This window comes from Sciurus carolinensis, chromosome 14, assembly GCF_902686445.1.
Source record: "Sciurus carolinensis chromosome 14, mSciCar1.2, whole genome shotgun sequence".
Classification (NCBI taxonomy): domain Eukaryota; kingdom Metazoa; phylum Chordata; class Mammalia; order Rodentia; family Sciuridae; genus Sciurus; species Sciurus carolinensis.
Genome location: NC_062226.1, coordinates 30037195 through 30181373, shown reverse-complemented (window position 1 = coordinate 30181373; position 144179 = coordinate 30037195). Strand labels below are relative to the sequence as shown.

The 144179-nt window shown below is 34.8% G+C and overlaps 1 pseudogene; it reads right to left on the bottom strand.

Annotated features, from left to right (window-relative positions):
- Positions 1-28557: 28557 nt before the first annotated feature.
- LOC124964066 (YEATS domain-containing protein 4-like) lies at positions 28558-77998 on the bottom strand (annotated as a pseudogene).
- Positions 77999-144179: the final 66181 nt, after the last annotated feature.

Here is a 144179-nt window from a genome sequence, read left to right as displayed (position 1 = left end):
TTGTCTTCAATGTCTGAGGTTCTGTCTTCCAGGTGTTCTATCCTATTGGTTATGCTTTCTATGGAGTTTTTAACTTGGTTTATTGTTTCCTTCATTTCAAGGATTTCAGTTTGGTTTTTTTCAGTATCTCTAACTCTTTATTGAAATGATCTCTTGCTTCCCATATTTGGTCTTTTAACTGTTGATTGGTGCGATCATTTAATGCCTGCCTTTGCTCTTTCATCTCCTCCTTCAATGCCTGCATTTGTTCTTTCATCTCCTCATTAGCTTCCCTGATCGTTTTAATTACGTACATTCTGAACTCCCTTTCTGACATTTCTTCTGCTGTGCTGTCATTGGGTTTTATTGATGTAGTATCTAGGTTTGTTTGGGACATTTTCTTCCCTTGTTTTCTCATAATGGTCAGTTGTCAGTGGGACCCTGAGATATTGCAGTTTTCCACTATTGGCTTATAGTGTCCCAGTAGATTTCCAGTGTATCACCTCCCAGCCTTCAGTAGCCTGATGTCTTGGAGGAATCTGATAAAGCAGCTCATTCGAAGAATACTGCCCCTAGCCCCCTACTGGTTCCACGTTTTGGAACTGGCTCTGTGCGGAAATGCTCTCACTGTGGGCCTGCACCGTGCAGCTGGCCGTGTGGGAAGAGCCCACTGCCGGAGTGTGGAAGACTACCTTGGGAAGACTCAAGCTGCCCTGCCCGGCTCTGCTAAGCCACCTCTATCTGGGCCTGCCACCCGGGCCGAGCTTTACCCAGTGGGCAGACTCACCCGTGGCTCTATTTCAGTCCGAGTCTCTCTATGCCTCCCCCTCTTAGCTCCTGGGTTCTTGAGCGACCGGGGGTGCAGTCTCCCTCTAGGCCGCCATCTTGGATCTCCCCGTGAAGAGAGCCCGCAGCCGGAGTGGGCAGAGCCGCCTGAAGAGGTCTCCGGCTGCCCTGCCCTTATCCCTGAGGCTGATTGCAGATCGAGGCTCTCCGCTGGTTCTTTGCAGGAGTACACTGCACTGCAGCGGCTCCGGGACTCGGAGCCTGCTCTGTTCAGAAAGGCTCTCACTAGCGGGCCAGTTCCGTTCCGAGAACCTGGAGAAGCTGGCTGTGTGGGCGGGGCCCACCGCCGGAGTGTGCAGGACTGCCTGTGGATGACTCTAGCTGCCCTGCCCGGCTCCGATAAGCCACCTCTATCTGGGCCTGCCACCCGGGCCGAGCTTTACCCAGTGGGCAGACTCACCCGTGGCTCCACTTCAGTCCGAGTCTCTCAATGCCTCCCCTTCTTAACTCCTGGGTTCTGGAGCGACTGGAGGTGCAGTCTCCCTCTAGGCCGCCATCTTGGATCGCCCCGTGAAGAGAGCCCGCAGCCGGAGTGGGCAGAGTCGCCTGAAGAGGTCTCCGGCTGCCCTGCCCTTATCCCTGAGGCTGATTGCAGATCGAGGCTCTCCGCTGGTTCTTTGCAGGAGTACACTGCACTCGAATCATCATATTTAAAAAAACAGAGATGCTAGGATTTATGGATGGACTGACTACCTAAAACAGGAAATTCCACTCAAATCAAGGGAAAACAGGAAGAAGGACAAACCTTGAAGAATAAGTTTGTGGAGAATAAAAGAAAGGTTGAATGTTTTCTCTGATACACAGAAGCTAACCCACAATAATGAGGAGGTGGTGAAGAATAGAAATTCAGTGGATTAGAAAAAGGAGAATGAAGGGCAGTGAGGGGAAATAGGAAATGTCTAATGATTTACATTTCCTGTGTACATACATGGATACACCACAGTGAATCTCACCACTAGGTATATTCACAAGAAATTAATTTGAAAAATAATCAGGGGTAAATGGCAGAAAGATCAATAGAGGAAAGGGAATGGGGGCAGGGAAGGGAAGGAGTAATAGAGGTAATGGGATCAGAATTAGAATAAGACATATTCCATGCTTGCACAATTATGTCAAAATGGATTCTACTGTCATATATAACTAAGAAGAACCAGTAAAAAGTATTGTGTTGTTTTCAGCATACTTATCCTGTACATGTTTAACACTTTTATATTTTATTATTTGAAATGAACATAAATAAATAATCAAGAGATAAAAAATAAGTTCTATGGGGAAAGGAGATAATGAAGCTCTTGATGCAAAAGAAAGCAGGAAAAGAAAGAAGTTATCAACTCTGATAAAACCATACCATTTGAATGGGAAAGGATTAGACCACTTGGATAAGACTTTACCCTTAGAATCAGCAGAATTGATGAAAATAAAGAAATGGTATAGTGCTTATCTTTAGCATTTTATATTGTTTCTAAAGAAACTATGAGAATAACTCTGCTACATGTCTTTCTAATGTGGGAATGTAATATACACAAATATAACTATATACCCATTAACATATATTATGAATTCAATGCTATTTTATTTGTAAAAGTGTTGAGGGACCAATAGGGATTTCAACAAAGAGAAAATAGATTTTTAAAAAAAACTTAGGATGCCTTTACTGATGGAACAAACTTTGGTATGATGAAAAGAAATAGGATCTTGGAGAGAGGACATGTCTAATTCTCAAAGACAGGGTTGCACATCGAGATGGGCAATGGAGAAAGCTAAGTTGCTCTCTGTGATAAATTGAGAAGGATTTGAACTTCTCATTTTTGGATGGAGAATGGAGACCTGAAAGAGAAAGGAGGAAGGAAATATTGCATAGGAGGAGCAGGTAACAGCCCTGAGAGGCAGAACAGTGCTAAACATTGGAGAGAAAAACAGAGATGTGATTTTTTAAAATATTTGCATAGGAAAATACTACCTCTCACTCTCCTGATCATCCCACAATATTTTTGGAAAAATTACAATTTGGGGGTTTTATTCTGGGACTAATGATAAATATTTGTGTCCTTAAATGTGACCACTGGCGTTTCTATTGAATTAGTTTATTAGTCTGATGATTAGACACAGACTTCCTAAAATGACTTAATCTCATTCCCTCAATTTTCTTCTAAATTTTTGGGCATCTTTTTGTTTAACTCAACTGGTGTTAATGCCTCAGGTCATTGTGATATCAAACAATTGCTGACCACTAGCCCTGGAGAGTGGGTTTGTTCCCCTGAGCAAACTCAGAGTTGGATAAAGGACAAGCCCTATAAGGAAAAATTTTTCAGGGAGTTAATAAAAAAGGCAAAGAATCACAGCTCCTCGGAGATGGGTTTTGTGGGGCAGTCCAAACCCATTGCCCCTGAGACTGCAATGCTGCTGCGTTTCACAGCTCCTTTGGTTATTGAAGCTACAGATTTTCAAGAATATAATGTAACTGAAGAGAGGAGGACAGCCATAGAATGAGTAAAAATATCACAAAACTGATTCTTTTTGCTGAGATTCATATGTTTTTCTGATCAAATTGTTGGAAGCCTTTAGTGAGCTTCCAGATTTAAAAATGTTATTTTTAGCATTGTTCCTCAGCATTACTTTTTTTATGGAGGAGCAAATTATTTGAGGTCCCTACTCTACTATTCCAAAGTGCTTGAAATAAGTACTTTTTGAATTAATTAATTAGAATGTTGCAATTCAGTATGATAAATTAGTCATTCCAAGTGCATTCACATTAGTATTTTGAGTATTGGATAACAGGATTGTGAATTGCAAAATGATAATTAAATATACCATCAGTGCATGTTAGTACTCTAGCAGAAAATTGCTTGGATATTTTAAAAGATATTTATTTTGAATTTCGTCAGATGTGCATTTTTCTATATTAACTACAATAATAGGTATAAAATTTTATCCCCCAAATATTACTGCTGGTGCAAGTTTAAAGTATTGTTAGAGATAAAAAGACTCCATTGTGATCAAGCATATCTAATTAAATCATTGTTTGTAAAAAAAAAAGTCACAATTCTAAATTTTTCACCATTTCTTCTCTGTCGGGATAATTCAGAAATGCAAAAGGAACTGAAAATTTATTGATGATGTATTTTTTTTTTCCTGTGGGTTTCAAATTTTTACTCTCATCAATGTAGAGATTATTTTCTTTGTAGAGGGCAAACATTTCCACTTGGAAGCAGAAGTGTAGCAACATAACTTCTCTCTTCAGGGTCATTTACATACATACTTGTGATAACTTTAGGAACACAGGGAACATTGATAAAAATTAGCTGGAGTTCATCTATAGCCTAATTTCCTGCCAAATTCATATAAGCAATCTATCTGTTATCTATTCTGGTTATCCCAATTAATTCAGATTTAGGACATTTTGTTTCAAATTGGAGGTTGGCCACTCAACAGCAATTGCTGGTACATCTCCAGAAGATCCTTGGAATCCCAAAAGTTTAGGTGGCTACAAAATCTCTCCTGAACTTTCTGCAACTTTTATAATTGCCCGTGGGGTGCAGTTAGTAGTCAGCTAACTGGAACTCATACAACTCTATATGCTTGCTTTGAACAGAACAACTGATTAGACTCATAATGCCTGTCCTTTACCATTCAAGCTCTGTGGGCCCTAAATCTCTATTAGTCTGTAACAATCTGTTTTATATCCCCTACCACAGAGGTCTGTGTTAAGATCTTAGGATTCTTCTCTGAAATCTTTTTTTTTTTTTATTTCCTTACTATTCACAGAGATATTTACATGCCACGTCTCATCTATTTTATTTTACAAAATATCTTGCTCTTTGGGAGGTATTATACCTATCTAACAAATCATCATACCTCAACTTAGAGAGAATGCAGTGCCACATCTGAGGACACAAAATTGGATATTTTACCATTGGAAGACAAATCTGACTCAAAGTTTAATGTGTGTTTGTGTGCGTGCACATGTATGTACATGTGTGTCTGCGTGTAGCAGGGATTCTTTTGTAGCAGGGATTCTTGACCCATCTGTGTAGGCAGCACTCTTTGAACACTAGAACATTAGCACCAAGACTGCAGGGAATTTAAAAAAGAACTTGAAGTAACACAAAACTAGTCAGGATAATTGCAAGAAGATAACAACCACAGTAAAACAGTGTTTCACATTGTCTTTAAAAGCATCTGCATTTACTTACTGCTCACTCTGTGGCCTTTCCATACCACATTACATTTGAGTGCAACTGCTAACTGCCCTTATATATTCACAAGACAGTGTTCTTACCTGCTATAAAAATACAACAGGCTTATCATTTCAGCACACTCACAACTCTTAAATACCAGCAAATTATTCCCTGCTGCGTTCAGTGCCTATTTCCATAGGGCATGCAGACACACACACACACACACACACACACACACATTTGTAATGCTCTTACCCTCTTGAGTATTTTGTACATTAATAAAAATTTGGTAGTTTGTCTTTGAGAGAACAGTAATAGGGGAGTAGGAATACCAGTTAAAAGTCTTTGCAGCAGGTCATGGTTCAATTAAATGTCCTGCCAAAAAACTATCTGAATATTAAGGTGGTTGATGTCTCTCATTAGGCAGGTAAATCCTTAGAGTAGGTTTAATATAAAATCTACCTGAAATATTATGGGAGAAAAAAGATAGTGGTTTAGTTATGTCTTCAATAGCTATGTAAATGCTGTTTCTGAAGTTTTGTTTTCAGTTCAACCCCCAGTGGATTTTTAGTTTAACAGAGAAGAAACTTTTTTATAATAATTCTTCCCAAGCTACCTCCATCATCCACATTTCAGGTACTAGAAATTCTGCCATTCTCAAAATTCTTCCACAAGTTAATTCTTAATATGCTTTCTAATGCTAAATGAAAGAAAACACCTAAATGGAACTTTATTTAAAATGCTATGTAATAACGTTTATTGGGCATGTTGTGTTAGACACTGTTCTAAAATATTTGCATATATTAACTCATTATATACTTAGAATCCTGTGAAATTAGTGTATTTATTGTGGCATTTGCAGATTGGGAGGCTGAAGTATACATGTATTATTTCTTTATTTCTGTGTACTGGGTATCAGACCCAGGACCTTATGCATTCTAGGCAAGTGCTCTACCACTGAACCATATTCCCAGCCCATGAATGTATTATTCCATTGACACAAGAGTAGCATAACCAGAATATGAATCATGGTGTTAAGAATCCAGAGATTTAGCTTTTATTTAAAAAAAAAAATTGAGAAATGGGAAAAGAGAGTAATAGACAAATGAGAAATTAAAGAAATAGGAAAGAACTTGATTTCCAAACTGTTATGGTTTGGAGGTGAGGTGTCCCCCAAAAACTCATGTGTAAGATAATGCAAGAAGGTTTGGAGTAGATATAATTGAGTGATGACTTTAACCTAATCAGTGAATTAATACCTGATGAGATTAACTTAATGGTAACTGGAGGCAGGTGGGGTGTGGTTGGAGGAAGTGGTTTACTGGGGGTGTGGCTATGGGGTACATCTATTTTGTATCTGGAGAGTGGAGTCTCTCTCTGCTTCCTGATCACCTTGTGAGTTGCTTCCATCTGCCACACTCTTCGCCATGATGTTCTATCTCAACTGGAGCCCTGAGGAATGGAACAGGCCTTCTATGGACTATGACATCTGAAACTGAACCCTCAAATAAGCTTTTCCTCCTAAAATTGTTCCAGTCAGATCCTTTAGTCACAACAGCAAAAAAGTTGACTAAAACACAAACTATAGGATTATGATTATATTTTGTTCTCATTTATATTAGATATGATTTCATTTCCCTTTCTTTTTAAGAGATTGATTCGGAAAATCCAGAGTTTGGAACGTGAAGTTAGTAGCCTTTTTGATGCAGAACCCAAAACATACATATGATATCTCAAGGATTCCTTCCAAGATTCAAAGTATACTTCAATTAGTGAAGCATATTTTTCTTCATTTTCCTCCAGAATACCATGGTGAGGGTCCAGAATCACATTTCACGGGTGAGACACAATGTTTTCATACTCAGAATGGTAGCCAGCCTATTCCACTTACTATGAGATGGGGTCCTGACAAGGAAAAGTAGACACCACAGACATATAACCCATTTTAAAGTCAAAGTGGACCTATACCAGTCTGAATGCATACTAGTGTAAATCTATCATTTGTTCTAAGAAGCATTGTACTTTAAGCTCATTACTGACATGTACTAGAACTTGATGAGCTAACTTAGATGAACTTTTACAGTAAAGTTTTAATTCTGTAATTAAACAGCAAATAACTTTCACACTCATGCCAAGCTACCAAGTCTTATGTGAGTTGCTGAATCTCAGCCAGCAGTGTAGGAGGTAACACTAGCTGTAATTTTAATGGCTGTTAAAAGTTCATGTTTAATAGCTTTGAAAATAGAAATGAGACTTGAAAAGTCTATGCAGACACCTGGATTGTGGAAGGATTACCCCAGTATCAGGTGAAGGGAAATGTTGATAATTACTCAGTGAATTTACAAAGTTAAAAAGGCAAAAATCATTTATTGCAGCCAAGCATCATCTTTGAGGTATGAGGGATCATGAAAAGCTGTCTACATTAAAAAATAAAGAAAAATACTTTCCTTGCTTGCACTTTATTAGTGTGAATTCTGTTGATAGAGTTATAATTCTTTTAACACTAAATAATCTTTGGATCAGTGGACCAGAAAAGGTCCTCTTTAATACTGTTATAATTTATGACTAGAATCTATACATTGAAGTAATTTTTACTTTTGGAGTAGAACTGAATTACATGTAGGAAATATTTAATTTATATGACAATCATAATTTTTCCATTGGGACCCTTCCTTCTGTAGCCTATATACTGGGCTGCTTTTCAAATGTCACATTACCATCATAAGAAGTAGTAGCTGCATTTTCACAGAAGCCATTTTTCATAGTAATATCTCTCAGTTATTGTGAGGTGTTTCTTCTCAAGTGCCAAAAGAAATGAGAACACATTTGTATTTTAGGTTACTTATTAAAAGCTTCATTTTCTTAGACAAATCAGAATGTGTTTAAGTCCTTGGGTCATTAGAAGTGGTCCCTGTGGGTCTAGGGTATTTAATCCAAAAGATAGGTTAACATGAATTCACACATGAAGATAGAGCTGTTCTCTTAAGAATTGTTGTAAAGTTGAATGGGCATTCTTTGTGAGGATAATATTTCTGAAATTATTCAGAAAAGATAAAATAAGTATTGAGAACTATGTCTAAATGGCAAAAAAAAGAGATTGAATTCAAATTCTCCATACTACAAAATAATTTAGATCAACACATTAAATGCCATGTCTCTTGTTTTAATAATAAAAGAATACCTTAAAGTATCACAAAGGCAAAAAACATCCCTGTTCATAAATAAATGTATTGTTAAGATATCTAATTTCCATTTCATCATTGTGTTATATACCAAGGAAATAAAACTTAAACGTAATAGGAAATATTTAAATAAAATACTGCATAGCCAATAAAATGTACATCTATTGATATTATATTAAAATATGAAACATATTAAAAGAAATACTAAAAGAAGGACATGCCATAAAAATTGCATTCATACTGTAATCATAGCCAAAGTTTATGTGTTCATGTGGACAATAGGAGAACTTAACTATATGAGAACATTTTGAATGGTAGCTTAATTATTTTTCTTTTCCATCTGAAGAGTTTTGTTAAGGTTGATACCATTTTTATTAGACATTGTTTTGAAAAAATAAGTATGTGACTAATAGGAAACTTTAGAAAGAATTCTCTTCTCTTCTTTTTTTGTTGCCTGATAGGCATGTTTTAATAAAGACTAAATAGATGACAAGGAAAATTTCATAGATATTGAGAGGAAGAGAATGGGAGAGGGAGAGAAACTGAGAAGAAATATAATGCAACACTTTCCAAATATCTTTAACTGCTTAAATTACACAACTTTCTTTTCCATCAAATTATTTTACCATGAAAATACTATTTTGATTAAGTAACTTGGAGAAAATATTGCTTCAATTCCAACCTTTTGTGTTATTTTTTCATAAACCATTTCTCATGAACCTAGGGATTTGGGGGCAACAAGTTTTATCTCTAGTTAAAAAGACTCTTGACTGGGTTGGTGAAAGCTGATGATTTAAACAGTGATTAAACTTCAAAGCTTAGAAAAAGTCAGAAGTGTATTCCAATAGCCCACCCAAGAATCATTCTGCAATGTATGTTTATGGAAGAGTGTTGAGAACTTTTCTAGTCAGAACACAATGTCATGGCTTTGATTTAATACTCTCAGCTCAGGCCAAAATTAAAGTTCATTAAACTAAGCACAGTGTATTAAACACAGATCTGCTCATTACTGAGCATCAGCTCAATCATTGAGGACAGCTCTTTGAAATGCCCATCATTATAATATTAAATGTCATTTTATTACCAGAAAGTAACTGCCTGTTTGAAATCTTAAATGAGAGCAGGCATTGAGAAGCCATATTGAAAGCATCGTCCAGCTGACTATAAAAGTCTGCAGTAAAGGGAAATATTAATGACAGTGACTACTTCCCTTGCTTCAAAGTTTTTCACGAGTGTCATCTCTTTTCCATTTGCACTGACATACCCCTATTTCAAGATCTAATTTTCCTATTTTGATTATTGTAATAACTTTCTTAAAGCATGACCGCCCTTCTGCTGTCATACCCCAAACCCTTTCAAGTAGATGATAAATAAAACAACTACAGAAACCTTTCTAAATTACATGTTTTAAAACTGTCCATTCTTTGCTCAAGATGTTTTGATAAATTTTTAGTGATAAGAAAATAAAGTTAACCTTATCTTAACATTTAAGGCATTCTTTACTGTGAATATTATTTATATTTATACCTTTTAATTCTTGTAGCTTCCTTCCAGAAAATAATTATGTATGCCTATGATATATTACTATGCTTTCTGTTACTGTCTTTTCTATCCACTGCTCACATACTTTCTGCTGCTTAAAATATTCTTCTTTCCATTGATAAATGAGATCACAATCATCTTTTGAGTAGGTATTTCACTGTTGAATTTTGCCCTTTTCTCCTCTCTAGAATGAACCACTTTCACTGTTTTCTCCCAGAGCATTTTGTTTTCATTTCTGTGAGCATAATCGTTCAAGTATAGTTTTCTGTTTTTTGAAATAAGCCATTATAATATATAATATTGTGTAATGGTTTCATTTTAACTGCCGAGGACAGAGTTCATGTGTTCTCTATTCTGTATCTTTCCAAACTCTTTGAAGCATGCCTGGCATTGGTTAGAGTAAGGGAGAGAATTTCCATTTTGTTTTGGGATACTCTAGTATCACAAAAACCACTTGTTAATGAACTACCACTGTGATGTTATAAAGCCCCAGACATGATTACACAGAGTCATGGGCACTGTAGACCAGCAAATTTCAAATATATTTCTTATTATGTTCAAGATTTATAGCAAAATTATCTTTTTGAGCTTCAATTTCCTTATCCTTAAAATGGAACATAAATTTCTTCATTGTGAACATTCAACAAGATGATATATGTATATAAAGTGTTTTCGACATTGTAGCCAGTTAGAAGCTAGTTATCATCTTTCTCTTTCCTTCCCCCTTAACTTTAATGCAGAAACAGACCATATTTCATGGCCAACCAAAATCCTCTTGGATTTTGTGATTCACTGTTTTGTAGTCCAATGACATCTGGGAGCCATGGTATGTCATGACTTTTTAATAGAACCCATAATGTATCTCCTAAAATAAACATGACATTGTGGTTTAAGTGATGCCCTGCTTTTTAAGTTTATTCAAGACTGGACTGTGGCTTTGTTGATATATTAATCAACGGTACAACCCTCAAGCCAAACTCTCCTTTCCCTTTTACTCTGTGGCACATAATTAGAGATAAGCAAATTGATATCAAAATTATTAGAGAATATTTAAAATAAAAATTGAATTCTTGATTATGAATGGAAACATGGAGAAAATTATTTAGTGATTATGTCTCCTCTCTCATAAACACACCATAAAAGGGTGAAAGTATCTCTTCCTACCTAGGGCTATTTTTATTTATATTTTTATTCCCTTGTACCTTACCTTCAACATGGAGATACCAAAATTTCATCCTTCCTAGAGTAAACTATTGTCTCTAGGGTTATTAAAAGATAATTCTTATCTAGAAATAAATGGAAAATAGCAGATTTTCTCTAATCAATCTCAAAACAGTTTTTTTGAGAAAATTTCCCCTTTTTGAGTGTGTTAAGTAGAGGCCATTACACAGTGGAGAAGGGAGCTGATGTTTAAGGAAAGGGGAAGGAGTCAACCATGGGGAAAGAGGAACTGTCAGGACCAGGAGTAAAGCGTGGTGGGCATGGTGACACGCTCCTGTAATCCTCGTGACTCTGGAGACTGAAGCAGGAGGATCCCAAGTTCCAGGCCAGCCTCAGCAACTTATACAGGCCCTAAGAAACTTAGCAAGACCCTGTCTAAAAAAAAAGAAAAAGAAAAAACAAACAGGCTAGGGACATAGCTCAGTGGTAACGTGTCCTGGGTTCAATCTCTAGTGCCCCTGTTCCTCAAGAAAAGAAGAAAAAAAAGAAAGAAAGAAAGAAAGAAAGAGAGAGAGAGAGAGAGAGAGAGAGAGAGAGAGAGAGAGAGAGAGAAAGAAAGAAAGAAAAGAAAGAAAGAAAGAAAGAAAGAAAGAAAGAAAGAGACTAGGAGAAAAAGATGGCTGATTCAGTGGGAAACACAGAAAGCTATTTCAGTCCAGATGCCCTGAGGGTTCAAGGTTATATGATAAAGCAACTCTTGGGAAATTTGTGGAGTATATTCCCTGCCTTTGGCAGGTTAAGCTAAAGTCTTTCCTCTCTATCCATGTAGTCTCCTATTTTAAAACTAGGTGATCCTTGGTAGCTCATCTGTAACGGCAAGGTTCAGTCATGAGATTCTTCATGAAGTCTCAAGAAACAAGAGCACCTTATCCTCTGACTAGAGGCAACCCTCTGACTTTGTGAGGGGTTACGATGACGACTAAAAGGCAAGCATTTATAAGAATTATGTGCATTATTGAACAAGCAATTATTATTAAGTAATACTAGGATCATCCATATGATATCTACAATAAGAAATGTTAGCATTAACATTTAAGTTGCTTAAGATAACTTAAGTGTAAGTTATTTTGATTCAACATAATGCTTTGTGGTGTTTAAATAATATATGAACTTCTGGAATATATATTTGACAACATCAACTTTGAACTGTCAGGATTTCTATTGAATCTTAAGGCAACATTGTAATGTTTTCTTCTTAAGAATTAATAATTAATCATGAAAATTAACATTAATTATTTATGAGTAGAATGAGATTACTTATTTTAATTATGATATATAAACATCAAATCGGTTAAAATATTGAATTATTGTTGTGATTTTACTCTTTTGAATTTTGTAGCACATATTCTTAGCCTTGTTTATTTTGATTTATCCAACTTTTGTGGATTAGAGTAGATATATCTTGAGGAGAATAATATGAGGAAGTTTAGAAGGGAAATTTGTATAGTTTTAGATTATTTTCTTTCTCTCCTATATAGGATAACAAGGACTATTTCATTGTTATTCTATTAATATTCCTGCCTATCCCCGACCATAGAGTATTTTCTAAAATATTTTTATAGTTGTCAACGGACCTTTATTTTTATATATTTATATGTGGTGCTGAGAAAGAACCCAGTGCCTCACACATGCCAGGCAAGCACTATACCAGTGAGCCACAACCCCAGTCTTGCATAGAATCTTATCTAAGGAAAGTTAGGAGAAAGAGGAAGAGTAGGTAAAGGAGAAAGACAACAAGGAGAAGAAGGGCAACAGAAAGTCATATATCACAGTAATAGCAATTGTTTGTGTTTAAAAATTTTAATGTTAACTCTTTCATTGTTAGTGTTCTTAGGAATCTGCTTTTAGTACTCTTACAGATTACTCTTGAGAAAATCAATACAAAAAAATAAAAAGATAAAACAGTGAAGTAACAAAAGATAAAACAGTGAACTGACAAATTAAAAATGAAATAGATAACATAAAATATGTTATTCATTATTAAAGAAATCTAATTTAAATGTAACTACTAAGTGGTAACATACAATTTGTGACTATGAAGAATAATATGCAGTCCTCTGCAAAAGAATGTACTATAAACGTGTACAGCATTTCTAGAGTGTAATTTGGAAATGTGTTTCAAAAGCATTTTAGAAGTTCAGACACTTTCATCTGGAAAAGTACTTCTTTAAATCTATTCTTAGAACATGGTAGGAACTTATTAAAAGAGTGTGTTATAGTGTTGCTTTTACATAGCATTGTAAATATCTGATAGTGGGTGAAATGTATATTTATAGTTAATACTTTTATGCAAAAATATGCATTCAAATATTGCGTAAGAAAAGTACAAAAGTACAGATAATCTGAAAAGTGATATATTAAATAAGTAATAAAATTTCTTGCTCCATGATATTTTATGCACTTAAAGGAGATAAAAATTATAGAAACACAAACAACATGTGAAAGGGGTAAGAGATTGGAATTTAAGATATTGATTTAGCTGGGAAGTAGTGAAAGTGCTAATTTAAGGTAGAACTCTAGCTTGTCATAGCTACCTACTGAATGCTGAAGGTAAACATGAACAAATTAATAGAAACAAAATTAGCAAAGTAATAGGGGAAAGAGTAGCCATGCAATTAAAATTGGTCCTACATATACATGTGAGTCATCTGTCTCCTGAGAATTGAGCTGGAATGCATGGCACTGCAGTAATTCCACTGCAGTAATTCTTTGCCAGGTTTCTTCCCCACTAGTTTCTCTTGCTTCTTGTGAATATCATAGACTCTTTGCAAGTATATTTCCTAATTGCGTTGAGTTTGAAGTTACTCTTTCCTATTTCCACTGTTTAAAAATCTTAAGCATTCCAGTTTGCACATGTTTTCAGTTGTATAACATAAGTGATTTTCAAATCTAGTTTCTTTTTCCACTATCATCTTCCTAAATTCTATCAGATTTTTCTCTATCACTATATATCTATATATCTGTGCTATATAGTTGGGAAAGAAATTTAAAGTAAAAAATAAGAAAAGGATCTTGAAAATGGAGTGAATATATTATAATTACAATACAGAGGCAATGTCACAAGTACCTTACCTTGAAAAACCTAATATGCATAGAAATGTGGAATTATACCTTTTGTTTTTAAGAAGGTAAAAGTTGAGAATGACAGTTGTTTAATTGTAACATTATGTAGTAGTGATTTGTATGTGAAATTGCTTCTTTATTTTGGTAGTTTGGTTAATTCTGACTTACCAGTAGAATTAATATAACTTGGTTTATTTTTTCATTACTGAACCATTGCACAGAGCTAATTAAATTATCTTCTGAACAGCACATGGTCTCTGGCTTATCTTCATGTCTTCTTTAAGAGCATGCTTCCTTTTATTAATCATCTGCTTCTCCTGATTTCCATTTTTACTGTGGCATGTATGGATTAGTTTAGTGATTGGTTGCATAGTCAAATGGTTCCTATTTGAGCTTTATCCCATAATATCTCTTATTGATGGTAGTTCTTAGATCCATACATTGCAGATGATTGGGTGAGATACTGCCCATCCCTTGACCAACCTGGGATCACAGGGCATTCACACACACATGGTGCTTGTTTCTTTAAAAACTTCCATACCAGGGTTGGGGATATAGCTCAGTTGGTAGAGTGCTTGCCTTGCAAGCACAAGGCCCTGGGTTCAAATCCCCAGCACTGCAAACAAACAAACAACAACAACAACAAAAAATAACTTTCATACCTGTTATCCTAAACATATGGTCTTCATTTATGATTTGCTGAATGAATGAATGGATGAATGAACCCACTGAGAGAACAAGTTGCTTCTTGGAAATATGAGTTTTTTAATGTATCTCTGTTACCATGTTGTACCACTTTCAAGGGCACTGTCCCTGGTATATGTGCTCTATGGAGGCATCTTAACATAAACTATGTGAATAGTGCTACTGGGGGTATGCAGTTTATCAGCTTATGTCTGGTAGTGTAAATATATATTTCTTTTAAACTTTAACTAGCTTGATCTCACAAATATATGCTGAAACAGAAATATTGCTCATAGTCTGAAGCATTAGGTTAACCAATTTATAATTTTCACACATTTACAACAGTTTCAAAGAAATGGAAAGTATGCATAAATTAAATCATGTTTTAGTAAGCTTTTCATTACTATAACATAATACCTGAGATAACATAACAGAAAAGTTTTGTCGTGGTTCACAGTTTTGGAGTTTCCAGTCCAAGACTCAGGGGAGGACCCTATGTGTTGAACCTCTGACAAGGCAGCACATCATGTCAGGAGTATGTGGCAGAGAAAAACTGTCTACATCATGAACAAGGAAGGAAAGGGAAAGAATAAGAGACCTGGGTCCCAAAATTCCCTTCAGTGACATGCCTCCAATGAGCCTTGGTACCCAAAGGATTTACTACTCCCAGTAGGGCCACCTTGGGAACCAGGTCTTCAACACAAGGACCTTTGGAAAATCCTTATCCACCCATAGCAGATCTTATCCAAATGCCCAAGTTTGTGTAGGTGTGTGTAGACGTGAAATACATTTTAAGAACTACTACTTTACTTTCTCTTTGATGGTTTTCCTGTTAGCTGAGCAACCTTTCCCAGGGGATCTTGCAGATATACTTTGACAACATAGTGTTAATTGAAGCTAAATCTGTTTCTGGGCCAATTTATAGATACTTGTAGGCATCTCATCTCAGTAGGCATAGGGACCATGGAATTGGATGAAATTACCCAGAGAAAGGGTGAGTTCCAAACTTGAGTCAATTTAGACTTTTATATCTCTTTACTTCTGCCAAAATTTTTGATATTTTTGAAGTGTGACATCAGTATAAGAATTTGAGAAGCACTGATTTAAAAACACGATGTTAGCATATTCATTATCACGCATTTCAAACATACAAAATAACAGTGTCACACGTAGAGAGTAGAGAGAAGAAAATAACATGAAAGAGAATCCCTTTAAAGCTGGGAACTGTTATCTGCTGAATTTTGACAGTAATCTGTAAAATATATGAGTTTCTATTTTACACAAGAAGGGAGGTCACACGAGGAAATGGTGGTGCTGCAATTGGATCTCAGCTTCTATCTCTTTCGGAGGTCACAGGCATGCTACCAGGCTGCTCATAAGCACTTGTGTGGATTGAAGGAGTTCAGGACATGCCACCCGAAAATATGCTGCTTTGACATATTGATTATTTTGAGCTAAAGGCACTTGAAAAATAGCAAGTGCAAGAAGGGCACTCTGACCTCTTCTTCTTTTCTGCAGAGTTGGAGATGAAGTTTTCACATGAAAGATGCCCTGCCTACACCAGGAGAACAGAAACATACTTATTGACAGAGATGGGGAGTTGAGGCTGACAAAAATCTCTATAAATAGATCTTATTAAAAAACAACCCATCTTTTAACCTTCCCAAATATTACAGTTGGTTTTCCATAGTGGTTAAATTTTGCTCAGCCTAATGTACAAGCACTTAGGCCTAGTTGCTTCTTTGGGTACTCATTTTTCTTGTTCATGCAAAAGTGGTTAAATAAAATTTGTATACTTTTCTCTTGATAATCTGTCTCATGTAAATCTCAACTAGAAACCTTAGTAGGATAGAGAAGGAATTTTATCTCTCCTAGAAGATAATGTTGACATATATGGATAAAATTTGGAATGTGTGAACTGTGAGATTGTATACCTGCATCTTAGAAAAATGCTTTTATAAGATTAAGTTGTAAGACTGTGATTAATTTACTTGAATTATATTTTTAAATTCAAGCCATGACCTGTTTGATGCTGTCTCAAGATATTATATAAGAACAATCAATTCTGAAATTCATGTTAACTTAATGGGCTTTGTCTAAATTCATGTGTTACATGGCATAAATTCAGGGAAAAATAGCTTTTAAAATCAAAACTGGCATTAGAAATAGAAAGAATTGCTAATTGTGTGTCTAGTTTAAAAATCTAGAGAAATGTTTCAACTAACATAGTTACCTAAGTTATATCCTTACCTTCATCAGGGATCTAATTTATTCTTAGTTGAGTGGTTTCTAGGAACATTTGCATCTTGTATCTCCCATCAATGAATAACTGAGTAGTCCTAGCAGTTGGATCTCTTGGCTTAGGTGCCAGTCATTCTCTTAGTAACCAGCAATAAAAGGTCAGGTGAAATATGTTTGGCAATGACATAGTTATCCTTGTCTGCAGGCCATTGAAAACACCAGAAAGAAGTACTTTCTTTCATAACAAATAAAAATAATAATCAAATAGTAAGTGTGTTTAATATTTATAAGGGTCAGGGGAAATATTTCTGTTTGATTACTTATAAAATCTGATGCATACCTTGTCTTTTAAAACACTGAAAGAACCTTCAACAAAATACTTGTCTTCTACCCTGTTTTTTTTTTTTTTTTAATCCTAAAGGGGCATAGGCATTGATTCCTTTGAGACAGATCAAAACTACATAACTTTATGCCAGAAAAATGCACATAGTCAGAAAACATTTTCAAATGGTTTGAGGTAATTCTGGGAGCACATCAGAAACCTGGGTTCCAGATTAATTAACACTTTCTCAATCTTATAAAAAAAGTTACTTTTAATGACTATTTCTGAATGAAAGTTATATTTCTTTCATTCAGAAATAGTCATTAAATCCTAACATTAGGGATCAAGGGAAATACCAAGCACAAAGAAAATTGCTTGATTTTGGAAAACATATATTTTGATAAAATAGATAATTGTGGAAATAATTTCAACATAGTTTAAAGAATTCTATAAAAGAGGAAATATTTTCTTTAAAGTCACAGAGAAACAAGGTAGTGTTTCTCTGGGGGGAAAATCAAAGAGGGAGTAGCATTTGGCCTGATTTCTGAAGAATGGATTAAACTGTGAAGAGGAATAAATTCCTTAAGATGACACCATAAACAAAGTCATGGATTTGTGTGAGAGAGTACACTCAAGGAACAAGTTCTTTGACATAGTAATCATCATGTGAAATAAATGACATATAATTGCAATATATAGTTATATGTATGCTCAATATATAATTGTATGTATGAAATTAACACAAAAAACACACATACACATAAACATACAAACTGAATTTTATCATTTGATCATTACAGACCATTGTTTTTGTTTGTTTGCTTTTTAGAGGAGGACAAGGTTTATTTTGGTTCACAGTTTCAAAGGTTTAGTCCAGGTTGGCTGGTTCCATTCCTTTGGGCCCAAAAGAGGCAGAATATCATGGCATAAGGGTGTGGCAGAGAAAAGCTATTCAGTTCATGGCAGCTGGGAAGCAGAGAGAAAGCAAAGCAACAGGATTAAAATATAAATCCCAAAGGCTTGCCCTCAGTGATGTACTTCATCTAGCCATGTCCCATCTGCCTACAGTTACCACCCAGTTAGTGCATTCAAATTATGAATCCAGCAAATGGATTAAACCATCCATTAGATTACAACTCTCACATTCTAATGGTTTCACCTGTGAACTTTTCTGCATTGTCTCATAAGGGAGATTCAGGAAGACATCTCATATCCAAAGCATAGCATTCTTCCAGTGGCCCCCCAAAGTTCACACTCATCTTACAAGGCAAAAATATATGTAGTCCATCTCCAAGAGTCCCCATAGTCTTAGGAGTTCCAGCACTGCCCAAAAAGTCCAAGTGCAAGGTCTCCTCTGAGACTCGAAGCAGACTGTAAGCTATGAACTCCAATAAGATCAAAACCAAGGTATATACATTCAATATATAATGGCAAAGAGTAAATATTTGCATTCCACAAGGGAGAAATGGGGTCATAGAAAGAAGGGATGGGACCGAAGCAAGATAAAAACCTAGCCATGCAAACATTACATCCTGTAGTTCTATGTCAGGCTTCTGTGGCAAATTGTGTATAGATATGAACTCCAAAGTGCTTGTGTGGCCCAGCCCTTATGGGCACCCTTGCTGGTTGCTCTCTTAAACTGACTCTGTCTGCAATCAGCAACTTTCCTCAGCAGATGTTCCACATTACTGGAATCTCTTAATCCCTATGGTCTTCACCGAAGTTTCAGCTCCTCTTTCATATATTCACTCATTACTGCCTTAGGGGTTGTCTACAGATATTCTGACCCTGCAAAAATTTGAGTGACCTCCAAGGTCTTCCTTTGCTTTCTTGATGGAAGCTTCCATGACCCTTAACTAAAGCATCCTGCACTCCTGAAGAACTAGCACCACATGGATGATGCCAAGTTCTGCCACCAGTTCAAGCAGTAGCCAGGCCTTCATGGACCACAGCCACAGTGGCCTCTGAGTGCCTATGTGGCTAAGCATGATGAAATGAATCTTGGGGAAGTAGCTCTCTTGGCACTTCTGTGTGAGCAGGTTGCCCCCAAAGTTCTCTTAAATGAGTTTTCAGTTCTGCATTCTCTAAGCCTGTAAGAGATAAGTTCTCACTGATTCCAGAGAGACCTTCAGGGCAATTTTTCTATTGTCTCTGTACAAGGTATTTAGCTTCTTTTTAGTGGCAGTAATCTCTTCAGGAATCATACTTCCTTGGCCTCAATATTACATTTACTTCTTTCCTGGCCAAATTACAAGCTTTAAAATTTTTCTTTTCTGTTTCATATTCCAAATTCTCACAGTAAACATGTCCAAAAGTTGCCAATAACACTTATGCTTCTTCCTGAATCTTGAGCTGCCTTGAATTTTTCTCTGCCATATTAATTAGTTTATCACCTTTAAATTCAGCCTCACAGAAAGTCTCAGAATATGGACAAAATGTGAGAAATTGTCAGAAGCAACATGGATGGCTTCTAGTTCAATTTCCAAAGTCCCTATTCCCTTTTGAAATCTCAGGAGCACAGTCTTTACAGTCTGCATTCTTTATGGTCTTCTGGTCTTCTGAGTCCCCACTGGAATCACACTTTAAGTGCTGCTTACAACACTCTAAGCCTTCTCCAGCCTGCATCCCCCAATTTTTCCAAACCCTTTCCACTAGTCAGTTCCAAAGGTTTGTGAATGACATGGTCAAGTGAGTTATAGCAATGGCCTCACTTCTTTGCATCAATTTCTGTGTTAGTTGGCTTTTCATCACTATGACCAAAATACTGACCAACGTAACTTAGAAGAGGAAAAGCTTATTTTGGTTGATGATTTCACAGATGCAGTGCATGGATGCTGGTTCCATTGCTTTTTGCCCAAAGTGAAACAACATCATGGAAGAAGTGCATGGTGGAAGAAAGCTACCTAGCTCATAGTGACTGGGAAGCAGCACCATTATAGACCATTTGAAGGTGAAATACTTTGACCATATCTCATTTTTGTCTTTGCATAACTGCCTTTACTAAGTTGTATTTTAGTATTAGTCACTATGATTTAATGTGAAGTTGCTTAAAAATGGAAATATAAAGTCTATAACTATATTTGCTATAGAAATATTATTACAGACATGTTTAATGTGTTATTCCAATTACAAAACTTCACATGAGAAACTTCACTTCTAACTTAATTCTAAAAACAGTTGTAGTTTTTTGTTTTGTCTTGATTTCTTTTATGGATGTTTTTGTTTTCTCCTCTCAAAAACCTGAATTTACTAATCATTTTTTTCATTTTCATTTGTTACTAAGCTCTCAAAAAAATTACAGCTTTCATGTACTTCTGTCTTATTTATACTTCAAGTCCTTTGTATTTGTTATTTGTATTTATATATTTTCATATGTATTCTTTCTGTGAGCTTCTGTGATCCTTTGAGGCAAAGTTTAGAGTGTAGCAGACTAAATAAAACAAATTGTATAAAAATATGATGCAGTCCAAGAGCTTCTTGGTTTCAAATTTTTCTCCATTTCTAACCTTGTAAATCCTTTACAGTTCTGTCCTGTCCATGTGATTTAGAGACAACACACATTTTTCTAAGACAAATGTTAGCTTTGAAAAAAGTTAGTGTCTTTATGTTTCTGTATCCTCAGAGTTGTTGTTAAAAACTGATATTAAATTTAATATATATGTATTAGTGGTTTATATTTATTTCTAATCAACATTTTATTTATTTATTTATTTTTTTCACACTGAAAGTTAAATACTGAAGCATCTACTGGTATGCATGTAGGCACTCAACAAAAATGCTCCATATTGTGCTCTCTTATGTCACTTTGCAAAAAAGCTATTATCTACACATCAGATAAAAATACATACTTTTGTCTCTTCTAGTCAGAATAATAATTGAAGGAAAAATCACTGTGGGAGGTCTGAATTATTCAAAATGGGAAGAATATAATTCAAAGTATGCCTGGTTGATTAGCAGGACCAAACCCACACCATGGTGTGAGTATTGTGTAATCCAGATTAGAGAGGTAGAGACAGGAATTAAATTTGAAAAGTGTTGAGCTATCACCTGTTATTGTGCCAGATCAAGGTGTAAACAGCAAAGAGAAATGCTTAACTTTAAAAGAGAAATATATATATTTTTCTTTCACTTAGCTGCTGAGACCTGTTGTCAGTTTGGGCAACTGACTCATCCCACTATATTCATAACTCCTGATATAGCATTTTCCATTGAGACTGCTTAGTGTTCAGTGCCTGTGATAAACAGATGTGTTTCACAATTTTACTTTTGGAAAATTGAGAATTTTTGTTTTGAAAGTTTTCTGTAAATCATCTCTGCCAAATCTATGGAATTAAAAAAATATCTTTGATTTCTCCTAAAGTTAGAGATCCCCATATGGCAGGAAAATGATTCACAAAATTCACAACTTGCTATAGTGATGTGATGGACTATGCTGTGGATAACAGGCACATCAATGTTTGCTAAACCTAAAAAGATCAAACATTACCATTATTTGTAATTTAACATTTGTCCTTTGGGAAGCCATTATCTGCTTCAGAAAAAGAATGGGCAGCTCCAGGGACCATCTGTTCATTTTCCAATTTTATTATGTTAATTTGCTGACATATGAAGACTCTAGAGGGGGGAAACTCACAATTTTGGGTTTATTCACCAGATAATAAAACAAACTGTTTCTTTGTTCCCTGTCTTTGGTTGTATTTATCCTCTTAGTAAAACTGTATTCCTTTAACTGTCAGCTATCTCATGCCTTTGATTTCCTGACATCATCTTAAACATTCTCTTGCCATTATTCCATTGTTCTTTTCTTGTTTCTGCTTAGTTAAACCAAAATCCCTGGGCCAATGTACTTACTATTATTATCATTCCATGATGGATTTTGAGTGATGCTAGTGAAAAATCACACCAATACAGAGATTGATACTACAAATTTTCTAGCCTCCCTAATGACTGTTCTGCATTTCTTTTGTTCAGTCAACTGTTGCACTATCTACAAGAGAAGTTTATCAGGAGGACACTTGTTTACTATCATTCAAGAGAAACAACGACAACAACAACATTCCTTCTTCCTTCCTTCAAGTGACAGTGGATGAGGTGTGCACCATGTAGTTCTTCTAGTTGTGGCTATGAACCCATAACTTTCTACCCTTTTGGATACTTTGCTTTGTAAATATTCCCTTAGTCTCTATACTTTTAATTTCTCCCTTACCAGCTGCTCTTTCTTATCTGTCTCTGAATATGCTTAACTCTCATCTTAAAAACAAAATCATTTTATGTAACTTTAGATCTCTTTCCAGAAGCTTTCCTATAGTTTTCCTCTATAAAGCCAAACTGTTTACAATGAATCTGTACTTGCTGTGTCCACTTTGTATCCCAGTAACCCTTAAATAGGCTGGTTTCTAGTAATTCACTCACACTGTTCTCATAGAAATTCGGTCTTCACGTTGTTAGTGAAGGGGACTTCTCAGGCCTTATGATGATTCTGATGATTAATTTTGGGTTTGCTACAATTTCTGCAAAATCTGCATCCTAATAAACTATAGTTACTGTGATGGCATCAATTCTCACTTTTTACCTATAATTCGCAATGTTACTACATGGTGTTGAAAAGTATTTATTCATGAATAAATAATGGATGCAGAGTAAATATAGCTTCAAACTGATAGATGGTAATGCTAAAATTAAATTCTATTGTGCACGAAAACATTTCTATTTTGCATGAAAAAAGTTTCTAATATAAGATGGATAAAATAAAATTCAAAATAGCTATTAGGAACCATGGACTAAGGAGTTGAAATACAAGAAATGGAATGAATATTTAAATATTTTATTCTGAAATTCTTTTATTTAGTAACTGTATAAGATGTGTAATTTACCTACAGTAAAATGCAGAGTTCTGAGTTTTGAAAAATGAGTACACTCATGTAAACAACATCACAATTAAGATGTAGAATATTTCCATCTCTTGAGAACATTTCTTCATGCCCCATTAAAACAAATCCCCCTGAAGCAGAGGCAATTACTCTTCTGGTTTTTATCACCTGAGATTAGTTTTGCCTGCTCTTGAACTTCTTAAAAATGGACTCAGGCAGGATGTATACATTTTGTGTCTGACTTCTTTCATTCAACATATTGTTTTCTTTCAAGATTAATCCAGTTCATGTATTATTTCTATTTATTACATGACTTTATTTCTATTTATTACATGACTATGCTACATATCCTTTTATGAATATGTAGATTATTTTTAACTTTGGGTGATTATGAAAGAAGGTGCTATGAATATTCTTACAGAAAAGTCTTTTGTGTATATATGTTTTTATTTCCCTGATAAATATCCAAGTGTGAAAGTGTCAGGTTACAAGCCAAATACACACACACACACACACACACACACACACACACACATATTGTGTGTGTATGTAAATGTCACATACATATAAATGAAAAAGTTACAAATATAATTTGTCATTTCAGAATTTTATAAATGATAGATGTCTATATTCTTACCAATATTTTTACCGAAATTTAAAATTTTAGTATTCTAGTGAATGTGAAGTATATTCAATTCTGAATTTTATATTTCATATAAAATTTATAAAATATATAAATACAAGTAACTTAACTATTGACTACTGAACAATATAGTTCATTCTAAATGTTTTGCATGTCATATTGAATTAGTTGTCTTTTAAAATTTTTTTAAAGTAACCAATAAAATTTGTATACATTACCTTGTTTCTGAAACCACCAGCAATTTCTATTACGGTGTAAAGCGTTCCTACTGATGCTGGCTTCATTCTTGGGCTTCTGATTTGGGGCTTCTATTTCTGGAAAGCTGTGGTTCTCTGAATGATTTTCAATATGCTAAGGCTCTTCTTGTTGTGAGGATAAAAGTAAAAACTTCCAAGTTCTTTACATGTGGTATTAGAAACTAGAAGTCTATAAATAATATTTAAAAATATTTGAAATGATTTTACTAGCATTCAAAATATATTGATTTTTTATAATGAACTTTTACCCTGAAACTACACTGAAAGCACTAATTTTTTTCTAGTAGTTACTTTGCATATATCATAGCATTGTCTATGTACAACATATGGACAAGGATAATTTCACTTTTTCCTTTCTGATATTTATGTAATTTTCCCTGTTGTTTTGCTTTATTGCACTAACTTGAACTTCCAGTTACCATGTTGAAAAGAGTGGGAAGAACAAATATCTTTCTTATTCCTGATCTTATAGGGGGGCTACTTAAAGTTTCCTTAGGTATGATATTAGGTACATGTTTTTTTCTTTTTTTTTTTCATGTCATTTATTAGATTGAGGAAGTTTCCTTCTATTTCTAGCTTTCTAAGAAGCTGTGCTGATCTTGTTTGATATTTTAATCATGAAAGGTATCAAATATTATGGAGAGGTTTTCTGAATTTAGTAAGATTATTTTACTAAGATTAATTTTCTCCCTTAGTTAATGTAGTAGAATGCAAGAATGGGATACATGTGTATTGCTTAATAAAAAATGTTAGGTATGTACTCAGTTTTATTGTTTCCTAATTTTATTCCATTCTCATAAGAAAATAAACTCTACATAATTTAATGCTAAAAACTTATTTTTAAATTTCTCACACAGTACAGAATATGGTCCAACTTGGTTACTGATCCATTTGTACATGAAAAAATATTATTATGCTGTTGGTATAGAGTTGTATAAATACAAATTAAATCTGGTCAAATTATAGAATTTTACATAATTTTTTCCATTTTAATAGTGTGTTGTGTAGTTTTTCAATAATTATTGAGTTGTAAGTACTGAAATCTCTAATTGTTAATAGATTTTTAATTGATTTCTTTTGATTTTAATATTATTACTTTATGAAATTGTGTCCAACACATTTAAGGTGCTTCTCTGTTTGTGTAAAATGATATATTTACCATCATTAAATATTTCATTTTTATGAGAATACTCCTTTTCTTAGAGACTTCTTTGTCTGCAATTAATACATTAACTCTACTTTCATATGCTTAATGATTGCATGACTTTATATAATTAAAGTGCATGCCCTGTAGACATCACATATATAGGACTTACTTTGTAATTCAACCTGACAAACTGCCTGTAATTGGACTTTTTAATCCCCTTATGTACAGTGTAATTGCTGATGTGATTAAGTGTAAGTTTTGAGTTTTGCTTTTTCTTTGTCTCTTTTGTTCTCTTTCCTGGCCCCTTATTTCCTATCTTCTGTCAGTCTAACTAAATATTTATTAGTTCCTGGTGGAAGGCCTGTACAGTATTGGGGTGATTGTACCTTTGAAGGTGATGGTGGGACCCTGGCTGCTTCTTTGTTGTCACTTTGCTTCCTAGATGTGATGTAAGCAGTTTTGCTCCACCACCTGTTCCCTCATGATGCTCTGCCTCAGCACAGGTCCAAACCAATGTTACCAATTGATGGACCATCACCTCCAAAACGTGAACTGAAATAAACCTTTGTAAGTTAACTCTCTCAGGAATTTTTTTTTAATTACAGAAAGTGGAGACATTTATTCAGTAGTTGTCATATTCTCCTTTACATTATTTTGCATAATTATAGTAGTTGTTTTATAATTCTGTTTGCTAAATCCAAAGTCTACATCATCTGTGTGACTGTCTTTTGATATTTTCCCCCTTAATTAATGGTCAAATTTTCTTCAAATGTCTAATCATTTTTTACTGAATACAAGTCATGTAAATTCCATTGTATTTCTGTGAACGGTGTTGATCCTTTCTTCAACAGATGGTAAATTACTGAAGAGTCACATAGACCTTTTTAAGATATTTGTATTATATTCAGGAAATATTATTAATATTATTTTTTGATGGACCCATTTCAGTTTCTTTCTTAGTATGAGGCTGATTCTTTAGTCTGGATATGTTGTTCTTATTCCTAATCTGTGACCCTAATGAACTTTCAAATAGTGAAAGCTCAATATTTTTACCTTGCTCCACAAACTTGGTGTCATTTGAACTTTAAGCTTATCATCCTATCACTTAAACAAATCTCTACTCAGTTTTTATGTTTACCAGATGCTCCTTAGTTTTCCGAAGGGAAATTTATACTCAAATTTTGACTTTGTATCTTTATATTCCATTTTTTCTTAATCCTTGTACAATTTACACCCCTTCTGACAGCCCAAGATTCTGATCTGAGACTTATAATCCTAGGAAAATTGATACTTGACTTGAGCCCTGTTCTTAGCATGGCATGGGACTGAAGGAAACCATGAAGGAAGAATTAAAGTAAGAAAAATTTTTTCATCAAATAGAAATATCAATAAAATGAGAGAAATTATACAAAGTCATAATCAGAAATCTGTCCTCTCTCAATATATGATGGTGGAACTATCATGTTGTATGATACCTGATGCATTGCATGCTTTATGAATTCTAATTTCATTATGTCAGTCCCTTATCAGCCTACCCTTGTAGTGAAGAAATGGGCTACTGTTACTGAACAGGTGGAAAAGGATGGTGTTGTTGATAGCAAAAAAATTATTCTATCATCAAAAGAAGGAAGAAGAGAGATAATTTTAAAAGCAAAAAATAAAATATAAAAATACTGTCTACAATTAACCTTTTTTTTTTCTCTGTGCAAATATTCTTCTCCCTAATATAGTGACTCTACCTCTGAAAACTAAGATCTTTCCCTTCCATAAGGGAAGAGAACTCACTCCCTGTGTCCCTGGGTGATACGCATTTCTCTTACTCCATTCCAGTTCAGTGAATTTGTAGTTGTGTGGTTGTCAGTCACTTCATCTGATCCAGGTTCTGACATATAAGGATATACCCCTTGTTGCCATTATCCTCAGGGAAGACCCTCCTGTTCTATCTGCACTTAGCTTACCATTTTTATCTTGTATGGTTGTGTGAATTTAAGCATTTCTGAAGAGCCATTACAATAGAACTCTTCAAATAAGCACCAGATGGACAACCCCTTCTCAAAAGAAAATAAATGACAAACTCTGGAAAGTTGATGCTCTAAGGTCTACTTCTGGCTTTAAAAAACAAACCATTATTCCTGAATTTTGTATCTAACCTAACATTTACCTGACTACTACTTAAGCTTTCTGGGATATATGTTTGAGCTGGTTAATTATCCATAACTTGACAAAGAGCAGACCCATGACTTGACCCATCTTATCACTAAGAGAAGATTTATAATCACAGGAAGATATCATCTTAGTGCTATGGTTAGAATTTTGCCATCTTTACCCTAACCATCTTATGTAATGTCCCCAGCAAAGTATTCACCGAATATATTGATTTACAGTCATCTTTGTTCTGTTCATAAAAGTTGTTACAATTTCTACTTCTTTAGAATACTCATTGAGGACAATTGAATCTGTGTTCCCAGGTCTGGACCACACATATGTGGCCCAGAATAAATAATTTTCTTATTGCCTTCATTCAGAATTGCAAGGATCCAAGTCTTTGTTTGCTTGGAATTATGTTGGAAATATTCCTTAGAGCTTGGATATGGGCAATTTATACCTTATTGTTGTTGTTTTACTCTGACTTAGTAACCAACCCTTAAGAAATAGTGTAGTTATCTGGACTCTGTGGTAAGAAAATTTCAGCAGTACTTCTGAGGGATCTGCTTATCACTCAGGTGTCAGTGAAACCAGTTCAATTAGTCATTTTCCTCAGAAATGATAGGTAGTTTTTATGAAATCCAACTAATTTTGATTCTAATTCCATTATAAATGCCCTCCTTGTTAGAACATAAAGAAACACATTTAAACCAAGCCTATGGCACTTGGCTATACTGGTGGTTCACTCTCGATACACCTATTTTGTTCCCAATGCTGTCTTTATTTTAGGACCCAAAAGATAACATTTATTAAGTACATACTGGGCACATTATATACAAAAGAGGTAGAATGGAGGCAGGTAAGAACTTGGAAATGAAATATATATACTAATCTTCACTAACTACAACTACTATAGAAATGCAAAATGTGTACAAGTTATATTTTATAGTGAAATTTTGATGCCTATCAAAAGGAACATAGCCAATACATATACTCCAATAATTTTTTTTAACATTGTGCTTATCATATGTTTTCCCTAAAATGAGTTTGTAAAATGCCCGGCATCCATTCGTATTATACACATATATTTGTTATTAAAGATTGCTTGAACAGAACAGATGCCTTGAAATCATTGATGAGAAATTTATGATCAACAATGCTATATGCAGTTCCTCAAAGAACCATCATAGCATTTACAGTAAGTACATTCTCCATTAAAGTCCACCTTACTTTCAGTTTAGCTTACTACTAAGTTCTCCTCGGAACCTCCTATGTTCATGTCTTTTGTATGATCATTTTCAAGTTTTCTGATTTCATTTTTTAAACTATCTATAGTTGAAAGCTTGCTTTTAATCTCTCCTTAAGCTCTGCAATTTCAAAGCTTGTTTTTTACTTGGCAGCTTCTAATTTTTCTCTGGTTTTCACTTCAAGTTCTGCAAATTCTGTTTCATATTTATAGACTCCTAATGTTAGCTGACAAGAAACTGTTAATAATTGTTGCATCATTGCTGTTAAGTCCTGAAATATCATTTCATCACATAACTCTGAAACCACTGTCTTTTCCCCCAGTATGGCATTGGTGTCTGATTGGAAACGCTTTAATAAATGATATAGGGTTACAGGTCTTTCATTACGGTCCATGAAAGACATTTGATGGTTATTTCAAATTCACCCCATCCTGTTTCAGTTAACAGCTCTTAAAGGATTACCATAGTTCTTGTGCAATTTATCCTGGAATTTCTTCACATATGTTAACATATCCTCTTTTCTATATGGTTTTAGATATACTGTCCATTGATGGGTCTTCTCTTTTCTTCCTAAAATATCAAACAACATTACCATAAACTCTTGCTTTAATCATGGTAACCCCCTTCATTCTCCCACTGGAGTCAGGCCCAAATTCAGTCATTCTCTTCAACCTATTGTCCCATGGAAGAATTTGCTGACGTCAGGGAATGAGACCCGGGCCAGCGGGGTCTCCACTTCATTCAAAGGCCCCGCACCTCCCACGCGGACATGCAGAGGGTTTGACAGGAGTCACCAGGACTTGGGCACTGAGTGACAGCTGGCTCCTGAGGGATTGGGTTGGGGTAGCTCGTTCAGCCCTGCAGGTTGAAGAGCAGAGCAGAAGTCCATTGCTGTCTTTAATTGCCTATCCTTTCATATATAGTGCTAATAACCATTTGGGGACAGATAGTTGTCTTTTCCAACTTCACAAAATACAAAAAGATTTGACTCTTGACTATTTGGACTGCTGACTCTAAGTAGACCGTGTTTTTCAGATATTATCTTTTCAAATATATTATCTTTCTTCTCATCTTTTACATAGCCAGCTTGAGCACAAACTTGACTTTTTCTAGTAGGATCTTACTGAAGAAAGCATAAGCAGCAAATATTACTAATATGCTAATGTTTTTCTATTTATTCCTCTTAAATCCTACTCTCAGTAGATAAACAGGCAGTGACCAAAGATACAGCAGGAAACAATTTGTTCAGGATCTTTGCTATTCATAGGGTAGAATTCTCAAACTTGAATATGGAGAAATCCTCACTGTTTGGTACTCTTTTAATCTTTTTGACACTTTAGGATCTATTAAATGCATGGACTAATTTCATATTTTTCAGGGCTTCCCCCCCACCTATTGTAATGGCAGAAAGTGGATTTTAAATTACTTAAGTATGAGGAGAAATTTATTTGTTTGTTGTTTAGCTAGTATCTGTGAATATGATACTTTTATATTATATTAAAAGGGTAAGACACTTTGCTGTAGAAAATAAATAATGTACAAATGAATCAAAGGGTTCAAAAATAGAAATAATTAGTCACAGCTAGCTAGGAATTAGAATAGTATCTACTATGATGATCAGTAATCTAAAGCATTTACTCTTACCCAGAAACTTCCTGCAGGACTTTGCCCTGACCAGAATTACCTTTTTCTGTATAGAAGTGCAAGGGAATATCATAAAGAAGTGTAACCTACAATTTGATGAAAGAGGGGAGTTCTTTGTGTATATGGGGAGAAGGTGAGTTGTGGATGGAAGGAAGTTGTTGGGCAATCTCACTGAAGAGTCACAGCAGTGGGTCAGGTTGCCATGTTGAAGGACAAATGCCAGAAATCAGCATCGTCGGTGAAGTGTTCCTGAATAAATCTACTCCTGGTATTTGGCTTTGTTCTTCCATATACTCTCTACAATCCACTAATTTTAGGCCAATCTCAACAGAAGCTTTAGAGTTACATTTTTACAAAATATAAAAATTTAGCCCAGTTCTTCAATTTTCAGATGATTAAATAGATTAAAAGAGGAAACTGCCTTGCTTTCCTTCTTCCCTTCCTCACTCACTCCCTTCCTTTTTTCCTTCCTTTCTCTCTCTCTGTCTCTCTGTCTCTGTCTCTCTGTCTCTGTATCTCTGTCTCTCTGTCTTTCTTTCTTTTTCCTTTTTTTAAATAGTCATCTGTTTTGTTAGATTAAACATACAGTTTTACTTTTGGGGCAAGGTAAGGAGTAATTTTACACAGTGAATCTTATAGTGGCACTCGTAAAATTGCTCTGAGGTCCTTGTTCATGTAACAATGTTATCTGTATTTTAGCCTCTAAGTCACCTTGAGAAGAAAGAAAACAAACTTCTCATTCCTAGGAAAGTATAATTTTATATTCAGAGCAATATCACTTAAGGGAAAAATATGATTCCTAAATAAAGATTTGAAAACTACATATTTTAAAGCAATTGGATTAACAAAATTAAGTTAACTAAACTGAAATATATACAGATAGGAAATAAGTGATTATACTTATACTGGATTGCATTTAAATGTACTTACTGCCCATGAAGCTTATAAGATATGCAAATCTGAAAATCACACAGAATCAATGAAAAATTTTACCACCATTTTTCAGAGTTCTGCAATAAAGAAGTAATAAAATCAGAGTGTGAAGAAATGACTTCACTGCATTTATGAGAAATAAAGAATGTATTGGTATTAGGAACTGCAAAAAAAGATTACTTTAAAGCCTTAACTTTGGAAAAAAAAGTGGCTTTATGTAAAAGATTCATGACCTTGACTTGATTAATTCAATATGTTTTATTGCCTTATACTTGCTTTAATTTAAGTTAAATTATCTGCTATTAAAAAAGTCTTACCCTCAGAGCATCTTCTTTATCATCTAGAAGTCAATTTAGCATCAATAAAGTTCCTTTATCTATAGTTCCTCCTTTTTAACCTTTGCAGTTTCAGTTACAATATTTGTGTAACAAATATCCCTGATTTCTATCCACATTTTCAATGATTGATTTTTATATCCTGATAAACATAATAATTTAATAATAGTAATTATCAACAATATTGAAAATTTATCATCTGGTCCATACTCATTAATGAGTCTAATATTAGTCAGTATTAATTAGTCTAATAACCATAGTTTTCTAATATCAGTTCCATAAGAAACATTGATAATGCTATTAAGTTAAATTTTTGAAGTCTCATCTCTTACTAGAAAAGTGCTATGAAGGGAGAGGAACTTTAAGCATGTTTCTCATTATTGGAAAAGATTTACATTAACTCAAAGCTTAATACTCACAATATCAAGTGACACAATTACTATTTGAATAAAATTTTGGCATAAGATGATTGTTAAAAGTAGGTCTTCTGGGATCAAACTGTGTTAGTTAAAATATTGACTAATTTTTAATCTCTTTGACCTTATATTAGTTATTTCATCTTCTGAAGTCCTCAGAAATCTCATCTACAAAATGGAAATCATCAAGCCTGTTAAATTATTCAAGACATTTAGTAGAATGCACCTCAAAAATGATGAATTTGTGTTCCATGTGTTCCAACTACAAGAGAGGGAATTGTGTTAATATAAATAAATTTTAAAATAGTTTACGTTTCGTAAAAGGGTAATCTTGTACTTCTCTGTGTTCACTAAAACAGAATGTACTAAATGATTAAGTTTAAAAACAAAGCCAGAGGTCTAGAGGTACATGCAATACAAGGAAAAAAAGCTTAAAATATCCTATAATTTTGAGATAACAAAATTTCAAAGGCAAGGTGCTGCTGAAACTTGACCTGGTAGAGTTAACTATAATAAGAGATACTATCATATTACTTTTGCCTTTCCTGGTATAGGGCTTCTTCCATATGTAGTAGCATTTTCCTTAGAAGCATCTGTAAATAATAACAAAATCCATGGGCTTTCTAGAAAATTTCAAAATAGTATTAAATTTAATGCAACGTTTTATTTACTACTAAAATATCATCTTGAATTATATTTTTGTCATTGTTCAAACCCCTCCTACTTCCTCCACCTAAGCACCTTCCCCTATGGATTTTTTAAGATTTCATGCCTCCCATCCTGTTATAGAAAATATATTATTGATTGTAATAAATAATTATAACACTGGAGCAGAGAATAAATTACCGAGTGTTAATGTGTATTCATTTTATTTGTTCTCTTCCGTTATTTCAATTAGAAAGCCATACCATAGGCTTCCTTCTTCAAGGAGGGTTTATAGCAGAGTTTCAAAGCATACTAGGGGCTAGTCTTGAGAGCTAGTTCATTTAATCTTATCTGATTCCCTTATTCTTAACAGAAACAAAACCACGATTTTCAGTTCTGCAATGATTATTTTGGTCCCATGCTCTGCAAAATGCTTATAGCAAGTCAGACTCCTCTGAAAATCTGCTTGTACACCAAGAATTTCACCCCTTTCAACCTCCTTCTCATTTCCTTTCTGAGATTTAAGGAGTTTTTCATAAACTTAGATATCAGATCTGCATAATTCACATAGTGTTAGTTTGAATCATATGAAATTGATGTTTTTTCGTAGGTAAAAGTTGTGGCAATTGTTAATTTGATATGGTTCAATATAAATAGAAAAACGTTCTAGCCCTTTTTTTCCTCCACCATTAAGTGAGAGTTCTATAGTTTGGATCTGAAATGTTCCCTGAGGCCCATGTGTTAAAGGCTTGGTTCCCAGGGTAGTACTTTTGGAAGGTGGTAGAACTTGAAAGAGTGGGAGGTATTTTAGGTCACTGTGGTTGTGCCCCTGGAAGGGATTTTGGGATCCTGACTCCTTCTTTCTCTTTTGCTTCCTGAATGTGATGGAAATGATTTTTCCACACTGGGTGCTCTCTTAATGATGTGCTAACTTGCTGTAGGACTGAAAGCAATGAGGCAGGCAGATCATGGACAAGAACTTCTAAAATCTTGCACCAATATATGCCTTTTCTCTTTATAAGTTGATTATATCAGTTATGTTTTATAATGAGGAAAAGCTGATAAATACTGAGAATAGATTTCTTATGATACTTAAATTGAATAATGTATTTAAACATTTAGCATCTCATTTGGAATAAAAATGCCCAATTTATACTAACTGTCTAGTTATTACTGTATTACATTCTATGCCTGTATGAATAAATAATTGGAATTAAAGAATATTATTAGAAGAAAATTTCATCTTCCCTTCCTATATTGATCTTAAGGTACAAATGGCTGCTTGATTAGTAAAGGTCCCATGTTTCCAACTATGAAATGAATTGTGATTTGAGCATCAGGAAACGAATTTTTGGCCACTCTTATTTATGGAATAAAGCCAGAATATACTTACTCTAAGTTAAAGTCTGTTATCTTTCTCACATTCCTACTCCAGGTAGATTTTTAACATTAGATTGTCCTTCTTTCAAACTTTTATTATTTGTAAGTTTACATATTTGTCTGTGGCTCTATGACTATTTTAACATAAAAAATTGAGAGAGCCTGCATTAAGGGTTTCTTGTCATGACTGATTCAAAATCCAAGATACCAGATGAATATTTTTAAATAAAATTAAGGGTACAGTTGCAAGTGTTGTTCTTTATGATTATAATTATGAAAATCAGATCTCCTTGACTCAATTATTTTATAATATTGTAAGGGTAAATACACAACCAAAGAGCTCTTTGTTGATAGTTTCTCTGAGACTTTACCTGCTATTACTACTTCATGAGACAATTGTTGTTAAATTACATGTCCTAATGCATTTTCATATCATTTATTTTATATCACACATCTCTGTGTTAATAATTAACTTTTGATTTTCAAAAATGTATAATTTTAAATGTTCATTATTAAGCAGTTTTTTTTTTTTTGTTGTGCTGGGGATTGAACTCAGGGCCTTGTGCAGGGGAAGGCAAGCACTCTAAAAACTGAGATATATCTCCAGCCCTAACAGATTTTTAATAAAGTTTTTTTCTTACTTAAAGGCTTATAAAGAGACATGTTTCATAAAATCAAGTAGCAAAAGACCAACCTTATGTTAGGATGTTCCAGAAAAGTATGTATCATTTGGGTGTTCAAGAAATATGGAGTACCACTACACTGTCATGCTTAATATTTAGGCATGATAATAAGATGTTCTTATGAAGAAGAAACAATAGCTAAAATGAATATAATAGTATCTAAAAACATGATAAAAACAAAACTTTTTTAATTTTAATTGCTTCCTCATAATATATTTTTAGTCATTTATTGCCAAATTTTCAGATTCCACTGGAATGAAAAAAATTGAAACATTAAATTGCATGTCCATTACAGAGGGAAGAGAAATAATATAGTGGCTTATATGGAACTTTAAAAATATGTAATTTCATGACTTCTTTACTTGTTAGTGAAGGGTGAACATTAATTTACAATTTAGTATACTTTCAGGGTTAGGGTTATTGCTTACTGAGGTTGGGGTACTTGCCTAGCAAGTAGGCAAGGTTCAATCCCCAGTACCAGAAACAAACAAACAAACAAAACTTTTATGATTTGACTGAATTTATACAGCTTTAAAACTAGGATCCATAGTCTTTGTCAGTATATATCCTTCATGCTCACTTGTGATGTTGTATCTTTAATATATGAGTAGAGTTTATGGAAGTGTGAATAACGTGTGCTAAATTGAGCAGTCCAACTCCCACTTAAGATAGGTCAACAATTATAAATAATCTAATTCTATGAATAACAGTTCTGGTAGGGACAGTGCCTTCCTCAATCTGGGTCATGGGGTTGTATGGCCTTTGAAAATCTAATGACTGATTAAACTTAGTCAAATTGTGCCTTGAAGAGTTACCCTGCCAACTAGTACCCAGAATCAGAGTGCTTGAACAAAAAGTCATCCCCAAACGAGCGGATTAGAATACGATTTATTTAGTTTTTTGTTCTATGGTATTCCATTGAGGTTGAGCTTCACTAGGGGCATCTTTTTCTTATTTCTGTTGGGTCTCCCATGTATTTCTTTAAGTGGTAGTTTGGGCAGTGGTTGGTGTTGGTGCTTGGGGTCTCAGCTGGGGCACCTCTGCTGATGTGGTTCTGGTTTATGAGGTCTCTCCTCCTCTAATGGGTTAGCTTGGGCATATTCACAGAATGACTACAAGGTAAGCAGAAGAGCTCAATAGTTCTTGAGGCCTTTGAACTGGCACATCCCATCACTTTTCTGTATTTTTGTCCAAAGCACATTGTTCTCCCTAGCAAATATCAAAATATGAAACTTTATTTTTATAAAACTATCACTTCTCTCCAGGTTAACACATACTAAACAAATCCCCAAATGCAATGTTCAAAATGCTTTAACCATTGTGACTAATGCAAACTGAAAGATACAAATGACATTTCACTAATAATCTGAATCAGAGAGTTGTTAAGAAGCATTGCTTTCAAATGATGTTTAAGAAATTTAGAAGAATTCAATCTAAAGCAATATACATATTATATGTTTTTGAGAACTTACAATCATCCTCGTTATTTCATTCATTCTTTGTGCATAACAGTGATAAGGAGACACTGGAAAGAACTTCTCTCAGGACATACACGTGGTCCTCCAATCTTATTCCAAAAATTTTTGCAGTTTGGGTCATCAGTGAAGTATGTAATGGAGTTATTTTGGATAAAAGCAATCATATTTGATGAAAAATTTGGGCAACAGCCCCTGTAAGATAAAGGAAATGAAACTATGATCCTTTCACCTACAGGTAGAAAGAATGATTTGGGATTTACTAGGAGACTAGGGTGTATGAAATGGCTCCACATAATGGATGAGAAGCAGGACTCTTCTTCTAGACACAAGAGTAAAAGGGCTCTAATTAGATTATAAATCAGAGAGACAATCTATCCTAGAGTAGTTATAAGATCCTGAAAAGAATTATTTTAAGAGTAAGAGTAGAATCAACTTCTGGAGGAGAAGAGTCAATATTAATGGTACTTTGAATAGCTCAGGCTGAGAGATGACTTAGCTGACCTCTCTGTGAAGAGTTTAGCCCCATGACTTGGTAACAGCAGCAGTTAGTGCCATATTTCAAACACAAATTTAAAATAGATCAAATATTTCTGAGTGGAAATGGAAGCTGAACAGCAGATTCTAAATTATTCTCTCCCAATTAATAGCTACATTGTTTAAGACAAAAGGAAAAATAAACATGAAAGAGAAAGAAATCCACCATTGTCTTCCAAATCACCAAAGGATCAAACTCTAACATCTTACAACAATTTTAATGCCAGTGTCTTATAATAACTCTTGAAGCCAAAGGGCATGGTCTGTCACCAGTTTCTTGCATTTTGAGAAGTAAAATCTGAACAATAATCTACTACATACAGAGATAATGATCAGTCAAGAAAATCAACTGAAATTCATATAGGAATGATATTCCTTTCTGTAGTCAAAAGTATACAAACAATGTGGAGGGAAAACGAGCAATCACAATTTAGAATTATCTATTAGACTGCTTGTACAACCAGCCTCAAACTACCCTATATCTATACATCTCATAAGAGGATTATTTTTGTGAAAAAAAAGGAATAACTATTATTTTATAACTTTGCAGAGATGTAAGTTCCTTTAAGATAAATCTAGGACAATAACTTTTTTATTTTTTTAACCAGTAAGAAAACCGAATCTGGAATAGGTTGATTTAGGTTTATAGCAAAAGATGTACTAGGTATCTTAGTTAAGATTTTTTTTCCTTTTTAGTGAAGTGTAATTGAAAAACAAAATTTTGTATATTTAGTAAGCAAAGCAACAATGTCTTGATATATATACACATGTATATATATTATGTGTATATATATAATGTATACATATTGTTTTGCATATTGTTTTGCATATTTAGTATGTAAAACAACATTTTGATATATCTACATGTATATACATATTACATGTATATAAATATTACATGTGTATGTATAAGGAATATATATATGATGAAATAATTCTATATATAATGAAATAATTGCCGCATTATGTGAATGTTAAGTTTTCCCATTGCAGTTTATTAAAGAGGTATCCCCATTATGTGTTCTTGAACCTTTGCCAAAGATCAGTTGACCATAGACACGATACCAACCCTTTACAAAATTACACTTTTCACCCTTCACAAAGTTACACTTTTCTTATCTTTATCTTTATCTTTCCTTCCTTCTTTCTTTCATTCCTTTGCTCACTCTCTCTTTCACCCTCTTTTCCTCTTTCTCTCCCTTCCTTTCTTATCTCTTGTGGTGAGAATACTTAAGATCTACAATTTTGGCAGATTTCAAGTGTTCAATGCAGTATTGGTGACTAGGTTTACATTGCTGTACAATAGGTCTCCAGAACTTAATTTTGTTTTACTGAGATCTTCCCCTATAGCCCCTGAAGAGCACCTTTCTATATTTCTATGAATTTGGTTATTTTAAATTCCACATGTATTTGAGATCATACAGTATGTGTGATTCTGAGTCTGGCTTGTCTTACTTACCGTAATGTCCTCCAGGTTCATTCCAACATTTCTTTCTTTTTAATGACAGAAGAACATACCATTTTCTTTATTCATCTGTCAATAGAAATTGAGGTTGTTTCCATATCTTGTGGTTAGTGACTAATGCTACAGTAAACACGGGAGTTTTTGGATCTCGTCAACATGCATGATTTCATTTCATTTGAGCATATATCCAGAGTGAAATTGTTGCATCATATGGTACTATTTCTATTTTAATTTTTGAAGAAACTCTTCATTATATTCCATAATGTTTCTGTTAGTTGAGTTTTCACCAAGAAGGCACAACAGTTCCCTTTGTTTCATGTCTTCACTAACACTTGCTATCTTCTTTTTGATTTAAGCCATTCCAGTCTGTCTGAAGTTATATCTCATTTTAGTTTTGATTTGTATTCCCATGATGATTAATGGTGTTGAGCACCTTTTCATCACCTGTTGATAATTTCCATGTCTTATTTGGAGAAATATTTATTCATGTTCTTTGCCCAGTTTTTGAGTATTTATTTATTCATTTTATTTTGATATTGAGTTATATGAGGTCCTTATATGTTGGATATATATAATATATACCTGAAAGGTATATATTAAAAATATTTTCTACCAATTTGTAGATTTTTTTCCATGCAGTTGATTGTTTCCATTGCTGTACAAAAGTTTTAATATTTTGGTTCTATACCGCTTCTTTATTTATTCTTTTGTGACCTGAGGTTATGGTGTCATCTAACAAAATTATTACTCAGACCAATGTCAAGAAGCCCATCTCCTATGTTTTCTTCTGATAGTTTTATAGTTTATGTTCTTAAGTTTAAATCTTTAATACATTTTGCATTGTTTTTACATATAGTATGAGAGAAGGTCCAATTTCATTCTTTGGCATGTGAATGTTCACTTTTCCCATTGCGATTTATTACAGAGGTATCCCCATTATGTGTTCTTAAAACCTTTCTGAAGGTCAGTTGACCACAGACACATTGATTTGTGAGCTTTCCAGATTGTTATATTGTTTTGTATGTGTGTTTTGATACCAATACCATACTGCTTTGATTACTATATCTTTGCAATATGTTTTGAAGTCAGAAAAGATGATGCATCAGACTTTGTACTTTACTTAAGATTGCTTTGATTACTTGGGTCTATAATGGTCCTATTGGAATTTCATGATTGTTCTTTCTGTAAAGAATACCATTAGAACCTGTAGGTTTCTTTGGGTAGTAGAGACATTTTAACAATATTATTTCTTCTAAGGACTGTGTTGTTGTTCAGGCATTAAAAAAAGTAGGCACCCAGAGAACAGACACTTTACAGGAAGAACAATTACAGAAAAACATGTGCCAGTACAAATTAAAAATACTTAAATATGTTAACCTGAGAAAACCGAACATCATAAGAATAGAGAATCATGGTGATAAATATGTGGGAATAAGCAGAGAAAAACAAATTATATTTTAATTATTACTTCAGACATTCTTAAGAAAATAGAAATTAATGTAAAATATACTTAAGTAAACATAAAATGAAAATATATGTCCAATATGTGTGTGCTAATAACAGTTAACTATAACCTTTCAATTGTTAAATCACCCATTAAATTAACAAAGTTGGAAATGACAATGTTTAAAGAAGGAAGAAAAATATGGTAATTTCTTTCAATTTGACAGGGTGTGGTTATTCAAAGTTATTCTCCAGAAATAGTATCACAGAAGTAGCTCATTGTTTTCTTGTGGAGTGCAACTTAAGAACAGACCCATCACCACTGATTCGAATTTGAATTGAAATTTGAATTTAAGAGTTTTTATTAAGCCGACTGGTTGACTGTCTCATACAATGCCCCCCAACATGGCTATTGGGAGTCCCAACCACAGGACTGCAGGGGTTTTTATACCATAAATCAGTACATCAATCATAAGTGTCTGTTGCTATGATTTAAAATTATAAACTAACATCATGGAATCTGAAATCATTAGCACAGGGGCAAGTGGGTCAAAATGACCTTACTTAGGTACAAACTAAAAAATGGTTACTAACATCTAAACAATCACTGTTGACATCACTGTTAACATGCTACATTGTTTAGGAGACTAGGAATCAAAAAGAGAAGAATTTTTTATTATACAAGAATTGCCATTTTGTCATTTTGTATTGCCAAACAAGTCATGCTAAGCAGCTGTTGATGGATACAGAGGTGGGGCCTTCCCATGGAAGAAGCATTTCCTACATAACATGGAGTCTCAGGGTAAAATGCAGTCTTTTTAGTCATTGCCCATATAGCCTGGCCTATAACATTTCCATGGAGTCAAATATGTCAACCTATCACACTTTAGCATTTTTTAAAAAGTGTATGTTAAGGATGTTTTGAAGAACATAAAATGAAAAAAAATCCAATAACTGTATATAAAAAAGTTCATGTCTCAGAAAAATGTGATAAGGAGATATAATAAATTTTTCAAAATTAATCTTTTAAAGTGAATCCAATTATAACTCAGGCAAGAATTGTAAATAAATGTGGCAATCATGAGGAAAAGGACAGTTTGAATAGGATATTCACCTAGTATTCTCGAGTCATCTCCATAAATGGTTGTTAAACCACAGTAGAACAAGTTTTCTTTACCACCGAGAAATCTAGAGGACACCACCATAACACAGGGATTCAGCTCACAACAAATTAGTTTGACCTGTAGTTTGATTTTCTATTTTCCGTTGCATCTTACATACAGAAGGAGAGGATCACTTTGAAGTATCTGGAAAGAAAAACTGGATCAATCTAATCATCAGCAAAGAAACAAACCCAATTTGACAAAAATTCTGTAAGACAATTGGCCTGGCCTGTATACATAAAATATTGAAATATTCTCAGTGGCACAAAAGACAAAAAGAACTGGTAACTGTGGTATTTTTTGTTTGTTTGTTTCTTTTTCCTTTTTCTTTGTTTTATTAAAGAAGACTCAAGAGCCTTGACAACTGAATGTAATGCATAGTCCTTAATTAGATCCTGCAGGATCAAAATAAATAAACCCCAAGCAATAAGGGGAACTACTGGAATAATAAGAAGAGTTTCTGTATGGACCGTAATTTAAGTATAAGTATTGTACTGATGTTAAATTACCTGTTTCTGTGTGTCTGAAGTATTTAGAGGTAAAGTGCTACATGGTCTGCAAGCTACATTTCATATACACTGACTCAGGCACACACATATAAATGTACATATATATGTACAAATACAGATGATTAGATGTGTGAGTGGAACAGAGTGAGAGGGAGAGAGGAGAGATTAAGTAGATGTGGCAAGAACTGAGGGTTTAGCTCAGTGGTAGAGCACTTGCTTAGCATATGCAAGGTCCTAGGTTTGATCTGTATGTAGCATGCGAAAAACAAAAGTAGATGTAGCAAAATAACTATTGGTACATCTGGATATATATTGGTGTTTCTTGTGGCATGCTTTGAATTTTTTATAGATCTGAAATTCTTAAAGTCAATTTTAGGGGAGAATTCCTCTATTCTCAAATATTAGAATTAATTGAATTCTTTATTAAAGTTGCAAAGATAAACTCAATTCCTAGAAAGTAAAACTTAAAATCATGGGGTATTGTAGTCATTATAAATTGCAAGGCAAAATACCATGACATGGAAAATTGTCATTATCAAAGCAGTATATATCCTAGAATCCTAACATGGAGACGCTCATATGTCTATTTGTGTGTGTGTGTGTGTGTGTGTGTGTATGTGTGCATATATGTTGGAGGACATTCTATCACAATAACAGCAATAGTTATTGCTGGAGGGTTGAAAGTGAAAATATCAGTATCATAAATTTCATTTAATGATGATTTTCTATGTTTTCCAAATATTGCATTGTGGACAGATTTACTATTCTGATAATCCAGAAACAACAGAAATATAATTTTGAAATATACAACTTCAAAGTGCATGTGACATTTTTTTCTCTGAAAGTTAGTTATAAAACTTTCCCCATCTATAATGTTAATATAGCCTACTAAGTAATTCATTTATCATGTTACTTACCATTAAAAAGACTTATTCATAGCTTTCTAGTTCCTCCCTTTAAAGTCAAGCCATCATAAGCCCTGTCTGCCCTTTGAACATTTATATTGCTTATCCTAGAATTCCTTCCCATCTCTTCTTGCCTTTCCCTTAAAGGTTTCCACAAAGGAGAATAGAAAATGCTGCCTAACCGAATGCATACAGTTACAAATACCTGCAATAGTGGCAATTATGATGCTCATGAGGACTGACTGTCTTTAGGATCAGACAAACTTTTTTGAATTCCCTAACAAGCACTTACTCATGTTTGTATCCTGTCAGTTACTTAGCTCCTCAGACAGCCTGTCCTACCAACAATTTCATTCCTCACTAAAAGAATTAAATGAAAAGTTTCATATACCAGAAGGCATACAGCATATACTTAATAATTGTTAATGCTTTTCTTTTTTCTTTCCTGCAACATGAAATTATCTATATAGGAAAGCTGCTGCTCCCTTCATTTAAAAATGCTCAGTATTATTAGAAAAAGGACAAGATCATAATGCTTCTCTTAAAGATTTTTAAAGAGACACATTGCGCACGATAGCATAGTATCAGTTTAGCTAAAATATTCATCATTGAAATTAGGTGACAAGAGAAAATCCACAGAGATTAAGAATAATTTTGTATTAAAGGAAATTCATCAGTTGTAGGGAATTGTGTTGCGAGGTACCCTAATTTATGGGGACATTTTTCCTCCTCAACAGATTAAATTTAGAAAATGTGTATAATTGGATAAAATTTTGAAATGAAATGCATCTCTTTAGAACTATACAACAAAACAATTAATACAGAGAACTGTCCTAGAAAATTTGTCTTGTTTACCAAACTGTTCAAGTCTGGTATCTTAAACTTAGTTCCTTCAGTGATTTTATTTTCCTATTTCTTGTGGTATATAATTTTGCCAGATTGCACATTCCTTTAAATTTTCTATTTAATTGTTCTATTTTTTCTTATATTAACCCAAAAGAAAATTGAGTATAATATCTTCCCATAATAATATTAATATTTTACTTGATTGTATTTTTGTTTGATTTTTTAATTCAGATTTTAAATCTGATTCTGTTGCATGATGTAATTATAAAACCACAATGAGTACAGAAGGAGAAATTTTGAAGGAAGAAAAACCTGTGAAACAATCTTTTGCCACATCATAAGTTTTCTGGAAATTTGAGAAGTGATCATTCATCTTTCTAGTTTGTTTAGAAACTTTAAGTTTCAGTTCTTAATCCTGTAACAAAATCCTGTTGCTTTAATTTCTAAAATATCCTGACTTAAAAAATTGTACAAGTAGATCTTTTCTGTCTATAACTCTCATAGAGGTTTGGTTATAATCTCAGCTTCTAGTGAATTAATCTCTCAATAACTTCAGGGGATTGGCTCTCAGACTCCTCTTGTGTGATAAAATCCATGGATACTCAATTCCCCTATGTAAAACAGTGCGTTATTTGTATATAATTGATTTATATTCTCTAATATGCTTTAAATCATCTCAGATTACTTATGGTATAAGTTCTATGTAAATCATTGTATCATTTGTGAAATAATGACAAGAAGGAAAAATATGTCCATTTTCAGTACAGTTATTAATTTTTGAATATTTTTGATCAGAGGTTGGTTGAAATCTATAGATGTGAAATTCACATGTATGGAGGAGTGACTGATCTGTGACAAAATTTGGATTCTGAATTCACAGAAATGCTTAGTAGGATATTAAAACTGTCATTTCAAAAATAAACTTCTTAGATTAGAATAATTTTACATGCACAGAGAAATGACGAAAGTAGTATAGAATATACTATTTATCCTTTACCTAATTTCCCCTAATTTCAATGTCTTTCATAACCATGATATGTGTCACTGCCAAAGAAACTAGCACTTACACATTTCTACTCACTATAGATTTTATTCAGATTTCACAAATTTTACCATTAACATGAAGCAAAAACATTTTTTCTTTCATCCATTATCTTTAAAGATGGAAAGTATTTTCTGTTAAATCTATAACCTGGTCTTCTATGAGTTAAATTAAAATGTTTTAAAATTTTTATCCCTGAACTTTTACTCAGAACCTTAGAATTTTTCATAATACAACTTTGAGCAAAAGTTCTAAGCATATATTCTTCTCTTAAGTCACTTAAGAATTGATGGAGAGGTGTCATCAGGTCCTTAGAGGTTGTTAGCTACCAAGAGATTAATAAAATTGTCAACGTTCTTATCCCTTGACAAGTGTAAATAGACACAAAATCCACATAATTTTCTCACTCTGAATCTGACTAGGTAAGTAAAATTTCTCATGAAAGAAGAATGTTGCAAATAATGGTAAAATACCACGGACAATGATTAAAGTCTAGCAGTGAATTTATTCAGAGAAATGAACAGTTAATTTAGCTAGCTGGTACACATATGGAAGTCCATGAAATTCTTTCATATACATAATGTTACTAGTTTTCGGAGCAGAGCTCATGGTTTTATTATTATTGCTGTTATCGAAGGCAGCAATAATTTGTCTGAAGACAGTTCAGACAAATCAAGTAACTTGTCTAAGAGCACACAGTGGTGATTTGACCTCAGATCTCTTTTATTTCCTAAGCCCTTGCACTTTCCACTCTGTTACTGCCTACTAAGAGAACACACATTGCCTGGATGATTTCTCACTCTCTTTTGGGAATGCAAATAGCCAGTTCAGTTTTACAGTGTTTCCACTAGCTAGGGTCTACTCAGCATGCCAGAATTTAGGTGCTTTGCCTTTCAGGAAGAATCATATATTTTCTTTAAAGTTGTTTTTCACAAAATTCAGTAGCTTAAAGCAGATTTTATCCCTCAGACTCTTCTATGAATTTCAGATTCCATTGATGAATCTCAGCTTCAACCCCTAAGATGTTACCTTGCCTGTTTTTTTTTTTGTTTGTTTGTTTGTTTTGTTTTGTTTTGTTTTTTTTCAAACTTTTCTCTGAAGTCCCAAATCCTAGGCTGGCCCAGGTGAACTGTTCAGACCCCTTGTGTGGTTGATTAAGGTTACAAGTCTTCCTGTCCTTGTTGACAAACTCGGCAGCAATTCTTCTCAATCTTGCCAATTAGAGAATTGGTCTTTTACACATCTCCACTCCTGCTTACCCACGCCCCTCTGCCCAAGTATCACGCCATATGTCAGCAATCGAGAGCAACTCTTGTTTTGCTTATTGCTCAAAATATTTCCTTTGTACATTTAATGTGCCATTATTTGTGTCTTTCCTGACTATTCTATCTTCTTGGCTAAGGATCTTAGTTCCCTGTACATTTCTGAAGACTCCTGTCTTTGATAAATGTTCTTGTATGTTATTGTTCACCTTTCACCCCTAGAATTCTTTCTTTTCTTTTTTAATGGACACAACCTGGTAGATGTGCCAGAGGTTAAGGTTTACTGCCTCAACCCTGCTCTACCAGCGCAACCGATATAATCCCAATCTAACCAGGCTGTGGGGATAGGGTATTAAATGTCTCTTTCCCAAAGTTGACACTTAAATGTTTCCAGCAATGTTATTTACTAAATAGATTTTATTAAAAATAAATATGATGAAACATCCAATAAAACTTGTTATTTTCAGTCGAAGAGAATGAACATTTTAAAGCTCTTGCTGCATATTGTTTCCCAGAGGGTACTAACAGTGTTCACTGCTTGCAGTAGTATACGAGAGAATTCATTTTACTGCACACAGACAGGCGATGTAAATTAATTTTTAAACATTTCTTTATGCCAACCGTGTTTCCCTCCTGACTCAAAAACAGTGATGTGTGCTGAACCAGCTAGGAAGAGACCACAAAAGGCTGCCCAGCATCAGATCTCCCTCTTACCCCTGGCGGGATGACTAATATCCCATCGGGTCTCAGTGTTAGAATCTGCCTCTCTGGCAACACTTTTATGATTACATTTACTGCATGGCCTGTCTTGGTTAGTGTTTTGGACCTTGCTCTCTGTGTGTTCTTAGATAACTCCTCATTCCTCATGTTACTCTGTGAAACTATCCCAATTGCTTATAATTATCATGTTGACTTGCAGGCTGGACCTGGCAGCTGGGACTCAGGCTTCTCTTCTGAAGTGGAATAAGTCACTTTTTGCTCTCACTACCTTTTCTCACCCTGCTCTGAGCCTAGAAAAGCTAATAAGCTTGCATTGACTTATTCAACTCTTTTCTCTTCTTGCTTTTAGTTAGATGCAGACAAGATCTTGACGTGCTATCAGAGGAAGGAAGACAGTATAGATGAAGTGTTTACTTCTGCATCCCTCATTGTCAGCAATGTGTAGGTTGGCACAATGTGTAGGTTGGCAGCACCTCTTGATGAGGATGCATAACTCTTCTCAGCTTTCCCTCTCCTTACGACTGTGCTTTTTGAGTTTTAATAACCATTCACATTGGACGTCAGACCTAGAAGCAATAATCACTTCCTACTGTCACTATGTCTCATGGTACAATATTACCTCTTGCCATTTTCCTCAAACCTGTTTACATCTTTTAATTTATCTCTTATTAATCTCTTCTTAAATTGTCTGCTAGAGTGTGTCATATTTTTCTGCCAGTATTCTGACACATAGAGAGAATTTTATGTGATGACAGAAGGATTATTTCATGGGCATCCCAAGTATCTAGCAAACATTTCATTTCATAGTATGGTGCTGGAGCTAAATCTAGTCTTATTCCTAATAATTGACTTGTCATTCTCTAATGTATCTGACTAGGCCAGGACTATTAGTCCATTCTTTATTTATTTCTATTTCTTACACCATGGAAACATTCAAATTATTGTATAGTCATTGACAAATTGATTCTTAAATTTATATGGAGAGGGGGAAAAAAGACTTGAATGACCAGTAAAATATTGAACAAGAAAGACTAAGAAATTTGGATGACTCACGTTACCTAATTTCAAGATGTTTAGAGTGCCTCCAACTAATGTGGGGTTCCACTCCTACAGCAGTTAACAACCCTAGCTTATCAGAAGTGAAAGGTTGCTGGATGTGAGTGTTTATAGTGTGCTTTTCACAGGAAGCTTCTTTTACTGTCCAAGCAACCTGTGGCTAGGGTGTCTCTCACAAGTGTTCATACTAGCAGACACCCCGGTGGCTCCTGTCTGACATGTATCAGTTTATACCTGACTCACCATTGCTCTTGCACTGGGAGCCCAAGCTTGGCCCTCTCTGTCATTCTAAGAAAATCTTGACTGGGGGTAGCCCCTGATTATTCAGATGGAAAGTGTGAATCCAGTATACCACCACAGTAGGAAACAAGTCCAAAGATTTTTATTTACAGGTCCTTTCTTACAGGTCCTGTGCAGTAGGGCACAATTAAGCTGGAGGGCATATCTACTCTCTGGGTCACATAAGGCAGGAATAAAGAGTCAGACACAGTATAGCAACCAGCAAACCAGTAGTACATATATATATATGTACAGGGTGTGGGTCACTTTAAGTTCTAGAGCAAATGTCTGAATGAATGGTTCCTTTAAAGGAAGCTGAAGGTAAGTGGGGAGTTGAGTCTAAGGAGGAAAAAACGTTACTGAATTCCTATCTCTGGTCACCTGCTCCAGCTACTTGGTGTTCTACTCCTTCTACTTCTAATGCTTAGGCAGCAACTTTTATTGTGAGTTGTGTTATATAGGACTTACTAGAAAGCTGCAGTCATCAAAAGAGTATATTATTGGCTTTAGAATAGAAACATAGAGCAATGGAACAGAATAGGGATCCCAGAAATAGACCCAGGCAAATATCGTCAACTGAAATGTTTGGAAAAAAGGAGCAAAGACAACTCATTGAATACATAAGAGACTTTTTGTCAAATGGTGTTAGAACAATTTGATGTCCATCTGCAAGTAAATAAGTGACTAGATACAGACCTTACAACTTTTACCTAAATTGACTTATAATAACATATTAAGTGACATATATTAGATATAAAATACAAAACTATAAAACTTCTAAATAGAACATATAAGAGAAAATCTAGATCTTTATTAAAGTTGAAAACTCCTACTCTTAAAAAGACAAGCCAAAGACAGCTGATAAAGAACTTGTATTCAAAATATTAAAAGAAATCTTATAACTCAACAAAAGAAAAATACCCTACTTGAACGTACGTAAAAGATCTGAACAAATACATCACCAAGGATGTGCTACAGATAGAAAAGATATCAAAAGATACTTAGTATCATTTTTCTTTAGGAAATTGCAAATTAACAGAAAAATACAATTATACATCCATAAAAAGGGTTAAAACTCTTAAATGGCAATATAAACTGCTGGTGAGGATACAAAAATAGGTATTGCCATTCATTGCTGCTATTAGTACAAAATTATATGACTATGTTGGAAAACATTTTGCAGTTTCTATAAATATAACTATAGTCTTACTATATGAATCAGAAATCAAATTTCTAGTCATTAGCTAAACTTTAACATGTATGTGTGTGTATAAATTAGTATATAATTATATACATATATTTTATATATGTACATAAAGAAGAAATCATTAAATTAAAAAAATCACACACACACACACACACAAAATAAGTTTGGGGCATCTTCTACTGCCCTGATGTAAGATGTTAAAAAATGAAAACAAAAAACAATGATGAGGAATGTCATGGAGTCAACCATATAAAGTAGTTTCGGATTATTCACCCAAGTATGAAATAATTGTTTATTAATCTGTATTAGTATAAACAAATATTTCAATGAATAAACAAATAAAGGAGAAGATACAAATCTCCTCAGCAGAAGAATTCCAGGTACCTCAGGTAAGTAATTCTTCTGAGGGAGGTGAAACATATAGTTCCACCCTTTAAATGTACATTTGGAGTAGTAACTTTCCTCAAAGAGTACACTACGGAATGTGAGGGGTGAAGTGATGAAGAGTGTTATGGTTTGAAATGAGGTATCCCCCGCTGCAGGGCAGGAATGTTCAGAGGTGAAATGGTTAAATTATTTGAGTCTTAACCTCATCAGTGGACTAACCCACTTGATGTATTAACAATTTGAATAGACTTCTGGGTGGTAACTATAGGCAGATGCTGGAGGAAGCAGGTCACTGTGGGACACATCCCTGTACTTTCTCTCTCTCTCTCTCCCTGCTTCCAGTCTACCATGGGCTGAGAGGTTTTCCTCTGCCATGCTCTTCTGCCATGATGTTCTGCCTCACTTCAGGCCCAGAGCAATGCAGTTGGCAGACCATGAACCATGAGCCCAAAATAAACTTTTTCTCCTCTAAATTGTTTTTGTCAGGTACTTTGGTCATAGTGACGAAAAGCTGACTAACACAGAAAGTGAGAGCCAGGTGCTCAAGGTGTACATCAACATGACTCAGTACATGCTGTTGATTTATTGTGATGAAATATAAGTTACTGCTGTAATTTTCTTTCTCCAAACCCATAACCCCAGTTTAATCATGAGAAAAATGTAAGACATATTCCAGTATAAGATCATTCTCTGATATACCTTATAGTCTCGAAGACTTTCAAGGTCACAAAGATCTGTAAAAATTTGAGAGACTGTCCCTGGGCAAGAGTAACCTAGAGAGATATTGTAACTAAATATAATGTAGTATTTGGTAAGATCCAAGAAACTAAAATGATTTTAATACAGATGTTAATAATAATTTGAGAATATTGGTTCATCGATTTTAACAAATGTATTATATTATGTTGGTAATAGGGAGAATTTTATACTATATTTCCAGTTTTTGTGTAAGTCTGAAAATGTTCCACATTGATCATCTTAAAATTTATTCTAAAATATTTTATTTACATTCAGAAACAATATTTGATATGGAGATGAGAATACATAAGTGTAGTAATATGATACTTTCTGTATTTGGGCTTTTCCATTTGCAAAAGAGATATGTCTTAATTTTTAAATTATACTTGGAAATATGCATGAAATTAGATGATGAGTAACAAGACATAACAGTGATTATCTCTAGGTAGTTCAATTGTTAAGAAAAAATGGTGCATTAAAATGTGTGCATAATCTCATAAAATGAGCATAAATTATCCATATACATAGTAAACAACATAACAAAAATTATTTTAAGGAGGAGGGGAAAAAAGCATCTCTCAGAATCAGTTTTTCCCTGAGAATTATTTTGTGTCTAGCACTAACACAGTAGTTGTTCAAATTACCCTTGTTTCCTGTCTACTTTTAGCCAATCCAGATTTTTGCTGCCATTTAATATCTCCAGGGACAACCTTCCATTTTACAGACATCCCAGTTATATAGTAGCTCTGATAATTTTTCTGGAGATATATTGTCCCTGAGAACTGCATAGAGATTTTCTACCTTTCCTTCTAGGCATTCTAAGTTGAGTTGATCTTCCCTTTCCTTCATAGACCAAACACTCATATAGGCATGTGGAAGGATGTCTATATACGGGCACATACACATATAAACACACGTACATAGTACATATTGTTTGTTCTTCAAACAGTACCAGAAAACAATAATAGTTCTTTTTAATGATTCTGATATTGTCCCATGGGAGGAAACTGATGATAATAGGAGAGAAGACATGGATCCTCTCCAATGATTGAATGGCTAGCAGCAGCCTGCTGTGAGGATGCAAACCTACTAAAAACCACAAATCAGGACCTGGCAGTCCCAAGTGTAGCAACTGCCAGGAGCAATTCGTCTTTAGGAAAAACATTTTACTGGTAACAAACTCAATTCTCTTTTACTGGATAAGTCAGTGTTGCTGATTTATCCATTTCTTTATTTTCCTGACAGATATTGTATTTCATTGTTTTTCTGTTTTACAAGACAATTTTTTTTCCAAAGCACACTTTTATAAATTAAGTTTAATCTATTCCAAATCTTTTTTAATAGTCACATTATTTTAGATGACTATTTCATATTCTTAAATGTTGAAAACCTCCCCATAGCCTATTCAATAAATACCAATTCACCTAAGTTAAAATAGTCAATGGATAGAACTATTAACTTTCTAAGAATCAATATCATTTTCAGTATTCAATACTTATTAATAATGATACATAAATATCTGTAAGAATGTTATCCATAAGTCCTATTAAAACAGAGGAGATGAATGTTAGAGATTCATTGAGTAATTATTACCCACCTAACTGCCAGGTATGGTGTACTTAGTATAAGATAAACACTGTACTGCATGCTTTTTATGGATCATGTCACTTTATAAGCACCCTATAAAATATTTGTTTCATTTCACAAGCAAGGAAACTGTGGAAAGTAGAAGTTACATAGTTTTACTCAAGTCATACATAGAACAAATGGAAGAGCCAGGAATTTGATTCAGGTAATTTTTAAAACCACTTTATAGAGATGTGATTGAAATACAAAAGCTGTACATATTTAATGTCTACAACTCAATGAGTTTAGAAGTATATTAAGCCATCATCACAGTGTATACCATCAATTACTCATTACCTCAAACTCTTTCTCCTGCCCTCTTTATTTTTAAATACTTCTTATTTGTGATAAGAACATTTAACAGAATTTTGTATTTTTGCCCAACATCCACCTCTTATCTTAGTACCTCAGTCCTGATAACTAACATTCCACTCCCTACTTGTATGAAATTATTTTTTTTTACATTTGGCATATGAATGTGGTCAAGTATCTGTCTTCTATGCCTGTCTTATTTCACTTAGCATAATGTCTTCCAGGTTCATTCACATTGCCATAAATGACAGAATTTCCTTATTTTTATAGCTAAATGGTATTCCATTGTGTATATAGATCATGCTTTATTTATCATCCACTGACAGACACTTAGGTTGATTCCATATCTTAGCTATGATAAATTTTACTGTAACAAAGATGAAAGTTTAGATATTTTCCATGACATAATGATTTTATTCTCTCTGTATAGATATTCAGTAGGGAAATTACTGGATTATAGGAGGAAAAATTTCAGGAGATCTGTTATACAACATGGTGGCAATAGTTAATATATTGTATTTGTGAAAAATTCTTTGAGTAAATATAAAGTACTCTCACCTAAAAAATTATTACTATGTGAGGTCATTCATATGTTAATTAGCTATATTTAGTCATTCCACAATGCATATTAGTTCAAAACATCATATTATACACAGTAAATACAATTTTCTCCCCTTAAAACAAGTAATAATAAAAAGTCCACACTTATGTACAATCTACCCTCTTAGCAAAATTTTAGGTATTGTTTGCCAAGTGAAAGTTGTGCAAATGATAAAGAGAATACCTCTATTTGGGGTAGCTCTCTTTATCATTTGCAGAACTTTAACTTTATTCCTGTTGACTAGTAACTTCCCATTACTCCATCCTCCAACCTTTAGTTAACATCGTTCTGCTACTAGTTTCTTAGAGCTTGACTGTATCAGATTCCTTAGCTAAGTGGAATCATGCAGTATTTGCCTTCTGTCTGGTTTATTTTGCATGCATGATGTTGTCAAGTTTCATTCATGCTGACACAAATGGCAGGATTCTCTTTTATTTTTTTTATTTTTTTTTATTTTATTTTTTTATTTTTTATTTTTTTACATTTACATAGGGTAATGATGTTTATTTTATTTTTCCCCTCCCCCCACCCCTCCCACCCCTCTTTTCCCTCTACACAGTCCTTCTTTCCTTCATTCTTGCCGCTCTCCTTAGCCTAACTCTAAACCTATCCCTAAATCTAATGCTAGCCCCTCCCACCCCCCATTATATGTCCTCATCCGCTTATCAGCGAGATCATTCGTCCTTTAGTTTTTTGAGATTGGCTTATCTCACTTAGCATGATATTCTCCAATTTCGACCATTTGCCTACAAATGCCATAATTTTATCATTCTTCATTGCGGAGTAATATTCCATTGTATAAATATGCCACAGTTTCTTTATTCATTCATCAACTGAAGGGCATCTAGGTTGGTTCCACAATCTGGCTATGGTGAATTGAGCAGCAATGAACATTGATGTGGCTGTATCTCTGTAGTATGCTGATTTTAAGTCCTTTGGGTATAGGCCAAGGAGTGGGATAGCTGGGTCAAATAGTGTTTCCATTCCAAGCTTTCTGAGGAATCTCCACACTGCTTTCCAGAGTGGCTGCACTAATTTGCAACCCCACCAGCAATGTATGAGTGTTCCTTTTTCACCACATCCTCGCCAACACCTATTGTTGCTTGTATTCTTGATAATCGCCATTCTAATTGGGGTGAGATGAAATCTTAGGGTAGTTTTGATTTGCATTTCCCTTATTACTAGGGATGTTGAACATTTTTTCATATATCTGTTGATTACTTGTACATCTTCTTCTGTGAAGTGTCTGTTCATTTCCTTAGCCCATTTGTTGATTGGATTATTTGTATTCTTGGTGTAGAGTTTTTTGAGTTCTTTATAGATTCTGGAAATCAGCGCTCTATCTGAGGTATGGTTGGCAAAGATATTCTCCCACTCTGTAGGCTCTCTCTTCACATTGCTGATAGTTTCCTTTGCTGAGAGAAAGCTTTTAAGTTTGAATCTATCCCAGTTGTTGATTCTTGCTTTTATTTCTTGTGCTATGGGAGTCCTGTTAAGGAAATCTGATCCTGAGCCAACAAGTTGAAGATTTGGACCTACTTTTTCTTCTATAAGATGCAGGGTCTCTGGTCTGATTCCGAGGTCCTTGATCCATTTTGAGTTGAGTTTTGTGTAGGGTGAGAGATAGGGGTTTAATTTCATTCTATTGCATATGGTTTTCCAGTTTTCCCAGCACCATTTGTTGAAGAGGCTATCTTTTCTCCATTGCATATTGTTGGAACCTTTGTCTAGTATGAGAAAATTGTATATATTTGGGTTTGTGTCCATGTCCTCTATTCTGTACCATTGATCTACCTGTCTATTTTGGTACCAATACCATGCCGTTTTTGTTTTAAATGAGATATTATATATGTGTGTGCAAGAGTGTGTCTGTTTATGAATATTATATGTATACATGTGTATGTATATGTATATATTGACAACCTCCACCAGAGTAGAGGTTGTTTGTGTTACAATTAATGAACCTACATTGACACATCATCACTCAAAGTCCATAGTTTATAAGTTATGATTCACTCATTGCTGTATATCTATGAGTATGGACAAATTTATAATGATATAATCTACTGTTATGAATTCAGAGTAGTTTCACTGTCCTAAAAACACTCTGTACTCCACCTATTTGACCTTCCCTTCATACTCAGCTCGTGGCCACCAGTGATCTTTCAATTGTCTGTAGCTTTGTCCTTTTCAATTTCACATCTGTGGAATCATATAGTATGTAGCCTTTTCAGATTGGCTTCTTTCACTTAGTAATAACTAAGTGATTTCTTTATGTCCCATGTCCTTTTATGACTTGGTAGCTCAGTTTTTAAAAGTATTGAATAATATTCCATTGTCTGGTGGTACCAAAGTTTATCCATCACGTGTTGAGGGATATCTTGGTTGCTTCCAAGTTTTAGCAACTATGAATACAGCTGCTATACATCTGTGTGTAAGTTTTTGTGTAGACATAAGTTTTTCAATCCTTTTGGTAATTGCCATGGGGTAGGATTTCTGATCATATGGTAAAAGTATGTTTAATCTTGAAGAGAAACCACTAAACTTTCTTCCAAAGTGAAGAAAGCGACTACCATTTTGTATTTTTACCAGCAATAAGTGATAGTTTCTGTTGTTCCAGATCCTCTCCAGCATTTCTGTTGTCAGTGTTCTGGATTTTGGCCATTATACAAGAAGTGTGGTAGTATTTCATTGTTTTAATTTGCATTTCTCTGGTGACATAAGATGTGGAGCTTATTTTCATATGCCTACTTGCCATCTGTATATATCTCTGGTGATGTCTCACATTCTTTGGCACATTTTAAATAGAGTCTGTTTTATTATTGTCAAAGTTATTTAAATTTTAATAGTTATGGATAGCAGTCCTTTATCATGAGTATGTCTCACAAATATTTTCTCTCAATGTATGACTTATCTTCTCATTCTCTTGACAGTATCTTTTGCAGAGCAGAAATGTAAGGAAGCCCAGCTTATCAATTATTCCTTTCATAGATCATACTTTCATTGTCATATATAAAAAGTCAGTGCCAAACCCAAAGTAATCTAGATTTTTCCCTATGATATTTACTACTACTTTTATTTATTTATCTTGTCTTCTTACTCCACATGGGACTTCCAGTACCATATTAAACAGAAGTGGCAAGTGTGGACATTCTTGCCTTCTACTTCATATCTTAAAGGGAAAGCTTTCAATTTTTATCATCGTGTATTTTAACTGTAGACTTTTTTGCCTGACCTGTATTATATTGATGTAAGTTTCTTCTATACCTATTTTGATGAATCTTTATCATGAAAGGTTTTTTTTTTTTGCATCTATTAAGATAATCACAAGATTTTAGTCTTCATTCTGTTTATATGCTGTATCATATATTTGGATTTGTTGAAAAATTCATGCATCCTCAGAATAAATCCCACTTGGTCTTGCAGTAATATATTTTGATTCTTTCAACATGCTATTAAATTCATCCTATTAATAATTTATGGATGATTTTTTCACCTAAGGATGCAAATATACAAGTCTATAACTTTTTTTCCTTGTGGTGTGTTTGGTTTTGACCTCAGAGTAGTTCTGCCCTAACAAAATGATGGGCTGTTTCCTTTTCTAATTTTTGAAGAGTTTAAGAAGGAATAGCATTAAGCTCTTTTTAGATGTTTGGTATAATTCACTTATAATGCATGTGGTCTTGGATTTTTGTTTGTTTGGAACTTTTTTCTTACTACTTCAGTTGATAATTAGTGGTTAACCAGAGAAATAAATGGGTTTACTAGCATGAAATGAATTGCTTTTCTTGTTTCTTTCAAAATTTTCTTTGCCTTTGACTTGACTTCATGGAGTCTTAGTGGAGATCTCTTTAGAGTCAACCTCTTTGGAGTATTTGAACTTCATGAAGCTGGAAATCCTTTTTCTTCTCCAAATTTTTGGAGTTTCCAGCCCATTTCTTTTTAAAAACATTTATTACCCTGTATCAGTCTTTTCTTCTTTTGGATCTTCCGTTATGTGTACACTGGTTCACTTAGAAGTTTCCCATTAATCCCACGGGCTGTTCTCACACTTTTTCCTTCTATTTTTTCCTTTTGCTCTTCTGATTAGATAGTTTTGAATGACCTGTATTTCAGCCCGTTCTGTCTTTTTTCTTCCTAATGAGGATGCTGTGGAAGTTCTGTTATTGAAGTTTTCAGTCCAGTCACAGTCTTCTTCAGCCTCAGAATTTCAGTTTTATTCTTTGGTTGTGGTTTCTCTCTCTTTGTTGCTTCTCTGTTTTGGGTCATGCGTCTTTTCTGGATTTGGTTTTGTTTTCTGTATTCTCTTGTATCTCATGTAACTTCTTTTCTATATTTAAAAATTAATTGTCCAACAGTCAGTGGATTTAAGTTTCTTTAGAGCATTTTTTTTTTTTTTTTTACTGGAGAGTCTAAGTAGGCTGGTTAATGGGGTTTGTGTACATACTATCTAGCAAAGTCTGCAGGTGAACCAGTCAGAGAGATCCCTGTTATGAGCTTTCTTTTGGGATCCATAGGTAGATATCCTGCTGCTGAGGTCTTTGAGTGGGTAATTTGCTGCTGATGGTCATGGGAAAAGCTGGTATAATAGACTGTGGGTTGATATTGAAATCTGTCTGCTGTGTGTGTGTGTGTGTGTGTGTTTAATTCCCTTGTTATTTTGTCTGTTCCCAGTTACCCCAAGCAATCTAACCATACTGATTCCTTCAGTGTTCTGGGTGAGACACAATAGAACTAAGCCTTCTAGTGTAGCACTTTGAAAATCTGGGGAAGTTAGATACTTGCCTCACTTCGTTTTCCCCATGGAGAACTCGTAGACTGCTGCTGGTCTAGTCCGGCTTGTGGGAGGGAGATGTGGGTAAAGTGCAACTGTTTTCTTCTCCCTTTAAATGCATCTCTTTTGTTTCTGTGAGGGTGCTGCAACTTCTTATTTGGATTTCAGAGACCTTTAGAGGTTCTCTCATTCATGGGTGGTTGTTGAATTGATGTTTCTGTGAGGGTAGGAGAGCTGAGACTTCCCTATTCAGCCAGCTTGCTAAGGTCTTTTCTCCTAACCTGGGTACTTTTATTCCAGAAATCAAGAAAGAAGGCTTATAGAATGTTATCAGATATTTCATTTATTCAGCAAACTTTGAACAGTTACTCTTCGCTTGGCAAGGGTAATAAGACACTAGGCATCTTGCCAGGCAATGGTGATATAGTGACAGAATTAGAACTCTGCCTCCAGGGTTATGGCTTGCCCTGGTAATGGATGAAATGAAGACAAATTATTTTGCTTGCTCTATCTTTAGTACTTGAACAACAATAAGGATAAGGGGTCATGCAAGACTTCTTGGGGAAGGTCATCATGTGCTGTACAAAATGATGATTCATTTATGAATATACCACAGTGAATCTCACCATCACGTATATCCATGAGAACTAATTTTTAAAAAAATCTATATGTAAATAATAGAAAGCTCAGTAGAGTAGAGGGAAAGGAACAGGAAGGAACAAGGAGGGAGGCAGGAAGGAAAGGAAAAGTACTGGAGACTGATGTAGAGCAAATTATATTACATGTTTTATAAATTTGTCAAAATGAATCCTAATATCATGTATAACTAAAAAGAACCAATAAAAAAGAAAATTTATTGAAACACTGATGGTGGAATTATTGACTAGCTGTTTGAAAAGAGACTGTTGAACTGCATCTAAGAGTTTTCATGAGAAGTTTAGATATATCAAATGTTAAAAGACAATATAGGATGAATCTTTATCCTTTTTTTAATATTGTGATGGGAAAAGTATTTTTTACATGTAAAAACTCAGAAAGAAAACATAAAAAGCATATGTATTTATTTATAAAATGTTAAAAATTCCACATAAAGATATAAAACAAAACTAAAATGCTAAAAGGGCATTTCTCAAGAAAATGATTATTTGAAGAATATTGGTAGCAGAAAACATTCACTATTTTAGTAATGAATTCAAGCCAATTTGTTGGAAGAAGTGGCTCTTTGAAATTTCAAAAGAATTATGAGTTGCTCAGCATAAAGTACATATGAAAGAAAAGCATAAGTTTCTTATAAATATACTAATATCATGATAATAATAAGTAAAATCTAAAAGCTTTATCAATATTATCTCATTTAGTTTCACAATGACCCTATGAAGAATTTACATCTATTATGTATGTGTGTTATAGTTGAGGCAACTAAGGGTCTGTACATTTCTTCAATTTTCCAATGTCACAAAACTATTTCATTGACAGAATTTAAATTTTAGGTAGAGATAAATACTTTCACCTTTAACAAATACATTACATAGCAATATTCAAAGTCTGTGGTTATTGAAGAGATAGAGACTGTATATTTTATTTATAAAGCTACATGATAAAACTCTGTGTCTGTGTCTACTGAATAGTTACAGAATTATCTTATACAGAAACTTACAAACTATTACTTATAAAATATTACTGCTTGAATATTCCACTTTGGTAGATAATCTAGTGAAATAGAGATCTGTAATAAAAAATAATTACTTGTCTTTAGTAGAAACCTTCACTATCTGAGAGAGATGCCTTCTTTGTGTGTGAAAATTCCAATAGCAGAAAAGAATCTCCAATTGAAGCTATATTTTAATTGCCAGTTGCTAAGCATTTAAGGCCTATTTTTAGCAACATATAAAATAATACTTTAAAATTTAGCATACATGTTTGATTTATATAAGTCAAATGTGTTCTGTTAACATAGTTTAAAAAAATGTATGATCATTTGGAAGGGCCATTCATTAAATAAGAGAGTTAAGATCAGTGGCTATGTCAATTCATTTGTTTTGAGAGAACATCTTGCTATAATTAGTTAGATGGTAAAGGGTTCAAGAATTAATTTTCCTGTAGGTACAGATAAATAAGTAGTTATATTAAATTAAAAAATATACTATTGGTGCTCTTTAAAATTGGTTTTGCTAACACCCTACCTGATCACTAAGTTAAAATCAGTGGAACATTCATATTTAATTCTTCATACTGCTCAGTCGAAATATTTCATTATCTCTTTTTCTCTTGGCACTTATTTGAGTGTAAATTGATAGTGATTGAAAAGAAACAATAAAGGGAGTAAAAGATAGTTTGTTGAAAGAATAGTTCCATGAGCATTCTCTAGGAAAAGCTATAGTTTAGGTACATCAATTAATTTTCCTACACTAGTTCTTAAAAGTACCTTTATACTTCTTGTCCTTTCTTATGTCAACATATCAAACTGAGTGTTCAGGTATCATTGGGTCAAGACACATAAGGACTGTGATAATAGTCATGCTAATCCAAGAACAATTTTTTATGTCAGATATTTCATTTATTCAGTTAGGCATCTTGCCAAGCAATAGTGATATAATGATGGGTACAATGTGATATCTGTCTCCAGGGTAGTGGCTTCCTAGGGTAATGGGTGACATGAAGATGAATTATTTCACTTTCTTTATCTTTTTTTACATGAACAACAAAAAGGGCAAAACTTCCTAGGAAAGGTCATACTGTGTTTTCTAAATGATGGGAAGAAATAGGTCAATTTCCCAAGGGAGAAAGCTGTGGCAGAGGCCATCAAATCTTTCTCACTCTTCTAGCTTAAAGTTTTAGTTCAGATGATGCACTGGAGGAAAATTTGCAATTCCCCAATGGTTTCTTAGATTAAGGGGAATCTGCTGTATAACTTTCTCCTATTCAGGTATAAATATTGGGCCAAAGACATATTTACTCATGATTAACCAAGAGTAAAGAACTTTTATTTGGAACTTTTAAAGTTTGTTGTGGAGACCAGAATTTATTTCAGAGTATGTAACTCTGAAATGAGGGGTATCAAGAACTCATGCACTCAAAAAATGTGATTCCTCTGTCATGTCTAGCTTTCTTGAGAAAAACACATGTGAGGTTTTAAGTCATTCCTGATAATAAAGAAAAATTCCTTCCTTCTATATCTTTCAAGTTTAACTAGTACCAATATAACTTCGGACATTAAAAGAATATAGAAAGGAGGTACACATTTTGATTTATCCAGATGGTAAATGGGATTTTCCACATTTTTTCTAGCAAAATATTTTTTAAAATCCAGTCTTGGAATTATACAATTACATTTAAGTAAACATTCATATCTTTCTTTTGGAAGACTTAGAGAACGTTCTTCTAGGTATTTTCAGAGTTATCATTTTGTATTAGGCAAATAAGAAAGGAAAACAAAAATGAAATATTTTGATAAATGGGACCAAAATAAAAGCAAGAGCAAAGATTAAGTATTAGTCCTACAGAGAGATTGATGGGAAAGAAGATATGATATGCATGTGACTCAGGAAGATTGAGAATCTTCATGTGAGTCAGCATTCTGAACAGAACATGGAAGCTGCCTCTCCAGTTCTTAATAAGAAGTCTGCTTTGACTCTACCAGAATGAGTTGCTGTGGTGTCTATAGTGGTATAGTACCAGGCTATCAGAAAATATGTCATATTCATATAGCATATATATAGTATGTTAAAAAAAAATCAGCTTAACATTTAAAAAAACACTACCTACTCAAAACAACTTACTAATTAAATGATCACTTCCCACCCAAAGAAGGTGGCAGGCATTTTTAAAAAGAAAACCTATCATTAACATTAATGCATCTACTAACAACTGTATGAATGAAAGAATGAGGAAACATTTATAATTATTCTAGACTCATATATAGAATTTGATTTAATTCAACAGCTCTTCAATATTAAAATTTTTAATAAACATATAAAAGAAGGTATCTGTAAACTATGTTTAGTCTGATTTCCTTAGGAACAGAATTGATTCACAGCAACATCTAAACTTGGCCTAGCCAAGCTGAACCATAAAATCTGTCATCATAGTGACACTTTAATTCTGAAAAAAAAAATAACATGTATATGTGGCAAAACTGGTAGTAAATCAGAATGTTATACTTAAGCATAAATACTTAAAAAAAGTACCTTCAAGAAAAATTATTTCATTCAACCTTGTGCTAATTAATGATAACAGATTTAAGTATTTAAGACAGTACATCAACTTGGCTCTTCTAATGCATAATTCTTCTTTCTTCTGAATTCAAAGGCCATTTCCTCTCCCCTGTGCAGTCTTATGAATGTGGTACCAAGGTCATTGCAGAGATTATCAGAAGGCGTCTTGCCCATCTTTCCCTCTCTGACAGATCGATGTCTGGTCTCCTCCAATTATTTCCAATGTACCTAATGCACACATAACTCCCTTTCTATTATATCTCCCTTCTAATTGTCATCTGTTGTCCATCAACATGCTTCCATAAGGAGGCTTGGTAGATTGGCAATGGGTAAGGATCGGACGTGTGTGTGATTGCTATGGACACATTAAAACTAATTTGACCAGCAAGTGTCCAATTATTGCTGTAATTTTTGGCTGCATCTGGGAGTAGAGATTGGTGAAGTATTTATGTGAATTTCCTTTAATCTCATTACTGGTTGGTATATTATAGTAAAAAAATGTTTTATACACAATTATATTTAAAAGGCAAGATATTTCTGTATCATATTCTTATAAATTCAGAGTACTACTCATTATTTCTTTAGGTATTATTGTAAATCCTCTTTAGAAAATCGACTCTGAGGTAGATTCAATAATAGAATTTTAGGGTTGGGGTTATAGCTCAGTTGGTAGAGTGTTTGCCTCACATGTTCAAAGCCCTGGGTTCAATTCCCAGCACCACACACACAAAAAAAGAATAGACTTTTAGATGAAGAAAAGGAACCTTCCATGAATTGAGGAGAGAGAGTAATAAAGGTTATCTGGAATTACAGACCTAGGGACTTCTCCAAGGTATTGGTTCCCATGTTGTAGCAACTAACATATCTTGAATAACATTAATTTCATCTTAAAGTATATTTAATGGGCAATATCAAAAATGATATTTGTAATGCTTAGTTGCTTTTTAAAAATTGTTTATTTCTGCTTTAAGTGTTCCAAACACAATCTAAATGCCACTATGATTAAAATATTATACAGTCATGATTGACACTGTTGATGTATAATACTTTAAAGCATATTGCCACTGAAGTAATTTCTGACATGCGGTACAACATAATGACCTTGAATACATTGTGTTAGTTGAAATAAGCTAGTTACGTGAGGACAGATATTATATAATTCCACTTAGATAAAATACCTATTGGTTGAGATGGAAACTAGAATAGTAGCTGCCAGGGACTAGGGGTAAGGAGGAATGGAGAGTCAATGATTAATGGCTACAGAGTTGTTTCAGTTTGTGAATATGAAAAATTTCTGGCAATGGACAGAGGTCATGCTTATAGAATAATGTGACTATAATTAATGCCATAGAACTTTACACCTAAAAGTATTTAGAATGGTGAAGTTCAGGTGGTAAATTTTTACCATGATAAAAAGTACCTCAGTGGAAAATGATATAGAACACACTGTAAACTAAAGCTATGGTTCAGTCCTTCCCAGTCCTTACCAGGCACACAAGCTGATGCTTTCCTCCCAGGGCATTGATGATCTGCTTTGTGCCCAGGATGCCATTCCTGGCTTCAGTGAAACTTATGAGAGGCCAAAGCCTTAGGTAAGGTGAAAAGAAGATGCTCGACTGAGAGCAACCAAGAGAAAAAACTAACCATGATCTTCATAATGGCCACTTTTCTGCAGTCCCTCCAGTGGTCAACAATGGTCTTCCACCTTCTATATGGTTGCATGACAGCAGGGTGACAACTCTTTCGTCCTTGGTCCTCCTAACATTCCCCTGAATTCATGATCCCTCCCATCTCTCTCTTATGTTTCTCTCCCAACTTGAGTGAACCACATATATGGCATAATGAAGGATGTAAATAAATGGAGGATTGGTGGTGATTAGTACTCCAGATACACACAAAATTAGAGACCCACAAATCTAAAGATGGATATACACTAGTATGCTAGAGATCAAAGAAGAAACAGAAAACAATCAACAGAATTAAATATATTCTGGTACATTGGTGCAGATGGAGAAAATAAGCATGATTTTAATAACAGATCATTAAAGTAATCCTGGTGAAAGTTAATGTACTAATTGCAAAGTTCACTCCCAGACACTTGCTGGAAACACCAATCCACTATGTGGTTTTTGTATGTTAATTTCATTTTTTGTTTGCTTATTTAATTTTTAACTTGCCTAATTAAATATTTTGTCTCCAGGTATGGAAAGAGAACAATCAGGAAATTTCTTCTTGGAAACTAATTCTGTTTGAGAAGGAAGAAATTATTGATGGAATGTAAACAACTGGGTTCTTAGCTTCTAGAACTTACCATATGTATTTTGTTCACATTCCCCCCTGATGTATGTGTTCTATTTGTTGTCATCTACATCAGTTTCTCTGAACTTCACTTACACAACTCCCTGATTGCCTACTTCCATCTTAAAACGTTCTTGTAAAATTCATCCATTGAGTTACATGCTATATAATAGTTTAGTGTCTGCAACATGGAAAGAATGATTACTATAAGGAGAGGAAAGCATAATTAAAATACTTTACATTCTTAAGTAATTAATAGTTAAGAGGAAATTGTCATTCTTTTAAACATTTGTACAACATATTTATTAAGCATCTACTTTGTCTAAAACATGCTTCTAGAATCTGGGGTGACATGGTTTCTAGTTTTTTGAAAATTACAATTTAGTAGGAGTAGGAAAACATAAAAATGGATCAAGAAATAGCTATGTAAAAGAGTACCAAATTCTATGAAGAAAAATCAGGATAAAATAGAAGAGAATTCTGGATTGACATGATGGAAAGGAATCAATTTAAAGTGATACATTTTTATGCTCTAATTCAACATTTGCTTTCCAAGATCTCACAATGTGGACCTCCTAAATTTATGAATTCAATATTTCCTTTGTCACAGATTACATCCCTAATTGGAACATGTTGAAGAAAACATCCTTACACTATTTTTAAATGAAACATGTATTTAAATAAATATTATATTCAAAGTAGCTTCGTGTACCATATTTGCATTAGTTTGTTCTACATTTTAAAGAAGTAGGCAGTAAAAGGATAAATTGAATGTTCATAAATTTGTGTTGTTATGATTCTTGTACCATTCTTTGTTTCTCGGGCTGCAAAATGAAAAATGGAGAGCAAAATAATAATAACAGTACCAATAAATACCCAGACTCATCTGTGCACATGTATTGAGAACAGAAGCCTTTACACTCATGCAACTTATTCTCCGTATTAATGATATTTTACCATGCCAATAAATCTTTGTCCAGGAAAATAAAAGATGTAAAAACTTCATCATTTCTTCCAAAAACTTCATAGAAAATACCATTTGAATAAATATTATATTAGTAGATTTTTCAATTGATGGTATCGAGGAATTGATTGTCAAAGATTTCCAAATCTTTACCTCAACCTATTGGGGAATAAGAGTGGGAAATGACCAGGTGGAAAAGGTGACCAGGTGGACCAGATTGGCATTTCCAGAGAGAGAAAATAGTAAACACAAATGTACAGAGGCAGAATGTATGCACCCCCACACACACATGTTCACTCCCACCTTAATATAGAGCTCAAAGTGGCTAGTTAATAAAAAAGAAACAGAAAGGACTAACTTCATGAAATCATTTTCCCATAAGTAAGAATTTATTTTATTTGGTTTTAGCCAGTAGAGACATTATGCATTTACAGGAATTTGCTGTGGGCTACGTAAAAACTGGTTTGTGAACTGAGCTGAAGAGGGAAAGAGACTTAAAAGACGATATTGAAGAAGAAAGATAATGCTGGAATCTAGACTAAGAAGGGAGACGTTTGTACTTAGATATTTGGAAAAGCAATTTTAGGTGATTTTAGGTTATGTTAGATGTATATTATGAAGAAAAGTGATACTCTTTTTAGTCTTTAATTTCCAATTTCAGAATTTTTTTTGTAGATTATAGTCTAATTAGTTAATGTTGGAGGCATTGAAAAGAAACTAATTTCATGAGGAGGTAGTTTAATTTTGTCACATTATGTTTCAATTATTTGTAGAACATTTAGACAGACAACTACATAGCAGGATGATAGGAGAGAAATCACTACATGTGCAGAATAAAAAATAATTAGTGTACAGATATTTAAAGTCATGGTTTTGGATATATTCATCTAGGGAATGTGACAAGAAAAGATTAACAAGTTCTCATGATGATAAGAAACTGAGGAGTTTGGAAATGATCTAGAGAAAAAAAAAGGAAACATTTGAAAATCAGGAAAGATTATAGTTTGAAATTATGTAATGTTTATAATTGGTAACATTTGCAGGACTGGTAGTTAAAACTTGTTAATGTAGTATTTGTAATGATAGCTGTGATGTAATTTGATTATACATAATCTCTTAAAGAAGGATTATGAAGATCCAAGTTGAACTGTAATTAATGTCTTGGATTTTTAATCTTTTTGGACTTCCTTTTGTTTTAGTTTTGCTCAACCTCTAATTTCCTAGCTTCTCAATTTCTCTGGCATTGAATGCAGTTTTTAACATCTCAATTTATAGCTTACTTCCTCAGTTTTGGATAAGATCAATAACTGAGGATTTCATCTCTTTGATATCCTCAAAAAACATCTCTTGGAAGTTATATCTAGGATGCACAACACACAGGTACTGACATGACTGGTGCTGACATCTTACTTAACTCACAAATATCTAGGTATGAGTGTACTTGCTATGAACAGCATGTAAACATAACTATTAATAGTTTATCAGAAAAGCAGGTAACAAAGATTTAACTCTATACAGGAAAGTACAGATTGTGTGTGTGTGTGTGGTATTCACTTCAAAATAAAACATAAGCTTGATAGGCAAGATTCACAGCTCTATTTAGAGGAATAAATAATAAGGCGATCGAACATCCACAGAATAGGGAATTAGTTTAATCTTTACACACAAGCTTTTCAATGTTATTTGTCCTTTTGGTTTTCATTTTGTTTTGTTTTTTTCTTTGTACTCTGAATAATCTTATCCTCCATATTTCTAATTTTATTTTCTTCACAGTTTGTTTTTTCCAATTACCTCTAATGTACTTTATCTTACCCCCTCGCTTCTTAATTTAATTCTGTTGTCTCTTTTTTTCAACAACAGAAATATTTTTATTTATCATTATGGGAACTTCAAACATAGATAAAATAATATGTAATAAATTCCTATCTACCTACCACCCAACTTCAATAATTATCAACATTACAATAAACATAAACATAATTTGGCCAATTATGGTTTATCTACCTCCCACCCTTTTCAGGCTCACCACATTGAGTTCTTTTAATGCCAATTCCAACCATTACATCATTTCATTACTAAATACTCATCTATTTCTAAAAGACAAAGATGATAAATTTCAGTCAATTTGATATTCACAACTTTCTCTTACTGGGAAAGTGTAATGCTGCTAGAACTTAAATCTGCATTTTATTTAATAGTTCATTTTGGGAAATGTCTTTACCCTTGGACTTTTTACTTCACGATCCCTTTTCATTTGTTCTGAAAAATGTTTTCACAGTCCCTATAATGTTGTTTCTTGTTCTATAGCTATTTTGAAATGAAATATCCAGATATTCAGATCTGTGTATTATTTTGGTCTGCCTCTTGTTCATGTGTTAAAATATTAGTATTGATTAAGGTGTTTTTCTCAGATGAGCTGGTAAGGGAACAGCACAGTGCTTATAGTTTCTAGAATAATTCCGATTTCTAATCCCAGAACTACTGCTGCTTCTTCTTCCATTTCTAATTGTCTAATAATCTCAGTAATGAAATTCATTAGAATCTATAATTCCCAAGATTTCCTGTTCAAATCCTCTTCCCAACTTTACTTTCACAAACAACAGCAGGAAACCACTCTTTCTAGGCAATAGAATTTAATTGTCCGTCTCTGGAAATAGTAAAAGAAAAAGTGTGAGGATGTAACCAGTTTGGTTTGTTCTGGACTGGAAAACAGAAGGGAGCAGCCTTGAGTCTGCTTTTGAGGCAGAGTGGATTGCCTAGTAGTAAAATGTTGTCTCCTGGAGTTTTGGGAGGGCTGTCATTCAAACGTGTACAATGAACAGAAACATTGATACTGAAAACTCTCTCTCTCTCTCTCTCTCTCTCTCTCTCTCTCTCTCTCTCTCTCTCTCTCTCTCTCATACACACACACACACACACACACACACACACACACAGAAGTAGTTGAAAAGGACCTTATCTAAGCAGTAGTTCCACGGAAACTTAAAGAGAAATATGTATTGGGAAGGGGAGGAAAGTAGCCCTAAGTAATAGCCCACTTCTCCACTTATTTGTTTGATTCTCTCTGAATTCAGGAAGATACCTACAGTAAAAACAATAATCTGCAAACTCCTGAGAGGAATCATTCTTTTCATGAAGAGAAAGTTGTCACATTTTTTAGAATTAGCAAGGTGATATAGCAAGACTTCATTTTTTTTTTTTTTTTTTGTCTTCACTAAAACTCTTAGGGGAAGAACATATAGATCATGAGGTAAAATAGTGATGTCTTTCTTTTTTAAATTGTAATGGTGTTGTGTTGGTATTTTACTGAAAAGTTGAGAAAGATTCCTCAAATGCTAGTCACGTGCTTTTTTACTATATTATCCTACGTTTTGTGTTTTCTTTGTTTTTGATTTTACTGTAAGATCGAGTGCTGGCCAAAAAGGGATCAGACCACAAGCATTTGACCAAAGCCTTATTGGGATCAGCTCTCGGAAGAGGTTCACCAGTCCACCAAAGTAAAGGGCAGGGCCGGGGGGAGTTGCGCTGGGACTCCAACCATGAGGCGTTTCTGTACCCTGGGGTAGGCAGAGGGGTGGGCTCAGGGCTGGACGTGTCTTCCTGCGGTTGGCTGGAGACCCTGCTGGGACCTGTGTCCTTCTGAGATTGGCTGGGGATCCCGCTGAGTGACAGGCGGGTGCAAGACGCCATTAAGGTTTATCTGTCGGCTTCTGATTGGTTGCTCTTTGGCGCCCACGGGCTGCCTGATGCCCTGTCCCCATTCAGTCACTTCTGACCAACCCAACATTTATTGTACTAGGAACTGAACCCAGGGACTCTTTACAACTGAGCTACATCCATAGCCCTCCTTAGTTTATTTTTAAGACAGGATTTAATCAAGATTTCCAGATCTGCTTTAAACCTGTGGTCCTCCTGCTTCCACCTCTAAGGTTGCTGTGATTATAAACTTGTTCCTTGTACCTGGCTTCAAATGTTTTTTTAAACTAGCAAAATATTTATGAAATATCAGGATAGTTTCATAAAATATTATTAATAGTCTTTGCAGTGCTACCAATAGAATTTTGAGAGAAGTTGCTTTTAAAATTCTCATTCAATGCATTTAATGATTGAATGGAACATCAATAGCTTTTCAAAGAGATGTGTATGCACATGTATGTGTATATTTATGTACGTATATGTCCATGTGTGTAGAAATTAAATGTTTATGTGAAACAGAGTAATACAATTACCTTTGTATCAGTAATTTCTTAATATATTCCTACTACAGAAATAATTACCAATCAAATGGTGTAAACTATATGATCTATGAGCATGTATTTACTTGCTTTGTTACAAGAGAAAGCCTGGAACAGAAGGAACTCAGAAAGTACTTGCTAAATGACAAATTAGAAATTGTCATATTGTCTGAAAATAGACATATATACTGATAATATACAAATAAAAAGCTTAGTCCTAGTAGGAAAAGAGAAGTTGAATTTTTATTTATTTCATGGTTGGTTCCATCTAGAACATTCCAACAGAGATTGCAATTAGCAGTTAAACTAGTGAAGCATTTTGTAGGTGTGTCACAAACATGTGTTCATTTAACAAGAAAAGCAATTCTTCAGATCTTTGGAAGAATTTCCATGTACTTCTTCCCCTTTCCTCCTCCCCAGTCTAGTCAGAGCACATAGGATAAGCAAGTAACAAGTGAACTAGAAAGACTATTAGTATAGCATTTAAAATAATAAGAATAGAAATAAAATCATATTCTGTGACCCAGAACAGTGTTGTAATTAAATTTACTGAGGCAGAAAATTTACTTTAGGGATTAATATTACCTTTTGGCTATTTAATGCATTTCAGTATAAACACCAATCCATATTATCTTTCCATCTGTTCTAATAACATGTTTACTCCAAGTGTCTTCTTAAAAAAAGAAACCACTACGTGTAAATCTGAAGATGTGTCTGTAACTAAGTTTTACTCAAAATTATTTTAACTTTAATTCCTCTCCAAAAGTTTATTCAAAAAAACTAAAGCAAAATTAATTTGTAATAGCACAAAAAGAATAAAAAGGTCATGGAAGACTGGACTTTCCTTTATTAGAAAATATTGAGATACATGTTAAAGAAAACCATTTATTCTCTCTGTTCTGTGAGGGAGAGTGTAACTTACCTGACTTCTTTCTCCTGCTGAAGGAGGAGGGATGAAATTATTTCCTTGCTAATTGTATAGTTCTACCTCTTCCCTTATCAGTGTCTTTGGAATCTCCCTGCTCTACTCTTGATCTTGTTTATATTAAGTGTTCCCATGAGCAAGTTCTGCGATTTTTTTTATCAGGTCCTATTATGATAGGTATGTCTGATGAATCTTAATTTTCTATCTTTTCTCTTTAAAAATAAGAAATGAATTATCCTTCCATTTTCTTCATTAGTCACATGAGTAATCTAATCTTGCCAGATGCATTCATTCCAGGTATTATGCCCAGTATAAAAGCAACTTCCTGAAAATAAAAGGTTTAGGCACATATTGTGGTGATGCAATAATTTTGTAATGTTGAATCTGCTCACTGGCAGCTAGAATTTCTACACTGCAGGGTAGTGTATGTTGTAGTTTTATGTTAGCGCAACCAATTTGTTTGTCTAGATTATCTCATAGGACAGCAAAATTATACAGCAGCAAAATGGAAGTTGTATTTTAATGCCTTCACAAGAGATTCTTGCCCCTTATAATTATAGTCATCAAAATGGTTATCTTTTCTCTTTTGTATGACCTTGAAAAGCAAAATGATGTGTGCTTTTGTCTAAGTGCTTAATCTTCTAACACTGTGGATTTAGTTTTGGTTTCATTTACTCATTTGCTCAGAAAGTTTGACTTGTCAGCTACTCTGCTCAAGGCAAAGTGCTTGGAAGGTGTAAGTCATGAATAGACATGTTGTAAGAGTTCTCATGGAGTCTACTTTCCATATTTTACAAAACAGGGATATAATGCTTACACTATTTTACAACTTTGTACTACCATGATACCACAGGATTAAAATTTTTATGCTGTAAATTATTATTTTAAAATAGAATGTTTATGTAATATTTCCATTATGCTATATGTTTGGATAAATCATACTATACTAAACCAATTTCTTATTTTTGATAGTTCAGTTGTTCTCAACTTTTCAAAATTATGACAATGATATTTCAATGACCAACTATGCATTCACTTTTAATATATATTTTGACATTTTGCAGATTAATTTAGGGGTCAAATTTTTATCTTTTTAAAAACCACTTATATATATATTGCCAAGTACTTATACTTGGTGGTGCAATTCAGTTATTCTGCATATTTCTTGGTTGGTTTAGTGCAAGAAAGCTGTACATGTGGAATTTAGATATATGCAACTTTCTGTCATTGTGCAAAAATACCTGGAATAAACACATTAAAAGAGGAAAGATTTCTTTTGGCTCACAGTGTTAGAGATTTCAGTCTGTGGTCACTTGGCTATATTATTTTGAGCCTGTGGTCAGGCAGAACACCATGGCAGAGAGCTTGTGGTAGAGGAAAGCTGCTCACCTCATGACACCTGGGAAGAGAAGCAAGAGGCAAGAGAGAGAGGAAAAAGGAGGGTTCCCAATATAGCCTTCAAGGGCACATCCCCAGTGACCTACTTCCTCCAACAAGTCCCACCCTATAAAGCTCCCACCACCTCCTGATAGTACCAGTAGCTGCAGACCAAGACCTCAACTCATTAGGCTTTAAGGGTTATTCTAGATTCAAACTATAACATGTAACTTTAATACTAAAATTGTAATTGGGAAGTAAAAACAATTTCTATAACATAATCACTTTTGTTTTTTCTAGATTTTAAGGTATTTTTATTCTCCCAACTGAAAAAGAAATTTAGATGAGTCATCTTGACATGTACATTAACACATTATTAGTTTCTAGTCTATCTGAAAGTATGATAGTTACTGAAGCACAGTAATTGATTTTCATAGCAATGACCTTATTGAATCATAAGATTATTTTCAGTTTCTTTGATAATAGTTATAGGTTATTTTAAAACTGATTACTTATATTAGAAGGCCATCACATCTTTCTGAGTGTTTGTAAAATATTATTGTCATTTGATAAAATGTGTTTTCATCTCCTTAGTATCTTACTGATTTGGAAGGTAGTGGGTATTCTTTTCTGAACATAGGCTTTTTGCATCTATCTCATACTGATCAATATCTTTGGAGTTTTCAGGAAGAGAGAGCAAATGTGAGAGAGTGAAAAAGTTAGAATGTACCTCAGATGTCTGTAATGCTACCTAAAGTTACTGGAAGTTAATAACTTCCATCTTTTAACTAAAATATGTAAAAGTACTCTTATTTCCTATCTGAATTACATTGCCACCTCAGGTCAGATAAATGGCAAATTTGAATGAAACATATTATAGCTGTTTCTCTATTTGAATAAATTATTTTATCATTAATTTTTACTGACTCATAAAAAATTGAACATATTTATGGGGTTCCATGTGATGTTTTGATATATACATGCATTGTGTACTATTCAAATCAAAGTAAACTTGTCTATTTCCTCATTTATTCTTTCTCTATGGTGAAAACATTAAAATTGTTTCTTCTGCCTTTTTTGAAATAAACAGTACATTATTCTTATCTATAGTCACTCTACTATGCACATCAGAAATTCTTATTCCTATCTAACCTTAGCTTAGTACCACTGATCCATCTTTTCCCATTCTACCCTTTCCCCTCTCTTCCCTGCCACAGGTAAACAGATTCTTATTGTCTAAAACTTTGAATTGAAGACATTTATAAATAATAAAAGACATTAGAAAGTCTTAGTTCTAAAGGTGATCTTTAAAAATGTTCTTTTTAGTGATTGAACATTTGAAGAGTTCACTAATAGTTGCTTCAATCAAGACAATTGTGGGGTTTTTCCTTGCCTGAGTAATCATGCATTTACAAATTTAAGTGATATATCCCAAAATTTACAGAAGTATGTGAATAATCTCAATCTTAATGTGGTATGTATGTAAGATTTAATTGCAAATATTACACTATTGAAATATGTGAAATTTTTTATCAGAAAATTAGACTAATACATTAACTTATTTATTGTTCATAATGATTAACCCCATTCTTAATTAGACTGTAATTATCCTTTTATTTTGATATTGAATTCTTATAAAATACATCTGCCATTATACTTTTCATTCTTTAAGGATAAACTGCTATCTGGGTTATTGGATGGGCAATTGATTTAATGGATACCTATAATAACAAAATTAATGAATTTTTTTGTGCTCTAAATTTCTTTAAAAATAACATACACAAAACAGGAATTAGCACCCAGGTATGAAAAATTCACATTTCTCAAATAGTAATAACAGTTGATTCTTGAGTGCTTATTATGTATCAGACACTATTTTTATTTACATTTAAAGTATGAACTACTACCTCTTCTTTGAGAAGGGTGCAAATGTACTTCTCATGTTGTGAACAAGGAAATTGAACACTAATACATTACATAAATTGTCTACGTCCTTGCTGCTTATAAATGGCAAATTCTGGATTCAAGTCCAGGCAGGGAGACTTGCAAATACATGACATTAAACACCATGCCATGTGGTATTTTGCCTAATATGTACGCGGCCATAGAAGGAATAGTAATAAAAACTACAATTCTAGATTTCAATTAAAATTCTCCTGATAATCAGGAGCTTCATCCATTCATAATATATTAACCAGTTAAGAGCACTTTTTAATCCTTTATCTCAGGTAAGCCTCAAGTAATCTTATATAATAATTGTGTTTCTAAAATTAATAAAACTAAAACTTGGATGTGAACCCAGAACTACTCCGTAAAAATAGAGCATCTTCTTTCTACAACACAGACAAAAAAGTGCCTGAAAGTGATTTTTTTCTTGTGATGTCCTTTAAAAATATCTCCTAAATGCATATGAAATAAAAAAGAAAATTCATTATGAATTAAGTCTTCAGTGTTTAATATCATATTTGTTTCTCATATACAGATTTAACTGAATGAGGCAGAGTGTAATTTAGCATTGGGTGAATTATGTGCTGAGTGCATGTTCAAACGTTCCATTTATCATGAGAGTTGAAATACTGTTTATAAGAGAATCAGTACTTTTACAAAAAAGGCAACGTAACTATTCAACAAAGCTGTTTCTTAATTACTTTATAAAAGCTGAACTAGAATTATACAATGCTTTTATGAGGTCATACCAATATGTCAAAGTACCATAAAATGTGGACCAAAATACTTAAGAAGAGAAAAATCTGATTACTTACTAGAAAGGGTGTAAGTTTGATTTTAAAAACCTGATTTTAAAAGATTCAGGCAATTGAGAAATAATATTATGAGCGGGGTGTGTTGGCTCACACTTATAATCACAGATATTGGAGAGCCTGAGGCAGGACAATTGCAAATTTGGGGCCAGTCTGGTCAATTCAGCAAGATCCTGTCTCAAAAATCAAAACAAACCAAAAACAAGGAGGCTGGTGATGTAGCTCAGTGTTAGAGCATGACTAAGTTCAAAGTAGTATAACGAGTAGTACAATTTTAAATATTTTCAGCTTCACAGGTGACTTTACATTTAATATGTAATATATGTAATATGCTTTACTTCATCTTAAATAATTTGGAGGGAATATTATGCATATCAAATCTATTTTTAATTGTAAGGTTTTAGGAAATTTACATTTACAGTGAAGAGTAATGTAATTGCAATATGATCTACCATTCTACATAAAAAGAAGTCCATCAGTAGAAATAAGAAACTGATACATATACATTCCCGAATTCTCCTGCAAAACAGAAACTGGAATCTTTTTTTTTTCCTTATGAAAAACATTTATTTTAAAATTTGAGTCAGAAAAGCTTTATTTTGACCACGAAATTCAATCAAGCTAAATAAAATATAAATTTCTTCTTTTTTCTTTTTTTCTTGTAAACAAACAGGGTACAACTTGTTTCTCTGGTTGTACATGAAGTAGAGGCATACCATTTGTGTAATCATACATTTACATAGGGCAATGATGTTTGACTCATTCTGTTCTTTCTCCTTCCCCCCACTCCTCCCACCCCTCTTTTTCTTCTATATAGTCCATCCTTCCTCCATTCTTGCCTCCCTCCCACCCCCCATTATGTATCTTCATCTGCTTATCAGTGAGATCATTTGTCCTTTGGTTTTTTGGGACTGGCTTATCTCAGCACGATATTCTCCAGCTTCATCCATTTGCCTGCAAATGCCATAATTTTATTCTTCTTTATGGCTGAGTAATATTCCATTGTGTATATATACCACAGTTTCTTTATCCATTCATCTGTTGAAGTGCATCTAGGTTGGTTCCACAATCTGCCTATTGTGAATTGAGCAGCTATGAACATTGATGTGGCTATATCTCTGTACGCTGATTTAAGTCCTTTGGGTATAGGCCAAGGAGTGGGATAGCTGGTCAAATGGTGGTTCCATTCCAAGTTTTCTAAGGAATCTCTAAACTACTTTCCTGAGTGGCTGCACTAATTTGCAACTCCAGCAGCAATGTATGAGTGTACCTTTATCCCCCCATCCTTGCCAACACCTGTTGTTGCTTGTATTCTTGATAATCACCATTCTAATTGGGGTGAGATGGAATCTTAGGGTAGTTTTAATTTGCATTTCTCTTATTACTAGAGATGTTGAACAATATTTCATATATTGTTGATTGCTTGTAGATCTTCTTCTGTGAAGCATCTGTTCATTTCCTTAGCCCATTTGTTGATTGGATTATTTATATTCTTGGTGTAGAGTTTTTTGAGTTCTTTATAGATTCTGGAGATTAATGCTCTATGTGTGGCAAAAATTTTCTCCTACTCTGTAGACTCTCTCTTTACATTGCTGATAGTTTCCTTTGCTGAGAAAAAGCTTTTTAGTTTGAATCTATCCCAGTTGTTGATTCCTGCTTTTATTTCTTTATGACCGCCCACCGCCCACAGGCGGTGGGCAATCACAATGCGTACACTTTTCTTGATCACAGGAACCAAAAAAGGGCTTTATTCCACAAGTCTCCGACTTATATTGAGAACATCAGCCTATCAGAGAGTAGACTACCAGGAAAGTCAGCCTATCAAGGAACAGTCTCCAGGCAGATACCAGGATCGCCTCATGTACAACAGCCAACCAGAGTTACTTCCTAAAACTTGTATATGAGTGCAGCTATGTCTGGCAAGCTGCCAGGCGCCATCTCAGAGATCAGGCCACGGTGCAGCTCTGGGGCCCTCAGAGCCCGCCCCTGACATCTCCCCCTTATTCTTTAAATAAAGAAAAGATGACTTGGGACCATGCCTGTCTTAGGTTGTCCATGGCAAATTACATCCTTACCCGTCATTGGAATTCTGACATCCAGGCGTCAGAACCCTGTCTTAGGTTGGTATGCATTTCCACGGATCTTATCCGTCTTTGACTACTGGTCCAGCATGCTTAGCCATATTTGGGGGGGTGTGCCTGTCTCAATGGCTGTCAAAGCCTGTACTATAGCCCATCGATGATGTCGGGCATCTTGGCGAGCTCTGATTTGGCTGCGTATAACATAGGCTATCCCTAAGCAGATAATAATCAGAACAGCTACTGTTCCAGCCCACTGTTTTGTCAATCCCAGGGCTTTAGATAACAAAGAGAACATCTCAGATACCGATGTAACTGAACCCTGGTGGCATTGACTCTGAGTATCAAACGTAGATGACCAATTTTTAGATAACATAATCACAGAGCTAAGGTTATTATAAGCAATAGGGGTGACACACACTGCTCTTAAAGGATAAACACATCCCAGTCCCAAAAGTTCTTGCAAGATATCTACTTGTTCTTGTAGTAAGTCCACTCTTTGATTTACAAGGAGTATGCCTGCTGTTAGATGTTGGTTTAGGGTCTCTTTAGTCTGTAAGGCTGTAGCTGTATTTTCGGCCACGTGATTGACTGCTGTTGCTGTAGGTATGGCAGTTGCTAGTGCTGCTGTTGCAGAAACCACTATTGCAGTGACCATAGCCGCTGTGATGCCAAATTCTCTCCTGTTTCTTGATAGTAACACTGGCAATTCCGCATCAGTAACAGAGACTGGGACTGGTAGGAAGGTAGGAACACACATTAAGACTGCCAGCGGGAACCTAGAAGCATTCCAACATTGAGAGAGATAGCATAAATCTGAAGTACAATTGAGAGACGCGGTTGTTTCATTAGTTCAATGTTGTAGAATTAACATGGAATTGTTGATGATAATTTTTTGCTGCCTCAAACGCAGAAAAAATATGGGGATACATTATTCCCTAGGGCTAAAGGTCCAGGTAAATTGGTTGGAAAATTATTATGAAGGCCTGGAATAATCAAAAGCTGAGCTATGCGCTCCCCAGGTGATATGGAGATAATTCCTTGAGGAGAATGTGCAAGAACTTTAATTTCTCCTGTAAAATCAGAGTCAATAACTCCAGGGATAACTATAAGTCCCCTGAGTGCACTAGAGCTCCTACCTAATAAAATTCCAACAGTATCAGGAGGTAAGGGACCTTTTAGGTCTGTAGGGATAGGTTGTACTCCCATTTCTGGAGTTAGTATTGCTCTGGCGGTGGCACAGAGGTCCAATCCTGCGCTCCCTGTGGTGGCTCTCCTTGGCTTGTCAACGGTTGGTGAGTCCTGTGTACCTGTTGAATCACCCCGTATACTTTTGAGGGGCCCCGGGGAGCTGGGCCCCAACTCCCGTTTTTTGTCTGTCCATGAGGGGGCAGAGGAACTCCATCTATATCTATCATAGATCTACATTCAGATGCCCAATGATTACCTTTTCTACATCTAGGACAACGTTGAGGCTTAGGTCTTCTAGGGGGTCGATTAGGGTCCCTTAATTGTGGACAGTCCTTTTTGAAATGTCCAGGTTGTTTACAATAAAAACAAGTTCCTGGAGGCCCTCCTATAGGACCTTGTAATCCTTGTGCAATGGCTGCTGCCATAACTTCTCCTTGAATCACAGTCTCATTGATATCTCTACACACTTTGATATATATACTTAAATCCTTACTTTTCCAGGGACGAATGGCGTCCATACACCATTTATTAGCCTGTTCATAAGCTAACTGTTTTACCAAGGGCATAGCTTGATCCACATCCCCAAAGATGCGACCTGCTGTTTGCATCAACCTCGCTACGAAATCAGCGTATGGCTCGTTTGATCCCTGAATAACTTTTGACAGTTGACCTTGCAAGTCCCCACTCCTTTGTATACTTTTCCATGCTTTTACAGCGGCTGCAGAAACCTGAATGTACACTGCAGGATTATAGCCAATTTGAGCCTGTTGTCCTGTGAATACTCCCATTCCCATAAGCATCTCTAAATTCCACTGAGGATTTCCTGTTGCAGCATTGCGGCGTGCAGTATCGTTGGAATGCTCCTGCCACGCCGTTTTCCAAACCAGATATTGCCCCCCTGACAACGTGGCTCGTGCCATGTTACCCCAATCATCAGGAGTAAGATTCATTCCCCCTATGGATTCTACAAGTGATAAAGTAAAGGCTGCTTGGGGGCCATAGGTCATTACAGCCTCTTTTAATTGTTTTACTAATTTAAAATCTAAAGGTTGATGATATCTCTGATTATTTTGATCCTCAAACACTGGGAATGCTGTTGCATCTTGTTGTAGGAAGTCCCATCCTGTTGAATTGGAATTAGGATGGCTACAATAACATTTTTGTCCCCCTAAATGCTCATAATTATATGGTGGGGGAGCAGACGGCGTAAGTCTGTGAGTTCTCCTTTTAACTGCTACATTTGATTTAGTAGATCCTGTAATAGCAAGATTTTTTGTTCTATATAGTAAATCCTCCTCTTCATCTGAACTATCCTCACACCCAGTTTCATTTTCCTTGTCTGTCTCTGATCTTATTGACGCCCTTTCTGATGCTTTAGACCTTTCCTTTTATTTCCTCCAAAACCTCTTCCCCTTGTTTTATTGCCTCTCTGCATTTGGTATTAGGAGTATCTAAACACCCTCTAACTAACATCCATATGGCCATGGTTCCCAGGGGTAATGGTTTTACTCTCTCTGTCGCTCTCAAATCCTCCCCTAGAAGCTCCCATTGAGGGATATTCAGTAATCCCTCATCCAAGAACCATGGCGCAATATCTTCCACTGTGCGTAAAAAGTTTCGGGCTGTTTTAGTTTCAAGAGGAATTCCATTGGCCCGGAGCAAATCCTTTAAGGGACCTTCCATGCGCATTCGTGACATTTCAGTGCCCATATTTCTCTATTAAACTAACAATGCAAAGCACTTTAACTAGCAAAACAAAAGCAAAAGCACTTACAAACACTCAATCTCCCACGCTTATCCTGAGAACTTTAACTCGTCGCTTCCCACGAACTTTAACTCCTCACTTTTCCCGTGAACTTTACCTGTGAACTTTAATTTGTCGCTTTTCCTGCGAACTTTAACTCGTCACTTTTCCCATGAACTTTAACTCCGTTGCTTCCTGCCAACTTTAACTCCGTCGCTCCCCGCGAACTTTAACTTGTCGCTTCCCGTGAACTTTAACTCTGTCGCTTATCCAGCGAACTTTAACTCGTCACTTATCCAGCAAACTTTAACTTGTGGCTTATCGAGCAAACTTTAACTTGTCGCTTACCCTGCGAACTTTAACTCGTCGCTTACCCTGCGAACTTTAACTCATCGCTTATCCAGCGAACTTTAACCTGGCCAGACTGTACTTTACTTTCCCTGTATTTACCTGATCAGTTTCTTCTTTATAACTCGAGGGTCCCGGGTTTTGGCACCACTTATGACCGCCCACCGCCCACAGGCGGTGGGCAATCACAACGCGTACACTTTTCTTGATCACAGGAACCAAAAAAGGGCTTTATTCCACAAGTCTCCAACTTATATTGAGAACATCAGCCTATCAGAGAGTAGACTACCAGGAAAGTCAGCCTATCAAGGAACAGTCTCCAGGCAGATACCAGGATCGCCTCATGTACAACAGCCAACCAGAGTTACTTCCTAAAACTTGTATATGAGTGCAGCTATGTCTGGCAAGCTGCCAGGCGCCATCTCAGAGATCAGGCCACGGTGCGGCTCTGGGGTCCCTCAGAGCCCGCCCCTGACATTTCTTGTGCTTTGGGAGTCATGTTAAGGAAGTCTGATCCTAAGCTGACATGATGAAGATTTGGATCAACTTTATCTTCTATAAGGTGCAGGGTCTCTGGTCTGATTCCGAGGTCCTTGATCCATTTTGAGTTTTGTGCAGGGTGAGAGATAGGGGTTTAGTTTCATTCTGCTGCATACAGATTTCCAGTAGAAACTGGAATCTTGTGGCTTAGATATGAGGGTGTCCCCCAAAAGTTCAGGTGTGAGGCAATGCAAGAATTTTCAGAGGCGAAAAGATCAGATTATGAGAGGTGTAACTTAGTCAGTGAATTAATTCAATAGTGTGGGTTCATTGGGTGGTAGCTATAGGCAGGTTGGATGTGGCTGGAGGAGGTGGGTCCCTGGCTGTGTGCCCCTTAGATTTATATTTTGTCTCTGGTGAGTGGAGCTTTCCCTGTGCTTCCTGCTTGTCATGTCATGAGCTGCTTTTTTTCCTCCACTCCCTTCAGCCATGATGTTCTGCCTCACCTCGAGCTATGGAATTGGTGATCACAGTGACAAAAAAGCTTACTGGCTAAAACAGTAGAATATTATTTATTATGATATGTACAGTATCTTATGAAACATTTATTTTAATCAAGCAAATGTTATTAGCATGAAGAGTAATGAAATGAGTGACACCCATAAAGGATAGACCACTATTTGTATGAACATGTCATACAGAATGTACAGAAGCATTCTGAGTGCCTCTTCAGAAGTCTAGACTCCTTAAGAAAATAGCTTTTCAGAAGGGAAGATGCGTGTTCAAGATTGAAAACATCGTAAATGGCATGAACGATACCCAGGTTTGCAGAAGCTGAGTCCTATTCTCTTTTATAGATATCTGAATGTGTTGTTGGTATAACCTCTTACTGAAATATCTTAACCAAATTTTTGTCAATTATTTTGAAATTCATAGTTAGCAAAACTCTCTGAGAATTGTATAAGATAGACTCAAAGTAGTTCAATTTGTTATTAACCATTATCTTGTCCACATAAGATAATATTCTTTGCTTTTTAAATGGAGCAGAATTTGATGTGGATAGACCTTGCTGTGATCTGACTGCTGAGATTTTGTTGGAGGTAGTGTGAGTCTGCTAATACACTATCAGCTCATTTTATTTGCTGGTCACAGAATTTATTTGCTTTCATTCACAGTACTTTTCCCATTTTCAGAACAATGTGCCCGCATGATCTAACAACTATGAGATTAAATCCTGAACTTCAACTATGATTTTACTTTTAAAACTGATCTAAGTTTCTTCATTATATGTTCTTACCTTTGCAAAATAGCCAACCAAATTTTAAATTAAACATATTCAGAACATATCAGTGTTCATAATGACTGTGACAGCTATATATTTAATTACTGAAGTGCTTATATGTTCCTACACCTTTGTTATAATAATATATATTATATGAGCAAGCATTTTCAAAACATGTATGATATCTAAAAATATAATAAAAGTTTAGTCTTCATACAATTATTATCTGGTGCATGTGGTATATTTTTCATTTTTTTTCCTGAGAATTTTTGGAAGCAATATTCACTATGTTAAAACTTGATGCACTTTTATTTCACCAGTAGTGACAAAAACTCTCTTCAGTGTCCAGATGAGGTCAGGGGCAGTAAACAACTTACCCAAAGAGATGGGAGAACTCTGATTCAAGCCAGGCCTGCCTAACTACAGAGCCAGAGCTTTTCAAAGACCATTACATGCAATAACACAGGAGATTCCATTGCCAATTTACAGTCTGATCTTTAGCCAGTGACTGTAAAATCCAAAAGATTGCATGTGGTTTCTATTTAGTTTCTTCTTAAACTTTGCCCCATAAGCTTCTTATTCATGACAGAAAGGTTTCATATCCTCTCTCCTGCCCTGCTTCTTTCCCTTCTTATACTTCTAATAGACCATTTACAACAGGAAAAAATATAAATTTTGCTAACATTTTAATTTCATTATCATTAATAACTGTTGATGAAAATTTTAGAGAAAAGCAAAGTAAATGCTAAAGAAATGGTCTGAATAAAAGATATATAAGAAACTGTTGACAATCTCTGAAGTATTTGGAGTAATAGAGTTAGATTCAGCTCTAAAGTTAGAGTTACACAACAGCTTGTGGCACAAAATTACTACTGATGAGAAGTGCTTTTCCTTTTGAAGGGAGAAATAAAATGGTCTGTGAAAGAGAAATAATTGAAAAGAGGACAAAGGAGGGAGAATACTGAGAAGATGTAAATTGTAGAGCAAGTAATTAGAAGTTAATTTGAAAACTCCACTGTCGGGTGCTTGATCTAATTATGTGCTTTGTGTACCACATGTTATTAAACATCAACCAAACATGGCTAGCCTACCATGGCAAAATAGCTGGAGAAATAGGAAAATAATAAAATGAATTTAAAAAGTCATGCTAGGTGTATGACATTGAGTTGTAACACATCAGAACTAATTTGACAGTTATCTAAATATTTAATCATATTATAAGAACTTGTTTCTTCTTTCTACAACATTGTAAATCAGAGTGATGTCTATACTTTTGATGCATCCAGTACTAAAAAGATTTCAGATATAAATTATATTTTGTTTAGCACTCATAATTTGAATGTAGCATCATATCATGGTATTAACAATTAACATTTTGGATTACTATTCGTCTAACCATCACATCTCCAAGTGAAATGTTTGATGGAAGTTGACCCTCAGGGGCCATTCTAAAGCTTGATATTCTGTGGGACTATTGCAATAATATGTTTTGTTCATTCACAAAGGAATTATTGGGCAGGTATACAGAGTCATCATTTAGGTGACAAGACACTTGAAATACAATACTTTTTTAAGTCAGTAGTCATGGCAAATTCAGTAAAATATACATGCTTTATGGCATGGCAGTGAAATATATCTATGTCCATATATTGCAAGGGAATAACTAATACAGTTATTTACAAAAACACAATGTATTATTTGTAGTTATTATTATTATTTACAATTATAAAATAATTTACAAACCTAGGTATTGCATGTGAAATGGATTACAAATGAATAGCTAATAAAGTAATTTAGATTGAACATGATTATGATGGTCACCATGGCATAATACGAACTCTGTATTAAGAACTGAAACCAAGGGCTGGGGATATAGCTCAGTTGGTAGAGTGCTCACCTTGAAAGCACAAGGCCTTGGGTTCAATCCCCAGCACTGCAAAAAAAAAAAAAAAAAAAAAAAAAAAAAAAAAAAAACCCTGAAACCAAAACAGATTATCTTCTATAAAAAGACAAAACAAAATAATGTGAACAAGACATTGAGATATATAACTAGATTTCAGGATTATTGTCATCTTAAAATTTCAGTTTTGTGATGAGTAAAACCAATTGTTAACTACATTATTCTGATAGTCACAGATCATAAAGTATCTATATAGTTGACACCAAAGTTATTACTCTCTACCTTAGTTTTCAACATTAAAAATGAGAAGGCACCCCCATCTTTCACTTAATATTAAAGGGATGCAAACTAGGCTCTTGTTTTAACAATCTGATTCTACCAAGAAGAAAAAGCTAGAGTATTTTGTCCTACTATATTCACCTAATAGAGGGCTGGGATCACAGGGCATTTCACTTTTTTGAAATCTAAGGAAAGACAGATGTCATCATAGAGAGGAAAGGGAGCTCTAGCTTACCTAAAATAGAGCCCCAGAGGAAGACAGGTCTGCCACATGAGCTAAAAAGAATAATTTATCTAAAATATATAACAAATTGCTGAAGAAAGAGTATGAACAGCTGTTGAGTCTAGAACCTCGGGGAACTACAGACATAGGACAGTTCGCATCCTTTAGCATGTTCCTGAGATCTCAAGAGAAAAGAGGTCAGAACAGAGAAGGGAGAAAGCCTTGCTTGAGGAGGAGGGAGCAGTCAATGTTTAGGAAAGTGCAAAGCCACCCAGGATGGAGCTTCCCCATAGAAAAGAAGTCATATATGAATACACCACAGTCAATCTCTGCATCAGGTACAACCACAAGACTGGGATCCTAATTAGAATAAGATGTATCCCATGTTTGTATAAATAAGTCAAAGTATACTCTACTGTTATGTGTAACTAAAAATAACAAAAAAAGTAGAAGGAGGAGGAGGAGAAGAAGGGGAGGAGGAGGAGTAGAAAGAGGAGGAGGACATGAGCTGCTGAAAAAGGACAGAAAACTCTTGTCATTAAATCCACAGGAAAGAAACCATTGAACCTGGGGTAACAAACTGAATAAAGTCTTTCCACCTTTGAAGAAGGAGGCAGGATTTGGATTTTAGATAAAAGAAAGCTTAGTGTTTCAAATCCATTTAAAGGGTGGCTTTTATCCTAAAATAAGTTTAAAAAGAAAGGCAGGATATAATCGTACAAATACAACACTGCAAAAATGTCCTGGTTTCTTTCAAACTAAAAACAGATTACTACTGTACATGGGTAGCAGAGAACATATAAATGAAATTTATTGTTGCAATTAAACAGAATTTAAGAAAAAAATTAATCTGACATACATTAATGATGCAGATAATAGCATGTGCATATAGTAATATCTTATAAATGGAAGATGAATCTCATAAAGTTTGTAATTGTATTTCCTTTATATGAGCAAGTCAATTTTCTTTCCTATATGTATATGAGTTTCTGCCTATAAACTAGTATGCACATTGATAGGGTTCCCTGATATTATAAGCAATTAAATCTTTATCTCTGTCCCTCCCCCAGACACATAATTACAAACAATTCATGTACAACTAAATTGCAAAACAACTGATTTTACAAGGACAAAGTAGTAATAGTGAAAATATAAGAGTTTTTGATGTTAGAAAACTGTAGGCAGTGATGACACAAGACTTTGGTGAATTAAAATTTTCACAAAACATGGAGCCCTTAGAATGTGTACTGAAGCTCTCAACTCTAGTGGTACATCAGATTCAGGATGCTGGCTGCTGAAACTCACAAGGCATAAATTGAATCTTCAGGCAGAGGCACTCAGACCTTGAGATGTAAGTAATGAAAGCTGTAAAAGAACTCCTTAATTCATTGACCAAGAGATTAAAAAAATGCACAGTGAATCTGATAAAATGGTCTGGGTAGGTCCTGGGAACAAGAATTACTTAAAATTCTCCAAAGACTTATACTTCCAAGAACATTATATAAAACAATTTTCCCTATTTTTTCTCCTGGTTAAATCTGAATACTCTAAACTTATTAAGTAAAACTTTTATAAGAAAATTTTAACAACTAGAAGGAGAAAAGAAGACCAGTTAGAGACATCACAATCTGAGGAACAACACAGGCTGCATTTCCTTTTTTATTTTTTTCCATTATTTAGTTTTCTTTTTGTTCATGCTTTTGCTTTTGCCCTTTATATCCCATATTTATTGCTAGAAACCCAGAAACACCACTGAGTGCGTGCAAAAAACTACAATAATAAAAACCTGCTTTCTGGAGCTAAGGGTAAAGGTAATGGAGCAGCTTAGAAGGACAAAATCTTCAGTCAATAGTTGCTCTACTACAGCCTAAAACCATAGGAAAAAATGCTTCTACCCCTGCCCTTGTCAGCAAATGGAAACCAAGATTTCCTCCTTCAGTGGGCTGTAACTTGGTGCCAGCACCTTTCCTAAAAAGTGTAGCTATTAGCAAAATGAAGAAAGAAAACAAGTGTTGGTGAGGATGCAAAGAACAGGTAGCCCTTGTACGCTACTGGTGGGAGTGTAAGTTAATACAGCATTTTTACTCTTATGGAAAATAGTATGATAAGTCCTTGGGAAATCAATAAAGATGATTATCATGTGATCCAGTTGTCCTGTTTCTGACCATATACACAAAGGAACTGAAATCTGTGTGCCAAACAGATGTCTACATTCACATTTTTACTGCAGCACTGTTCACAATAACCAAGATGTGGGTGCAAACATTTGAGGTACTTAGCATTGAATGAATGAATAAAGAAAATGTGGGATAAATACAAAATGGAATACTATGCCATCTTTGTAAGGAAGGAAATTCTGTCATTTACAGAACATGGATGAATCTGGAGGAAATTACGTTGAGTGAAATAAAGCAGGCACCATAAGACACATATGTCATGATCTCACTTGTGTGGAATCTAAAAATGTTGATTTCACAGAAATAGAGAGTTGAATGCTGTTTACCAGAGGCTGGAAGAGAAGAATTGATGAGAAAAGAAGAGATGTATGTCAAAGGGTATAACTGCTCAGTGAGACAACAGGAATACTTATCTCTACCAACTTATTGCACAGAAAAGTGACTATTATAAAAAATAATACCTTATATATTTCAAAATTACTGAGTAGATTATAAGTGTATGCATCTCAAAAAATTTACTAAGTATGTATTAGCTTGATTAAATCAATCCAAAATGTAAACATAAATCATCACATAGTGTACTATGAAAGTGACATATGCAATTAGTATTTGCCAGTTGAAAATAAAATAGAAAACAGTACAATGATTTTTTTTAAAAAGAAGGATGAATAGGGACTTGGGATTTTAATTATACCTTGTACTAATGAAGCCCACCCATCTGTGGTGTCAGGGGAGACCAATGGAAGAGCTGATCCTCTTCTAGCAAAATTTCTATGTGGTAGTAATGACTCTAATCCCACATTGTCTGGAGTAGCTGTATTAGCATCAAATGAGGTGGACTTCAGGGCAAAGGAAATTATCAGAGATGAAAAGGGATAATGCATAATTATAAAAGTATTGATCCACCAAGAATATTTGCCAATCCTAAATCCACCAAATGACACAGCTAGAAAATATAAAAAGCAAAACTGATAGAACTGAAAAAAAAAAAAAAGACAAGTCCATGATCATTGGGGACTTCAATGTTTTTCTCTTAAATACTGATAAAACAAGTAGACAGAGTATTAGCAACAACATATAACTCAACGCCATCAGCTGGCAGGATATAATCAACATTTACTGGGTACTCCACCCAAAAACAGAACACAGGTTTTTTTCAAGTACCCAATGAAACATGTATCAAAATAAACCACAGCCATGGTCATTAATAAAATAAGTATTTGAGCATTAGAATAATTTTTCAAGTGTTCTTGGACTTCAGTTAATCAAATTAGAAATCAATAATACAACATAACAGGAAATTTCCCAAACACCTAGGTGTTAAACAGTACACTTCTAATAACAGTTCATGGGTCAAAAAGGACATACTTTTCAAGAGAAGACAAAATATGCACTGGACTACATTAGAAAGAATATATAGCATTCCAGAATCTCTAAGACATTGCTGAAACAGCAAGAAGGAAAAGTAACAAGAAGCACATTGGAAAAGAAGAAAATTATCAAATTAATCACTCAAGTGCCTATCGCAGTAGCTTAGGAAAAGAGAAGTACCAAACACAAAGAAGGTATTAAAAAACAGAGAACAAAATTAATGAAATTGAAAATAGAATGGCAATAGAGAAAAATTGGTTTAAAAAGCTAATTTTTTGTAAAGATAAGAAAAATTGACCAGTCTCTAGCAAGAATGATGAGTAATGAGAGAGAAGAAAGAAATTACTAATATCAGTGAGGAAGCAGGTTGTATTACAACTGACCCTGCAGAGATCAAAAGGAAAATAAAAATATTCTGTGAAAGCTTCAATATATATTCATTTGAAAAATTAGGTGAAATAGATCAATTCCTTAAAGTAAACAAATTATCACAACTCACCTAATACATAAAAGATCGTTGAAATAGCCTCATAGGTGTTAAGAAAATTGAATTCATAGTTTAAATCACACCCCGCTTTAAAAAAAAAAAAAAAAAAAAAAAGAAAGAGAGAGAGAGAAATTACCAGGTCCAGATGGTTTCACTAGAGAATTCTATCAAACTTTTCCAGGATTAACACTAATTCTGCTCACATCTGTTCCAGAAAAGAGAAGAGGAAGGAACACTTCCCAAACCTCTTTATGAAGCCAGTGTTGTTCAGATGCCAAAGTAGACAAAGATAGTATGAGCAAAAATAAAACTAGGAACCACTCTCCCTGGTGAATTTAGCTGCAGAACTTCCAAGGTAATTGTGAGGCAGTTGTGGTTGAGTACAACTGAGAGTACCTGGATGAAGCCAGAGGGGGATATGAGCTATCAATATCATGTGCAGTACTGCTGCTTCCTGTCAAGTCACAATATCTTAGGGGCACAAATAACAGGGCTAAAGAATTAACTTGTAATAGTTATCCCATGTTCTTAAAATTTCCCACCCAACCATAGCAAAGAAGGAAAGAAAGGTGGAAAGCAAGTAAACTCTGAAACCTGTATTTGTAGAGTGCCAACCAAAGCTCAGAAAGTTTGGAAATGCAGTTCCAGAAATTGCTGGTGCTCAGTCAAGGATTTGAAGTATCTGATTAATATCAATAAATAATGGCAACAATAGCAATGATATTTGCTACATATTCATCATATATTGGACATTTAAAATACATCTCACAAAAACCCTGTGACAAAGGTTTGTGATCCTTGCTTCATAGATGAGGAAAATGAAGGTCTGTAAGTTGAAACTAGTGCTTCAGGTTATAAGGAGAGAGGGAGGAAACTGCAGTCTGTGCTGTCTGCTCATTACACTGCCCTTAGGATTCTACTCAAGCATAAAAATGTATAATATATATCAGAATTTGATTGTAAGGTTGGGAGCTGATGAAGGAAGGGTGAAAATGGAACAAGAATGAATGTAACTGAGTGCTTTTCTTCTTAGAGCAAAATTTTCAGTTCCCTTTTCCTAACCTTTTCTCTACTATGGGAGAAAAATTAATATTAATTATAATTGTGTGATTTTCTTTGAAACCTGAGGCAAAACATATTTTGAAGTTTATAAGAAAGGGGGAAATGTTGGACAAAGGGCCTTGTAGAGGCTGTTGCAATTTCAGCATATGAGTTTGATTTTCAGGCCTTGATGGTAGTAAAGGCATTTAAAATAACCTCCATTTATGCATAACAAGTACCATGCTAAACGTTTCACAGATATGATTGAGTTTTGCTATTAAAAGCAACAGCTGGAGCTGAATATTCCCATTTAATAAGTAAAATACGTAAGTGTATCAATTATCCATCCACCATAAATAAAGAACAGAAACAGATATATGTTAAGAAACATCCGGGGTGCAGTCGCGCACACCTGTAATCTAAGCGGTTTGGAAGGTTGAGGCCGGAGGATCGTGAGCTCAAAGCCAGTCTCAGCAATGGTGAGGCAGTAAGCAACTCGGTAAGACTCTGTGTCTAAATAAAAAACAAAATAGGGTTGGGAATGTGGCTCAGTAGTTGAGTGACCCTGGGTTCAATCCCTGGTACCAAAAAAATAAAGAAACATATTATCAGTAATTGGGTTATGCCATTGTAGGTCCTGGCTGACTGAAATTCATGGGACAGAACAGTAAGAACAGGAGGTTTAGAAACAGGTTGAAACTCCTGTTCACAGGCAGAATTTCTTCTCTATGGAGGAAAACTCAACTCTGCTCTTAAGGCCTCCAACTGTTTGAATAAGGTCCATCCAGTTTAGCTAGGACGGTCTCTCTTATTTAGTCAACTAATTATCACATCTACAAAACATTTTTATGGTAACGTATTGATTTTATTTGATTGAATAACTAGGGACATAGTCTAGCTAAGAAGACACAACAAAGGACAATCACCATTCTGTGAGAGGTGTTTTAATTTATCCAAGTCTTTTTAACTGGTCTTAATTTTTTTTAATCCTCTAATTGACCATTGTAGAGCCAGGACAGTGTGAGGGAGAATAATTTGAAGCACATACTGACCCAAGGGAATTCAGGACTGTAATACTGCTTTTTAAAACATATTTTAGAAGAGAACGTACAGCATTCTTTTTTATTTTCTTTTTTTATTGTAAACAAATGGAATACATGTTGTTTCACTGTTTGTACATGGAGTAAGGAATACCATTTGTGTAATCATAAATTTACATAGGGTAATGTTGTTTGGTTCATTCTGTTATTTTTTTCCGCCCCAACCCCTCCCACTCCTCTTTTGCCTCTCTATAGTCCTTCCTTCCTCCATTCTTATCCCCCTCCATAACCCTAACTCTAAACCTAACACTAACCCTAACGCTAACCCCTCCCACCACCCATTATATGTCATCATCCACTTATCAGCGAGATCATTTGTCCTTTGGTGTTTTGAGATTGGCTTATCTCACTTAGCATGATATTCTCCAATTTCATCCATTTGCCTGCAAATGCCATAATTTTATCTTTCTTTATGGCAGTGTAATATTCCATTGTATATATATGCCACAGTTTCTGTATCCATTCATCAATTAAAGGATATCTAAGTAGGTTCCACAATCAGGCTATGGTGAATTGAGCAGCTATGAACATTAATGTGGCTGTATCTCTGTAGTATGCTGATTTTAAGTCCTTTGGATATAGGCCAAGGAGTGGGATACCTGAGTCAAATGGTGGTTCCATTCCAAGCTTCCTGAGGAATCTCCATACTGCTTTACAGAGTGGCTGCAGTAATTTGCAACCCCACCAGCAATGTATGAGTGTAGCTTTTTCCCCACATCCTCGCCAACACCTATTGTTGCTTGTGTTCTTGATAATCACCATTTTAATTGGGGTGAGATGAAATCTTAGGGTAGTTTTGATTTGCATTTCTCTTATTACTAGAGATGTTGAACATTTCTTCATATATCTGTTGATTGCTTGTGTATCTTCTTTTGTGAAGTGTCTGTTCATTTCCTTAGTCCATTTGTTGATTGGATTATTTGTATTCTTGGTGTAGAGTTTTTTGAGTTCTTTATAGATTCTGGAAATTATCACTCTATCTGAAGTATGAGTGGCAAAGATTTTCTCCCACTCTGTAGGCTCTCTCTTCATATTACTGATAGTTTCCTTTGCTGAGAAAAAGCTTTTTAGTTTGAATCTACCCCAGTTGTTGATTCCTGCTTTTATTTCTTGTGCTATGGGAGTCATGTCTGATCCTAAGCCAACATGTTGAAGATTTGGACCTACTTTTTCTTCTATAAGATGCAGGGTGTATGGTCTGATTTCAAGGTCCTTGATCCATTTTGAGTTGAGTTTTGTGCAGGGTGAGAGATAGGGGTTTAATTTCATTCTGTTTCATATGGTTTTCCAGTTTTCCCAGCACCATTTGTTGAAGAGGCTATCTTTTCTCCATTGCACATTTTTGGCACCTTTGTCTAGTATGAGAAAATTGTATTTATTTGGGTTTATGTCCATGTCCTCTATTCTGTACCATTGATCTACCTGTCTATTTTAGTACCAATACCATGCCGTTTTTGTTACTGTTGCTTTGTAATAGAGTTGAAGATCTGGTATTGCAATACCCCCTGCTTCGCTCTTTCTGTTAAGGATTGCTTTAGCTATTCTGGGTTTCTTATTCTTCCAGATGAATTTCATAATTGCTTGCTCTATTTCGGTAAGGAACGTCATTGGGATTTTAATTGGAATTGCATTGAATCTGAATAGCACTTTTGGTAGTATGGCCATTTTGACAATATTAATTCTTCCTATCCAAGAACATGGGAGATCTTTCCATCTTCTAAGGTTTTCTTTAATTTCTTTCTTTAGTGTTCTGAAGTTCTCATTGTAGAGGTCTTTCACCTCTTTTGTGAGATTGATTCCCAAGTATTTTATTTTCTTCAATGCTATTGTGAATGGGGTAGTTTTCCTAACTTCTCTTTCTGAAGATTCATCACTTATGTATAAAAATGCATTGGATTTATGAGCATTGATTTTGTAACCTGCTACTTTACTGAATTCACTTATGAGTTCTAAAAGTTTTCTGGTAGAATTTCCAGGTTCCTCTAAATATATAATCATGTCATCAGCGAACAGGGATAGTTTGAGTTCTTCTTTTCGTATTCGTATCCCTTTAATTTCTTTGGTCTGTCTAATTGCTCTGGCTAGAGTTTCAAGGATGATGTTGAATAGAAGTGTGAAAGAGGGCATCCCTGCCTTGTTCCAGTTTTTAGGGGGAACACTTTCAGATTTTCACCATTTAGAATGATATTGGCCATGGACTTAGCGTAGATGGCCTTTACAATGTTAAGGAATGTTTCCACTATCCCTATTTTTTCTAGTGTTTTGATCATGAAGGGATGCTGTATTTTATCAAATGCTTTTTGTGCATCTATCGAAATAATCATGTGATTCTTGACTTTAAGTCTGTTGATATGGTGAATGACATTTATTGATTTCCAGATATTGAACCAACCTTGCATCCTTGGTATAAAACCCACTTGATTATGGTGCACTATCTTTTTCATATATTTTTGGATGTGATTTGCTAAAATTTTGTTGAGAATTTTTGCGTTCATGTTCATTAAGGATATTGGTCTGAAATTTTCTTTCCCTGATGTGTCTCTGTCTGGTTTAGGTATCAGGGTGATATTGACTTCATAGAATGAGTTTGGGAGGGTTCCCTCCTCTTCTATTTCATGAAATACTTTGAGGAGTATTGGAATGAGCTCTTTTTTAAAGGTTTTGTAGAACGCGTCAGAGAATCCATCTGGTCCTGTACTTTTCTTTGTTGGTAGGCTTTTGATGACCTCTTCTATTTCATTGCTTGAAATTGATTTATTTCAATTGTGTATGTCCTCCTCATTCAGTTTAGGTAATTCATATGTCTCTAGAAACTTGTTGAGGTCTTCAAGGTTTTCTGTTTTGTTGGAATATAGATTTTCAAAATAGCTTCTAATTATGTTTTGTATTTCAATCTTGTCTGTTGTGATATTTCCTTTTCATTCCGAATTTTAGTAATTTGAGTTTTCTCCCTCTTTCTCTTTGTTAGTGTGGCTAAGGGTTTATCAATTTTGTTTATTTTTTCAAAGAACCAACTATTTATTTTGTTAATTTTTCCAATTGTTTCTTTTGTTTCAATTTCATTGATTTCAGCTCTGATTTTAACTATTTCCTGTCTTCTACTACTTTTGGTATTGGTCTGCTCTTCTTTTTCTAGTGCTTTGAGCTGTAGTGTTAAGTCGTTTATTTGTTGATTTTTACTTCTTTTGTTGAATGCGCCCCATGAAATAAATCTTCCTCTAAGTACTGCTTTCATAGTGTCCCAGAGGTTTTGATATGATATGTCTTTGTGCTTGTTTACTTCTAAGAATTTTTTTATTTCTCTCCTGATGTCTTCTGTTATCCATTCATCATATAATAGCATATTATTTAGTCTCCAGGTATTGGAGAAGTTTCTGTTTTTTATTCTTTCATTTATTTCTAATTTCAATCCATTATGTTCTAATCGAGTACAAGGTAGTATCTCTATCTTCTTGTATTTGCTTACAGTAGCTTTGCTGCATAAAATATGGTCTATTTTAGAGAAGGATCCATGTGCTGCTGAGAAGAAAGTGTATTCGTTCTTTGTTGGATGGTATATTCTATAAATGTCTGTTATGTCTAAATTGTTGATTGTGTTATTGAGATCTATGGTTTCTTTATTCAATTTTTGTTTGGAAGATCTATCCAGTGGTGAGAGAGGTGTGTTAAAATCGCCTAGTATTATTGCGTTGTGGTCTATTTGATTTTTGGAATTGAGAAGGATTTGTTTGATGTACATGGATGAGCCAATGTTCAGGGCATAGATATTTATGATTTTTATGTCTTGCTGATTTATGCTTCCCTTAAGCAGTATGTAATGTCCTTCTTTATCCCTTCTGACTAACTTTGGCTTGAAGTCCACATTATCTGAAATGAAGATGGATACTCCTGTTTTTTTGCTGAGTCCATGTGCATGGTATGTTTTTTTCCCATCCTTTCACCTTTAGTCTATGGGTATCTCTTCCTATGAGAAGAGTCTCTTGCAGGCAGCATATTGTTGGATTTTTCTTTTTAATCCAATCTGTCAGTCTATGTCTTTTGATTGATGAGTTCAGGCCATTAACATTCAGGGTTATTATTGTGATATGATTTGTATTCCCAGTCATTTGACTCATTTTTGTTTTTTGACATGATTTGGTTTCTCCTTTATTTGGCTATTCCTTTAGGCTAGTTTCTCCCGTTGCTGATTTGCATCATTGTTTTTCCTCTCTTCCTCATGGAATATTTTGCTGAGAATGTTCTGTAATGCTGGCTTTCTTTTTGCAAATTCTTTTAGCTTTTGTTTATCATGGAAGGATTTTATTTCGTCGTTAAATCTGAAAGTAAGTTTTGCTGGGTATAAGATTCTTGGTTGGCATCCGTTTTCTCTCAGGGCTTGGTATATGTTGTTCCAGGCCCTTCTAGCTTTTAGGGTCTGGATTGAAAAATCTGCTGATATTCTTATTGGTTTCCCCCGAATGTAATTTGATTCTTTTGTCTTGCAGCCTTTAAAATTCTGTCTTTATTTTGTATGTTAGGTATTTTCATAATAATGTGCCTTGGTGTGGGTCTATTGTAATTTTGTATATTTGGAGTTCTATAAGCCTCTTGAACTTGATTTTCCATTTCATTCTTCAGATTTGAGAAATTTTCTGATATTATTTCATTGAATAGATTGTTCATTCCTTTGGTTTGTTTCTCTAAGCCTTCCTGAATTCCAATAATTCTTAAATTTGGCCTTTTCATGATATCCCATGATTCTTGTAGATTCTGTTCATGATTTCTTACCATGTTCTCTGTTTGGTCAACTTTGTTTTCAAGATTAAATATTTTTTCCTCAATGTCTGAGGTTCTGTCTTCCAGGTGTTCTATCCTATTGGTTATGCTTTGTATGGAGTTTTTAACTTGGTTTATTGTTTCCTTCATTTCAAGGATTTCTGTTTTTTTTTTTTTTTTCAGTATCTCTAACTCTTTATTGAAATGATCTCTTGCTTCCCGTATTTGCTCTTTTAACTGTTGATTGGTGTGATATTTTAATGCCTGCCTTTGCTCTTTCATCTCCTCATTTGCTTCCCTGATTGTTTTAATTATGTACATTCTGAATTCCCTTTCTGACATTTCTTCTGCTATGCTGTCATTGGGTTTTTTTTGATATAGAATCTAGGTTTGTTTGGGACATTTTCTTCCCTTGTTTTCTCATATTGGTCAGATATCAGTGGGACTCTGAGATATTGCAGATTTCCTCTTTGGCTTATAGTGTCCCTGTAGATTTCCAGTGTATCACCTTCCAGCCTTCCTTAGCCTGAAGTCTTCTAGGAACTTGATAATGCAATGCTTTAGAAGAAAGCTGCCCCTAGCCCACTACTAGTTCCAGAACTGTGGACTGGCTCTGTGCTGAAAAGCTCTTACTGGTCGGGTCTGCTCCGAGGAGCTGGCTGTAGATCATGCCTGCTGCTGGAGGGAGCAGGGCTTCTTGGGGAAGTCTCTGGCTGCCCTGCCCTGGTCCCAGAAGCCGCCTGCGGGCCCGGGCCTGCCACTGGGTCTGGGGCTTGGAACTGGCTCTGTGCGGAAAGGCTGTCACTGGGTGGCCAACTCTGAGAAGCTGACTGTGGAACGAGCCTGCCGCCGGAGAGAGCAGGGCTGCTTAGGGAAGACTCTAGCTGCCCTGCTGTGCTCCGAGAAGCTGCCCCATCCAGCCTGCCACCCGGGCCGAGCTTCACCCTGTGGGAGAGACTCACCCCGTGGCTGTATGTTAGTCTGAGTCTCTCAATGCTTCCCCTTCTTGAATCCTGGGTTCTGGAGCAACGGGAGATGTAGTCACCCTCTAGTCTGCCATCTTGGATCCTCCACAACATTCTTAAAGAATGGTACACACCCTTACATGAAAAAATGCATTTCTCTCTGCTTGCCTGGTCACTTTTGTATGAAGTAGGCTATTGACAATGTTCTCCTTAACATTTTTCCTTGGGATGCTACCCTTCTCATCTCTAGTTTATAAACATAGTACTGAATTGTTAATATTTCAGTCTTAATTCTGTTTACATTAACTTTTGTTTGAAAGTTTAACTAGGATGTTAAAGGGTGAACTAAGGAGAAAATAGTGAAGCTTAAGAAGCATTTTACTTTTACTTTCCCCGGGTTAAGATTTTATTTCATTTTTTTACCAACTAAGTGTATGTTTTTATCCATGTCCTTGTTTTAGGAAAAAAGCTTAATGGAGGCCCAAAAAGTTTTTATTATGAGATATATTTGGTTCTAAGGCTACATAAGAAAACAAGGAATAGAGTTGATGTGCAGGTACTTGCAGAGATGCTATGCTACTTAATCCTGACAATGATGCTAATAATGTAGATACTGTTATAGTTTCTAGTGAGAAAAACTTTCCTCCAAGATATTAAAAAGGGAAAGTGAAAAACTGGAATTCCAACTCATGTTTATCAAAACCACAATGGATTTTTATTTAATGATGGGATTATTATTATTATTATTAATTTTGTCCTGTATGATTCTGTACTAATTATCTTATCTACCTGAGTCCCAACTTCTTTATTGCCTCAGACTTAGTTTAGAACCCCTAATTCTGGTTGAAGGCACAGAATTATAACTGTAAATATTACAAATAAAGATTTATATTAAAAATTGTGAACCTGAAAATAGTTTGCTGTCTTTAGTTTACATGGCGGTTGAATATTTAAGAAAAATAATTACACAGCAGGAAGAAAATATTAGGTTAGGATTCAAGATCCAGTAGTCAACACTTAGAACCTACACTCTTAATCTTTACATGGTATTGCCTTTCAATGAATTTGATGTCATAGTAAATGAAATGCTTTACTTTCTCCTTTTCTGGAAAATAATACATTCTTGCATTCTGTTCTGTGTATTTCTGTCACTTGCTTGATGATGATTTTTAAGCAATTGCCATATTAGTTAATCCTCCAAGAAGCAAAGGCTAAGGCCAAGTGTGTGGTCTACAGCCCATTTGTGTCAGGGAGGTGGGATAAGTTTCCAAGTGATCAAAAAAGATACCTGGGGAAGGGACGTGAAAAACACGTTTATTGAAAAGTGGTCACAGTGATGAAAGTTAACCAACTACATTCTTTTTTGGAAAGGACAGACATTAGTAAAACAATATCAACAACAACCTAGTATACATTTGCAAACACATTAAGTGTAGCAAAATATATAACTATAAATATTATGAAAACATTTGCTTTAATATGGGCATAATATTGATCCCAGGGTAACTTTTCCTGAAGAAAAAAACTAGATGAAAGTGGAAAGATGACTTTTTAAGCCAGAATGAATAACACTGGGAATATCTATGGCAAAAAGGAGGAATATTTGTGTAAAAATTGACAGAAGGCTGGTTTTACTAGAGTAAAAGTGGAGTAGAATAGAAAATAAATGACTTGGTAGTCTTCATTAAGGATTTTTAGAAAAATTTTATACAGCATATTACATCAGAAGTATCTCCCCAAATGATTAGCCATTCTTTTCAAGGAAAGCTACAGTGTATTTATTCTCAATATATGCAATAATGTAACTAACCAGTTAGACTCTTCTTGGACAATTAAGTTGCATCTTGCTAACTTATTTAAATAGTGTCTCAGGGAATATCATTGTATTTTTATTGTATTGTGAATTAAATCCATAAGATAAATACCCTAAAGTAAAATTACTCATCAAAGTGTATGACATACTTATGTGTTTGTGGCATATTTCACAGTCAAAGTCATAAATGAGGACATTTAACATACAATCTGTCTGTTGTCTTTCAGTCTTCCTAAGAAATAATACTTTTATAAAAAAAATGTGGTCACCTAGTCCTTGTTCTACATGAATAGGTAAAAGTCTTGCCTTTTCAATATTGAGCTGTAGAATCATTGACCATGGATACCTTTACTAACCATGGTCACTATTTATCTTGGAACACATTTCAGAGAGTTGCCCATGTGAGAAAATAAGTTTGATTGTAAATCAATGTTTGAAATTCAAAGCATGTGTTCTTTTGATTTAATTTGTGCTCATTGTTGAAAGCACTGTTTCTCAGTGGCCTTTAGCAGAGACTTGGACTGGTTTCCTCTCAGGATGAGCTACTTGGAAGAATGAATACATATTTCTTTGAGGAGTTCCCTTCTGAGTGTGTCACATAGCCTACATCATGTGGTAGACCCTTCTGAAAATTCTCAATAAACTTAGGAAAACTCAGCCAGCTATTTTTGAGGATTGCAGCAACAGACCAGTAGACACTCTTCTGGAGATATACGATGTTTTACAGAAATTTTTACTGTATTTGTTTAAAGTGAAAATGCTTTGATATGCATATATATTAAATGGTTACTACAATTAAGCAAATTCATGTATTCATCTCACATATTTTATTTCTAATTTCCCTCATTGGATTAATTTCCCATTATTAATTTAATATATTGACAATAGCACAATTAGTGTATGCATCATTAACAGGTCCTTCTGCATTATAAGTAATTGATGAAGCATAGAATTTGCTTCCACTTTCTCATTCTTATAAATAGTTTTTTAATAAACATCATCAAACTGTTTGGTTTGAGAGAACTTGAAGTTTAGGTATATTTATAGTTTTAGTACCTTTTACTACATTTTTTTTTTGCCAATTATAAAGACAACTTAAGATGTTATCACAAATTAACATGATAGAAGTATGAATCTCTTCCTTAAGAATGGTAGCATATCTCTTTGGTTAAAAAAGAGAATGAGAAAACATGTTTATGTAAATTGGATTCCCATATATCTTTTTTCAAATGAACTTCTTTTGTATAAATAGATTTTCTTTTTTTGCAGGGTGTGTACCAGAGATTGAACTCAGGGGCACTCGACCTTTGAGTCACATCCCCAGTTTTTTTTAGTATTTTATTTAGAGACAGGGTCTCACTGAGTTGCTTAGCACCTTGCTTTTGCTGAGGCTGGCTTTGAACTTGTGATCCTCCTGCCTCAACCTCCCAAGTCACTGGAATTACAGGCGTGTGTCATCGTGCCTGACTAAATATATTTTCATTGTAATATAACAAATATGCAAACTAAATTGATCTAATTAAAGTATGTGTGTCAAATTGGAATTGAGGTTTATAGAGTATATTAGTATATTATGGGACATTTTAAGGTAATACAAATTTGTATTTTGGATATGCTTCTGTCATTGGTTTTGCACAGCTGGCTATTTCTTTACACCTTACTATATGATGTCACTGTGCCCATGTCTTGTCTTCAGTCTTCCTCTCTCTCTCTCCCTCTCTCTCTCAATTTTTATAGATTTTATGTGACATGGTCTTTAAACAGAGTTCTCATTTCATTTGAATATTTTCCAATATCTTATGGTTAAAATTCTTCCAGTCAACAGATATTGTTATGGTATGTGATTTACTTAATTTCTCCTAAGAGCATCTTTCTTATTTCTAAAACACAGATTAATAGATCATGAGACAACATATGCTAAATTCCTAACACTATTTAGGTATTAAAAATGTTAATTACTCTCACCTTTCCACTATTAATTTGACATCTAATAATCATCATATGTTCCTGTAGTGCTTTCCAGTTTACAACAATTAAACACATCATTCCACTTGATAACAATAATAATCCTGTGATATTTCCAGAACAGAAAGAAATTGAAACACACAGTAACTAATAAGGAAACATTTTATGACTCAAATTCATGTTGTTGCTCTTCAAATCCACAGTATTCTTTCTTCTACATGATGTTGATTCTTAGGAATACCAGCTTAGGTAATTTCAAATTATGTTTGTCCTGAGTGAATTTTAAGTCTCTTTGGAATTGCTTTATATAAAAAAAACAAGTCACCAATCTTATTCTTAGAATGTTAAAGAGTTACCAGTGATTCCAGGGACCAACCATGTACTTTTCTTTCTTCTCCTAAAAATTGTACTTAAAGTAGGTATAAATAGAATAACCAAAAGTCATGATGTTTATATTCTCCAAGGAAACAAACTATTATCACACTTTTCTTTGGAGTTTTGTGTTGGAATACTAAAAACCTCATCAACTATAAGATGCCTAGCTATTTATAAATGTCATAAATGCAATTTTGTCTGAGATCAATGATACAACCCATCTTAAATTGTATTTCCATATATCATGAAGATAATACCATATTTCATAAAGATTTTGATAACTACTTTTAAAACATCAGAGTCTTCAAAGATGAGGGATAGAAAAGTGCCATCCTTTTACTCCATTTATAACCCATTATAAGGTGGAGTTTTCTTGTCTTTGTTCTCTTTCCTTTTTCATCTGGATGGAAATGTACTATACTTTGAGACTTCATCAAAGGAGATTCCCTTCAATTTCCCCCACTGGTTATAAAATTGCTTTACTCTGGCTCTTCCTGAAGAATAATATTTTAATATTGTTGTCAAAGTAGTCTGTCTTGAAATAAGGAAGACTTTCTTTTCCCTTCTTCCAGAAATTTTGCTGTGTAATTGTCTCCCTGGTTCTCCATGAGTAGGTCCATTGGATTTCCTCCCACACTGTCTTGCGACCCATTTTGTTTATCCTAGGTGGACATGGATGTGAAACCATAGTTCTAATTTTTTATCGTATTTTCTTATTTTTAGAAAATTCATTGCAGTGTTATTTTCATATTAGAAAACAGTATCAAATGCATTTGAAATGCTTATATAGTATTGTGAAATTTTTGATGCTTTAAAGTATCCATCAATTTCTGAAAAATGTTATAAATTTTAGCACCTGGTAATTTTACCAATTAAAATTTAGTAAAGCATGTGTATGTCCTCCTACACATGATTTATTTAAAAACAGTGCAATTAACCATACACAACTATCACAATTACCAAAGAGCTGGAATGTTTATATTTAAACTAATTACTCTCTTGGAGAATATTTAGAAACATTGACTAGGACATACCTCCTAGGGAATTGTTTGTGGTGTCAAAATAGTTCAGTTGCAAACATATAAACGACATTTTGTCTAAATGGTGTGTAAAGGAGTAATTTAGAAAACTTATTCAAGGTAATTCCTATGAAGCAATTACTGAATTTCTTTAAGAAACTGTAGATTTCTCAGTGCTTGGATATTAATGATTTATAATGTTGTTGGTACACTATATCAAACCTAGTAGTTTTAGCATGAGGAGCATAGTAATAGTGTAATGTACTTCATTTTTAGAATCAAAAATTATTTTCCATTCTTACCTCCTTCTCCTTTTCTCTTATTATTTTGTGAGGTAAAATTCTTCCCATTTAGATTTAGGGGAAACTCTTATTTTCCATTCCTATTTCTATCCTACATGGATGTTTTTCTTATTAATTTTTTTGTAGATTTCCCATTTACCAGAATGATTGGATTGATATACGAGATTGATGTGTTCTTGCTGAAATACAAAAAGCTTGGGGCAAGATCCTTTAGTATGCAGCTAACTAATATTTTAATTAAGAGATTATATGATCTTTAATTCATATAGAAGGAACTAAGGACAAAAGGAGCCTGGAAATTTGGGAACAAACTGAAGGAAAGTTTTGAGGGAGATGTAATGAGCCCAAAGAACAGTTTTGCTAAACTGAGAGGGAAAACTGGAAGGATTAGAAAGGGCATGAAGTCATTTTAGCTATAATATTTTAAAATGGAATGTTTCTGGAAGATATCAGTGTCCTGGGTGATTAGGGAAAGAATGACTGAAATCTAATAATGTGATCATTTGTTGGGATAGTATTAATCTTGAGTCTCTTAAGTATTGGTAGACCATAATACAAAATTATGGAAGCCACCAGAAAAATAGAGAGGTTTAGAGGAAAAACATAAGAAGGTGCAATCACCAATAAATAGTGGTGGGTGGTCGTGAGGCAGTGATCTGGACCTCAGGAGAGTAGTGATGAAGCAGATGGACTGGTGTTTAGCTTTGTTATATGACATTGATATAAAATGGGGGGTGTTCATTAAGATTAAACTGGTTTGGAGTAGGTTTAGAGAACTCTGAGAATCCTCACCTGATCCTCTATCTCTATATCTACCTAGGTATGTCCACAATGAGGGGCTTTGGTTATAGAGTGCATGCGAAGGTTTAAGAAATTTGACTCAAAGATCAGTTTCTTTCAAAGTTTTGAAAAAGCTTAAGCACTGCATGTACAGTGAGGGAAGGTACGAGGGACGGGACTGCCTTCCGGGTTGTGTATTCAAACCAGCAGGCCCATCGTGGGGTGGTCAAGGCACTTGGCATTTCTTACTCAAGTAGAAAAGGTACAGGACCCTGCTGGGATTCAGTTATGTCACTGTCAGTGGGATCCCATGGAAGTTTTGAAGATATAGTGGTTGTAGAGGTGACAATGGAAAGTTTTGTAAAAAGATGGGAATTTTTTCTAAGAGAAGTACAAGAGTAGTAAGAGGGTATATCATTGGAAGAAGAGAAATGAAGACCAAAACACATTTTATAATTGTAGGAGATGTGTAGGCAATTGGAGAGTGTGGAATTGTCTGATTTTAAGAATTATTTATCTGAAAAATAATGTTTTGAGTGATATTCCATCCTGATTGTTGAGGCCAGAATATTCATTTCTGTGGCTGACCTTTTCTTTCTTAGAAAATATGGTATTCATCCCACTCTATAGGAGAATGCAATTTCTTTCAATGGAGAGATAGCAGCTTTCGTAACAAATTCTGTCAAAAGTATTGTTAACACCAGGAATGATAACACAAACAAAGCAACTACCATTGTATGGGGTAATCACCAGATACCTGTTTTGTTACAAACACTGTGATACACATTTAAAAGACTGCACAATTCTTTGAGATAATGTCCATAGTAGGAAAATGATCCAAAACTGACATCAAGAAAATTTATGACATACCAAAGCCACACACTCAGTAAAACCATGATTTTAATGTATCAGTCTCTCACCAACCCTAAAATTCCATTGCCTGGGCCATTTTACTTTTCCTTCTCAGATATCCCATGTATATTTTGGTGTGTGGATTTTAATATTTTACCTTTCAAGACATATCTCAATGTCTTTGTCTTTTGGCACTGCTGTAACAAAACACCATAGACTGACTCATAAGCAACAGAAAATTATTTCTAACTGTTCTGGAGGTGAGGCATACTTGATGGAAGCAGATACAGTGTCTAGTGAGGTCCGCTGACTTGCATCTTCTCACTCCAGTCTCATGTGGCAGGAGTGGAGTGAGATGTACTTCTTGGGCTTTTTAAATAATATCATTCACAAGGTTTCTTCCCCCATCATCTATTCACCTTCCAAAAACACCACCACTATGAAATATTACTTAGGGGAGAGTATTTTAGCATATAAATTTTGAGGAGCATAAACATTGAGACCATAGCATTCAGTTCAGAATATAGTTCAAACTGCCTCTTCGCCTGACCACTGAGTATACCTGATCTACATCATACAAGGTAGAGAAGGCACTATTAAGCAACATAAAAATCATGGAGAATAGGGGAAAATTACTTAGATGCTGTCCCCCATAAAGCTGGCCTTATTAACCTCATCTTAGTATCACTTTTTATTTCAACTTTTTCAATAGTGGAAATGAATTATAACTGAGCAAATCACACATACGGTTTTCTCAAACCTTGTGAAAAATCAACACTCACAGGAATACGGACTGGTGAAACTATTCTGAGGTTAAAGAAACCAAACAAAGCCAAGGAAGGTTAACCAAGGTTTTATTACAGCTATGGAAAAATGTATTTGGCATTTGTACTGTTTCTATTGACTGCTATATTATAAAAATGTGTTTGTGATTTCAGTTACAGGTAGATGATAAAATATTTTAAAATTTTATTTGTATGTTCTAATATTTTTATATTGGAACACATAAACTGTGTTGTCATCTTTTTGTTCCTGGGACCAAAATACCTGACCAGAACAACTTAGAGGAGGAAAAGTTAATTTTGGGCTTATGGTTTCAAGTCCATGGCCAGCTTACTTCATTGGTCTGGGACTGAAGTGAGGTAGAACTTCATGATGGAAGGGTGCAGGTGGCAGAGGAAATTTTCTCAGCTTATGCTAGCCAGAAAGCACAGAAAGAGAAAGGAGATAGAGACAAGATATATTTTCAAAGGCATGCCCCCAGGGACCTACCTCCTCTAGCCACACCTTATCTGTCTACACTTAACACCCAGTAGTCCATTCACATTATTAATCCATCAAATGGATTAACCTACTGACCAGGTTACAGTGCTCATGTTTCAATCTTTTCACTTCTGGACATTCTTGCATTGTCTATAACATGAGCTTTTGGAGGGATATTCTTAGGTCTAAACCATAACAAAAATTTTCTTTGATTAAAAGAAATAATTCATCGTAATTGATATTATTTATCCTTTGCTATCTCTGAAAGGGGAGATAGAGATTTTGCTTCCTTATTTTTCAGATGGAGATAATTTCAGCTTGTAAATCTGGCAATATGTCTTAAATTTAAAAAAAAATGACATTTCTTATTTATTCACATCATATTGAGTATATTAGTGTCAAATTTCCCATTGCTTTAATCGATGGTTGCATTTTCAGTTTTGAAAACACAAGTAGTTTAGGTAGATTGACATATTTTATATGTTTAATACCGTTCCTCAAATATTGTTTGTTGTTGATCAATAGCATTATATACTTTATACAACTTGTATACTGATTCAAATGAAATTTGAAAATAAAAACAAAGGGCCCACAACTCAAATCATAAAGGAAAGAAGAAGAGAAAATTCTGTTAAATAAAATAGCCTTGTAAATGGGGCATCCATATTCATTATTCCTAGAAGAAACTATTTCATGAATGATAGAACAGTCAGTAAAAATTGGCTAGGACAAAATGTCATAAAAGAGCTGCTTGGTATTGTCAGAAGCTGTTATTTTTATTGATGACCTGCTAGCTGTCAGCAACATCAATGCACTTGATCACATTTACATTGGTATAATGAATTGCTGCCCTTAAATTTTGGTCTTTCTAGCACAAGTTAAAAGGTGGTAATAAAACATGGTAATATGGAGGAAATGTTATAGCTACAAATATGAAGATAGAGTCAACAGAACACCAGAAACATTTTAAATAACCTGAAAAAATACAGAGGAAGTGAAATTATCAGTCTTACTTCCCTATAGGATATTTTGAGGAAGGGAATAATTGATTACATTATTAATTGTGTAAGGTAAGAGACATATACTCAAATGTTTTAAGCTTCTTAACACAATTTTTTTCAAAGTTAGAGCTGGAAATATAAACTCAGGTGAAGTTTTACTGGAATTTTTACAGAGAACATTGTGAATCAAAACGGGCTGAAAACAAAAACAAAATCGCAAGGATGTCTTAGGGATCAAAAAAGTGACATAAGATCTTAAATTAGTAATGCAAATAAATAAAATAATCATATAGTTTTAGCAATAGAATATGACATTTCTTGGGGAAAGGAAAATCATCCACTTAAGAAAATCCTGCAAATGTGTGCAAAATTCCATGTTAATACCTTTAAGCACTTAAAAATGGATGGTTACACAGTAATAGGCAACCATTTAGCAAGTTAACATTGATCTATGCTGGAAAACAGTTATTTTCTTTTTCTTTTAAAAATATGACCATAGAAACAAAAAGATGTATCCCATTTGTGTACAATAAATCAAAATGCAGTCTGTAAAAATAAAAAAAAAATTTAAAAAAATGAGGATGTCAGCATACTATTCCTCTTCTGAAAACAATGAAACTGCAGTTGTTGGTAAGTTTATGTAGGGGTGAGAATACAGGTGATGGGAAGGGAGGGGAAGTGATTCATAGGAAACATTGTGAATTATTTTTTTTTAATTTTGAATTACAAAATAAATTATTTTGAGTTACAAAATAAATTTAAATTGACTTATTAACAAGTAAATATTTTTAGTTAGTTAAAATTAAAATTTTCTAATTATGTTATGTAATTAGCAAATAACCATTCTATGTTCTTGTGGTTTGGATCTGGAATGTTCCCCAAAGGCTCAAGTGTTGAAGGCTTGGTACCCAGTATAACAATACTCAGAGTTTGGACTTTTGGGAAATGATTGGATCATGAGGTCTCTGATTCCATCACTGAATTAATCCATTGATGGGATCATAATTAAATGGATGATTGGGCGGGGGTAGACACTGTAGGCAGTGGGACCTGATGGAAGGATGTAGGTCATTAGGAACATGCCTGTAAAGGGTATACATTGTCCATGCCACTCCCACCTCATCTGCTTCCTGGCAGGCATAAGTTGGATAGCTCTGCTCTGCCACACCCTCCCCACCCCACGACCATCTGCCTCAGCACAAGCTCCCAGAAATGGGGCCAAGAAATGATGGATTGAAACCTCCGCAACTGTGAGCTGAAATAAATCTCTTTACCTTTAAATTGATTTTCCTAAGGTATTTTGTCACAGCAACATAAAACTGACTAATGCATATCTATTTAGGAAATACAATTTGATTTTTCTTAACTTTACAATTTTTAACTTAAAATTTTAACTGACATACAAAACCAAAAAAATTTAATGAAGTAACAAATGACGTTTTCATATATGTCTATATTGTAAAGATTCTTCGTTCATTGACTTGATTCTCTCCCTTACACACTTTGATTATAATTGTCCTCCTCCGCCACACACATTAACTCTTTGTCTTAGTCTACGAAGACAGAGGAAGAAGAGAAGAAAAGGTAGATGAAAGGGAAAGGACAAAGACCATTTATAATTAATGTAATTGATACCAAACACAGGTTCACTGTTGGATGTGTACAGAAGCTAATACTATGACACCAGGTATTTGGAGAAAGAGAACATTTTTATTGAAATTTGCCAAACAAGAAGACAGGAGGCACACTCAAATCTGTCTCCCCAGTCTACAGGTAGTAAAGGGATTTAAGAAGCCCAGGGAAAAGCCTAGAAGACAGGGCTGATTGGTTGTAACTGGGAATTTTGGAATATTCTGTATCTGGCAACTGGTTCACATGGGATTTGTGGATGATTCTAATCTGTCCTACAATTTTTAACCATGTCTGTCATTTCTAGTTACTTAGATGGCTAGTCAGTCATTAATGGGTGAGCAGGGAAAGGACAATGAAAGGTGACTGAAAACCACAGGTTGACTTATCTGACTGATATACACTTGAGAGATGGGAATCTGGTTTGTCAAAATCTCCTCCAGTCATAATTATGTCCCCTTAAGCAAAGCTATTGTTTCAAGATCATGTTAAATTCTACCAGGTAGCCTGGACCCCCACTTAACACTGAAACTATCACAAACCCCAATCACCATGGCAACTCAAACATCAAGATTTTCAGGAAGAAAACTTGCTGAGGGCTAGTCAAAGGGGAATAAACCGATTAAGGGGGCAAAAACAGGGGACTCTATCTCCTTAAAATCTCCAGCTCTGTGAGCAACACACTACCTCTTTGAGATGGTGCATGCAGTTCCTATGCTATCTGTCAAAAGGTAGACCTGGGAAGGACTCTTGGAAACTTCCCTGGAAACCACACATAACTGGAGGGCAGGAAGGGCCATCCTTCTCTTCTCTGAGAGGACCCACTCACTCCCTTGGGAGTGTTACCATTTTGCTTTTCCTGTCCATTCTAATAAACTCATGCCTGTTACTCTGAGCAACATATCTGAAATCTTCCTGATATGATCACCAGAATTGGGATGAAGAAGAGACCCCCATGGCCGCCTCAGTTTTGTGATGGTACTCTGCCCTATAACAGTCAAGGTCCAAGAGGCCCCACTCTCCTTCAGATCCTGCTCTTTGGAGACATCAGCTTCTGCTGAACTCTCAAGGTTGTTTTACTTCAGGTCCTTTCTGGAAAAGATCTTGTACAAGAAGCTGAAGTGTGATGGTTCAATCATAGGTGTCATTTTGGATAGTCAGAGTCTCTACTTCTTTGTATGTAAAATGGAAAAAATCTAAGTGTCATCAATAATAATAATAACAATAATAATGATAATAATGATGACGTAAACCTACATGAATGTTGTAAGAACTCAAGTGACAACGTGAGTGATTTTTGGAGTTAGTACTATGGTAAGCATAAGTTTTTAATAAATGAAAAGTGGTGTGCATGGTTGAAGCTTTTCTTAAACCATTTTTCTCTTCCTGAGAAATTTGATACTCTGCTGATAGACAATTGTATTAAAAAACAGTAAAAATAAATTTTCTTTAAAAGATAGGTGGTATTTTTAAAATTCCCTCGTGAAGCACATGAGACATCTTGTATAGATTATACTATCAGCAGTATGAAACGGATCCTTCTGAAAAACAGCTATTTCTTAGAGCCATTTAAATTTTTTTTCATATGATTCCTCATTAGTGTGAGGTCATTAGTTCATAAATGCTCCAATTCACTAAATTGCTTTAAGCTAGAGTACAAAGCCAAAGCCAGAGGTTGAGCTATTCACTTCCATGTGGGAACTAAATTTTTCTTTAGTTTGATTGTAATTCTCAGAGAAAGAATATTAGCAAAAGCAGATTCAATTAAATGAGAGTTTAAATATTGATTAAACCAGCAATTTGTGTCCTTACATAAGCCATTTTAATTTATACAGTGTGCCGCATGGAGTCAAAACAGTAGTTGTAGAGAACAACTTCAGAAACTTCTGAAGATTCAAGTATTCATTCCTTAGATGTCTGCTATTACCTCACTAATTGAAGTCTTGTGATATGATAAAAATAATGAAACCATATTTTGAAACATTATGATAAACTACACCATTTGCTTTTAAATTCTTGTAGATATCATGTAACTATTTAATACTATCATATTAAGAAGAAAAAAGACAGAGAACTTAAATTTTAAATGTTGCATAAAATCCAAATGAAAGTGTCAGGATACAACATCTATACAAAATTACAGTAGTTCAAATTGTAAAAAGTGATTTAAAACTACATAAGACGTGAAAGTATCCTGAACTAACCACAAACCAGACCAAATACCAGTTTAAAACAAACAAGCAAAAACCACAAAATTAAAATAGCAGCATGACTATAATATAGAAAAACGATTTGTAAACTATGAGTAGTAGCCCAAATCTAGCTCATCATTTATTTTTTACGGCCCATGAGTTAAGAATTCCTTTATTCTATTTTTAAATGTTTAGAAATATTTTCAAATATATTTCATGAGCTATGAAAATTCTATTAAATTCAAATTTTACTGCCCATATTTCAAATTTATTGGAACCCATGTAGGCTCATTCATTTATATAACATTATGATTACTTTAATGCTAAAATTGCAGAGTTCAGTTAGTGCTACAAAGGCTTTATCACTTAAAATTGTTTGACTATTTATTATCTGTTCCCTTAATTAAAAGTTTTCTGACTTCTGTTGTAGAAGATATGTATGTGAAATTGAATGTCTCAATTTAAATTCAGATACATTGTAACAGTATAAAAATCACAAAACCAGTCTGTCTCTTTGTTTTTCTTCTTCTTTTTTTTTTTTTTTTTTTCATTCTTTATCTTAAGGAAATCCAGATCAAAACAGCACTTCAGATAATCCCGCATGGAAACGTCTCTTGAGCTGGATCCTCTTTTTTTTTTTTTTTTTTTTTTACATTTACATAGGGTAATGATGTTTATTTTATTTTTCCCCTCCCCCCACCCCTCCCACCCCTCTTTTCCCTCTACACAGTCCTTCTTTCCTTCATTCTTGCCGCTCTCCTTAGCCTAACTCTAAACCTAACCCTAAACCTAATGCTAGCCCCTCCCACCCCCCATTATATGTCCTCTTATCAGCGAGATCATTCGACCTTTAGTTTTTTGAGATTGGCTTATCTCACTTAGAATGATATTCTCCAATTTCAACCATTTGCCTACAAATGCCATAATTTTATCATTCTTCATTGCGGAGTAATATTCCATTGTATAAATATGCCACAGTTTCTTTATCCATTCATCAACTGAAGGGCATCTAGGTTGGTTCCACAATCTGGCTATGGTGAATTGAGCAGCAATGAACATTGATGTGGCTGTATCTCTGTAGTATGCTGATTTTAAGTCCTTTGGGTATAGGCCAAGGAGTGGGATAGCTGGGTCAAATGGTGTTTCCATTCCAAGCTTTCTGAGGAATCTCCACACTGCTTTCCAGAGTGGCTGCACTAATTTGCAACCCCACCAGCAATGTATGAGTGTTCCTTTTTCACCACATCCTCGCCAACACCTATTGTTGCTTGTATTCTCGATAATCGCCATTCTAATTGGGGTGAGATGAAATCTTAGGGTAGTTTTGATTTGCATTTCCCTTATTACTAGGGATGTTGAACATTTTTTCATATATCTGTTGATTACTTGTACATCTTCTTCTGTGAAGTGTCTGTTCATTTCCTTAGCCCATTTGTTGATTGGATTATTTGTATTCTTGGTGTAGAGTTTTTTGAGTTCTTTATAGATTCTGGAAATTAGCGCTGTATCTGAGGTATGGTTGGCAAAGATATTCTCCCACTCTGTAGGCTCTCTCTTCACATTGCTGATAGTTTCCTTTGCTGAGAGAAAGCTTTTAAGTTTGAATCTATCCCAGTTGTTGATTCTTGCTTTTATTTCTTGTGCTATGGGAGTCCTGTTAAGGAAATCTGATCCTGAGCCAACAAGTTGAAGATTTGGACCTACTTTTTCTTCTATAAGATGCAGGGTCTCTGGTCTGATTCCGAGGTCCTTGATCCATTTTGAGTTGAGTTTTGTGTAGGGTGAGAGATAGGGGTTTAATTTCATTCTATTGCATACGGTTTTCCAGTTTTCCCAGCACCATTTGTTGAAGAGGCTATCTTTTCTCCATTGCATATTGTTGGAACCTTTGTCTAGTATGAGAAAATTGTATTTATTTGGGTTTGTGTCCATGTCCTCTATTCTGTACCATTGATCTACCTGTCTATTTTGGTACCAATACCATGCGGTTTTTGTTACTATTGCTTTGTAGTAGAGTTGAAGATCTGGTATTGCAATACCCCCTGCTTCGCTCTTGCTACTGAGGATTGCTTTAGCTATTCTAGGTTTTTTATTCTTCCAGATGAATTTCATAATTGCTTGCTCTATTTCTGCAAGGTACATCATTGGGATTTTAATTGGAATTGCATTGAATCTGTATAGCACTTTAGGTAGTATAGCCATTTTGACGATATTAATTCTGCCTATCCAGGAACAGGGGAGATCTTTCCATCTTCTAAGGTTTTCTGTAATTTCTTTCTTTAGTGTTCTGTAGTTCTCATTGTAGAGGTCTTTCACCTCTTTTGTGAGATTGATTCCCAAGTATTTTATTTTTTTCGATGCTATTGTGAATGGGGTAGTTTTCCTAATTTCTCTTTCTGAAGATTCATCACTTATGTATAAAAATGCATTGGATTTATGAGCATTGACCTTGTAACCTGCTACTTTACTGAATTCACTTATGAGTTCTAAAAGTTTTCTGGTGGAATTTCCAGGTTCCTCTAAATATATAATCATGTCATCAGCGAACAGGGATAGTTTGAGTTCTTCTTTTCCTATTCGTATCCCTTTAATTTCTTTGGTTTGTCTGATTGCTCTGGCTAGAGTCTCAAGGACGATGTTGAATAGAAGCGGTGAAAGAGGGCATCCCTGCCTTGTTCCAGTTTTTAGGGGGAACGCTTTCAGTTTTTCACCATTTAGAATGATATTAGTCATGGGCTTAGCGTAGATTGCCTTTATAATGTTTAGGTGTTTTTCTTCTTAAGATGGAGAAAACACACAACACTTTCTATGGGTGAAATCAATCTATCTGTCAATCATCCATCCATGGTGCTATCATTGTTACTTTTATTGTAAGCTCGTTGGAATCAGGGTTTTCTACCTTCTTGCCGTCAGACTGTATTTGGATTATACTTCATTGCAATGTGAAATAAATTTTAGTTTAACAGAAAATAGAGTGTAAGACCTATAATTTCTCCTTATTCTCTATCAATGTCAGTGTCAAATGATATCTGGATGTTACCACATTAATTTTAGCTGTCTGCCAAAGACAAAATTATTCAATTGTATATGTAGCTTAGATCTGAAGACTGGCTTTGCTTTCTAGAAGGTTGCTGGAAGAAGAGAGGTGCAGCTTCCACAATCAAACTGAACCCTATAAACATAAACAGTATTTGTCAGGTAAAAATCAAAATGAAACCAGATATATATGTATATATACGTATATACATATATATAAATACCTTGAAAAATCTTGTGTGGATGACCAGATGTAATTGACCCTTCCATTACTTCCTCCAGTACAAAGATGAGCACCTCCATGGCATTCAAGCACTGTTTTCTTTTACCTAATTTGGAATGCAAAGGTGCAGGTTTCTCCTCATGCTTTCCTTATTTGTTACCACATTTACATGTGAAAAAAGATATGTAGTTAAAATATAGAGACTTTAATGAGAGGGAACAAAGTGTAGATATATAGGATGAACAAGTGTAGAGATCTAATGTACAAGAGACCTGTGATAAAATTGTACTATATTTGTAGTCCATGCTCAACGAATAGGTATTAGTTGCTCTTGCCATTAAAAAAAAAAAAAAAAGACAAAAAATGGAGCCAATATGTGAGGTGGCTGCTAATTTGCTTCACTATAATGTTTCCAGAACATCATATCATGTACCTTAAATATACTCAGTAAAATTTATTTTGAAAAATCAGAACTTACAGACACAACAGGTTTTTCTATCTTGTTCCAAAACATACTCTAATATGATATGTTTGATAACAATAAGTAACACTCTCCATCAGTTAATATTACTTATTTTTTGTGTGACAAAATTACAATGACACAATGTTGCAGGGAATTTCATTCCTCTACGTAGAGACTTTACCCTTGTAAAGAACTAGGATTAAATTAATTTTGATCAATTCAGATTTATTGAGCTTTAAATATAGTTTACTTTTAATTATAAAATGAAATTTTTGTTGTTTAATTGTTCAAGTCCTATTACAGGCTAAAATGTGTCCTCCCAAATCTGTATATTGATATCCTAAGTGCCTCCACAATGTGTTAGAATATAAATAGTTGTATCTGGAGGTAAGTTCTTTAAGGAGGTAAATGTGTTAGAATGGGTCTTGAGGATAGACACTAACCCAGTTGAACATATCTTTATATGAAGAATTTAGGACACACCACACAGAGGAAAGATCAGGTGAAAGTACAGGGAGAAGACAGCCATCTACAAACCACAGAGAGAATTCTAGAATGAAAGCAAACCTGCCGATATCTTGATCTGGACTTCTAGCCTCCAGAACTGTGAGCAAGTAAATTTCTATTGTTTGAGCCACCCAGTCTGTGGTACTTGGTTATTTCGGCACTAGCGGACTGATAATAAGAGCTATGTACACGAACTGGTTATAACTAGTTTTGTGTTTGTGCTTAGGTAACGTTATAATAAAAACTATTAAATCCTTTGAAGACTCAGAGCAACTTTATTTTGAACATGTTTCTCAAAACAAATGAATATTTTCCTAGAGATTCAAAATACCTCTCATAGGAGCCTCTTTTCCCATAAACAAGGCAATTTTTCTAGATGGTCCATGTGTAATTTCAGAATACTCAAAATTACAAGTCTGAGTTGGTACAATTCATGGAAACACTTTTGTTTTACAGATCTTATGTGTGAACCAGAGCATGTGGCTAGAATTATTCACAATTTAATTTGCTGACTAATGGATACATGATATTTGTTTCTTTTTCACCTCCTATGCCAACAAAATCTTCCAAGTAAAAATATTAAATAGTAAATATTTTTTAAATAGTTTATCTAAAATATTGATTATTCAACATAAACATTAAATAATTATTAAATAAATTGGCTTTCACTTTTAAAATTTCTTTTATTATTTTTATATCATACTCTTCAAGAATTGTGAAGAGTATGCATTTTTCCTCTATTTTCAAGCTGTTAAATTCAGGTGTTATTGTTTTAAGGATGCTGTAAGAAGACCTAAGAGTCCTGATTAGAGATAAAGAACAGATTATCACTTTCAGTACTAATAACATCCAGTTTTTCAAACCCTTACTTATATAGGGAGATGAGATCAGAATGCAAAGATGCCAACACACTCAGTAAGATGTATTACAGAAGAAAAGTCAGGAGCCCAGAAAACCAAAGCTTTCCTAATGGACAACAAGCATTCTTGCCCTGGCTCCTGAAAGAGATTAACATTATGATACTTGAAGCATCCCTGATTTTTGTTCCAGAAGATACTATCTCCATTTGTTTACTGGATGGATGTCACTGTAAAGATTGTCTGAAACAGATGGCAATTTTGCGTCTTCGCCTGAAAAACATGCAGAAGTGCAAAAGACCCATGAAGAAGTGTATTGCAGTGATATCTACCCTTCCTTTATACAGTATCTTGCCATTTTCTCATATCACTCCATGGCCACTTTAGTTAAACTGACTAACAGAGGCTGACACTGAATACACTCACAATGTCTCATACAGTGTTTAATTAGGACTACTGTCAACAGGATTCCAAGCAACAGGATGAGGCCAACCTGTAGGAATGACCTCAGTCACACTTGCTCTGATCCTCCACTCCCATTCCTGAATCCATCTGATTGAACAAATCTTCCTCCAACACCACAAATAATTAATATTGTAGTATAGAGTAGAAAGATCTTCATTCTTTTCTCTTTGCTTCTATGTGGGTTCTTGTCTGGATCTAGGAAACTAGTTACACAAGAACTGATTAATAAGAAAAACAATAGTTTAATTAATTTTACATGATATCTTCGCAAGATAGTGAAGTTCCAACAAATGAACAAAGCATGGTGTTTTGTAGTTTTTAGACAAATAAGCAATGTATTTGTGAAGGATAACAGGGAAAATGAATATCTTGTCTATGGTAGTAAATTCTAGGGCTTTTCCTAAGAGATATATCAGTAGGTACGTGTATGTAGAAACTAATGGAGAATAAGGATTACTTTGGAGCTGATTTATTCATGTTCATTGTAGCCCTGATTACCAGTTTCTGGAGATTGAGCCTCTTTTGCAGTCTTAGTATGTGAAGGACATCCCTTCATAAAGCTAGGGAAAGACAGGTCAATTGGCTCTTTCTGAAGTCACAGTTACATGAGTGATTTTAAGTTGAAATAATCAATATATAAATATGCTGTATCTTGAAATAACCCTTGTAATACCATAGAAAGTCAAAAGGGCTTTCTCTTGAAGATTCTGCTCTGACCTTTCTCCTTGTCTTGAGGCATTAATCCCATCACATAGCAAGGCATCTTCAGAAATTGCATAGCCTATACTTTTACTTACACAAAGGAAGTCAAGGGAATTCTCTCTTCCAGACAATTTGGTCAGTGAGTTGAGGTTAGCCTGAATGCCTTTCAGAGCCTGTGTGGTATCATGGAATATTTCAGCTGAAGTCAAGAACAAATTTAATACCACCTTTCCTAGTTAGATGAGTGTAACTGCCTACACAGTTTACATAAATATATTAGTAATCCCACTGAAAATCTCCAAGCACTGCTTCATTTTAGGAAGTATTCTCCAATTATCTAATGATTATGTATCTACTATTGGTACTTCTTAAACATTTGAAAGTCTCTCATAACTGTACTTAAGGTGCAATCATTATCTTTTCAGGAGAAAAGAAAATCAATGCTTTGTTCTGCACGGAAAGTACATTCATGTGTATGTGTGATAATCCTGGAAAGAAAGCATGTTTATCCTTATCAGGACCCACAAATGGGGCCTAAATGAGTTGGAACATCACAGATTGGTAGTGATTCCAACATGGCTTCTTTGATGAATGGTGGATTTGAATTGGGTTCCAGTTTACTCTGAATACTTGAATCTATTTTTTGTTTGTTTGATTGTTTTAGGAGGGATTACTGAAGAGCAAGAAATCCAATCTGTCCTATTTTTATACTCTACCTGTTGGGTAGCATTTGTTCCTCCCACTATAAATTAACTAGAGATGTTGAGAAGTTTTTAGAGTAGAAGATTCAGGAACTAGGGCCAATTCTTGCAGTTGCAAAAAGACTCCTTGGTATGACTAAGGAGAGTGGCCCTAAATTCATATGCAGAATTGACTGGTGGAGGACAGCACACATGGCAGTCAGTAAATGAGTTTGTAATGGTTTTGGAAAACCCCACCATCGTGTTTTCTTTCGTGAGGAAGTCTCCAGGGGAGCTATTCTACAAGGTAAAGAAAATGGACATTCTTTGTTATTTATATTCTAGAATTTGAGGAGTCCTTTCCTCAAGTGCTGGTGATATTGCTCTTTCTCCACTACCCAATGTATTGTGTCTCAGTCCATTAGCTATAACTTCTCCTTTTTTTTTTTTTTTTTTGCCATTTGGCAGTAATTGGGATTGAAACCAGTGATAGTCTACCACTGAACTATATCCCTAGCCCCCTACCTTTTAAAAAATTTTTGTTTTGAGATGGGGTCTTGTTAAATTTTCCAGGCTGGCTTCCAATTTACAGGTTTTTCTACCTCTGCTTCCTAAGGATCTGGGATTAAAGGCATGCACCACCATGCCTGGATAACTTTGCTCTTCTTTCAACCAATACTACTTGCACTCAGTCCTTTCATCCAGATGGGTCAGGTGAAAGTGAGACAAGGTACATTTTTATAAGATGAAAAGAAGAGACCCACTAGACCTCCACCTTAGCTCACATTCACCTCTGGAGGGTGACTCAGAGAACAGTGTATCATCCAAGTGATCATTATCTTTAATATGAGAAACATGCTTTCCTGCCCAAACCCAATGAATGGACTAAGAAATATTAAGTACTAAGAAAGAGAGGTTTTTTACTGACAGGTCTTGCAAATTCAGGTATCTGGGTGAGCAGATACACCCAGAGCAGTTACAATCAGAATTTTATACATTAGTGTCAAAGGTCCCTCCCTGGGTTCCTCTTTGGCTAAATACTATGGGGTGTACAATTTCCTGAATGTGACCTAGGTTTTACTGTTTTCTATTGAGTTATTTAAAGAAATGTACCTTTAGTTGTCCTCACTTCTCTTTGTTCTCTTGTGGCTGGGAGACCATCTTGGGCTGAATGCATTTTGGCAGGTATGCAGTTTAGCTTGGTTGGTCAGGACAGTCCCTTTCCCCTCACCTCAAGGAGCTATAAATTTCACATTCTGGTGTTAACTGCTTATAACTTTCCACTCTGCTCTCCCCTTCAGCTGCTTTTCTTACATCCCAAGTGATTTTAAATTTAAGACTAAATACTGTAGTCTGAAAATGGATCACTGAACTTTATTTCTTGCATTCAAGATCAGAACCATGTTGATCAAGCAAAAGAATCCAGGTGACTGGGACAGCCTTGCTTCAATTCCTGAGCCCTCTTTGGGGGATGCTACCTAGAGAGTGTTTCAACCAGTGGGAACAACTCAAGACTTTTCTCATAACAGGATCCAATAGTCACCTTAATGAGCTTTTTGATATATTTTTACTTATTCTTAGATTGTTGGCAATGGCTTAGCTATTTGGTCTACCACTTTTCCACTGGCAGAACAAAACAATCCTTTTGTAACCTCAAATAGTTGAAAGAATTCTGTACCAATCATGTTGATGTCCACAGTAAGACTTTGCTACCTGATAAGGCCCACCAGGTTCAAGTTGTTGATGAACCCACATCACTCAGATTGCCACTCTTGCAGCATAAATTCGTGACAAAGGACTTTATCCACCAAAGACTAGACACAAAAAAGAATTTTATTTCTTCTGAAAAGAATACCATTACATTGCCAGATTTGGGACTTCTGTCAGAAGCTAAACAATTAATATCACTTTAGAGAGGACACAATGCCTCAGACATTGCTCCTGATTCCTCCTAAGAGACTGACAGGATCAAATCTATGACCCATTGTGCAGTATTGTTGGGTCTCTCTACTAGCCAAGGTGGTCTCACTAAACTTCAGAATGGGATTCTTCCTATCTTGACATTCCTCTCATCTTGACCCTTTGAATCACAGAATGTGCTTAAATCACAGAAGTCCCTCCCTGTCCTTATCTTAGATCATTTACTTAGATACTTATATTGTAAATTTTTTTCTCTGATCCTTGAGATAAAATTGTTTTGTAAACATCTTTTGAGGTTTACAAGCCAGGGTTGTCTTCTCAAGGATGTGGGAGTCAGTACTTTGAAATGTAAACATTAATAAAACCAATATTTGGGGGAAGTTAGGAGCCTGACCTTGGTAGACACCTCCCTGAACTTGTAAAAGTACTTCCTATCATGCATATAAGAGTTTGCATTTCATTCAGGCAAGATCTACTGGCAAACACAAATGACATACATATCCCTCCATTCTGGCTCTCAAACACTCTCCTGTCCTTTCTTTCAGTGGTGTCACAATGTCTTTCCCACCACCAACATTGCAGTAGTCTTTGATAATGTATTCTTACCTGTTTAAAATTCTTCCATCGTAAGTTTACTTTTTTAGAACTGCAGACACTTTTTCAGGTTAAGATGTGGTACACTCCAGCTTGATCAACTGATTTTATCCATACCCTGTGGTGCCTGAAACTTCTCTATGCCTTTTGTTTGACTTTCCAGACCATTTGCATGCTGATGGTGGTGAGAAAAAGCCAACAGTGGAATAGTAGTTAAGCTATTCAATAGACCTTCCTTGTTCCTATTAACAGACATCTGGTATTGCTTAGCATTGGAATTGGGACCTCAAAATTTTCTCAAAAAATTTCCTACTCAACTTTATTCTTCTCCTTCTGGTTAATATACCTTAGCAAAGGAGTTTAGTTACTGAATATAAGCGCCACAGAAAGGATCAGTTTCACTAGGTCACTTCTTGGATAATGATCAGGTTAAAAGGGATGAATTTTCTTTGAATAAATTTTTAAAAAAATTAGAATTTCATCCAGAACATAGTCCTGAGCATAGTGCTGAGCAGAACAAGTATGTCCATTTTCAGTTTGGAACAACTTGCATTAGATTGAATTGCAGAAGCTTAGTAGATACCATTGGGTTTCAGCTTAGCTAAAACATCAGCAAAACAGTCCAGGCATTTAGAGAAACCTTCATGAATTGAGAGCCTGCTGAGTCACTGTTTCAGTGGTTAGAACAGGAAATAATGTTTTTTTCCAAAGTCAGAGCTGCTCTTTTCTTTTTTTTCTTTTGTCTCTCTTTTCTTTTTCTTTCTTTCTTTTTTTTCCCCTGTGTGTGTGTGTGTGTGTGTGTGTGTGTGTACTTTTAAAGTGCAAAGTGATGGTCTTGCTAGGTCAGGTTGTCTGCATTCTAATTTTCAACTAAAGAATTGAATCTTTTAAATTACTTAATCCAAGTTGACCAACATCATGGAATGTCAGATTAGAGTCACAAGTATTATGGATCAGGTATACAGATTCATCTAGAGATTAGCAGCAAGAAAACAACTGTGTTTAGAAATGGGTTTAGCCAATAGATGTGTCTGGGAATCAAATAGTCCAAAACTCTAAGGACCCACTGGGAGTGGAGACAGCCTCCTTTGCCAGAAACTCCATTCTATCAAATCATCTCCACGACTGGTAGTTCAAAGGAGTCCTTGGGGTTGCTGGGTTCCAAATCTAGTGTTGGAGAGTAAGGCTATTCATAGAGCCAAAGCAACTGTGGAGGTCGTTGGTCAGTTTTTCATGCTCTTGCCAGAAGGACTTCAGACTACCCTCTTAGAGTAACAGGCTAGAGTTTATGAGAAAGGATAGGAAAAGGGGAAAAGGGGAAAAGGGAATACCATCAAGAGAGAGAGTGGGTCTTCTCGGACAGTTGAGGAATGGTATACCTCTCCTGCCCTTGGGTCCTTTGGGATTCCAGGACACTATTTCTGTCTTCCGAGGATATTCACTACACAAATGTTCTAGAAAAAAATCTGGAATAAAGGGCAGTTAGTACCTCTGCTAATGGGATGCAGAAATGCAGGAAATCTGTAGAGAATTGTTTCTCAACAATATTATAATTTTTATAATGAAAATAATATGTGTATTTGAATTAACATTAAAAATATGAGATATAAATTTTAATGGTTGGTTCCCTTTGAGTCCTTATTTATAGGTTTTAAAACAGATGACAACTTCTCCATTATAAAACTGAGAATTCACCTTTTTTTCCTTGTTATAGCCATCTCAAAAATATATTAAACAATGTTTTAATTTTAAATATTTAATTAAATTTTAATGTTTTCTTCAAATTATAATTCTGAGTATTAGTATTTAGAATACATTATTATATATTAATTATAGGTCAATGTAGGTTTATTTCTTTTATAGATTGGATAACACTGTAACCCACCACATGGGTTCCATAAATGTGCTCTGATGACTTTGCATTTTTTAATCTCCATGTTTTTTCCTTATGGGTAACTATTGTTTTTCTTTGAGTCTTTATCCAGCTCTGATGATTTGTTTCTGCTTTCATTAATTTACAGTTTGAGGTTGGTGTGATGAAGCATAAAAGGGAATAGCTATCTATATTTGAGACTTTGCTATTATCAAGGTGTCTACACTATCTATGAGTGCTTTATGAAAGCCCAGGGAATAGTAACAGCCTGCAATAATGTCAATTATTCTGACCTCTGATTATTTTGCAAACATGGTGATATCAGTATTGCCTTAGGAAAGCAGACACTTTGATCATTTTCCAGGCATGGAATGGATTAGTAGTGACAGCTTAACTTGGTACAGTGCTGTGCTCTGGCAATCTGGATGGCCAAGGTGAGAGCTTCGCTTGATAATTACAAAATAGAGAACAGCATAGACCAAAGCTAACTGGACTTCCTGAGGAGCCAACCACATAGCATTTTGAATGGGACAGAAGCCTTTTTTGTGATACCTGTCAATGCTTTCCCAGTGAGAATTTATCATGTTAAAAGATACCTACAAATTACATTAAAGCTGTGTCTTTTAGATAAGAAATCAGGATATGAAATATGCTTTATTTGTAAAGTTGACCCAAATGCTTTTACAAGTTAACCTTATTCTCTTTGCCATTTTAGTGTGTACATTACAGACATTACATTTTAGTGTCTGCATTACAGACACATAGACAATTAAAGTCATGAAATTTCGTTAGAAGGAAATAGGACAGTTGCTATTTAATAAAATATGGTTCCTATTATCAGAGCTAGGTGGAAGAACCTTGTGAACCCTGATATCTTAACTAGACAGCAACAGAACTATCAGTTAATATGTTACTCACAATATATTACAAAAGCAATTTTATATTGACTTATGATGTTTTTCACGGATGATGCTTAAAGATAGGTGCCAGAAATCAAAATAGGACTGAAGCCGTAGTTGAAGGAGTCAAATAACCAGAATGATTAGAAAAGAAGACATCACACAAGCATGGAAACCATTAAGTTGTTTGTTTTGGTACTTGGTATTGAACCCAGGAGCTCTTAATCACTAAGCCACATCCCCAGCCCTTTTCAATTTTTTTTTTTTTCTTTTTTAATTTCGAGATAGGGTCTTGCTAAGTTACTTAGGGCCTTGCTAAATTGCTGAGGCTGGCCCCAAATTTGGGATCCTTCTGCCTCAACCTCCCAAGCCAGTGGGACTACAGTCATCTACCACTGCACCTGGCTACTGGAATTGCTTTTAATATTTCATTATTTCAATAAAAATACCTTTTTATGCTCCCCTAGATATTTATAGCAAATTGTTTTGGACTAAGTTTTTTTTTTCTTATAAATTTCATGATGAATTTTTTTTCCCCTGGTCTGAAGCCATTCTGACCCTTTAATTTAAAAGGTAGATTAAGCAAAATTGAAGAAATCATGAAAAACATTGACTGTTGAAAGCAGATTCACCAAAAAAGGCTACTTATTATTATCAAGATAGTAGAGAATTCTATGTTTATTTTAGCCAATGTTCTTACTGTACATAAGTATAATAACTCACTTGACGACTTTTGTCATGGTTGTTTTTATTTTCTTCACTGAAACTGCCAAACACACAATTTTCTTTAATTTTATTTCCTTTAATAAGTCTTCTTTTCAGATGTAAATAGTTTCTCTAAATTAGAAATACTCAGTTTGGTCAAATTTAATTTATATAATATTATCTTAGGGCCCATGAATTGGTGCCCCATTATTTTTAATTATTGTTACTAATGAAAACAATAATAGCTATTTATCAAATGTATTTGCTATGTGAATTTACTGTTAGCACAAAAAGACCAGGTCAGACGCAAATTTCATGGATCATCTCAGTTTTTTATTCAGGAACTGGATTACAACTCCAATGGACCCACTCTCCTGGTGGAAAGTGAGCCCCTGGACAAAGGAGGAATCTGGGCTTATATAGGCTAAACTGAGAGGTGATTTAAGTAATGAGCCCATCAGTTTGGGCACTAAGGAAATTGTTTTGTTTTGTTTTCTGGGCAGTGGAGGGTGGAGGGTCTGGGGTCTGTGACCAGCATCTGGGATCTGTTTTTACTGGGCAGGATTGAGGGTTAGGAGTTTGTGGCCAACTTCTGGGAAGGATTTGTCTTGGGAGAAATCAATGCTTAAGTCTCTTCCCAGAGACTATTCTAGGTTTGATGGACACCTTCTCCCTAGGGTTTGTTTTGTCAGTGGGAAAGAATGCATTGGGAAAAGATCTATGCTATTATTGTGCGACTTTCTTTTTCACTCCCTATTCCCAGGTCACATTATTTTGGGGTTTGTCTTTTTCCATATCCAACAGTTACTATTTTAGGAATCTTATTAGTATTAATTCATTTAATTCTCACTAAAATTCTCTGATGTGAGTACTATTACCATCCTGTCTTAGTCTATTTGGGTTATTATGACAAAATATGATTAACGGAGTGGCTTATAAACAACAGAAATTTGTTTCTTAGTTTGGGAGCCTGAAATGTCTAAGATCAAGGTATTAACAGAGTAAGCATGTAGTAGGACCCATTTCCTGCTTCATAATTAGTGTCTTCTACCAGTGTCCTCATGTGGTTGAGGAGGAAGGCAGCACTGCAGGGCCTTTTATAAGGACAATAATGGAGTCATGAAGACTTTACTCTCATGACCTTGTCACCTTCCACTGGTACCACTTCCTGACTTTATCACCTTGGTTTTAACATATAAATTCCAGAAGGGACAGAGACATTCAGACCATAATACATCATTAGTAGGAATGGAAAGTGAAAGTAAAAATTTGAAGCCACATGCTTAGTAAGTGGTAGCAGAAGTATTTAAGACCAGCAATCTGGCTACAAAGTCTGGTGTCTTCACCACTATGCTACAGGGCTTCTAAGTGAGCTAATCATTACTTCAATTTTACAGGTAAGGAAAAGAGCAGAGAATGTTCAAGTAACTTCTTGACTACACATCTTTTAAATTGTGGAGCTCTAAATTTTAGTATAATTTTGTAAATTCTGCACTCTGGGGCAAAATTTTCTGGTTTATCTAGCACCAAAAAAAAAAAAAAAAAAAGCACAAAAACTTCAGAAATATTCTTTTCTAAGATGCAGAAGAATTTTCCCTCTCATTAGCAAAGAATCTCTATTCTGTGTTAAGTGCGTATTGGTAGAAGCAGGAAGACAAACTCTTGTTACCCAATTCTGCTGAGACAACTCTACATTTTCACCCTCAGAAACTCCTCAGAATAAGTCAGAATGTTGAACAATATTTCAGCTTTCTTCACTGTTAATGTATTGACTTTAATTTATTAATTAAAATTATACAATGAGAAATTAATCTGAATCAGAGGTTGCTAGTTTTCTAACTCTACAATTCTATATTTTAAAGTAAATTAAAATAGATTTTCTTTTTATAAGTTCAAAATAGCTTTTTAGTAGCCTTTGAGAACGCTTTTTCAGATGTCACAAAAAGAGGATTATATATCATTGTACTGGGATAAGATGCCACAAACATATGCCGTAGGCAAGCACATTTAAGTTTTCAAATGAATGCAAGTTTCCATGGAAACAGCCTTAAGGTGTATAGACTTGATACTTTAAACATATATCAGGCCTATCCCCTATTTCCATGTTGGTATCTGCTGGGGCAGAGGCACAGAATTTGTTCAAGGTCACTCCTTCTTAGCAATGGGGAATGGGATTTGAAACTCTGGTCCCTAGTTCTCCAGCCTGCTGTTCTGCTTGCTGCGTTGCCCTGTCTTCCAGCTGTTCATCTGTTAGTGTGCCCCCCAAGAACAGTTAGTAGTTCCCCAAGGTTCTTATTCAGAACAATTAAAGAAAAATCTATTTATGAAAGAAAGTGAATTCTCATTCCCAGGAGAATATTGTGTTGATGCCAATTCCTCAGGTCATAGAAGAATGTCTCAACTACAAAGCATCCCAGTAGCATTTGCTACTGAGTGGAACTGTACATAGAATAGCCATCAATGCCAGATTCAGACCACAAGACTTGGCTTGAATTTCAATCTGCCATTCAGTTCTGCATGTCTTTAAAGAAATCTCGTATTCCCTGAGCCCCAGCCTCCCTTTTCTATCACACATAGAATAATCTGACATTATGCATGTACATTATGAACATTTAATTGACTCCTAAGTATATATTTATTAAATTTCTGTACTTTATATTATAACAACAATGAAGTCATTGATTATGTGTTCTTTTTTATGATTACTTGATACAATGACTGATAGCTTTTCCAGGCAGTTAGTTTACTTTTAGTGGCAAGGGAAAAAATAATTCAAAGTGGCTTAAAATTTAGTAAATTTATATTACAAAATAAGGCTTCCAGAAGCAAGGAAGCTCTATATAAGTGGTTAGTTTAATTCATGAATTAAGTTGTCAAAATCCCATATTCTTCATAATTTTCTGTGTAGCCATCTCTTTTTGTATGCTTTTCCTATGGAAACAAGTTTGTTTTAGAACTAACATAATCGCATTCACACCTGGTAGCTATCCTGTTTATCTATTGTCGTACTGGGGAAACCTTCCCTAAATGTCTTACATTGATTTCCTCTCTCATCAATTTAGTTACAAGTATGTGCCTAAAATAATAATTGACAAAGGAAAGAACGTCTATAGCTGAAGTATGTATTGATTGATTTCATCTATGTCTCCTCATTCCCCTCAAGAGTATGAGCAGTTTGGTGAACAACATGCTCATGAAGAAGAGGTAAAATACCTGACCAAATCAGAGATCTTTTCTGAAGATGCATTGGAGAGTCAAATATTGGAATAGAACAGAAAAGCTTTAGTATAGTTAAAAACAAAAAAATGGGCTATTTTTTTTTTTAAAAATTGAATTGCCTAGAACTAGAAACAACCTATCCAGGCATACTTCAACAGGAAAATGGTAAAGCAAATTGTGGTACCTCCACACTATAGAACAGTGTTCACTGATAAAATGAAGGAGCTATTGGTATATACAGCAACTTCAATGAGTATCCAGATAAATATACTGATTGAAAAAAAATCCAAGAAGTTATATACTGTATACTTTCATTTGTGTAACATTTTTAAATGGCAAAATACTACAACTGGAGAACAAGTTGGTGGTTGTCTGTTTTGAGGGGACTGTAACAGGGGAATTTATCCCAGGAATGTCACAAAACCCAGTAGCAGATATTAGTAGATATTGATGAAGTAGCTAATTAAAGGAAATTATTAGACCTGTAATGCTTTAAAATCTAAAATTGAGATCAATGATCTTTGTGATTGAAGAAAACTCAATCATTTTAAGAAATTTTAGGAAGGAAGGTTCAGATATTCAACCATATGTTCTAGCTAACAATAATTGGTGCTGTCTCTTTCCATTTCTCATTAAATAATCTGATATGGAAAATAGTAAAATCTTACAACACAATAAAATTGAGACTAATTACTAGTGCATATTGTTGGTATTTGTATTAACTCTCCTAACAATAAAGGATAGGTAGAAATGCTTCTGGAATACCCAACCAAGGACTTGGAAGTTACCACTGTTAAGAATTCAAGTACAGAGCTGGCATTATGGCTCAGTGGCAGAGTGCTTGCCTAGCATGTGTGAGGCACTGGGTTCAATTCTCAGCACCACATATAAATAAGTAAAATAAAGTTCCCTCAACAACTAAAAAAAAATTTTGAAAAAAATCACGCATTTAGGAATCAAATCATGGAATAGAACCTGATGAGAAAAAGATCTTTCCTCCTTCCTCTTTCCCTCTCTTTCCTCCCTCCCTCCCTTCCTGCCCTCCTTCTTTTACTTATCTTTATTTTTGTAACTAGACATTCATGTCTCAAAGTTTATCTCAGCATCTATTTATTCATTGATCCACCTTTGTGATTCATTGATATTTATTAGTGATTTGTTTATTTCCCACCTATTCTGGACGAGTACCTTCATGGAAAGAAACTGACAGAAATTATCATCCAAGCGTGTGTGTTGGTGTATCAAATATGGAAAAACTGGCAGTAGCAAACAAAAAGAATCTTGAGACTGAAGAGCCCCACTAGCAATATGTCATTGGAATTATAGTTTTTATTGAACAGAATGAATACTTCATTTCACAATGCGTGAGGAGATGTTTACTACCATTTTTCTTTTCTTTCTTTTTTTTTTTTTATACCAGGCATTAAACCCAGGGGGGCTTAACCACTGATCAACATCCCTAGTCCTTTTTAATTTTTTAAATTATTACTTTGAGATGGGGTCTTGCTAAGTGACTTAGGGTCTCAATAAATTGCTGAGGCTGGCTATGAACTTGAGATCTCCCTGCCTCAGCCTCTTGAGTCACTGGGATTAGATGTTTACCTTTTTAAAAGCATAGTTGCATTTTATCTATGAACATCAAAAACTAAATGTGGCTAAATATTTATTCATCTCTAACTTGAAATCAAAATAGGTATCAATCTTTATGCCAGTAAAAACTGACTGAGCCAAAAGAAGACAATATGCCCATGTACCTCCATTGTCAAATGTCTGAATAGAAACTGTTTATCAGTTCCAAAAGCCTTTTGATGCAGTCTTTGAGATTTTCTACTTATAGAATCATATTCTTGTCTACATGTATGCATTATCTTTCTTTTCCTGATTGCTCTGGCTAGAATTTCTAGTATGATACTGAATGAAAGTGGTGAGAGTGGACACAATTTTCTTGTTCCTAACTATAGAGGAAATGCTTTCAATTTTCCCCCATTCAGTTGATGTTGGCTGTTTTCATCATACATAGCTCTTATTATGTTGTGGTATGATCCTTCCACACCTAATTCATTCAGAAAATTTATTTCAAAGGAACATTAAACTTTTTAAAAGACATTTTCTGTCTTTATTGAGATGATCATGTGTATTCAGGATTGCTTTTGCTATTGAGAATCTTTTTTGATCCCATATGGATTTTAGGAATTTTTTTTTTCAGTTCATGAAGAATATCATAGGCATTTTGATGGTGAGTCCATTAAACTTATAAATTAGAAGGTAAAAGGCTTTTCTACTTTCTACCTTCTAATGTTTTCTTTAATTTCTTCTGTGATTTGTAAGTTTTGTCACAACGGTCTTTCACATCCTTAGTTAGGGTTATTACTAGTTATTTTTTGTGTGGGATTGTGAATAGGATTGCTTTCCTGGTTTTTCTCAGTGAGTTCATTATTGGTACATAGAAAGGCTATGTATTTTTTTTTAATGTTTCCTATCCTATCACTTTACATTTATCAATTTGCCTATGTTGAACCATTCTTGCATCCCTGAACTAAAATCAACTTGATCATGGTGTACGATCTTTTTAATACATTGTTGAATTCCACTTGCAAGTATTTTGTTGAGGATTTTTGCATCTATGTTTGAAAGGAATATTGAGGAGTATTGCTCTATAATTTTCTTTTTGTCATTATTGTTTGTTTGTCAAGTTTTTGTATTAAGGTAATACTGGCTTTATTGAAGAGAAGTTACTTCCCTTTCTGTTTTATGGAATAGTTTGAGTAGCATTGGTGTTAATTGTATAAAAGCTTGGTAAAATTCAGTAGAAAGTTCCTTCAGTTTGGGGATTTTTTTGGGGGGGTGGGAGGACTTCACTGTCATTATCTGTATTTGATCTTTTAGGTTTTTTATATCCTCTTGGTTCAGTTTAGGAAGATCATTTGACATAGAGTTTTTCAAAATATTACTGAATGATACTTTGAACTTCATCTCTAATTTTATCTATTTGAGTAAAAACACCTCTTTTCGTTAATTTAGCTAAAGAAATAAAGAGGGAGAAGATGAAAATACAAGAAAGAAGAAAAATATCAAATACAATTAAAAGTAAAATAAAAACCATAATGAAAAATTAAGAGTAGATGGAGAAAATGAGTCAAAAATTCCTACCGGCTGAGGTGCTTGGAAATTCATTTCAGGGCAGATTATTTCACATTATGCTGATCTAATTTTCTATAAGTGTGTTCTAAGGTTCCATTCTGCCTAATACAGGGAGACAGTTGGTGGGTCATGGCTGACTTGTTGAAATTCCTTTTCACTCTTGTCAAAAGAACAGGGTGGAATGCAGACGGTGCCAGGTGTTTCTTGTTGAATGGGTTGAGGTAAAATGTCAGGGTTGTATCCCCTTTAGTGGTTTTAGTTTGTTTATGTGGGGGCATAACAAATGCTTTAAATAACAAAAGCTTCAGCAGATTCCTTAATCTCCAATGCCTCTTTGAGTTTGGGGAGCTATGGAACCTAGGTCCCGTGCAAGGGGAAGGATTGGGAGGAGAGCTGAACATCCTGCTACTGTCCATTCTGTTGCTATCAAAGCTGGCCTCTGCTTGAAACTATACATAACTAGTGTTGCTCCAAGACACAGAGGGCTGGTTCAGTGAACTGCCAATTCCACAGGCCAATTCTCTTCACTCTCTTCCCTTTTGCAGTCTGTACACCCAGCAGCATAAAACTCAGTGGGTTTGTGGCAGGACTGTCTCATGTAGCTATTGCATGCTTGCTGAACTGTTGTTTGCAGTGTCAATGGGGAACCTGAGATATGATTATGCTGGATTTGTAATCCCCAGAGCAATATAATCTGAGACTATAGGACTCTTCTCAGGATGGCTCCTGGCTGTAATACTCAGACAATTTGCTGAGAGATGCAGTAACTTTCTTCTGTAAACAGCTCTTTGTGCAATTCCAGGTACTTATTATTTAATTTGTTTGTCTGCTGGGTACAATCTTCTGGGAAAACTGTTTTTCTTATCCTTTACCCACTCAGAGGGGAAAGTTCTCTCCCTGTGAGTGATGTGCTGGGCTCCAGGTACTGGGGAACTCCTCTGCCCTTGTTTGTTATTCTCACTAGTCTCTGGACTTTACTGGATTTCATTTTCTCTGCTGTCAGGATCCACAACCCACTCACATACACATGCAGTTACATACCTGTTGCTTTGGTCCTATTCCATGGAGGAGCAAAATAGTGATCAGTGCTTCCACCATCTTGCAAACATCTTATTCAATATTTTCTAACTGAATATACAAACTTGGCCACTATTAATGTAGTAGTCTAAACTTATTGTATGTTTAAAATTCATTCTTTATCACACTCTCATTCAAGTGCATCCTTCTTCATATATACACTTCCCAGCTTCTGGGGTGTCCCTGGCATCCTCTCTATTGCTCTCTGAGCATCTGCCCATCACAGAAAACAGATTTCCCAGACCACTTCCAGATTCTTGATTCTCAGAATTATGTGAGATAGGAAATATCTATTTATTTAAGATGTTGGACTTATGGGTAAATTGGTATGCAGTGGTATACATAAACACACTTCCCACTTGTTTCTATAAATATAGCATGACACTAAAATATAAATGCAATAAACTTTTTAAAACAACTAAACTCAATTAATTATATAAATGGAAAAATAACCCAATATACAAATATATTATAAGCACAGTACAACATTGCCAAATAGAATGAACAAAGGGCCTTCAAAATTACAGTTTATCAATGACAATGATGTAATTGTTTTAAGAAAGGTGATTTCCTTGACAGATGTCAAAAGATACATGCTAAATATGATGAACATATGATTTCAAAGAGGTTTAGTATAACTTGGAGAAATATTAATAAGATGTTATGTTTATTCTGAAGCAACATCTGCATCATATTGTCTCATGATTTAATGAAGGAATTACCAAAAGAGAAGAGAGAAGAAAAAGCAAAGAGCACCTTTATCATTATCATTTTTAAAAGTATTCCAGACATTCTGTTTAATGTAATGAAAATAAAATGTTGAGGCCACTCAACACAGCACTTGGACTCGGAGCAACCACGGGGTTCCGGCGACTGCCCAGGGGAGGAGCTACGTGATGAGCTGTTTAGACTCAGAGCAACCACTCCTGAACACCAGGGAGGCTGCCCGGAGCAGGAGGAGGAGCGCAGCGGGCCACTTGGACTCGGAGTGACTGCATCAGAGCTCCGGGTGGCTGCTCAGAGGAAGAGGCGAGTGGTGAGTTGTTTGGACTCAAAGCGACTGCTCCTGAACACCGGGGGGCTGCCCGGAAGAGGCGTGCAGCAGGTCGCTTGGACTCAGAGCGACTGCCCCTGAACACCTGGGGGGGGCTGCCTGGAGGAGGAGGAGGAGGAGCAGGGTGGGTCACTTGGACTCGGAGTGACTGCCCAGGGCTACGGGCGGTAGTCGGGAGGAGGAGGTGCGCGGTGAGTTGCTTGGACTCCTAGTGACCGCACTGGAACACTGGGCGACTGTCCGGAGGAAGAGGCGTGCGGCAGGTCACTGGGACTCGGAGCGACTGTATGGGGCTCCAGGTGGCTGCTCAGAGGAGGGGCCGCATAGCCAGGAGATTAGGTGCAGAGCAGGGTTCCAGGACCTAGGAGACTTCTTGGTGGACGAGCCGCACAGAGACATGCTTAGGGGTGGAGCGAAGGTTCCAGGAATGCGGGCAGATTCTCTGAGGAGAGGCAGCCTAAGGAGACTCGTCTGTGAAGAGTGAGGCTCCCAGGCTCAGGAGGTAGGTTCGGGCCCCTGGGAACATTGCAGAGGAAGGCAGCCCAGCCCAGGTGGTAGTTGTAGATTGAGGGGAACCTTTAGGAGGGTAACTGACCAGCGAGACCTCCCCACTGGGTGAGTCTTCCCTGCCAGGTGAGGTTTTCCCAAAGGATGGTAAAACCAGAGACACAGGCACAAACAGGCCTTGCCTCAGCCCTCAGCCTAGTTCCCCTTTGGATGACCATTGGTCAACAAGTGGAGGTACCTCTGCCCACTAGCAAGGAATATACCCCACCTGAAGGCCACCACCCCTAGAGAGGAAGCTTCCTTGTGGAGCACCACATTATCAACTTCCTCCAAGACTTCAGGCTACTGAAGGATAAGAGGGGATATACTAGAAATCTTCAGGGACATTATAAGTCAATAGAGGAAATATGCAATATCTTAGTGGTCCACTGATACCTGAACAATATGAGAAAACAAGGGAAGAAAATGCCCCAAACAAATCTAGATGTTACATCAATAAAATCCAACTACACCATGGCAGAAGAAATGACAGAAAGGGAGTTCAGAATGTACATAATTAAAATGATCAAGGAAGAAAACAATGAGATGAAAGAGCAAATGCAGGCATTGAATGATGAAATGAAAGAGCAAATGCAGGCATTGAATGATCGCACCAATTGACAGTTAAAAGAGCAAATACAGGAAGCAAAAGTCATTTCAATAAAGAGTTGAGATACTGAAAAAAAAAACAAACAGAAATCCTTGAAATGAAGGAAACAATAAACCAAATTAAGAACTCCATAGAAAGCATAACCAATAGGATAGAACACCTGGAAGACAGAACCTCAGATATTGAAGACAAAATATTTAACCTTGAAAACAAAGTTGAACAAACAGAGAAGATGGTAAGAAATCATGAACAGAATCTCCAAGAACTATGGGATATCATGAAAAGGCCAAATTTAAGAATTAGTGGGATTGTGGAAGGCTTAGAGAAACAAACCAAAGGAATGAACAATCTATTCAATGAAATAATTTCAGAAAATTTCCCAAATCTGAAGAATGAAATAGAAAATCAAGTTCAAGAGGCTTATAGGACTCAAAATACACAAAATTACAATAGACCCACACCAAGGCACATTATAATGAAAATACCTAACATACAAAATAAACACAGAATTTTAAAGACTGTGAGAGAAAAGAACCAAATTACATTCAGGGGGAAACCAATATGGATATCAGCAGATTTTTCAATCCAGACCCTAAAAGCTAGAACGACCTGGAACAACATTTTTCAAACCCTGAAAGAAAATGGATGCCAACCAAGAATCTTATACCCAGCAAAACTTACCTTCAAATTTGACGATGAAATAAAATCATTCCATGATAAACAAAAGCTAAAAGAATTTACAAAAAGAAAGCCAGCATTACAGAACATTCTCAGCAAAATATTCCATGAGGAAGAGATAAAAAACAAAGAAGCAAATCAGCAAAGGGAGGAATTATCCTAAAGGAACTGTCAAATAAAGGAGGAACCAAGGTGTGTCAAAAAAAAATAATAAATAAATAAATAAAATGCTAAAAATGAACCAAATGACCGGGAATACAAATCATATCTCAATAATAACCCTGAATGTTAATGGCTTGAATTCATCAATCAAAAACAGAGACTGGCAGATTGGATTAAAAAGAAAGATCCAACAATATGTTGCCTGCAAGAGACTCACCTCACAGAAAGAGATACCCATAGACTAAAGGTGAAAGGATGGGGAAAAACATACCATGCACATGGACTCAGCAAAAAAAGCTGGAGTATCCATCCTCATTTCAGATAATGTGGACTTCAAGCCAAAGTTAGTCAGAAGGTATAAAGAAGGACATTTCATACTGCTTAAGGGAAGCCTAAATCAACAAGATATAACAATCATAAACATCTAAGCCCCAAACAGTGGCTCATCCATGTATGTCAAACAAATCCTTCTCAATTTCAGAAACCGAATAGACCATAACACATTAATACTAGGTGATTTTAACACGCCTCTCTCACCACTGGACAGATCTTCCAAACAAAAATTGGACAAGGAAACCATAGATCTCAATAACACAATCAATAATTTAGACTTAACAGACTTTTATAGAATATACCATCCAACCAAGAGCGAATACACTTTCTTCTCAGCAGCACATGGATCCTTCTCTAAAATAGACCATATATTATGCCACAAAGCTAATGTTAGCAAATACAAGAAGATAGAGATACTACCTTGTATTCTATCAGATTATAATGAATTAAAGTTAGAAATAAATGAAAGAGTAAAAAACAGAAACTACTCCAACACCTGGAGATTAAACAATATGCTATTATATGATGAATGGATAACAGAAGATATTAGGAAGGAAATTAAAAAATTCTTAGAGGTAAATGAGAACAAAGAAACATCATATCAAAATCTCTGGGACACTATGAAAGCAGTACTTAGAGGAAAATTTATTTCATGGAGTACATTCAATAAAAGAAGTAAAACTCAACAAATAAACTTTGACCTAACACTACAGCTCAAAGCCCTAGAAAAAGAACAGACCAACACCAAAAGTAGTAGAAACAGGAAATAGTTAAACTCAGATCTGAAATCAACGAAATTGAAACAAAAGAAACAATACAAAAAATTGACAAAATAAATAGTTGGTTCTTCAAAAAAATAAACAAAATTGATAAACCTTTAGCCACACTAACAAAGAGAAGACGAGAGAAAACCCAAATCACTAAAATTCGGAATGAATAAGGAAATATCACAACAGACATGATTGAAATACAAAACATAAATAGAAGCTATTTTGAAAATCTATACTCCAACAAAATAGAAAATTTCGAAGACATCAACAGGTTTCTAGAGACATATGAATTGCCTAAACTGAACAAGGAGGACATACACAATTTAAATAGACCAATTTCAAGTAATGAAATAGAAGAAGTCATCAAAAGCCTACCAAAAAAGAAAAATCCAGGACCAGATGGGTTCTCAGCCGAGTTCTACAAAATCTTTAAAGAAGAGCTCATTCCAATACTCCTCAAAGTATTCCATAAAATAGAAGAGGAGGGAACCCTCCCAAACTCATTCTATGAAGCTAAAATTACCCTGGTACCTAAACCAGACAGAGACACATCGAACAAAGAAAATTTCAGACCAATATCCTTAATGAACATCGATGCAAAAATCCTCAACAAAATTTTAGCAAATCGCATCCAAAAATATATTAAAAAGATAGTGCACCATGATCAAGTGGGTTTCATCCCAGGGATGCAAGGTTGGTTCAACATTCGGAAATCAATAAATGTCATTCACCATATCAATAGACTTAAAGTCAAGAATCACATGATTATTTCAATAGATGCAGAAAAAGCATTTGATAAAATACAGCACCCCTTCATGCTCAAAACACTAGAAAAAATAGGGATAGTGGGAACATTCCTTAACATTGTAAAGTCCATCTATGCTAAGCCCATGGCTAATATCATTCTAAATGGTGAAAAACTGAAAGCATTCCCCCTAAAAACTGGAACAAGACAGGGATGCCCTCTTTCGCCACTTCTATTCAATAACATCCTTGAAACTCTAGCCAGAGCAATTAGACAGACCAAAGAAATTAAAAGGGATACGAATAGGAAAAGAAGAACTCAAACTATCCCTATTTGCAGATGATATGATTATATACTTAGAGGAACCAGGAAATTCCACCAGAAAACTTTTAGATCTCATAAGTGAATTCAGTAAAGTAGCGGGATATAAGATCAATGCACATAAATCTAAGGCATTTTTATACATAAGTGATGAATCTTTGGAAAGAATAATTAGGAAAACTATCCCATTTACAATAGCCTCGAAAAAAATAAAATACTTGGGAATCAATCTCACAAAAGAGGTGAAAGACCTCTACAATGAGAACTACAGAACACTAAAGAAGGAAATTAAAGAAAACCTTAGAAGATGGAAAGATCTCCCATGTTCTTGGACAGGCAGAATTAATATTATCAAAATGGCCATACTACCAAAATTGCTATACAGATTCAATGCAATTCCAATTAAATCCCAATGACGTACCTTACCGAAATAGAGCAAGCAATTATGAAATTCATCTGGAAGAATAAGAAATCCAGAATAGCTAAAGCAATCCTTAGCAGAAAGAGTGAAGCAGGGGGTATCGCAATACCAGATCTTCAACTCTAATACAAAGCAATAGTAACAAAAACGGCATGGTATTGGTATCAAAATAGAAAGGTAGACCAATGGTACAGAATAGAGGACATGGACACACATCCAAATAAATACAATTTTCTCATACTAGACAAAGGGTCCAAAAATATGCAATGGAGAAAAGGTAGTCTCTTCAACAAATGCTGCTGGGAGAATTGGAAATCCATATGCAACAGAATGAAACTAAACCCATATCTCTCACCATGCACGAAACTAAACTCAAAATGGATTAAGGACCTCAGAATCAGATCAGAGACCCTGCAGATTATACAAGAAAAGGTAGGTCCAGATCTTCAACATGTTGGCTTAGGACCAGACTTCTTCGACAGGACTCCCATAACACAAGAAATAAAAGCAAGAATCAAAAACTGGGATAAATTCAAACTAAAAAGCTTTCTCTCAGCAAAGGAAACTATCAGCAATGCAAAGAAAGAGCCTACAGAGTGGGAGAAAATCTTTGCCAATCATACTTCAGATACAACACTAATCTCCAGAATCTATAAAGAACTCAAAAAACTCTACACCAAGAATGCAAATAATCCAATCAACAAATGGGCTAAGGAAATGAACACACACTTCACAGAAGAAGATCTATAAGCAATCAACAAACATATGGAAAAATGTTCAACATCCCTAGTAATAAGAGAAATGCAAATCAAAACTACCCTAAGATTATATCTCACCCCAATTAGAATGGCGATTATCAAGAATACAAGCAACAACAGGTGTTGGCGAGGATGTGGGGAGAAAGGTACACTCATACATTGCTGGTGGCGCTGCAAATTAGTGCAGCCACTCTGGAAAGCAGTGTGGAGATTCCTTAGAAAACTTGGAATGGAACCACCATTTGACCCAGCTATCCCACTCCTTGGCCTATACCCAAAGGACTTAAAATCAGCATATTACAGAGATACAGCCACATCAATGTTCATTGCTGCTCAGTTCACAATAGCCAGATTGTGGAACCAACCTAGATGTCCTTCAATTGATGAATGGTAAAGAAACTGTGGTATATATATACAATAGAATGTTTCTCAGCCATAAAGAATGATAAAATTATGGCATTTGCAGGCAAATGGATGAAATTGGAGAATATCATGCTAAGTGAGATAAGTCAATCTCAGAAAACCAAAGGACGAATGATATCGCTAATAAGTGGATGATGACACATAATGGGGGTGGGAGGGGTTAGTGTTAGGTTTAGAGTTAGGGTTAGGGAGGGGGGCAAGAATGGAGGAAGGAAGGACTGCATAGAGGGAAAAGAGGGGTGGGAAGGGTGGGGGGAAGGGAAAAAATAACAGAATGAATCAAACAACATTACCCTATGTAAATTTATGATTACACAAATATGCCTTTATGCCATGTACAGACAGAGAAACATTGAGGATGTGGGAAAAAGGCACACTCATTCATTGCTGGAGCAACTGCAAATTGTTGCAACCACTCTGAAAATCAGTAGGGAGATTCCTTAGAAAACTTGGAATAGAACCACCATTTGACCCAGCTATCCCACTCCTTGGTCTATATCCAAAGGATCTAAAATCAATATACTGCAGTGACACAGTCACATCAATATTTACAGCAGTTCAATTCACAATAAACCAACCTAGAAGCCCTTCAACAGATGAATGGATAAAGAAGCTGTGGTATATGTACACAATGGAATATTACTCAGCTTTTAAGAATAAATAAATTATGGCACTTGTAGGAAAATGAATGGAGTTGGAGAATATCATGCTAAACAAAGTAAGCCAATCCCAAAAAACCAAAGGCCAAATGTTTTCTCTGATAAGTGGATGCTGATCCATATTGTGGGGTGAGGGACAAGGGGAGAACAGAGGAACTTTGGATTGGGCAGGTGGGGGAGGGGCATGGAAGGTGGAAGATTGTAGAATGAGGTGGACATCATTACCCTATGTACAAGTATGACTGCACAAATGGTGTGACTCTGGATTGTGTACCACCAGAGAAATGAAAAGTTGTGCTTCATTTGTATATAATGACTTGAAAAGCATTTTGCTGTTTGTCTAACTAATTGGAACAAAGTTTTTAAAAACAGAGTAATGAGTTTGAATTGGAGCATAGAATGAAAGGTTATTCCAGAGAGGTCATTAAGAATGAACTGCCTGTACACAGCAGATGCTGTGAATGAGAAGACTAATGTAACACATAATATATTACAGAAGCATGCAATTATTTAACTTGGAAAAAACAGAAAATATTAGAAATGTTAGGAAATGAAAAAAATCTATGTAAAAATTGATGACACAAATGTAGGCAAACTACAGTGTATCCTGGCTGGTAAAATCGTGACCTTGATGTTAAAAACTTTCTACTTCTGGTTTTCCAGAGGCAATTAATGTGTCACGATGTGGTCATTTTCTTACCTCAAGGCTTAGCCGGGCAGTATAGATGATCTACCTATATGTAGGTAATATGAAATAAACACAGCATATTGGTTTTCATGGTAGCATGGAAGACATAATTATGGTTGTAAGGGCAAGCTAACATCTTTGATAAATTTGCAAAAAGTAAGAATATAGCTGGAAAAATAAAAGATAAAAAGGGAATGAAAATGGAGAAAAGCTTGGAATTGCTCATTTTTTCATCTTACCTTGAGGTGGGTTGAGATATTGAATAAAGATAATGGAAAAATAAATAGAAGAAGAAAGGTTATTATCTGAAAGAACAAAGGACAACCATGAAGGAATAAAAATGATAATATAGCTCTCAATTTTTAAGAATCGGAAAGAGGCCTGGTCACAGTGGTGCATACCTGTAATCCTAGCAGCTTGGGAGGCTGAGGCAGGAGGATCACAAGTAAAAAGTCAGCCCCAGCAATTTAGTGAAGCACCAAACTTCTTTTCAAGACCCTGCCTCAAAAATAAAAATAAAAAATGGGCTGGGGATGTGGCTCAGCAGTTGAACATTCCTGGGTTCAATTCATGGTAAAAAAAAAAAAAAAAAAAAAAAAGAAGAAGAAGAAGGAGGAGGAGGAGGAGGAGAAGAAGAAGAAGAGAAGAAGAAGAAGAAGAAGAAGAAGAAGAAGAAGAAGAAGAAGAAGAAGAAGAAGAAGAAGAAAGAAAAAGGAAACTATGTGACTTAAATTGTTACCCAGCATGGTGGGACTAGTAGTTATTACCTAAAGTTGATAAATAAAGAAATAGAGAGTTATTGGTTTACATAGAGCTAGAATGGTATCAGTCAGAATAAAAATATATAAACATGTTGACAGGTGACTTCGATTATAAGTTTCTATAGAATTATTTGACTTATTACATTTTTATGAATTAATTTGATAAAAAATTTAAAATAGTATGAATAAAATACCATAAATAGAACTAGCATGCACATAATAAATTGGAATATAATACCTACCTTATGAATAAAGCATTAATATTTATAACGTAAAAAATTGTATTAACCAGTAAGAAGTCTATGGAAGGTCTACTTATATAATTGTGAAAAATAAAATACAAATTACACATGAACATGAAAATGTTCAAACTCACAAATAAACAAACATGGTCATTATAGTTAATAACATTTTACCCTAATAAAGTAACAAAAATTAAAATGAAAAGTTAAAAACAAGTTTTTCAGGTAATGGGGATACATTTTCTTATTTTAAATTAGGACTTTAAATTGGTAAAAAAACCTTTCAGAAATCAATATGGAATATGAATCAAAAACTTTAGTTTGTGTAAGCCCACAGATTCAGTTATTGAATATCTTCAGGTTGTTACTAATGATACAATTCCACACCTGAAAAAAGCATATCTACAAGAATTTTTTTGCTACATATATCATTTCATATATTTGACAACTCTAAATAGCATACAGTGGGAAACTTAATACATAAATTATAGTTCATTCACAAAGTGGAAGTTAGCTGTTCAGAAGTACATTATGTGCTGGGCTTGGTGGAGTATGCCTGTAATCCCAGCTCAGGTGACTGAGGCAGAAGGATCGAAATTTCAAAGCCGGTCTCAGCAAAAGTGAGGTGGTAAGCAACTCAGTGAGATACTGTCTTCTAAATTAAATACTGAATGGAGCTGGGGATGTAGCTCAATGGTCAAGTGCCCCTGAGTGTTCAATCCCTGGTACCCCCCACACAAAAAGAGAACATTATGGAAAACATTTATGCATATAGAACATATTTACAGTTTTATAATTGCAAATCCAGGCTATAGAATAATATGTGCTTTATAATCATCTCATTTATTTTTGTTTTTTCTAAAATGTAGACAAAATAAATTTCAAAGCAAAAAGGTAAATTTTAAAGTGAAAGTTAAAATAAATTACAAAATAGAAATGATTATATCTGGATGTTGGAAATGTGGTGTTTTTTTTTTTTTTCTTCCAAACTGTAGAATGAGCAAAAGAACAAGTATATCCAGGCAAAATTGAGAAATAGTAAATGAAATTTTCTGAAGAAGTTCATTTAAAAATCTCTTTTTAATAATAAGAATAGAAAAAAAACACACACAAAAAAACTGACGAAGTAATTTTAGGAATGCTGATACTTTTCTCAGTTATAAAATGAGAATGAATTTACCTTTCTCAGGAGAAATTAATATATTCACATATAAGGGAATATATATCAATCATGAAGCTCATCTTAGCCTTTTCTTTCAAGAAATTATTTGGGAAATATGAAACTTAATGACAAACATGTTTCTTTTTCCTTTAGTAAGAATATAACCACTGCAGTGTATTAGATTAAAATGTATAGAGATGAATACTATAGGATAAAACATTAGGTGCTGGAAAAATAAAGCATACCATTCTTTTTTTCTTTTTTTTTTAGTTATTGATGGGCCATTTATTTTATTCATTTGTTTATATGTGGTGCTGAGAATAGAACCCAATACCCCACACATGCAAGGCAAGTGCTTTACCTCGAGCCACAAACCCAGACCCAGCATACCATTCTTGTTTGGGGAGAAAAAGTGTATCTTTTGTTTTCCAGTTCCTTTGAGTTTAATCTATAATAGGAACTGAGCCTGCACCAGCAAGAGTCTGAAGTGAAACTGACAACTGTCTATGTATTTAGCAGTTTTAGGTACAAAACTCTTCCTTAGCTCTCTTATGCATTGAAGCATGGTAGACTACCACTTCCACTCACCACAATTTTGAAAGACCACTGTCATTTAACAGGTAATATGTCAAATGGGATGGTTGAATCTAGTAATTATTGAGTCTGATTCTGAGAGGTTATGAGGCTATATTTTTGAAAGGATCTGCAAAATTTTGATGAAATCTTAAATTCTCCTCTCCCTAGGGGTATGTTGTTTACTTTGCAAATAAGGAAATAATTTGTTATGGGTAGAAGGAATGAGAAATGTTGACTCTGTTAAATGGGAAACAATTAGTAGAGGCCACATTGCTCCATGTTTATAGGAAGATCTTTACTTCCCAAATATTTGCAAAGCAGTTAGATGAGATCACATTTTAATATTCTTTAGTGTCAGGAACACAGAATAATGCGAATGAGAGTCAGGTACCACCATTTGTCTCATGCTTTCTTGAAATTAGGAGACTTTGGACTTCTATTAATAGTCCAGAGCATTAAATTTGAGCAAATTTTGTATTTCTCATTGCTTCTCTTGGCTGAGCCAGGTTTTTCTACTTATTTGACAGATATTTAAGCTAAACTTGATTAAGTTCCCTATTTGGTGATCTCATTCTCTGTATCAGAGTTGCTGCTGTTGTTGCTACTATTTGTTTTAAATCCTTTTTCTATGCCCAGAAAGCCTGCATGACTCTCAGTAAGTTTTTCAATATCCTTTTGTCACCTACAGATTAGAAATATCATTTCTACCATTTGCAAAGCCATTATTTACACTGAAATGGAAACCCATAGGCACCTTCTGAGAAGGCATAGAACTTTCCATTTTGCCTACTTAATAGAAAACTTTAAATTCTATTTTAAAAAGGCAAACAGAGACGATATATATTTGTAAGAAAAGCTATCAGCTGTACCAGAAAATCTTAGTAATACCTGTAACAACCTGTGATAGAGTAATATTTTGTGTTTGGTCAAGATAAACTGTAAAATTGAAAAGCAAATTATCCTAAAAATAAACAGTTTAACTCAATACCTTTATTTTTTATGAAATCTACATATTTGAGGATGAGGCTGAATGGGAGTACGGTTGTCAGATTGTAAGACAAAAAATATAGTTAAGTTTCAATTTCAGATAAACCATGGATATATCTTTTACTATAGATGTGTCCCAAATATTACAGGATCCTTCTCATACTACAACATTAGTTTGTTTCTCTCAAACTTAATTATAACTTGGTGTTCTGTATTTTTGCTAAATATGGTTATAGAGGGGTGGAAGTGGATGAAGTCTCCTTTTTTACTTAACACTGCCAGGGTCAAAGCAGAAAATGAACCAAGTATTGGTGAATTGGTGATACTCTTAATGAATTCAAAGCACATCTGATTGACCAAACAAGTCACATGGTCACATTTAATTTTAAGAAGGCAGGGCTATACAATCCTACTGTGTCTACAGGTAGAACAACTGAAGAAAAAGATGGTATACTAATGTACTCTGCTTTCCCAATCTCATCATGGAGTTCCTCTTCCTAGGATTAGAAATTTCTGAAGGAACTTTAAGATGTGAACTTTTAAGATCTGTTAGTTTCAATTAAAGGGGAAAAATCAGTAGAGTAGACCAAGTAGATAGTGGGAGGGAGGCGGAAAGGGAGAAGAAAGGTACTGGGAAATGTAATTGTAACAAATTATGTCATGTGCTTATGCGAATATGGCATAATGATTCCCACTACTATGAATAATTATAATGTTCCCATAAAAAAGCCAATAAGCACCAAATTTTTAAAAAAATCTATTAGTTTAAATCTGGGATCTCACTGAATTTCAGCATGAATATTTTGCCCTTTTGTTTTTAAACTTGTCCTAAGAATTATAGACAGAAGCATTGTCTTCTCAAAAGTCAGAACTCTGTTTTGCAAGAAGAGGAATTTTCAACATCATTTTCTTACATACTATTTTAGTTTTCAAGGAGAAAAACACACATTAAAAGAACCTTTGATCATTCAAATATAGAAAGGAAAACACAATTAGAATTAAAATTTTGACAAATTCATTTTGAAGAAATAAAAGTTTTTATTATATATTTAAGATTTTGTCAACCCAAAAAAGTTGCTAACTAAAATTCTCATTTTCTATTAATTTTCTTAGTTATGGATTGTTGGTTTAGATAATGAATTTTGATTTGTTGATATTTTATCTTAAAATCAGTGTCTTCTTTGATTATCCCCATGTATCCTCCATCTTTCTTTCTTTCTTTCTTTCTTTCTTTCTTTCTTTCTTTCTTTCTTTCTTTCTTTCTTTCTTTCCTTCCTTCTCCTTCCTTCCTTCCTTCCTTCCTTCCTTCCTTCCTTCCTTCCTTCCTTCCTTCCTTCCTTCCTTCCTTCCTTCCTTTCTTTCATTTTCTCTGTGGGCATGGGTAAGGTAGGGCACCAGTTTTCTAAAACAATCACAGATATTTTATCAGTAACCTACATACCACATCAATACTTGTTGAATTGTTTTTCTCTGTTAAAGGGGAGGCATGCTCTCAGTATGTTCCTACTTATGTTAGACCAGTTGCCCAGAGAAAAAGGTATATAACACATGGGGACAAACAAGGTAAAGGATTGGGGGATCAGGGAGTATTCATTAATTCATTTTCTCTCTCTCTCTCTTTCTCTCTCTCTCTCTCTCTGAAAGAGAGGACAGGATAAAACATTATGTGGTGGAAAAAATATATATACATGCACATACACATATATACATACATGCATAGACACACATGTGTCTATGCATGTATGTATATATGTGTATACATAATTATTCATTTTTTGCCTCAAAAATTACTCTAGATGAAACTGAGAAGGTTACATAGAAAAAAAATCATGATATTTTGGATTGTACTATTTTTAAACATGATATATCTCAACAAACATTTATTGTTATTGATTTCCTCTAAATTATTTTCAGCCTTGTCACTTAGCAAGAGAGATACATGTCCCTTCTAGAGTGCCTTCACCTCAATACCAAGGTCTCAGTTTCTCAGTTACTGGGTTGTAATATGTAAGATATCTATCACTCCTGCTTGAGGGCTACATTAGTCTGGTTTGACCAGAGAAACTAACCAATAGAATATGAAAGACTCTTAAATTGGTTCACATGGTTATATAGGAGGAGAGGAGTTAAAACCCACATCAGCAAATTGAAGATTCAGGAATATCTCTAGTCCAAGTCTTAAAGCCTGAGAATTAGAGCAGTAGTGGTCTGAGTTCTAGTCAGCATTTGAATCCGAAGGCAGGAGAAGACTGATGTCTCAGCTGGAAGACACCCAGGGAGAGAAAATACATTCTTCCTTATTCAACTTTCTTTGTTCTATTTAAACCTTCCACGTATTAACCCATCAATACTGGGGAAGGCCATCCCCTTTACTCGGTCTATCAATGATACACTCACCCTGAAATAGTCTGACTGACACAACCAGAATTAATGTTAAATCAAATACCTAGGTATCCCATGCCCAGTCAATTTGACACACATAATTAACTATTGGTAGAGGTGGGAGTCACAAAGTATTGAAGAAAAGATATTTTTGGAACTTGAGACCTACAGTGAGTCATAAATCACATATATATAAATATAAATATAAATATGTATATATAGTACATAAAGCATATACATATGTATACATATGTATATATATATATATACACATATATATGTATATCTATGGTTTCATTATTGTTGAGAATACCATTTTCTTTCTTATTGACTCTATTTCTTAGAGCAAGTGGAAGAAATAACTCTGTCTTTATTATAATTCTGTAAAGGCAGACTAGATGTTCTTTTTATTTTTTTGGTGCTAGTTTTTCAGCCAATAACTCCACAAATGGGATACTATCTTTTCCCCAAGTTATAATGCTATGTTGTCTTAGAGGTCTTGAAAGTGCACTCTAATAGTACACTTGAGGGACAGTGAGGTGTGAGGGTTAAGAGCACAGATTCTGAAATCAAACACAAGAGATATGTGGATTAATTAGAGTGAGTTAATTAATATCGAATGAATGAAACTGTGTTTAGTTAGGGTTAGCAAAAAACATTTTAGTGTTATCTATTAATATTAATATGTCCACTTTTAACTATTATAATAAATGAGCAATGAACATTTTTATGTATCTATCTTCAAACTTTGCTAGAATTCCCCTAAAACAAATTCCCAGAGATAGGTTAAAGATAGGTACCTTTTAAATATTAAGAGAGCCAGCCAATTTCTTTCTACAGTTTTTATCCCTTCATCTAAACAGAGCTTAATCACTCAAAGTCTAGTTTGATTAACGTTGAGTTATGAATGGTGGAAAAGGCTTGACTGATTTAATGTGAATGTTTTCTGGTGTGAATTGATTTATAAAACTCCCTGGATTTGCTATCTGAGTAAGTTGGAAAATGCTCAGGGTTAGCTTGTCCAAACCATTTTTTAATGAAAGATGTTTTTCCTATTTCTCTGTGAAAGTTTTGAGTGAATTGAGGTAGTGAGAAAAGTCTCATTCCCCTTTCTTCTTCCTTTTTGGAACTCTTGAGAAATAGAATGAAAAATTTAGGACAAATTTGCATAAATTACAAAACACTTGTATAAAACTCTGGTTTCTC